The 144,179-nt window shown below is 35.0% G+C and overlaps 1 pseudogene; it reads left to right on the top strand.

Moving 5' to 3' along the window:
- Window positions 1-38,351: 38,351 nt before the first annotated feature.
- LOC117795971 lies at window positions 38,352-134,453 on the top strand (annotated as a pseudogene).
- The last annotated feature ends 9,726 nt before the right edge of the window (window positions 134,454-144,179 follow it).

The following is a 144,179-nucleotide window of genomic DNA, read 5'->3' as shown; positions in this document are numbered from 1 at the left end:
TTTCTTGTGAAGCCATTTTAGTGATGATGAACTCCTTCAGCTTTTGCTTGCCTGGAAAACACTTTATCTCATCTTCAATTCTCAATGATAACCATACTGAGTACGGTATTCTTGGAAGGGCTTTCCTTTTAGCACTTTGACTATATCATGCCACTCCCTCTGACCTGCAGGGTTCCTGCTGAAAAATCAGCTGATATTTTTATGGGGGTTCCCTTGTATGTAAGTGATTTTTTCTCCTGTTGCTTTTAAGATTCTCTATTCTTAACTTTTGATGTTTTAATAAAAATGTGTCATGGTGTGGATCTCTTTGAGTTCACCTTATTTGAACTCTCTGTGCTTCCTGAACCTGGATGTCTGTTTCCTTTCCCAAGTTAGGAAAGTTTTCAGCCATTATTTTTTCAAGTAAATTTTCTACCCATTTCTCTCTTCTTCTGGGATCTCTATAATGCAAATGTTATCCTGCTTGGTATTGTCCAATAGGTCTCTTAAACAGTTCTCAATTTTTAAAATTCTTTTTTCTTTTTGTTGTTCTAATTAGGTGAGTTCCACTGTCCTGTCTTGCAGATTGCTGGCTTGTTCTACTTTATCTAGTCTGCTGTTATACCCCTTTAATGTGCTTTTCAGTTCAGTTATTGTATTCTTCTGCTCTGTGACTTCTGTTTGGTACTTCCTTATACTTTCTTTTTGTTGAAATACTCCCTGTGTCCATCCATTCTTCTCCTGAGTCAATGAGAATCTTTATGACCATTACTTTGAACTCTTTATCACATAGATTACTACCACTGTTTCATTCAAGACTTTTTCTAGGGTTTTGTCTTGTTTTTCTCATTTGTGACATATTTCTCTATTTCCTATTTTTCTTAACTCTGTGTTTATTTCTATATATGAGGCTAAATAGTAACCTCTTCCACTTTTGTGGAAGTGGCCTAGAGTAGGAGGTGAAACTTATCATTCAACTTTTTCCTAGCTCTTGGTTGCCTCTCTAACCTTTGTGATTGTCTAAATAACCTGATTTATTCTTGATAGATCTCAACTGTTGAGGGTGTGCCAGGACCTGTTGTGTTCCAAAGGAAATGATCTTAATCAGCACCTAGACACAGGCTGATTGGAACTCAGGCAGCAGCTTTTAAAGTATGCAAATATGTAGTCTTATTCCCATAAGACTGCAATCATAAACCCTGCTGACTTCCAGAACAGAAGATCTGGAAGTGTCATCTGGGAACAGTTGCAAGGATCAGGGTTTCAGATGGGCATATAAGCTCCTTTCTGGGAGGTACCAGTGAGTTGTGGCAAGGCCAATGTACAGGTGGTGTCTCCCTGCCTACGTTCCTTGAGATGCCTCTGTAGCCTAGATGTATGTGGCAAACTGAAATCTATCCAGGAATCTTAAATGGGCATTTTTCATGTGCAGACTGGGGAGTGTTTCCGCTCTCTGGGGTGTGGTATCCTGACCAGAACTGTCCTTCTGAGAATTTCAGTCCTGAGGGGCCCAGGAGGGCAAACCCCTCTCACCACCAGAGCCACACAATCAAGAGCATGCCTGTGTGGACTACATTGGCCTACTGACTCTGGCAAGGCCTGGGAATGAGTGCTAGAGGCATTACATGTCTGTGGCTATAGTGAGGTTGTGGCCATTATTGCCTGTCTGTGCAAAAAGTGGCCCTCTCCAGCACCTCTTTCCCCGAGTAAAATCTCAATTAATCCCTGCCCCTTTGGCTGATGCTTTAAGATTAGCAACTGAATCACCTTTACACATAATCTAATCACCTCTCAAACTGCTGCCTTTGAGCTGGTTCCCAGGACAAGTGAGTCTGTGTATAAGCACCTCAATGGAATATCTCAGATCACACATCTCCCCAGGTCTTGTGGATGTAAGTCCTGCTTGTTTCCAAAGCCACACATTTTTCAGGTCTCATCTCTCTGGTGTAGGTAGGTCCCATGCGTTGAGGTGCCTGATGATGGGGAACAAACCCCTTGCTCCTCAGGGAGAGGATCCAGGATCATGAGATCTTTCTCTATTGTGTGTCACCACACTGGGGGTGGGATTTTTACAAGACCTTGTCTATGCCTTTCCTACCCATCTTAACGTTGCCCTTTTACTTCTTGTTGTGGAAGAGGCTGTTCAGTTAGTTTTCAGTTCCCGTTTAGTGGGAATTATTTCATGTGTAGTTGTAAATCTGTTGTGACCACGGAAGGAAATGAGTTCATGATCTTTCTATGCTGCCATCTTGTATTATCCTCATCAAGATTTCTACTGACACCTTGACCTAATATATCTTACATCAGATTAAATCTTTTTTCGAGCAATCTCTGTATACATATTCAAGTACACAGAGCAAAATAAACACAAATGAACTTCCTTTGTTTAGATGAATACATAATAAAGGAACAAATACTTCTTATATTGAATGTTAATTCCACTGTATACATATGCATATCCTGTTTCATGACATAACTGGGTGGACTCAGAGAGTGATACAATAGATTGTAATAATTTTATCTGGCCGCTTTCACTCACTGGGCCAATGTTTTTCTTTTCCCATGAGAACTCTCTATAGCAGTAGAGCACTAGTGCCTGTTTCACCCTTAGAGCAAGTAGATAATTAAATACAAGAAAGTGCTCTGTATTTTAGAAGCATGAGCATGGAAAGAAAAGACTTTGGAAAAGTAGAGGAATTTTTTTTTAAAGATTTTATTTATTTATTTGACAGAGAGAGATAGCCAGCGAAGAGAAGGAACACAAGCAGGGGGAGTGGGAGAGGAAGAAGCAGGCTCCCAACGGAGCAGGGAGCCCGATTGGGAGCTCAATCCCAGGTTCCTGGGATCATGACCTGAGCTGAAGGCAGACACTTAACGACTGAGCCACCCAGGCACCCCTGGAAAAGTAGAGGAAAATTTTAAAGCGATAGCATAGAGAAGGATGTTCTCTGAGATACAGCTTAACTTGGAAACAAACTGAATATACCTTTTACCAAGTGTGATGTGGAGAAACTAGAAGAGGAATTAGGAAACAGCTCAAATAAACTTTTCCTGGGGGTGGTCTTATTAACTCCATACTAAGGCAGAACTGTTTGAAATTTTCAAATCTTGACACCTCTAGATAAATGGATACAAGTTACAAATTCAAATAAAAATATCATTACATGTTGTCTTTTTAAAAATCTTTCATCAAAATTTGAAGATATATCAGCTATGCATCACACTCATTCTGACTTATCCTTCCTGAGAAAGACTATGAGTTTCCCTATTTAAAAAAATGTTTTGGATCTTATCTTCATAAAGTGATGCCAAAATGTTCTCACTTAAAAACTGACTTCACATCTATTCCTTCTTGATTAACCTTTTTGATATTACCTACTCCATTGAAATTTCGTTTTACTAAAACAGTTGTTATGAACCTAGGAACAATGCCCACATTCGACAAATATTCATATACTGTGTTTTGGATAAATTCACACTAATTTGTCATTTACTTATAAGGCACATTTGGATCATTAGTTGAATATTTGTTTTATTTGCCCTTAGATTATCAGATAAACTGTCATACATTTGAATATTTATCCTAATTAGCTGTGAGTTACTCTTTCTATGTTCTACTTCATGAATAAAGTGTAAAAGTTAATCAAACTATGTTTTTAGGGTTAAAAGATTCTATTTTAAAATATGCATATATTTTAATATATGTTATATATATGTTTTGATAACTGTAAATCACTTTACAAATATAAATTATTAGTATATTACTATATACCTACCAAAAAATAGCCAAATTGTTGCATGTTTCATCTTTAATTGCTTTAATAACCTAAAAAGTTTCTAAGAAATTCAATTCATTGAATTCTCTGTATAATGACTCTCTAAACTTTAGTGAGTATAAGATGCAGCTGGCAGGCATGCTAAAAATGCATATCCCTAAGCTAGATCCACAGAGATTTAGGTAAGTCATGTCTTCTGTAGAAGTAACATGTCTTTCTTTCTGAAAAATTATAAAGTACTTGATATTTAGTTGTTCAATGGACCTTCAGTTAGAGAATCACTTTTCCATTAGCAGGCCATACAGGAATGCTAAGTAAATTTTCTTTTTTTCCAGCTTCATTAAGGTATGATTGACAAAAAAATATTGTATACATTCAAGGTGTGCAATGTGGCATTTTGATATATGTATATATTGTGAAATGATTACCACAATCAAGCTAATCAACACATTCATCACCTTGCATAGTTACCTCTGTGTGTGTGTGTGTATGTGTGTGTGTGTAGAATGCAAGATCTACTCTTCTAGCAAATTTCAAGTATACAATATATTAATTACAGTCACCATGCTATACATTAGGTCTTGAGAACTTACTAATCTTAGAACTGAAAGTTTCTACCTTTGACCAACATCTCCACTTTTTCTCTACCCTCCAACTCCTGGTAACCACCATTCTACTCCTGTCACTATGAGTCTGACCTTTTTTTAGATTCCATATATAAATGAGATCATACAGTATTTGTCTTTCTGTGATGGGCTTATTTCACTTGTTGTAATTCCTCAAGGTTCATCTATGTTGTAGCAAATGACAGGATTACCTTATTTTTTAAGGCTGAATAATATTCTAGTATATACAGATATATCTATATATATTTCACATTTTCTTTATCTATTCATCTGTCAGTGGACACTGAGGTTGCTTCCATAACTTGGTTACTGTGAATAATGCTGCAACGAACATGAGACAGCAGATATCTCTTCGAGACACTGATTAATGTCCCTTGGATATATACCCAGAAGTAGAATTGATAGATCATATGGTAGTTCTATTTTTAATTTTTAAAGGAACTTCTGTACTCTTTTTTATAATAGATGTATTAGTTTATATTCCCACCAATAGCACAGAATGGTTCTCTTTACTCCACAGGCTTGCCAATACTTATCTTTTGACTTTTATTTTTTTTAGAGTGGATGGTGTGGAAGGGGGAGAGGGAGAGAGAAAATTTTATGCAGGCTCCACACCCAACATGGGGTCCAATGCAGAGCCCAACACGGGGCTTGATCTCATGACCCTGAGATCATGACCTGAGCCAAATAAGAGACAAACGCTTAACTGACTGAGCCATTCAGGCACTCGTCTTTTAACTTTTTGGTAGTAGTTATCATAAGTGATATGAGGTGATATCTCACTGTGGTTTTGATTTGAATTTCCCTAGTGATTTGCAATGCTAAGCATCTTTTCATATATCTATTTGCCAAATATACATCTTTTTTGGAAAAACGTAGAATCATGTGCTTTGAACATTTTTTCATTGGATTATTTATTTTTGCTACTGAGTTGAATGATTTCCTTCTATACTTTCCTTTCCTTCCCTTATCACATATATGGCTTGCAAATATTTTCTTCCATCCCATAGGTTGCCTTTTCATTTCATTGATTGTCTCCTTTCTTGTGCAGAAACTTTTTAGTTAGACGTAGTTGCTCCTGCTTATTTTTGCTTTTGTTGCCTATGCTTTTGGTGTTAAATTCACGAAATCATTTTCAAGAAGAGTCTCAAGTTTTCCTGCATATTTTCTTCTAGGAGGTTTATAATTTCAGGTCTTATACTTGAGGCATTAATCCATTTGGACTTCATTTTTGTGTATGGCATAACAGTCTAACTTCATTCTGTTGCATGTGGCGAACCACTTTCCCCAACACTACTTGGTGAAGACTCTATTATTTCTCCATTGTGTACTCTTGGCACTCTTGTTGAAGGTCAGTTGACCTTATACACATGGGCTCTTTATCCTGTTCCATTGGTTTTTTTATGTGTCCTTATGCCACTACCATACTGTTTTGGTGGCTGTAGCTTTGTAATATGTTTTAAAATCAGGAAGTGTGAGGTCTCCAGCTTTATTCTTAATTTTCCAGATGATTTTGGCTATTAGGGGTCATTTGTGGTTCCAATGAGTTTTAGGATTGTTTTTTCTTTTTTCTGTGAAAAATGTCATTGGAATTTGATTTAAAAACTTCTTTGAATCTGTAGATCATTGTACTCTGCAGATTGAATCAAATGCACATTTCAACAATGTTAATTCTCTCAATCCATGAATTTGCATGTCTTTCCATTCATTTGTCTTCATTAATTTCTTTCAGTAATGTTCTATAATGCTCAGTAATGTTTCAGTGTTCAGTAGACAAATCTTTCACCTCCTTGGTTAAATTTTTTTTTTTTTAAGAGATTTTATTTATTTATTTGGCAGAGATAGAGACAGCCAGCGAGAGAGGGAACACAAGCAGGGGGAGTGGGAGAGGAAGAAGCAGGCTCATAGCGGAGGAGCCTGACGTGGGGCTCGATCCCACAACGCCGGGATCACGCCCTGAGCCGAAGGCAGACGCTCAACCGCTGTGCCACCCAGGCGCCCCTCCTTGGTTAAATTTATTCCTAAGTGTTTTATTCTTTTTGATGGTATTTTAGATTAGGAGTGTTTTCTTAATTTCCTTTTTAGATTGCCCACTGATAGTACATAGAGACGAATAATTTTTGTATGTTGCTTTCATATCCCAAAACTTTGCTTGATTTTTAAACTAGTTCTACAGTTTGTGTGTTTGTATGTGTGTGTGACCTTTATGTATACAATCATATTGTCTGAGAAAGATAATCTTACTTATTCTTTTCCAATTTGGATGCCTTTTATGTTATTTTCTTGCCTAATTATTCTGGCTGGGACTTCCGGTACTATGTTGAATAGAAGTGGAGAGAATGGTCATCTTTGCCTTGTTCCTGATCTTAGAAAAAAAAAACTTTCAGTTTTCATCATTGAGTATGATGTTACCCGTGGATTTGTGTTATATGGCCTTTGTTATGTTGAGGTAGGTTGCTTCTATGTCTGATTTGTTGAGAGTTTTTAACATGAAAAAATGTTTACTTTCGTTAAATGCCTTTTCTGTATCTATTGAGATGATCATATGATTTTTATCCTTTGTTCTGTTAATATGTTGTATCATATCAATTGATTTGCATATGCTGAACCATCCTTTCATCTCAGGGATAAGTCCCACTTGATTGTAATGTTGTATGACCCTTTTAGTGTGCTGTTTAATTCAGTTTGCTAGTATTTTGTTAAGGATTTTTGTATCTATATTTATCAAGATAATGGCCTTTTATTTTCTATCCTTGCAGTGTCCTCATCTGGTTCTGATATCAGGGTAATGCTGGCCCTGTAAAATGAGTTTGGAAGTGTTTCCTCCTCTTCCATTTTTGGCAAGAGTTTGAGAAGCATTGGTGCTAATTTTTCTATAAACGTTTGGTAGATTCACCTGTGAAGCCATCTGGTCCTGGGATTTCTGTGTTGGAAGAGTTCTGATTGCTGATTCAACTTCCTTACTCATTATTAGTCTGTTCAAATTTTTTGTCTTCATGATTCAGTCTTGGTACGTAGAATGTTCCTAGGAACTCATCCCTTTCTTCTAGATTATCCAATTTGTTGGTGTATAATTGTTCTTAATAGTCTCTTTTGACCCTTTGTATTTCTGTAGTATCAGTTGTAATGTCTCCTTTTTCATTTCTAATTTTATACTTTGAGTCTTCTTTTTTCTTAGTAAGTCTAGTGGAAGATTTGTCAATTTTATCTTTAAAAAAAGACCAACTTCTACTTTTATTGGTCTTTTCTATTGTTTTTCTACTCTCTGTTTTATTTATTTCTGCCCTGGTCTTTGTTAATTCCAAGGGGATCCCTCCTGGTGCTGGGTCCAGCCTATGGGCATGCTCACAGTGGCAGAGGCACTAATGTCTGATGCACAGGTGTCTTTTCTGCTGTGTTGGTAATGGTGTATGAGGCACAGGCACTTACAGAGCAGTGGCAGAATAGGGTCTCCAGTATGGGAACATGTTGAGCAACTCCACCTCTGGGGTTTGAGAAGCAGGCCAGACTATGTGCCTGCTGCTCCAGGGACTGACGAGCAGGCACTCATGGGGTGGCCCTGGAACCAGGGTCTGGAGTTCAGGTGCATGTGGAGTGGCTATAATTCCTGGGTACAGAGGTTGTATGGGGTTGGAAGGAGGTTGGTAGCCCTGGTTCCAGGGCAGTGCACCAGAGCATCTTGGGGAAGAGCAACAGTAGCAGCTTCATCTCCAAGCATCTGCAGCAACATTTCTGCTGGTTAGCTCACTGGCAAAAGCTGCCAAGGTCTTCTCTGAAGAAGGCTGCTGCAGTCCATGCCAATGAACACTACAGGGTCCTCCACTGAGAGAGCTGTGAGGAATCCACAACTGTGGTGGAGGCTGTTGAGGTCCTCAGTGGCAAAGGCTGCCAGGTTCCTCCACAGAGCCGGCCACTGGGCACTACAATGGTACCCACTATATGGCTGCACCTGATAGTCTTGCTCTTCTTTGTTCCTAGCCCTCTCCAAACATCTCAGCTATGCTGATAACAACAGTGATCCTTTCTGGTTATTCTCCACTTTTTGCTCCACTGTGTTGCTGCAGGTTCTTAATTAAACTCTTGGGCCTTCCCAGGGCTATTTTTATTCTAAGATATCTAATTATTGTTTTTTTTTGTGGGAGGACAATAACTGGTATCTCCTACTCTACCACTTTGCTGTCACCACCTAAGTAAATTTTCTAAGAAAGTATGTTCTTTAGTGTGTTTCAGAAATTTACCCAAAGCACAGAACTGAGTCTTAGAGAACCACCTCTAGTGTAAAACAAATTGCCTGTAATGTACCAAGCACATTTGTAAATATAAAACACATATAAGAAACCATGCATGTTTTGCTGTTAATTTAATCCCCAACTTCTAAATCTTTATAATCTTATTTGGAAAGAATATATATGTACAAGAAAGAATTATAGTACACTGCAAGATGGTATAAAATGAAGCGCTAATTTGGATATAATTAGACAATAAATGATAAAATATGCACAACAAATACTGTTGAATTAAATTAAATTTGAATCATCAGTGAAGATTATGTAATAGAAATTGATTTGTACTTCAAATAGCTGAATGGTTGTGTGTCTAAAAAGGCAGGGCTGAGGTAAAGAAAAAGACGAAAAAGGGAAGGCTTTCCAAAAGAGGTGGAAAAAATAAAGTAAAAAAATCATGGCTTACAGTGGAAAGATCAGTAGCCTGTGTGAGGAAAACATGAAATCATTCAACCAGAAAGGGAGTTTACTAATCAAAAATAGTATTCAGAATATGTACAGAAACCATATAAAGAGTATATATTTGAAATGTAAATAACACCTTGTTAACCACTGCCCATTATTCATTTTTGTTATTTTGAAATTTCATTTTTTTATCAGAACAATGCTAGTTAAATTTAATACTTTCTTTAAAGGTCTTTGGAGTAGATCTTTTATTCCTCTAATCCTACATTGACATGCAAGATTGAAATTTCATGGTATAAAAAGAGCTAATATTTATAGAATATGATTTGTGAAAGATTTAGAAATATCAGTTTATTGAATAAGAAATTTAAAATAAATTGAAACATTAACTTTTGTACATGAATTTTTAAGCTTGTAAAATCCTCTGGCTCAGTTGGTTAAGCATCCGACTCTTGGTTTCAGCTCAGGTCATGATCTTAGGGTTGTGAGATCAAGCCCTACATTAGGTTCAGTGCTCAGCTCAGACTCTGCTTGGGATTCTCTCTCTCCCTTTCCCTCTACCTCTGCCCCTCACCCTGCTCACATATGCACTCTCTCTCTCAAATTAATTAATTAATTAATTAAATCTTAAAAAAATAAACTTGTAAAATCCTCAGATCTATATTATCAGTGATGTTGTTAAGGATTTTTTGTAAAGTAATCATGTTTGTACCACATCACTTGATCACATTTTGGTTACAATTAAGTCACATTAATATTCACATTATGTCCACATCTGCTGAAGCATTTAGAGTACACAAAAGCTAGCCTTTTAAAGATCCAGAGGCCCAATCACTTTGGCAAAATGACAGGCCAAGAACCAAGGATTGTACTCCCTTTTATCTACTGTCCCTGATGCCATGTAGCATTGGAACAGCTGAATCACTTGAATAGACTGCATCTTTTTTCACTCTGAATCTCATTATGCATCTTATCACAATACACCTTTTCAGTAGATACTTGTTCATTAATCTAGTGCCAAGGGATTTTTATTTTCAAATCCCTTGATTTTTACAGGCTTGCTTACTTAAATACAAAATATTTCCCTCTGACTTTATATATAATTTCCTTCTGACTTTATGTGAGGTTTTCTTCAGACTCTATAATGTAAGAAAGCCTTTGGATGTAGAAAAACAAGCAAACAAAAAAAACTCAGTAAGTTAGAATCCAAAAGATCTGATTTTTTACTTTTCTAATATTCTTTGACTTTAAGAGTCAGTGGATTTACTGCCACCATCCCAGGTCTAGAGTACAGACTCTACCTTGAGCAGTTTTTAAAGTGCAAAATTTGAAGAAACCTGGTTTAAGAATGAATCTTACAAGACTGTGTTTGTTTGGAATTCCCTAAGACAGTAGGGGTTTTCAAGTTAAGGGAAAGGGGCTCCTTTCAATAGCAAAGGAAGCATTTTCTATTGTCAGTAAAATTCAAAACACCTTAACATTTAAACCCAAATATTTACCTTTGTGTTCAGGACATGAGTTGATAACTTAATTTTTTTTTTTATTTAAAACTTCCTAGGAGGAGCCAATAAGGAAATGACTTTCGCAAAGTAACGTTAATATAACAATTTGTCGTGTACATTTTATGAGATAGCTAAAGACAACATAATTCATTGCAATGTTTTCTCCACTTAAAGAACATTAACTTCTGCTTTAGCATTTAAATACATATACTGTATGTGTAATGTTTATTTATATTGTATACTATATATGTATATAATGTATATTTATATTATATAAAATATATTTATGTATTTTCAAAAATATTTTTACTTTTATAGCCTTAGAAATATTGTAAAATAATCCACTACAATCCTCTCTCTTTTTTTTTTAAGATTTTATTATTTATTCGACAGAGATAGAGACAGCCAGCGAGAGAGGGAACACAAGCAGGGGGAGAGGGAGAGGAAGAAACAGGCTCATAGCAGAGGAGCCTGACATGGGGCTCGATCCCATAACGCCGGGATCACGCCCTGAGCCGAAGGCAGACGCTTAACCGCTGTGCCACCCAGGCGCCCCTACAATCCTCTCTTTACTGGGATTTCATTCCTACTTTTAAAAATTATTATTCACCTTCTAGAAAATGATGATGACATTTCTTTTATTTCATTTCCAAATATATGACCTACAGTGACCTTAACCTTTTAATAGTAAAGAAATGTTAGAATGAAAAAACAAGGCAATTTTTCTTAAATACAAATATGCTTTCTTTTCCTAGAGAAGGGTTTTGCTGTTTTTTGTTTTTGTTAGATTTATAAACACTAGTACAGCATTTCTTTGTAAAACAACTTTGGAAATCCATATAAATGAACATCAAACAATTCCTAAGACTGATGCAGGACTTCAAATCATGTTCTAAGTTATTTATGGAAAGCTGTTGAGTTTAATCATGCAGGAGTGGAATTTAGTGGTTTAAAGATCAGTAGGCAGGGAAAATTAAAACTAACACAATATAGTGGTATTGAAGTATTTTTCAAAGGCCGTAAATTCTTGAAGGATATGAGTTTCAAAATTCTGAATTATTTAGTTATATCATATGAATTATAAGGTCAAATCCCCATTAATTTAAGAGACAAAAATCTAATACAATCTTCAATAATGTTAAATTTTATTTTCTTTTTTATATTTCCTTTACACTGATTAACATACTTATTTTGGATATAAACCCCTTTAAATGTATCATAGTGTATGACTTTAATTTTTCATTTATTCTCCAATATTTGTTGAGCACTTCCTAGATGTTAGGCACTATGAATGATAAAACAGTAATGTACTAATTCTTCCTTGAAGGAACATTGACTCAAGCCGTGGAGATCAGATGTTTATTAAATAACCTCAAGTTAAGATGGAAAATTGTACTGTGAAATGGATCTAGGGAAACTACTATACAAATTAGAGAAAGAAGAGATTGCCTTTAAGCGGAATCAGGAAAGTTTTGTGAAGGTTGTGACATCTAAGATGAACACTGAAGGAGAGACAAAAGCAATTAGGGATGAAGATCATTCCAGAGAGGACAAGAGAACTGTATACAGAGAAGCACAAGAAAAGGGAGACAAATACACAGGGAGCAACAAAGCAATTTACTTTGGATTGAGAATGAGATGCATAAAATGCACATTGGTGTAAGATACGATTGGGAAAGTTGGATGGAGTTTGATTATAGATAGGATGGCTATATATTCTGAAACAGAACAGTTTCAAAACTGAATTGTTTCTATAATGACATGATTGTGTTTAATTGATATATGGATGTCCTTCAAAATTCTAAGGCAGTGAAGCTATTGGATTTTACATTTAATCATCTGCTGATCTATATTTGTCTTTTTAAAATATCCTAGGGCTCTGTGCAGGAGAGTGACATAGATTTGTAGATATCTCAAAACAAAAGAAATTTGATTCCTTTTGAGGTTGGCTGCTCACCTCATTAAGAGATTGAGTGGCTAACTCTCATGAAGAGGAATTTGATCTATGCTTAAAAGTTCATGATAAAATCTTAGTAGTACAATGTAACTTAAAACCACAACAAATCTCCTATATTTAAAACTAAGTGTGGATGTTATACAAAACTGTTAATGCATGAAAGAAGAAATATAAACTACCTAAACAATAATGTACTATATCTTTCACCAAAAAGGATCAATTTTGCCATTTTATAAATTCTGAAAATTTAATTCAATTATTGGCTTTTTCCAAAGGAAATAGTAATAAATTCTAAAAGGCTAAATAAGTATAAATTACATATAAGCAAAAATATATCAAAAGCCAATCTTAAAATTTCTTGTTCATTTGTGCAAGAATGTACAAAAATACTTTGTATTTTTGGCCAGCCAAATAAAAGAGGTGAGACTGGACATCCTTGTCCCGGTCCTGATGTTAGAGGAAAAGCTCTCAGTTTTTCATCACTGAATTTGATGTTAGTATGAGTTTTTCATATATAGCTTTTATTATGTTCCCTCTAAACCTACTTTGTTGAGGATTTTTATCATGAATGGTTGCTGGTACTTTGTCAAATGCTTTTTCTGCAGCTATTGAAATGATCCTCTGTCTTGTTGATGTGATGTACCACTTTGATTGATTTGTGAATATTGAACCATGCTTGCAACCCAGGAATAAATCCCATTTGATCATGGAGAATGACTTTTTTTTTTTAATTGTATTGTTGGATTTGGCTAACACTTTGTTGAGGATTTTTGCATCAATGTTCATCAGAGATATTGGCCTGTACTTCTGGGGGTTTTTTTGTAATGTCTTTATCTGGTTTTGGTATTGGGGTAATGTTGGCCTCACAGGATGAATTTGGAAGCATTCTTTCCTCTTCTATTTTTAAAAATAGTTTGACAAGAATATGTATTAATTCTTCTTTAGTGGTTTCATGGAATTCACCTGTGAAGCCATTCGGTCCTGGACTTTTGTGTTGAGAGATTTTGATTACTGATTCAATTTGATTGCTGGTAATTGTTCTGTTCAAATTTTCTATTTCTTCCTGATTCAGTTTTGAAAGGCTATGTATTTCTGGGAATTTATCCATTTCACCTAGGTTGTCCAATATTTTGACATATAATTTTTCATAACATTCTCTTATAATCCTTCGTATTTCTGTGGTATCAGTTGTTATTTCTCCTCTTTCATTTCTGATTTTGTTTGAGTTCTTTCTCTTTTTCGATGAGTCAGGTTAATCAGTTTTGTTAATCTTTTCAAAGAACCAGCTCCTGGATTTATCATCTATTGGGGTTTTTTTTTAGTTTCTATTTCATTTCTTTCTGCTCTAATCTTTATTATTTCCTAACTTCTGCTGGTTTTAGGTTTTGTTTGTTCTTTTTCTAGCTCCTTTAGGTGTAATGTTAGGTTGAGATTTTTTTTTATTTATTTTTTTTTTTTTTTGCTTCATGAGGTAGGCCTCAATTGCTACAAATCTCTCTCTTAAAACAAATTTTGCTACATCCCAAAGATTTTGGACCATTGTGTTTTCATTTTCACTTGTCTCCATGTATTTCTTAATTTCCTCTTGGATTTCTTGGCCCATTCATTCTTTAGTAGCATATTATTTAACATCCATGTATTTGTGGTCTTTCCAAATTTTTTTCTTGCAGTTGATTTCTAGTTTCATAGTGGTGTGGTTGGAAAATATGCATAGTATGACTTCGATTTTTTGAATTTGTTGAGGCTTGTTTTGTGGCCTAATATGTGATCTATTCAGGAGAATGTTCCATGTGCACTGAAAAGAATACGTGTTCTGCTGTTTTAGGATGGAATGACCTGAATATATCTGTCAGATCCATCCGGTCTAATGTGTCATTTAAAGCCACTGTTTCCTTGTTGATTTTCTGTTTGGATAATCTATCTATTGATAAGAGTGTTAAAGTCTCCTACTACATTGTATTACTATCAATTACTTCCTTTATGTTTGTTTTAGCTGCTTTATGTATTAGAGTGTTTCCATGTTGAGTACATAAATATTTACAATTGTTATATCTGTTTGTTGTGTTGCTCCCTAGTGATTAGGTAGCATCCTTCTTTATCTCTTGTTACAGTCTTTGTTTTAAAGTCTATTTTGCCTGATCTAAGTATTGTTACCCAGGCTTTCATTTCACTTCCATTTGCACGATAGATGGTTTTCCATGCCTTCACTTTCAATCCCCATTTGCCTTTAGGTCTGAAATGAGTCTCTTGTATGCACCATATAGATGGATCTAATTTATTTCTTTTTTATTCATTTGAGAGTGACAGGAAGAGCACAAGTAGGGGGGAGGGCCAAAGGGAGAGGGAGAAGCAGGCACCCTGCTCAGCAGAGAACCCTATGTGGGGCTTGATCCCAGGACCCCGGGATCATGACCTGAGCTGAAGGCAGATGCTTAACCAACTGAGCCACCCAGGCACCCCTAGACCTTTTTTTTTTTTATCCATTCTGTCACCCTATGTTTTTTGACTGAAGTGTCTAACCCAATCTATTCAAAGTAATTATTGATAAGTATATACTTATTGCCATTTTGTTACTTGTTTTGTGGTTGTTTATGTAGTTATTCTCTGTTCCTCTCTTCTCTTGTTCTTTTCTCTCATGATTGGCTGGCTTTCTTTAATGATATACTTGGATTCCTTTCTATTTTTTTGCATACCCATTCCAGGTGTTTGATCTGTTATCATTAAGTTTATAGATAACATCATATTCATATAGCAGTCTGTATTAAGTTGATGGTCACTTAAGTTTGACCCCCTTTGATCTCAGAATTATAACATTTGTTTTTTAATACTGTTTTTATTGAAAAAATTACATGTGTCATGATAAAAAAATGAACATTGCATGAAAATGAAAGGGCATAAAGTGACAAAGCAAATCTCTGAAGCTCATTCTCCAAAAGCTATCACTGGGCACGGGTTATTTTTTGTAAAATTCCAGAAATATTTTGTGCTTATAAATATAAAAACATGCTTTTTCTATAAACTCAGGTAGGAACACATAACGTGTAAACAGCCTTTATGTTTGACTGAATTTATTTTGGTGACCTTTAATATCAATGCAAATAAATACACTTGTCTTAATCCTGAGGTAGTTTAAATAGCATCAGATTATCTGTTTTAGAAGGTTTGAGAGGGATAAGCTATGACATATTTGAGCCTGATGCCTTTTAAAGATATAGCACTTTAATATATATATTTTTTCCATACAATTGTTCTATTTAGGATTTCTCTCTTCCGAGGTCAAATTTGGTTATTTGTCTTTTCCTACAATGAGTTAATCTTTCTAAAATTTCAAATATATTTGCTAATATTTCAATCAATTTTATTCTTTTGATAATTTTCTTATTCTCAGTTTTTTAAATTGTGTATGTGTGATTTCTTCCTTTGTTTCTTGATTGTGATAGATGGCATTTTGTCTATTTCCTCCAATAAAAATTATTCATGATATATGTATCAGTATAAGCAGATAAGTATATAATTTTTGCTTTCAGCTTACTTCTTTTTTGTAGTTTTATCTTTTCTATAATGATTTAAATAGAATATTTACTATATTTTTATTCATTCTTGATTCTAAATTTTATGGATTAATGCCATGAATTTTCCTCTGAACATTTCAACTTGGCCATATCCAACAGAGTCTAAATTGTAATTTTTAAAAACATACTTCACATATTATAATATTCTGTACTTACTATTATAAATTATTTTTGTAACATTGTGTTTTAAAGATTTATTCATGTTGACATGTAGATAGTTCTAGTCACACATTTTTACTGCTTTATCATATTCATTATATGATTATACAACAGTTTTATATTCATATTTTGAAAGACATTTAAGTTGTTTCCAATAGGCCAGATTTTTTTAACAAGCTGCTATAAGAATTCCTGTACATATTTCCTCATAAATATGCTCCAGGGTTTCTCTAATGCAAGAATTTTCATGTTTGAGTGCACTTAGGAGTCATCTGTGGGTATTTTACAAAATACTAATGCCTGTGCTCACCTTAGATAAAATAAATACAAGTCTCCTCTTGGGCAGAGGCATTGGCATTTTTTAAAATCATCCAAATGATTCTAATGTGCAATTAAGTTAAGATCTATTGATTTTTACGATATATGTAAAATTAGAATTCCGGGATGATATTTATTTACTGTTTTAATTAACAGCATTTTTATGATATGTTGTAATATGTTTTTGGATGTTTACCCCCTAACACTTCCAATTTTTCTGCTTTTAATTGATTATTTTTCTCATATAAAATTTTTCTTCAATTTCTCTGGTCCTTCCGTACTCAAATAAGACAGCTGTATTTATTAAAATGATATTTAACATGCATTAAACTTACGAAGAATTCACATGAAACACTGCTAGTAACATCTGAGAATCCACTTGCATTTTAACGTACTTCTACAAATAACTCAATTCAGCAGTGTGGACAGTTGGTATAAACCATTCTGGTTGTTTCCAGCTCTTCCTCTACTACTTCATGATTTCCTGGAACTATTGTGGCTTTCCTGAGCTTTGCATTTACAGTCCTCCAATAGTTTTATTAGCTTCTAATTTCCTATTTTAATCCCTCCCTGTTGAAACACTTTGGAGAGATTTTCAGTTTTCTGATCAAATCATAATGACTACAGACTACAATATATTTATTGACAAAACCTCCAGATATTATGTCAGTAAAGGTATTTATTTTTGTTCATCTTTAAATTCTTCATATGCAGATGAAGTTTCTGGTGTTAAATATATAAACTATAATACTATATGATCATATTCCATATGTTTACAAAATATTTGAAAGAGAATAAGAAATTACTGCAATTTAAACTTTGCCATAACGTAACATAGTTGCTTACTGTGATTCTAAAAAGCACAAACCTGTCTGGAATTGAGACTGCCCATTAGTTCACATTTTGTACACATAATGGAGTAACTGATTTTGAGTTTCGGATATAAATGATTCTGAAATAAGGTTTTAAATTGGCAAAATAATAGTATTACACCAATAAAAATACTTATATTTGAGTACTTAAAAAACCTGTGGTTTACTGGAATGCTTAAATCCTGGAAACTAGTAATGTGGTCACTAGTTTCATGAAGATGGAATTTGTATTGTTTTTTATTCTCCTGAATGTTTATTAGCTAGGAAGAGGATAGAGAAATAATACCTTTTGTTTGCTCGTAATCCATTCCTTGTTCCTCAATTCCTCATCTCTTATGCCCAGGTAACCAGTCATCTTTGAACAAGATTAAATCAGTCTGGATGAGTATGTGAGCGGTTTTTTTCCCCAGCTAAATTTTAAGAGCTGTGGGTCCTTTATTATTAAATAGAAAATTACTGAAAGAATAGTTTTAAGTTGTTTATCATATCATTTTAAAAAATTATATTTAAAGCTATTTGTGCTCTTAATTCAGAATAAATTTGTGTAAGAAAGAAAACCGTATAAGAGAAAGATAACTTGAAAACAGCATCTTAAGAGAATTTAGTAGGAAATGTTGCTTCACTAAAGAAATTGTTAACCAGCTTATACAGGGAATTTTTCCTCTATAGTTTTTCACAAAATAATAGAGATATTTATCAAGTGGTTCTGATTAATAAATATTATTTGAGGCACTTTATTATATTTTATCAGTTTAGGAAAAGGGTATACATTTGGAAGACATAGTTTGCAATAATATGCTGTTCACTGTAAAAAAAAACAATCATTAATCTCTTCAGTAAGCATTATTCAATGACAGTTGCTTCTTGAATAGTAGATATGTGGTATTCACATAACTTTCAACTTTTTTCCTTTACATATATGCCTAAATAATTTTGTTTCCTATAGGTAAATTTCTAGTGGAAGCCACATAATCTTCACATTTCTCTCCCATCTCATTTAACTTGCATTTGAAGAGTTAGTAAGGCAATTCTACTTCCACGAAAAATCACACACATATCAATTTTGTCCAAAAGAGATTTAAAAGGAGAGCTGGTAAGGGTTTTCCTTTAGGCCACCTTGGTGCATAGTATACCCAGAGTTGGAAAAACAAGCTTCATGAAAAAGGAAATAATGGGAAAAGTTTATGTAAAATAAATAGAGTCTTAATTCCCCACTCTACACAACCTTAACATAGCTGAGGATACTTCCAATGAGTCTACCACTGGAGCTGGGTTGTTGTAACACTGGACAAAACATGGGTACATGGGAACAATCACCACAGAGTTTCTTCCTCTTTCACCTTCCCCAGAAATCCTGCAAATTTTGACATTGGACAATGTAATGAAATAACACTGAGATGAAGAATAAGGATTGAATGTATTATGGGGGAGTATTTGGAGAACTGGGGAGCCAGGACACCACTGGCTTTTGCTGTGAATGAAGTGAGGAAATAGAAGAGGGAAGAAAATCCCAAGTAGAAAAGTAAAACCCCAAAGGGGAAAAAAATAGTTCCTATGGCCATATGGAAAGGGATAAATCTCAAATACAATTTAGAATAGGCTCTTGTACTTTCTGTTCTTGCAAAATTGAAATATACTGCAGTCATTAGGCTGTCAGCAAGCTATAATGGTGTTAGGAAATTTTAATGCAATACATGCACTCAATTGAAAACAGAAGTGTCATTTTGACTTAAATTGATGAATATTAAAGTTATATTCATCTGTAATGGAAGATTAGTGTAAACTTAGTTTTTAAATTGATGTACAATTCAACCTCTGTCAAGTTGGATTAGGGTACCTATATTCTCTTCTTCTGAAGAATTAAATATGACAGTTTCTGAAGCAGTTGGAAGAAAAGCAGCAGTGACGTTTTTCACTCCTGGACTTGAGAGCTATTTTGATCCCATATTTTATTAACTGAAATATGTATTCTCTTTAATATTGTTTTCTTTGAAAATGTATTGCCATGGTTTCTGTTCAACTATGAATCCTTTAATGTAAGAGCCAAATACCAAGGTGGTACTTTTCTGTTATACGTTCACTTGTTCAATAAATACTTTTTAATGATTTATTATGTTAGTCACCATACAGTACATCCCCGTCAATAAACATTTATTGGGCATTATTTATCAGGAACTTAATAAGGTTCTAGAGACGCAAAGAAAAATAACATAGTCACATATGTAGGTGGGTTGGATGGTGGTGGGGGAAAGTGGGCTGATTAGAGGTGAACACATGCTTTCAATATAATATGGTAAATGCAATGATAAAAATTGTGACTGGTCTCTGAAAGCATAGATGAAGAGCACCTAACCTAGTTTTGATGAGTGTGAGGTGAATCAGGAGTGTTTTCCTAAGAGTAATTTGATTCTTAACAGGAGAATGAATAAGCAAAGTGAAAAGGGGTATTCTAGGCAAAAGAAGAACTTGAGTAAAGTGAAGGATTGAAAAACGCCACAGTGTGTTTGTAAGGGAAATATACTAGCTGTTCAGTACTGTTAGTAGACAAATATTAAGAGGGAGAAGATGATGCTAAATAGGTCATAGAGTTAGGTGGCGGCTTTATCTTGCAGAGCTTCACAAACAAGGTTCAAGATACTGGTCATTAATCTGTAGCCAGATAATGTTTTAAACAGGGTCATGACATGCTCAGACTTGTGTGTTAGGTAGGTCATTCTAAGATCTGTGTGGAGGAAAGAACTTATGGAAAATTTTACAGCAGGAGAGACCAGTGGGGAGGTTTCAGAGCAATCCATGAAAGAGGTAATAAAATCCTAAACTCAAGTAGAAATGATAGAGATGGAGAATCATGTGCGTGAGTCAGGAATCCCTTAGTTTCAAGTGAAAGAGAACCCAACCCAAAATGCCACAAGCCAAAATGGAATGAGAAGCCCAGTGTAAGCACAAATTGATAAGGGGTGCTAATGACATCACCATTATGCATTGTCCTGGTTCTGTATCCCAGCTATGCCTCCCCCAACTTAGCTCTATTTTCAGGCATTTTTTTTTCACATAGTGACAAAGTGACAATAACCACTCCAGTCTCACAGCCCCATAATTTCAAGGCTAAATGAAACAAGAACTTCTTTGGTACATCTAAATTTCACAAAAATCTTGAGATTTTCTTTGGTTATATCAGCAAAAATCACACGTTCAACCCCAAACAAATTGCAGCTGACCGTGTACAATGGATAAAGGAGAGTGAAGGAAGATCCAAATTTTCTAGCACAAAAGAAAAGATTCATAAAGGATACCAGAAAAACAGTATGTGGGAATGAAGAGTTCAGTTCTCTCACCCTTGAGTAAGATATCTCAATGAGCATCCTAGGAAATTTTGGATACTGTTAATAAGATCCTTTCTTATTAAAGGACTGAGATCCTTTCTTCTAAACAAACAAAAATGTTGTTGTTACTATTAATTTTTTTCCTGGCAAAAAAAAATGTGTTAATAAATGGAAATTTAAAATAGAAAATAAGAGTCTGAATCTTAGAGATCTGGATTGGAACTATAAGTCTGGATATTATCAATATATATGATAATTAGCCTTTATGTAATCACCCAAGAAGAGTGTGTAGAATGAGAAGCATGGTGTTGAAGACAAAATACTGGTTTATAATTGTACATCGCTATACTCCTGGTTCTCCCCCTGCCCTATTTATTTCCTATAGTATCCCTCCATATGCAAAAGCTGCACTGATTAAGTGCAAAAGATTAAAAATATTGCATAAGTTTAGACAATTTGTAGATGTAACTTCCAGAATTCAAACACAAGTTATCTGAAATTACAAGCTTTTGTTAAACCCACTCTAAACACCACCTGTCCAAATTCATCTGTCACATGGCAAAACTGTTGATTAAACACTTTATTTTCATACCACTAAAAATAATAATACCAAGACACTGATCTTCCTGCTTAAAACACCTTTTCTGGCTACAGGATCATTCATATCAGTAATTCAATATGTTTTGTTGGTCTCAAAATACTTGATATAGTTTCCATTTTTTGTTCTGTTCTTGCCCAGGTCAATATTTATAGGAATATTGAGACTATTTAATAATTTAAGTTATTATTAAATTATTAGAGGAGGGAAATAGTCTCAGTTCATCTTACTTGTCACAAGTCATTAAGACACAGAATCACCAATTCAAACTGTTAAGTAGAAACTTGGGCACATAATAACAAAGCAGTTAAACTGCTTGCAGAATTTTTAATTACTCGATTCGACATTTTCTTCAATAAAATGGGAGCGAGTCAGTGGCTTCACCTCTCTGAACATTAGTAGAGGCTGCCAGTGGTACTGAGGCAGACATAACTATTGATTCAACAATGTCATTACCAATTCCATTTATGAGCGATACATTAATAAAATATGAGGGTAGACATCTACAGGTGTAGAATCTCAGAACCGTGAAAACTTTGTGAACTCATTTACTTTTTTCTAATTTTCTAACAAAAGTGTTGTCATCTAAATACAATTTTCAAATTTTCACCATTTCTCAATTCTTTGGCTTTCAAAAAACAATGGAGTTATAATTTAGATGTACTTTTCATTACTTGCTTGCTTAGTGTTCATGACAGAATGAAAGAAAATAAACTATGACCATACATAAATAGTGGTGATTTAATTTTTTTTTCTCATAAAGTGCAGGAGAGTTGCATAAGACATATTCATTGATTTACAATTACGGAATGTAAACTGACTTCATTTAATTTTAACTGAAGCGAATATCTTTTCATTTTGGGAACTGAGAACATGTTCTACGTTCTCTTTTCTTTGCTGTTTTGCATTCCCATCAAGGGCACACTTTCACTCTCCCTGAGACAACTCTGTCATTTGTGGTTAGTTAAGGAGACAAATCATGCACTTTATCTCCCCATGAATTTCCTCACAAAACTAGTATGGCTTCAAGTGTTGCTGGAACACCCCACTTTCTCTCTATGTATTCTTTTGCATTCCAACATGAAATTTATGGCTTAAGGAGAATAAAACAGACTCTAAGCTCTTGGGTCTTCTTAACTGGTTTGTTTTCTTCAATATTACACATCACTCATTTCTCATAATTAATAAAACTTATTCTTTTGTATTTTTTCTGTTGTCACTTCAGCATAATTCCATAAACCACAAGCAATTATACTAAAGGCCATAACAAATAACAAAATATTAGCCACCTAAAAGGGGAAAAAGAAACAAATAAAAATCTCTTTCCCTCCATAGTTTCAGGAAATTTTCACTGTACCTAAACTTGTCCAGAGAAGAGAAATAAACTCTGGAATTATGTTCATCTTAATGAACCAAGACAATGCAAAAGGCAGGAAGCTCCCTGAGTGCATGTTTCCTTTCTAAGATTTTTTTTATCAAATAATACAGTATTTTTGCAAACTTCTTATGGTAGAGCAAAGAATCTCTGCTCCATTTCCTTTATAGGTGATAAAAATAATCTTCAGACTCCCAATGACTGACGCCTTTATAGTCTCTCTTCTGAATTACACCGTAAGGCAATTTTTCCCATACAACACTAGTCCTTCAATGTTTATGGAATCAAATTTCTTTGTGTGGCACACAGTTGAAAATTCACAGTGCACATTAGTATTCTAAGAATTCTAAGCATTTGATTCATATTCAGAATGTCACCACTTAAATGCTTCTTTAGACAAGAATTCTCAAATTCAAAAATGTCATTATCCTTGACATTTCCCTAAATTTCACTACAGTAGATAGAATTTTATAAGGACCCAGATGACCGAGGCCATTTTTTTATCTCCTCCTTCAGACTGTGGAAGGGACCAGTGTATATGATGGAATATTATTCCTATGATTATGTTATGTTATTTGGCATGGTAGATTTTAAGAAAGGGAGATTATCCTCCCTGGGCCAGATGTAATCAGGTGAGTACTTAAAAAGGATAGGCTATTCTTATTGAAAGGCATTTGAAGGAGGAAACTAGTGTAGAAGGATTCCACAGGTGGGAGATTCTGTACTATTGGCTTCAAAGATAAAGGAAGTCATGTGGCAAGGAATGAAAATGCCCTCTAGTTGAGGACACTCCCTGGCTGCTGCCAGCAAAAAATGGGGCCTCAATTTTACAAGCCCAAGAAAAGATGTTCTGCTAACAACATGGATGGAATTGGAAGTAGGTTTTTCCCCAGAGGCTCCAGAAGAGACCTCATCTGAAATCCCTGAGTTCAGCCTCTTCATGCCAAAATAGTCCCCAGCCACACTTTGCTGGACTTCTGACCTACAGAAACGTGAGCAAACAAATGGGTATTGTTTTACATTTTTAAATTCGTGGTAATTTGTCAGTCAGCAAAAGAAAACTCAAGTATTCACATCCCAAATCATCAAAAGAAAACTCAAGTATTCACATCTCAAATCATCAATTCCTGTTGATTCTGTTTAGTATTTATTAAATTTGTGTATGTCTTTCTATCTCATCAATCACCATTCCAGTCCAAATCACCATCTTCTCTCACCTACACTCCTAATTGGCCTGCCGATATATCCTCTGACCTATCCATTATCTACACAGAAACGAGAATATTCTTTGAAAGACACCATTCTATTATTATCATCCCTTTCCTGTTTCAAATCCTACAATGACTTCTTATTTCTCTGGAATTACCATTTTTTTTAAATTGTACTCTTGAGTAAGATATCCCAATGAACATCTTGGGAAACTTGGGATATTGTTAATATGATGGACTTAATAACTTTACTAACTTTAATACATCTTTAACCCATACTCTGTCCACCTATCCACTCTAATTTCAAGACACTTTTTTTTTTCTACATGCCAGTCACACTGGTAATTTTTCAGTCCTAGAACCATGTTCCTTTCCTCCTGCTCCCTTTCATGGAGCACTCTGCTCTCTCCTTTGACCCCCATTTCTCTGGGCCTATTTATCACAGAGGACTCGCTAAAATTAGGTTCTCCAGAAAACTTTCTTAACCCCTTAGGTCACTTTAGTCCCTCTTTTATATAATGCACACATAGCACAACACACATAGCTTACTCTTCCCCCATAGCATTTAATAGAATCATTTACATGACACCTTTTAAAAAGTACCATCTAGGAGAGACTATGGACTCTTGAGAAGTGAACTGAGGGCTTCAGAGGGGAGGGGGGTGGGGGAATGGGATAGGCTGGTGATAGGTAGTAAGGAGGGCACGTATTGCATGGTGCACTGGGTGTTATACACAACTAATGAATCATCGAACTTTACATCAAAAGCCAGGGATGTACTGTGTGGTGACTAACATAGTAAAATAAAAAAATATATTACTATAATAAAAAAAAAGTACCATCTAGAAGCAATTGTTAGTATTACTGCTACTAAAAGCATACCATTTTAACTTCAGAATCTCCAGAGTATTTCAGCTGCCTCTTTTCTTCAATGTCTCTTCATATATTGCCAGAATAATCTTGTTAATAAGCAAATATTGAAGCTTTTCTCATTCTATAAGCTATTTAGTATCTCCCTGAGGCACAGAACTTATGTGAAGGAAATATGGCAACAGGTGTAAAATGAGATTGTTCTGGGCTAACCCTTCCTATGAACAAACTACAGTCAAGTTCATAATTTTATACCATGTAAGATTTACTGTCTTTTGTGGGAATTAAACACATTCCCATTCATTGCGAACACCAACCTATTTACATTAATTCTATCCATCCTATTTGATATATAGTGTATAGAATGTCTTTTGTGTGGTTTCTTCGCCTCTAGTCAATCAGAAGTATTTCAGCTTTTCTACTTTAGTAGTTCAGGAAAATTCCACTTCAATTTTTAGTGGTGGTTATGTTCCCTTAATCTTAATCACACCCACTTAATCTTATGTTTTCTATCAAGATCTACCATTAATTAGTCTCCAACTTCTCATTAAATAACACAAGTGTCTTCTTGGGCCTTGAAAGCCCCCATTCCACTCACACCTACACATACTCAATCATGTATATCACTCCCATGTGGAAACTTCTAGGATTTAGTTATTTTTATCTACTTTGCTTTGATATTATGCATCAATAGTAACTTCGACTTAATGACAGGTTTTACAGTTTATTTTTTTGTTGCTGTCGTTTACCACTATTCCAAGAACCTGTCTTTAATTCATTTTTCATTTTATTGGGGTGCACACTGATGTACTTATATCAAATAAGACTTGAGAATGGGTAAACTTTGGAAATGTATCTATTTTCCCACTTTCACCTGAATGCCAATGTTTTCCTCAGTATACGAAAGTAGCTCCAATATAGTGTTCCCCTTAGTACTTGATGATATGGCTTCATTGTCTTTTAATAATCAATCCTAGTGATGAGACACCATATACCAGCCTGATTTCTCATTTTTTGCAGGTAACCTGATTTTCCTCTTTGAAAACTATAGGAATTTCGCTTTTTGCTTAGTGTGGCCTTTTAATTCATCTACTGGCTCAGGACCCTGCTCAATCCCCTTTTCCCAGGACTAATGCCTTTTAATTTGTCCTCAGTTCTGGGAAATGTGTGTTGTTTTTTTTTATGTTTGTTTGCTCACTACCATTTTTTTTTTCTGTTTCTTCCTTCTGAAACTCCTAATAGATGTATGTTGAAACTTCTGAAGATTTCTTCCACTTCTCTTGACTTTTATGCGGCACTGCCAACTTCGTATTTTTTTTTTCAACTTATTCTAGGAGATGCCTACTGTTCAGTTTTTCAATTAACAATTCACTTAACAGCTGGGAATATTATTTTTAGTCCCTATTTGAACCCTAATATTAATGATTTTTTTATTTCTAAGACCTCCAATTGATTCTCTACTCTTATTTTATAGATGTGTTATTTCGTTTAATATCTTTTTTTGTTTATGCTATTAAATGAATTGTCCTGGGAATTAGCCTTTGGTGTCTCTCTTTCACTACATTCTTCAAATATTTGGTGCTAATGACTTGTTCAATCTTATTTTAAGAATGTGTTCCCCTCCTTTTGAATACTGGTTTTGTTTACAAGAACATGCCCCTGGTGATAATGTTGATGACAAGTTAGATATTCTGTTAGAAAATTGAGACAATAGCATATCTTCTGGTTTGGGAAATCTCTTTTTCCTCTGGACACTAATTATCTGGCGCTCTCCAACCCAAATCTCCAACTGCCTGCCTTAGCCTGTGAGTAATCTGTGCAACACAAGGGTTGGGGGCTGTGTATGGTGGAGGAGGGGGATCCATTTTAGGCTGTCCATATTTGGTTCAATATTCTTGTCCTAGGACCATCCTTTTTCTTCTTTTTTTTTTTTATTATTATATGTTAGTCACCATACAGGACATCATTAGCTTTTGATGTAGTGTTCCATGATTCATTGTTTGCATATAACACCCAGTGCTCCGTGCAATACGCGCCCTCCTTAATACCCTTCACCAGGCTAGCCCATCCCCCCACCCCCCTCCCCTCTAAAACCCTCAGTTTGTTTCCCGGACTCCATAGTCTCTTGTGGTTCATTTCCCTATTATTGTTGCTCTTGAGACATGCCTGAACTGCTCCTGAAGTCACAGAAATTCTCCTAAGTGGACATCAAATTTATTAATTTAGGGCTACGATTTCCTTCATCAATCTGTATCTATCTTCAAATGATTTCAACATTTGTGGTCCAGAGACCTTCCAGAGTCATCAGGGATTTATTCTTCAGGAAATACATATATTTTTCTTTTTAAATCAAGGGATTTAGGGTAGGCAGAAATGTTCACAATCTCAGTCAGTTTTGTGCCGTTATTAGCTATCTCTTTGAAATAGGAAAAATTGGTTCACATAATAAAGTTTTTATTCAAGGTCACATAGTAAAACAGTCGCCTAGACAGAACAGAATATGAACTCCCTGGCTCCTAGTCCACCTTCTGTCCCTTAATATATGATGCTTTTGGATAGATTTTTCACTCCACTCTTTTCCTGAAGGATTAATAGCCATGTCTTTTGTTAAATGTCAAGTGAGTAGACACAGAAATAACCAATTTTGTGCTTTATTAGAACTTCCTTTATAATAAAAAGTCATTGATAGAAAAACAGTTACTGTCAAATGTTCCTAGAGACCTAGGGCATTTTGACAAAATCTCAGTGCTACATTATAAAATCACTAAGATTCCAAGGTGAATCAGTTCTTGTCAGTAAATATCTTTAGCAATATTTGTTTAACTGTTAAGTTTAATAGAACAGCGGAGACTTACATTACTAGCTGGACATTTTAATTATAATCTGCAAGATGTTTTACAAGGTGCTTAACATGATAATCATTCTTTTAACAAATTGACAGTCTTCATCCTTAGAATTCTTTAGCAAGAATAGCCGTTGCCAAATAATGCCAAATGCAAAATTACACTAAATCACGTATCCTTATTCATTTTAACTTCATAATTATGATTTTCCCTTCAGAAGTGGAATGAACAGAATTAAATCATTAATGGCAAGAATAAACCATAAAAGAATCTACACATGAGAAATATAATTTTGTTAAACTACCAAGTACATACTTTAATGAGATTTAATAAAGAGGTGGTTATAAAATATCCATTTAAAGTATTATAAATTTACTAAAAAATACCTTTCTTATATCTTTCTTAGTGCTGAATCCAACAATTTAGTATGTTTTCTTCCGGTACGTGTTCTTTAAGAACTTAGTCCATTAACTTTATTCTAATGTGGAATGTGTGTTAAATGCAGCATTTTTCATACATGCTAAATATAATGAGAATAGTGATTTATTCTAGAAGAAAAGTTTTAGAAATAATGATAGCAACAGTAGCTAGCATTTACTGAAATTTTACTGTCAGATATTGCAATAGGGGCTTTCTTATGTATTATTTCAATTGACCATCATGACAAGGGGAAGGTCACTTATTTTCTATATTTTTAGAGATAGAAACTACAATTTCAGAGGTTATATAACTTTCCCAAAGTCAACAAGTTTGGAAGTAGGAGAACTGAGGTTTGAGTAGCTACTGGCTTATGAATAATAGTCTCTAGTTTTTCAACTTATTGCTAAACTAAGATTGTTATATTTATTTTTCTTCACAAAAGGAGGCAACTAAATAATAATAATAATCTTAGTATTCACATAGTAAATTAATGCATAGCACCACCTGTTGGGCACCTGAAGAAAACAAATATGCTTGATCTATTGATGCCAATGCTGATCTATTAAAGTTACGAAATTAAATTAAGTATGGTTTGTCCAGATTTTATAGCATTGATTCATTTAAGACTTAAGTGTGACTACAAAACAGACATATTTCTATATAAACTGTTTCTAGTATATTAAGTCAAGTTTTCAAAGCCTATACTGATTAATTTTATGTGTCAGCTTAGCTAAGGGCCAAGTTGTGCTCAGATATTTGGTCAAACATAATTCTGGGTGTGTCTGTGTGTTTTAAATGAAATGAACATTTCCGTCAGTAGACTGAGTATAGCAGATTGCCCTCCCCATTATGGGTAGTCCTATCCAATCAATTGAAGGCCTGAGTAGAATGAAAAGTCTGACCCTCCTCTGGATAAGAGGAAATTCCTTCTACCTGACTGCTTGGAGCTGGGACATGGGTTTCCCGAAGGTCTTTTCTTCTTCAGCCTCAAGCCTCTTGGCTTCTAAACTGGAATTACACTATCGCAATCCTGGGTCTCCAGTTTGCCAACCACATGCCTGAGCCATTTCTTTATAATAAATCTCTTTATATGCGTGTATATGTATGGTGTGTGTGTGTGTGTGTGTGTGTGTGTGTGAGCACATGTGTGTAGGGGTGTGTGTGTATTCTATGGGTTCTGTTTCTCTGCAGACCCTTAATACAAAGCCCTTACTTTCATTTATAACTCCACATTTCTCCAAAACAGGCATATATTTTAACTAAGGTTAAAAAAGCCAGGGTCTGGAATCTCTTTTTAAAAATTGCCACGATAATGTAATGACTAAGCTAGACAATGAGAGTGGGTATATCCTTCAGAATTGCCTTGGCAGAATAAACAGAGCAAAGGCCCAGGAACAAGAACCACAGATTGTCATCACCAACTTGCTATGTAATCAAGACACAAGTCCCATCTAGTGTGACTTCATTTTTAAAGTAAATTAACTCAGTGTGATGACCTCCAAGAGGTCCTCATCCCTAAAGTTCTACGAATTATCAACCATGTGTTTTAACTCAGTCTTGGTACTTAAACCCTCCCTTACCAATCTCCCTGTCATTTCACAACATCCCCACTACCCCCACACTACCATTCTCCTCTCAGGAGACTATAGTAGAGTTCTAAACCCTTGCTACTTAATGCTGGTCTGTGGATACAGCATCAGCATCACATAGGAACTGTTAAAACAACCTTTTAGGCTTAAGATGGAGCTGTTCCTGGGGTGCCTGGGTGGCAGAGCGGTTGGGCGCCTGCCTTCGACTCAGGGCGTGATCCCGGCGTTACGGGTTCGAGCCCCACATCAGGCTCCTCCGCTATGGGCCTGCTTCTTCCTCTCCCACTCCCCTGCTTGTGTTCCCTCTCGCTGGCTGTCTCTTTCTCTGTCGAATAAATAAATAAAATCTTTAAAAAAAAAAATTTAAAAAAAAAAAATTAAAAAAAAAAAAAAAAAAAAAAAAAGATGGAGCTGTTCCTGCCCTGGGTCCATGTCAGCAAACTGAAACTTAAAAAGCTTTTGTTCAATGTAAATGTTCCACTTGACCAGAAATACAGTATATGCAGTCAGCCAATCTCCAAATGTAAGCCAACTCTGGGTTCTATACTTAATTTCTTTTTTCCTTCTCACCCCAAACCAGGTTGACTCTGTGGCCCCAGCCAATCAGCTATTTTCTATTTGTCTCTTCCTTGTTCTTTATTCTTTATCCTATAAAAGCTTTCTGTCTTTCACCACATTTTGCAGTTCTCCCAAAAAAGACAGTCTATCTCTTGAAGTATTAAATAAAGTTTGTTTGTATCAACTAAATTCTTATTTAATCATTTTTTTTAAACAGAACTGATTAGATATGCAGAATCGTGGGCCCCACTCTAGATATACTAAACAGAATTTGGATTATAACAAGGTCTGTAAATGATTTGTATAGACATGAATAATTGAAAAGAACTGTTCTAGCTCTACTCGAAGCTACTACGCTTGAGAGGAGGGAGTATGAAGATTTATTTGCCTTACCTAATATTTGTATTTTTATATTTTATGAAGAAATTTTAGGCCATGGACTCTGACAACAACCCCATTTTCACATCCTGGCTTTGCCACTTTTAGCTGTAGGACTTTGGCGGTTATCAATTACCTTTCTGAGACTTAGTTTCCCCATCTGTTAAGTAGGAATAATGACAGGACCTTAATTATAGAACTGATTTACTTTAAACTGGTTAATATGTGTAGAAGTTAGAAGAGTGTCTAATTCATGTGAGTGTTAGGTATCAGCTATTATTTCACAGACATTCTTCATCTCACATAACTGCACTCTGTTGGTATCAAACTTCAGTTATACAAGCCTCTTCTTGTAAGAAAATATTTTTAAATAATTAATATCCAAATAATTATCAATGTCTCCCCCTTTTTGGACTTTTGCTTCTCTGCCTTGGTTTTCTCCTTTCTCTTTTTGTCCTTTTCTCCCACCTTTCTCCCTTTCTTTTTTCCTTTCTTCGTCTCTTCATTTTGCAAATTTGACTATGTCTTTGTCCCTCTTTCCCTTTTGCCCATGAACACCCATTATGGTGTAAATACTTTATAAGAGGTATGGAAACATTTGGCTCTGATTTGTAACCAAAGCAAGATGCATGAGGGCTATGGCATCCCAAAAGGAAAAAAAGATACCTTGTGAATTAATATTATGAACCCACCCTCTAAAATTAAAATTTTAGAACACAGCCTCTTCATTGAAGAGCCTTTGGGTAGATAGCAGAGCAAAACCAATGATGACCCAGGCTTTGGATTTGGAAATTAGTTGTGCAAAGTCTGTCTTTACAAACCCTTCCTTGCCAGGTGGCCAAGAACAAGTTTTCTAATCTCTTTGAATATTAGTTTACTCATCTGTAACTCTTATAAAGTTATTGTAATTAGGGGCGCCTGGGTGGCACAGCGGTTAAGCGTCTGCCTTCGGCTCAGGGCGTGATCCCGGTGTTATGGGATCGAGCCCCACGTCAGGCTCCTCCGCTGCGAGCCTGCTTCTTCCTCTCCCACTCCCCCTGCTTGCGTTCCCTCTCTCGCTGGCTGTCTCTATCTCTGTCAAATAAATAAATAAAATCTTTAAAAAAAAAAAAAAAGTTATTGTAATTATTCCAAAAGACAGTGCATTTAAAGTGCTTAGCACAATTTCTGAAGCACAGTAAATTCTTTGAAATGTTAGCTGTCATGGACACCATCTTTATTATAATAGTACTAATCAATGAAGCAACCAGAGATAACTCTCAGAAGTGCAAAGCCCAATAAATAATATTGACTCATCTTAAAACTACTTAGATTTCCTGTCTTTTCCTCCTAAAATCTGGTCCTTTCCTGAATCTTTCACTGAGATTCTAGCACACATGACACATGACATCTAGCACACATGACAGTTTTCCACATTTTCTTTCTTCTTTTGTTTCTCTCTCTTTTTATGTGTAACTTTCTCCTCCATTGCAATGATTCTTTCTTTTCCTTTAATTTGCTCTTCCTTCTTTCCACGGCATCCAATGCTTTTAGGGTTTTTGTTGTTGTTTCTGTATTTCTAGAAAATCTGAGTGAACTTTTTCACATATTTTTCCCTAGGGAAAAGAAACTAAAATAATTTTAAATGGGTTCTGGGTTATAGAATAATTTTTTGTGTTCCTCTTTGTATGTGGTATCATTGCAAACTGGCAATTTTGATATTTTAGTAATCTTTTAAATATTCACCTAGTAACTCATCTCCAGTTAAATGTGTCATTCATCACACCAAGAGCTGAGAAGTTTCCCACTGGCTCTTGAATCATGTTAGAATCATTTCTCTGTTTTAATGCTTTTGTGATTTAAATTTTGTTTTACACTTTCTGTCTGATGACATAATGTAGGAAAGGTGAAAAAATTAGTTTTTGAGCACATTCGGTAGTCTCTCCAATAAATAATTTTATTCTGTAGTCATACATTTTCTATCTGTTTTTTTTTTAAGTACTCATATTCTACTATAATTATTCTCAGTTGTATTCAAGAAAATCTGGTTTTATTCCTATGTAGATCTAATTACATTTTTTCAATGCCTAGGATGAACTTTTGATCTAGAGTTTAAATAAATAATGGATGGAAGCATCCATTTTAATACACAATTATTTCCTTTTAGCATTTCTGTTTGCATTTTGGTAATTACAGTGAAAATGAAACAGTGTTATTTCATGTTACTATAAAAATAAATTAAAATATGAGTTAAATTTTTATTTAAAATGTCATCTCCAATTTCATTAATCCTTTATGAGAAAAAAAAAAGAGTGCTGTTTTCCCAATTTATTGTTTGTTGCTAAACTTCTTCCTTAAGCAATGAAATAATTCTATGTATTTTTAGAATAATTAGAGAAGAATTCAAGTGTGGAGAAATAAAATTTTGTTGCTTTGTCAATTTTGCTCTTTTGAGTGACCTCTCCTGATATTTCTCAGACAGCTGAAATCAAGTGGTTGGTTGACTGAATGAGCCAGGGCTTTGTTCATAAAAGCCATAATTTCATATTTAATATCTTATATGATAATTTATTTAAAGTATTATTAATAATAGCATTTAAAATAAAATCAGAATTTTCTCTGTTTAAAAATTTGTTACTCATGATTACTTTATAGCTATTTTGTTTCCACTACTCCCCCAGGACACAACACTTTTCAGGTAACCCTGTTTCATAATCATGCAGAAACCATCTGCCAAAAGTCTTGGTTATTTTTCTTTCTCCTATCTTTCTGAAGCAAAATGTCATGGTAAGTATAGAGGCCCCAACTTAGCAACACTTCCCGTAAATAAAGGAAATGGTGTCTCATCCCAAGTGCTTCACAGCTCCTGTGAAGGCAGTGGAAAATCTGCAGAGGAAATCTTTTGAAACATAATCATCAGCAGCCTTGGGTGGAGCCCTGAAATAAGGCCTTACCTTTCTATATTGCTTTTTCAGTTGAGGAACTTGAGATCAAATGTCGACTGGAATATTATAAAATGCTGCCCATAGAAACACACTTAGGTCTTGCATGTTATCATTAATTATTTGAAAAAGCATACATTTTATTCCAGCCTCATGTCCCCAGGCACTACTTATACAAAGTAGCAGCAATAGATAATAGTTACATTAAAAATAAAGCATATCTTAGCATTGAGGTTACATGGGTCATTCTTGTGTAAAATATTTAAGTGACTCATTTCTTCCCCATAGCCAAATCTTCCAAAGAAGTAATTATTTATTTATTCTATTCTTGTATCAATATAGTCTTGACCAACTAAAGCTCTGAGATAAAATAGGTCTTTTGGTTGTCTATTGGTTTGTTATGATTTCAAATCTACTTGCTTATGGCTTAAGTGAAGTTGCTTTGATCTAAGGGTGAATTTGTTTACATTGCAGAGGTCATGTCAGAATAATGTCATCAAAATTGTACTACTGAGTGCTTATCCATATGAACATATGGAGGAGTGACTATGAAATAATGGCTACTTTAAATACCACGAATCTGTGAGGACTTAACCAAGGGTGTTCTGTCTGGACTAGGTTACTGATCTAAATAGCTCTCCAAAGGCCTTGGGACATCAGCCGCTGCCCTGGTAAGGCTATTCCTGGCTGGTAGTGGTGAAAACCATGCAGCAACCCCAACACCAATGCCTTTGTTCCACTAGCATTGTTCTCTAGCAACAAGGGGCTTTCAATTTGCACAGGTAACTAGATGTCAGCTCTTGGTTGGCTCAGCCAACTCTTCTGAGAACCAGCTTATAGAAAGGTACACCTCAATTAATTTTGGACTTTGTTTCATCTCCCCTTTGCCTAAAAATATTGTGTAATTGATTTGTCATTGGTTTGGAGTATATTATTTGTTTGTTGGCTCATTAGGGGATATTACATTGTATGCTTTTGGCTTGTGATTATAAATTATAGTTTAAAATTATAATTAATTTAAATTATATAATTAAAATTGTAACTCCCACAGTGGACCTGTGTTAAATAAATTATTGGCAAAGACAATCTCAGTCTCTGAGCATAATTTGTGTGAACAAAAAAACCTTTAAAATTAAATTTAAAATAATGTGATTTTCTCCCTAAATTTCAAATTGTATAACTTTGTTTTACATGATATTTCAACTGTGTAGTACTGAATATGCTATATATAGTGTCTTTATTTTTAAATATAGCATTTAATTTGTACCCAAGGATTTCTTTAAGTTGCATTTTTAAATGAGATTTATGGAACTCTGGATCATTAGTTAGAAAATAAGAGTATAAATCTGATTCTATTTATGACAGTTGCCAAGGGAATACTGAGCATAAATTTGGTCCTAAAGTTCACAGGGAAATTAGCTAAAAAAGAGAAATTTCTGGGGAGCCTGGGTGGTTCAGTCAGTTAAGCATCTGACTCTGGATTTCTGCTGAGGTCATGATCTCAGTGTCCTGGGATCAGGCCCTGTGCTCAGCGTGGGGTCTGCTTGAGATTCTTTCTCTCCCTCTCTCCCTCTGCCCCTCCCCTCTGTGCTTTCTCTCCCCCCCCCAAATAAATAAATCTTAAAAAAAGGAAAAATGTCCTCCATCAGTTGAAAAAAAGGAATTATCTAGCCTTCAAGAAAATGTGTGTTTTTCTTTTATCTGTAAATCAAAAAATGTGTTTCTTCTTTGTCTCACTGCACTTTCTAACCTAGCCAGATAGAAACAATGTTAATGTAGCTTTCTGCAAAACTCAGAGCTTGTTCTTTGAAGATGTTAACTGTAATAGGTCAAGTCAACACAGCCTACATACTGATTGTAACAACACCTGAAGAGGTTCATTTACTCAGAATATGTAAAACATCAGGATTTGTTGAGATCATAGTCCATCCAATGGAAAAGAATTGGCCAAAAATATGTGTAGTTTAAAACTTATAATAATGTTCTAAAGTATACAATGATAACTCATGATTCAATGTTTGATTCTCTCTCCTCACTCTACCTGACTTAGCAGCAGCATTTGGCACAACTGATCATTCTTTCCTGTTTGGCTGTCCTTTACTTAGATTCTTTAGCACTGTACTCCCTTGGTTTTCCCCCTGCTTTACTGATTGCTCCTTCTCAATCTCTTTCACTGATTTTTCTTCATCTCTCTAACCTATAAGCAATGAAGGGCTTTGGTAAGTAAGTAAGGTACTTATCCCTCTAACGTTTTCTATCTACACCAACTACGTGGGTGATCTTTTTTATTCATTTGGATTTAAATTTCATCTATGCTCTGGCAATTCTCATATGTATATGTCTGGTCCAGATCATGCCTCTGAACTTAACTTCTATATTCAAATGACTACTTGACATTTTCACTTGGCTATTTAATAAGCATTACAAAATCAACTAGTCCAAAATGGAAATCCTGACATGCCCTTACAAATTTCTCTTTCTACCATCTTTTCCATTTAAAATATGACATCTCCATCTTCCAGTTGCTTAAGCCAAAAGTATTAAGGGTAATTTTTGACTTCTTCCTTTCCTTTATATTTACATTCAATCCAGCACATCCTGTCTATTTACCTTTAAAATATATCTAGAATCCAAATACTTTTCACCACATCTCTCACCTGGATCATTTTAATAGTTTTATAATAGTCTTCATAAATTAAATTTTGCCCTTACTGTTAACCCAATTCAAACATACGAGATAATGCTACTTCCTACTCAATGCCCTATAGTGGTTTCTAAACTTTTTTCTAAGCTTTTCAGTCTGACTTACCCTAAATTTTATTGCCCAGATGCATTATCATAGGACCACATCTTTCAAATAATGTTCCCATGCTTCAAAAGTGCTCATGATAGCTAGTAGTTTTCTTTTACAAAACGAATCATTGTGCTTTGCTTAAGATTAGAGGTTGGTACCAGGTCTCTTTTTATAAGCTAAGTTCCTCCTACTATTTTGCATAAATGTTATTTATGATACAGGGGTTGGATTTGAGATAGGACAGGTTTTTTAATACATGGCCAAGGTATAAGTAAATTCCTACATTTATCGTGAAAGCCTATTATCCTGTTAAGTGTGGAAAAGTAGGGATAAGAGGAGACAAATGAAGAGTCTATAGATAAACATATACCGAAACCACTAAATAAATATTTAATATACCAGAGGATCTGTGTATAAGAAACTTTTTTGTCTACTAAGAAATAACTATGTTGACTAGACAAGATGGGGAGGGACACCGTCTCTGTGCTTTGAAGGTACACTTCTCAGGGTTGGAACAGAAATCAAATTGCTATTGGTTCTCATGACCAGCAAAGTCAGTAGTTATTTGTGAGCCAAAACTGAATAGAGCTGTCAAAGTATGATCTAGATTTACTGACAATTCTCAGTCCAGAGGTTGAAACTTTGCCATATAGCCATACAAACTGAAGGACATTACAGAATGTTCAAATTAGCTCAAGAATATCTGAAAGGCTACCTCCATTCATTGCACCTTACTGAGGTTGTAGGCATCTAGAGTTCTAAGGGGTGTCATAATTTGTATCATCATATTAGAAGGAGCAAGCATAAAGAAATGTCATGGTTACTCTGAATTAAGTTTATAGTGGGAGAGGATGAAATTCAGCAGGAGAAAGTGAGGAATTAATAAAGAAATGCTCAATGCAATTTGATATCAATGGATTCTTTAGCCTCTGCCTCTGAGGGCAAGCAGATACATATAGTAAGAATCCAAGGCATAACTGAAAGTTACTATGTAGACAATTAGTTTGGTTTCTGATACTACAAAGCCTTCTACAGGTAGTATAGACATTTTAGATTCTAGGTATCTAGGGGGTTTGTGGATTGGAGTAGCTTTCCCATTTGGTTGTAAGATAGTACGTGTCACAGAAAGTAGAGGTGGAGTTTAACATATCCATTTCTCAGGATATATGGACTTCGCTGGATTTTTTTTACCCTGAAACCAGGACCAATGGGACATACACATAGTGTGTGACCATGACAACTACTTGAAGTGTATGCCCATATTTATTTCTGGGAACTATTTTGTAAATTGTAGAAGACTTCAAACTTAAAGTGTTCATAATCAGCCTTAACTGGTCTGCCTTATCATAGACACTCAGAAATATCTTCTGAATACAAGAATAAATAAATGAATGTTTGAATGGTTGAATTAGTGAGTAACGTATGAGTGAATGACAAAAAAAGACCTATCTGTCCTCAATTATCTCCTAGTCTATGAGGAAGACAGAGGTAGCAAATAAAACTAATGAGTTAAGTGGTGTGCTGGAGGTAATTCAAAAGTAGCATAGTGTCACCAAAAATGGATCCTTATTCTTTGTGAGAGAGTTTTCATGGGGGTAGAGCAGAAAGATGATGCTTGAATTATTAATCAACCCCGTTCAAAAATGTCTTAGCTTTATTTGCCATTCCCCTTAAACAATATCATTTCATTTTGCTTCACTAATAATTTATGTGAGTATATCTAAAACCTTCACTGCTTTTTAACTTATTGCTTCATATTTTAAAACACCAAACATTCCTGATTATAATTGCTCTTCTGACTCACTGAAAGTTGTCCTTCTTGACTGCCATTAAAATACATAATATTCAAAATTATTTCTTTTGAAAAATTAAGTTGCCTTTATATAATGGATTTATTTCTTCATTTACATTTCTAATAATGCTTCTAACTTATATGACTGACTTCTAAGTTTAAGATGTAAGTTAGTGGAGAATAGAGGTTGGGAGATGGCTGCAGAGTAGGAGGACCCCAGGCTCACCTTGCCCATGAATAACTATCAAATCATCATAAATACGCCAGACATTGACCTGAAGACTGAAAGAACCAACTCCACAGCTAAAGGTAGAGAAGAGGACACATTGGAGAAGTTAGGAAATGAGGAGTTGTGGTTTGGGAGAGAAACAGATCATGGCTGCTTGGGCAGAGAGGGAGCTGCGGTTGTGGAAAAGGGTGAGAGACAGACCGTGCACTGAGAGTGAACAGGAAAAACAAATCCCCATAACAATTGGCTCAGAAAGTGAGGGGGGCCAATTTCATGAGTTCTTGCAACCAGGGGGCCCTTAAAGTGTGGAGTTTTAAAGGTCAGTGGGTTTGGCTCTGGGAGGGGTTGGAGGACATTGGGCTGCTCTTAGGGAGAAGACAGACAAACAACATGCGCACATATATCATGGAAACAGAGATCTGAAGAGTGCCTGAGGCACACAGTGGAGAGGTTACTCACTCATCCTGGAGTGTGTCCCAGAGAGACAGCATTCACAGAGATACCCTCTGGGAACAAAAGAACTGGCTGGTGCCATTTTCTAGCCTCACCCCTCAGCATAAGCACATGGCCACCCATGGGAACCAGTGGAGGGCTGACACTCACTACCCAACTTGCTTACACCAAGACTTGCCCCCCCACCCCCCAGGGGAACTGCCCCTCCCAGTCATGCTTGCCTAGTCCCAGCATGGTGGGAGCCCCTCCCCCAGGAAACAGGCTCTATCCCTCATGACACTGTGTCTCCCCACACAGGAGTTTTGCAGAACTTTGGTTCCTGCAGTGGTGGCACTGGGTCTCACTTCATAAGCAGATCAGAGCACACCTAGTTAAAACAGGCCAGGGACCAAACACTGCCCATAAGAGGCAAAGAGAGTCTCTGTAGATGACTAGCCTGAAGGATAAAACGTCCAAAACAAAACAGCAGAGCACACACAGCACACATTGAAGAAACTCCCAGAATTTCCAGGCCCTGAGGAACAGAGGGACACTACACAACAGGGCACTTTAAGACCTCTTCTTCGTAAGATCATTACCCGCAAGAATAGGAGACATGGCTGACTTCCCTAACACACAGAAACAGGCACAGAGACTTAGACAAAATGAGAAGACACAGAAACTTATATCAAATGAAAGAACAGGACAAGGCTGAAGCCAGTTATCTCAGTGAAACAGATATAAGTAATATGTCTGATACAGAATTTAAAGTAATGATCATAAGGATCCTCACTGGACTTGAGAAAAAGAATGGAAGACAGGAGGGAGACCCTCAACACAGAGAAAAGGAATAACACAGCAGAGATAAAGGGCTTAATAAATGCAATGAGAAACATGTTTCACAGAATGAACAACAGGATGGAAGAAGCAGAGAAACAAATTATTGACCTAAAAGACTGAGAAATGGAAAGTAATCAAGCTGAACAAAAGAGAGAAAAAAGAATTATGTAAAACAAGAATACACTTTGGCATTTCCATGACTCCATCAAATGTAATAACATCTATGTTATAGGAGTCCCAGAAGAAGAGAGAGAAAAGGGGGCAGAAAAATTATTTGAAGAAATAATAGCTGAAAACTTCCCTAACCTGGGGAAGGAAATAGATATCCATATCCAGGAGGCATAAAGAACTCCCATCAAAATGAGCAAAAGTAGATCCACAACAAGACATATTATAACTAAATTAGCAAAATATAGTAATAAAAAATTTTAAAAGCACCAAGACAAAAGAAGACAGTAACTTACAAAGGAAAACCCATAAGGCTAGCAGGTGTTTCAGCAGAAACTTTGCAAGCCAGAAAGGCTATCATTCAGAAGAGAAGGAGAGATACAAAGTTTCTCAGACAAACAAAAACTAAAGGAGTTCATGACCACTAAACTAGCCCTGCAAGAAATACTAAAAAGGACTCTTTGAGTGGAAAGGAGAGACCAAAAGTGACAATATAAAGGTAGGAAACAAACAAACACAGTAAAAACGAAGCTTTCTGTAAAAAATCAACCAAGGAGCTCACAAAATAAAAAGATATAAAATATAACATATACCTACAATATGGGGAGGAGAGGAGTAAATAATGGGTTCAAACTTAAGTGACCACCAACTTAATATAGACTGCTATATGCAGAAGAGGTTATACTCAAACCTAATGGCAACCATACATCAAAAACCACTAATTAATTTGCAAAAATAAATACAAAGAGACCCAAATATACCACTAAAGAAAATCAGCAAAACATGAGAGAAAGATTAAAACGGATTAAAGAAAATTTTCAGAAACAACAAAATAATAAAATGATGGTAAACATGTATCAATAATTACTTTGAATGTAAATTGACTATATGCTCCAATCAAAAGACATAAGGTGACAGAATGGATAAAAAAGCAGGACCCATCCATATGCTGCTTTCAGGACACTCATTTTAGACCTAAAGCCAGCTACAGATTGAAAGTGAGGGGAGGGAGAAATATCTATTATGCAAATGGATGTCAAATAAAGCCAGAATAGCAATACTTACATCAGACAAAGTAGACTTCAAAACAAAGACTGTAACAAGAAACAAAGAAGGACACTATATACTAATAAAGGGGACAATTCAACATGAAGATACAACACCTATAAATATTTATGCACCCAAAATGGGAGCACCCAAATACATAAAACAGTTAGTAACAAACATAAAGGAATTAACTGAAAATAATACAATAATAGTAGGGGACTTTAACACTCCACTTACATCATGGATAGATCATCTAAACAAAAACTCAACAAGGAAACAATGGTTCTGAATGACACACTGGACCAGATGGATTTAACAGATATATTCAGAACATTCCATCCTAAAACAGCAGAATATACATTCTTTTCAGTGCACATGGAAGACTCTCCAAAATAGATCACATATTAGCCCATAATACAAGCCTCAACAAATTCAAGAAGATTGAAGTCATGCCATACCTTTTCTGATCACAATGCTATGAAACTAGATATCAACCACAAGAAACAATCTGGAAAGACCACAAATACATGGAAGTTAAATAACATGCTACTAAAAAATGAACGAGTCAACCAGCAAAAAAGAAGAAATAAAAAAGTACGTGGAAACAGATGAACATGAAAACACAGCAGTCCAAAATCTTTGGGTTGCAGTAAAAGCTGTTCTAAGAGGGAGGTTAATAGCAATACAGGCCTACTTCAAGAAGCAAGAAAAATCTCAACAATCTAACCTTACACCTAAAGGAGCTAGAAAAGGAACAACAAACAAAACCCAAAACCAGGGGAAGGAAGGAAATAATAAAAATTAGATCAGAAATAAATTATACAGACACTAAAAGCAATAGAACAGATCAATAAAACCAGGACCTGGTTCTTTGAAAAAAATCAATAAAATTGATAAACCTCTAGCCAGATTTCTCAAGGAAAAAAGAGACAAGGACACAAATAAATAAAGTCACAAATAAGAGAGGAAAAATAGGAACCAACACCACAGAAATAAAACAATTATAAAAGAATATTATGAAAAACCAAATACCAAAAAATTGGACAACCTAGAAGAAATGGGTAAATTTCTAGAAACATATAAACTATCAAATTGAAACAGGAAGAAAGAGAAATTTTGAACAGACCAATAACCAGCAAAGAAATTGAATCGCTAATCAAAAAACTCCCAACAAACAAAAGTCCGGGACGAGATGGCTTCACAGGTAAATTCTACCCAACATTTAAAGAAGAGTTAATGCCTATTTTCAAAGTATTAAAAAAAATAGAAAAAGAAGGAAACCTTCCAAATTCATTCTACAAGGCCAGCATTACCCTGGTGCCAAAACCAGATAAAGACACTACTAAAAAAGAGAACCACAGGCCAATATCCCTGATGGATAGAGATGCAAAAATCCTCAACAAAATACTAGCAAACTAAATCAAACAATAAATTAAAAAAATCATTCACCATGCTCAAGTGGGATTTATTCCTGGGTTGCAAGGGCACTTCAATATTCACAATGTGATAAATCACATCATTAAGAGAAAGGATAAGAACCATATGATCAGAGGCACCTGGGTGGCACAGTCATTAAGCGTCTGCCTTTGGCTCAGGGCGTGGTCCCAGCGTTCTGGGATCGAGCCCCACATCAGGCTCCTCTGCTAGGAGCCTGCTTCTTCCTCTCCCACTCCCCCTGCTTGTGTTCCCTCTCTCGCTGGCTGTCTCTCTCTGTTAAATAAATAAATAAAATCTTAAAAAAAAAAAAGAACCATATGATCATTTCAAAAGACAAGGAAAGCACTTGACAAAGTGTAACATCCATTCATGATAAAAACCTTCAACAAGGTAGGTTTAGAGGGAACATATCTCAATATTAAAAAATGGCCATATATGAAAAATCCATAGCTAACATCATCCTTAATGGGAAAAAACAGAGCTTTTCCCCTAAGGTTAGGAACAAGTCAAGGATGTCTACTCTCATCATTTTTATTCAACACAGTACTGGAAGTCCTAGCCACAGCAATCAGATAACAAAAAGAAGTAAAAGGCATCCAAATCAATAAGGAAAAAGTAGAACTTTCATTTTCAGATGACATGCTACTATATATAAAAAACACAAAAGACACCACCTAAAAACTACTAGAACTGATTTCAGTAAAGTTGCAGGATGCAAAATCAACGTACAGATATCTGTTGCATTTCTATACACCAATAATGAAGCAGCAGAAAGAGAAATTAAGAAAATAATCCCATTTGCAATTGTACCAAAAACCATAAGATACCTAAGAATAAACCTAACCAAAGAGGTAAAAGAATTGTACTCTGAAAACTACATAACACTGATGAAAGAAATTGAAAATGACACAAAGAAATGAAAAGACATGCCATGCTCATGGATTGGAAGAACAAATATTGTTAAAATGTCTATACTACACAGAGCAATCTACACGTTTAATGCAATCTCTATAGAAACACTAACAACATTTTTCACAGAACTGAAACAAACTATTCTAAAACTTGTATGGAACCACAAAAGACCCTAAATAACCAAAGTAATCTTGAAAAAGAAAAGCAAAGCTAAAGGCATCACGACCCTGGATTTCAAATTATATTACAAATCTGTAGTAATCAAAACAGTATAGTACTGGCACAAAAATAGACACATAGATCAAAGGAACAGAATAAAACCCAGAAATAAACCTACAACTATATAAAAAACTATAATCATCAATTAACCTTCAACAAAGCAGGAAAAAATATCCAATGGGAAAAGGACAGTCTCTTCAATGAATGGTGTTGGGAAAGCTGGAAAACAACATGCCAAAGAAAAAATCTGGACCACTGTCATACACCAAAGACCTAAATGTGAGACCTGAAACCATAAAAATCTTAGAAAAGAATATAAGCAGTAACCTCTCCAACATCAGCTGTAGTGACTTTTTTCTAGATATGTCTCCTGAGGCAAGGGAAAGAAAAACAAAAATAAACTATTGGGAGTATATCAAAATAAAAAGTTTCTGCACAGGGAAGGAAACAACAGAACTAAAAGACAACCAATGGAGTGGAAGAAGATATTTGCAAACGACATATCCTTCTAACATCTTAGTATTTAAATCCTAGTAAGTTTCTTCTGTTTTCATGGTCCAGGTTGGGTACTATTTTGATATATACCCAAAGGATATATTACATACACTGTTCTCCATGACTGGATTTAAGTAAATTCTGATCATTCTGATTTGATATAGGGAATACTCAAATCCAAGACCACCTCTTAGACTAAGGTGTCTTAGTTGAAATTAATCATCTCAATTACTATCTATTGATTTATATTAGTTTAAACTCAATGGTAACATCTTCTTGACATTGTACCCAAATTCGAAGACTTCGCCTTAGTATATTATTTAATATATTGGCCACATCATTCAAATGGAGTTGAAATGGGATTCAGCTACCTATACAGAAGATAATTCACTCATCTATTCACTCATTCAAGAGTTCATCAAACTCCTATTAGATGCTCCACAATCTTCAAGACTCTAGGGATAGAGTGATGGACAAGACAGCCAAATACTGGCTTTCTTGGATCTGATCTATTTTTTGGGAGGCAGATTTAAAAAAAAATAAATTTACTAACAAAAATTTTCTATCAATAATATATAATCTGTATAATATAATATCAGATAATTATATAGAGTAATGTGTTACCATGATAAACAGAATACAAAACTCTATCACATGAAAATAGGATTTCACTTTTATGGTCATTCTCCCAAAGACTCATAACCATAATCTAACTATAAGAAAACCATCATGGTACTATGGACTCTGGAAAACAAACTAAGGGTTTCAGAGGGGAGGGGTGTGGGGGGATGGGTTAGCCCGGTGATGGATATTAAGGAGGGCATATATGGCAATGAGCACTGGGTGTTATACACAAACAATGAATCATGGAACACTACATCAAAAACTAATGAAGTACTGTATAGTGACTAACATAACATAAAGAAAAGAAAAAAAGAAAAGAACAACATCAGACAAACCCAAATTGAGAGACATTCTACAAAAGTCCTGACCAGCATTCCTCAAAACTCTCAAGATCATCAAAAACAAAGAAATTCACAGTCTAGAGGATCCTAACTCTATCATGGTGACTTATAAAACGCAGTTTTATAAGGATAAATATACTACTTATATGGGACTTTAGCTGATACATTAATCATTTTTCATAGATGCTGCAATGCTGAACCAAAAAAAAAAAGAGAGAGAGAGAGAGAATTGACTCAATTCTTTTTACATATTTTAAAGGCAGTGTTTAATAATCAAATACTTTTAACATTTAAGTTCCTTGAATCAGCACATTTCAAGCAGTAAACGCAACATCTGCAACTATTGCTTAATCCCCAAAGAACACTCTCTTTTAATCAATTAAACTCATTACATTTGAATGTTCATTTCCTTTTAGTACACTACTTAACTCATTATGAAAAACTAATGTGTTTATGATTACCAAGCCCATTAAATAACTTTCTGAAAATAAATCTCCTAGAGAAGTTCTAAAAACATATTTCTCAAGGGATAGACTGGACCTTTCTAAGGGATTTTCCACTATTTCCCTGGGATAGGTGGTCCGAAAGGACAACACATAAGAAATGACAATCGATCTGCAATAAGAGTGATGAGGAACTTTCCATGGGAAGAACTGGGGAAAGGAATTCCAGTCAGAAAGAAGGACAAGTTTAAAGATGTAGAGACTTAAGTTATATCAATTCCCTTTCAAAGTTCCCTTTATTTATGCTCTAGACATGGGGCTCTACTTCTGAAAGGTTTTTGTCTTACATATTTTATAATCACACTCATGTAGCAGAAAGAGGCAAATCACGGAATCACAGAGTTGTAGGGCACATGGAAGTGATGTAGTCCAATTTTCACACTCTGTAAATGAGACAAATGAGGACTAGAGTGGCTAAGGGACTAAGCTTACATATTCCCTGGCTCACAGAACCAGATTATTTCACCCTCCCATAAACAATGTTCAAAATGGATCTACATGATTTAGTTTTAAAATTCTCACTTTGAATTATTTAAAAAGCACTAGCCTAAAACAAATCTGTAGCATCTTTTCACAATCAGTTTCATTTCCCAAAATGGGCCTGTTACCACTATGTAACCCTCGCTAAACTTTGCCATTTATAAGAGGATTAAACAATGCCATGTTTTTATTCACTGGTAGATTCTAAAAAAGAGTAAGGGTAACCTAAAGTTAGAATCTGGTCAAGAGTAAAAGCACAAATAAGTAGGTCATTACAACATGAAACCCAAATAAAGGTTAAACTAACACATAAACAGAAACTAAAGTATTTATAAATAAATCAGACTTTCTCACATGAAATAGCATTTATTAAACAATCAAAGAATATTATTGAGAAATTTTCTTCTAAGGAATTGGAAAAGAATTCTATTTGCTATGCCTGGAGAAGGAATGGTCTTAAACTATGTATCATAAACAAGTAATATCAAAGAGGAAATACTTTGTAGAAATTACAGTAACACTGGAGGAGTCTCTGATCCCAGGGCACTTCCTACCATTGTCATGATTTATAGTCAACTCCTGAATAGATCAAGGCTGGTCAAAATGTTATGATGAGACACACGTCTTTTTGAACATAGTTACTAAGTAATTGTTTTCTCAGGCACGTTTTTCATATAGACTACATTCTCAATGATTTTTTTCCCTAATAAAGATTTACTTGAAAAACTGAAAAAGAAAGACCTTCCTTTAGTGCATGTTTTAAATTATGTTTATTAGGGTGATGTGGACAGTTTATTTATGTTTAATTTTTTTGTAGCACTGGGTCATGGAGGGACAATAATTTGGTTCAGAATAATGTGACTCAATAATTAAGACTAATGGATGAATTATAAGCATTATCTAACTGATAAAATCATATAAAAATTATTAATCGATGTGTGCAAATGATTTTTAGAGGACTGTGTTTTTGAATCCTGTTGTCTCTTCTTCCTCTAAACTCTTCCCTTGACTCCTGTTTGACTTACATCCTCATTAATCTATCATGTTTTAAAATAAATTTAAAAAACTTATTCTCTTCTGTTCCCAACTAATAACATTTATTGTTACTTTTCCTTAATCTTACTGTGAAATCTATTTTTTTTTTAAGAATCTCCGTTTCCTCCCAAACATCCTTGACTTGGCTCCTCAGGTAATCTTATTCATTGACCTTTCTCAGTATGGTGTCAGCTCCACTCCACTACAATAAGCCTCACGTGTTTTCTATGTTTGAGGGCTCCATGCTAGATTTTCTACTCTGTTTGGCTTCATATTGCATTGTGGAAAATTTAGGGATAGCAGATTAAAATTTTCATATAATTTAGGCAAGATGAATTAGTTTGTGGAAAAATTTTTACTCTCCATGTTGATCAAAAGTATCAGATAAATGCTGTATACTGCACTCACATGGTTTTGGAAAAGACAGGGCAAATCTTGTAAATAAAACATTCATTATTTCTCCTAGAAGTTACCAAAGATTTAGATCAGAAGGTGGCTTTAGAGTCTTTCCAATAATAAGCAGCACCTTGTGGAAAAAGTTTCCATAGATATTGATAGAGTGTTAGGTCTTCAAAAAATCAAAAACTTGGATGGATATACATGGGATGTTTCCTATGTTTAAAGGCTGCCATATTACTTGAATAACTTGTCCAGTGGATCTAAAATGGCAGTGGGAGTAATTAGAGTCATTTTAGGTTTGTTTGGTTTTTTTAAACATATTTCTATTTAGCTGACTTGACATAATCAGAATTACTTCAGAGTCTGTAGGTAGTCACTTTGGTGCTCCATATTTGTTTTTGTTTTAATGTATTGTTTAATGAAGCTAGTAGTTTTACTCACAAAAATGCTTTAGGCAATTTCTATCCAAAGCGTTTACAAAGTCTGAACTTTCTTTATATTTAGTTGCTACTTATAGTAATTCAGCAGTTCCAAATACTCAATACAGAACCAGTAAAATAAATCTGGCTCCAGTACATATATTCTGACTTATGAGATTTCATAATTCAGTCTCAGAAATCAGGAAACATGAACAAGAAGCCATGAATCATGGCAAGTTTCTGAAGCTACATGTGAATTAGAAACCAGAACCTCAAAATAATATTATAAATAAAACCCACACCACAAAACCCATAGTCCTGCTCACTAATAAAGAAACAAAATGTATGATCCTGTTTTGAAGTTCACTGAATAAATTAATAAAGAGCCAGCTTATGTGCTTGTCCAGACAAATAAAATCTAACTTCTCAGTTTATTGTTTGAATCTCAGTTTTTAAACTATTATACACCTTTCTTATATCTCACTTTAGAGGTTAGCTTTTCAACTTTTTATTTTAAAATAATTTTAAAGTTATAGAAGCATTGCTATAGTCCAAAGAATTCCCATTACTATCACAAAATTCTCCAGTCATTAACATTTAAAATCATTTTAAATATTTATCTCTCTCTCTCTCCCTATATATAATTTATATATAGCATGTGATTTTTTTCTAAACTACTAGAGCGTAAGATGCAGACTTGATACTATATTACTGCCAAAGATTTCAATATATATTTCCTAAAAGACAAAGATACTTTCTTACATAATCAGAGTACATCAAAATCAGGAAACTAAAACTGACACAGTACCACCATCAATCCACAAGCTTCAGTCAAATTTTGGCAACAGTCCCAATAATGTCCTCCTTAGCAAAATAATAATAATAATAATAATAATAATTAATAATAATAATAATCTACAGTCAGAAACCCAGTGCAGGATAACATGTTGCACTTATTTGTCATGTCTCCTTACGCTCCTTCAATCTGGTACAAATTCTCTGTATTCCTTATGTTTTGTAATCTCGATGTTTTTTAAGTATATGGGTCAATTATTTTGTAGAACTTTGGGTTTGTTGGATGCTTACTCGTAACTAGATACAGGTTATCCATTTTAACCAGAATACACCCAGAAGCGGTGCTATGTTCTTCACAAGAGTATATTACAATGTCACATTACTAGTGACATTAAATTTGATCACTTAAGGTGGTATCTGCTAGGTTTCTTCACTATAACATTACTATATTTTTCTTTATAATTAAGAAGTTATTTTGTGGACAAATACTCTAAGATAATGTAAATTAATTTTCTTTTCTTTTGGGGCATGTTTTAAATGTAGATTATATTCTCAGTGTTCACCCACTAGTTCTGGAATACATTTATAAGTCTGGCTTGATTAGATTGCTATAATGTTGGCCTAATGATGATTTTTCTGTTATTTCCTCTCCATTTGTTTTCCCAATACCTTTTATTGAAGAGACTTTCCTTTCCCTGTTGTGTATTCTTGGCACCCTTGTCATAGACTAGTTGACTATATGTGCATGTTTATTTCTGTGCTCTCTTTCCTGTTCCATTGGGCTCTGTGTCTGTTTTTATGCCAGTATCATATTGCTTTGATTACTATAGCTTTGTAATATAGTTTGAAATCAAGATGTGTAATGCCCTCCTGGGCATTAAAACTCTGGTTTTCTTCCTTAAAATTGTTTTGGCTATTGAGGTTTTTTGTGGTTTTATATGAATTTTAGGATTGTTCTTTCTATTTCTATGAAAAACGCTATTGGAATTTTGATAAAGATTGCATTAAATCTGTAAATGACTTTGGGCAGTATGGACATTTTCACAATATTAATTCTTCTGATCTCAGAATACAACATATCTTTCATTTGTATCTCTGTCAACTTCTTTCATTGATGTCTTATAGTTTTCAGTCATAAACACATTTTCTTCCATGCATTCTTTCTTCCATTCATTCTTTCTTTCATGCATTGTTTTCCCCCAACCTTTTCCACATCGGTAGCCCTCTGATTCCTCAGTCCTTATAATTTCTATTTCCCCTGAATCATCCCAATACTGAGATACTGCATTTGCAGGTTATTACTTACCCTGTTACTCTTGTTTTCTGTTCACAACCAATAAAACTTAGCAATTTTACCACTCCATTTTGCCTTGTGTTATACGTGTTCCACCTGTTATTCATGATGGGGTCCTCATTGGCAGCTGACCAAATGGTGATCCAGTTACAAAATTCCCATTAATTATCTGTTTCAAACACTAGTCTTGATACCATCTGCCATAGATCAGGTTCTTAGAAAACTGACTCCTGAGAAAAATATGTGTGAAGTGGTTTATTGGGAAGTATTCTCAGGAACCACTCTAAGAAATGAGGAAAGGGGAATTGGGTAAGGGAGACAATTAATTGCAACACACTTGCAACAGAGAACTTGGCTAAACCCAAGGAAGCTCTGACGCTAAGGTGGCTCTTTGGAGAAGTCCCAAATTGAAAAAAGGTGGCCAGGCCGTCATAGCCTATTAGATGTAGACTACCCCTGTGAACACACTTTTTGTCTTTGACCAAGAGTGATGTCCCAGGAGTAATTTGGCTATTACTAACCATTAAACAATACTTGAGGCAGCTGGAAAAAAAGAGTGCCTCAGGGCTGAAGGGGAGAATCTGATGGTGCACCACAGTATCCATAACATTACAGTTCACTTTGTGGAGTGCCCCATTTTATGAATACATCACAATTTTAAAGTTAATTTTGTCAGTGCACATTCGGTTTACTTCCAGTGTTTTTCATTTGTAAACCATGCTGCTAAAATAGTCTTGTACATGTCTTATGGTGCACTTGTAAAGAGAAGTTTCCAGGAATGAGTCCAAAAGATAATTTTACAAAGTGCTCAATTGTTTTGAAATTAGTTGGACAAATTTTGACTCTCGACAGCAATTTTGATCCATACACTCTCCAACATTTGATATTATTTGACTTCCTGAATTTTCCCCATATAGAGGTCATTAAATGATAACTCCTTGTGTCTTATTTTGCTTTTTCTTTGTAAATCAGTTTTAGGTATAAATGAATTAAATTAGAATTGAGGCACTCCTAATAAAGATAGCTTCTAAAAAATGGTAATATATTTAAAAACAACTAATTTAAATGAGCATGTGTTATAACTAGCTGATTTACAACCAACTGGATAGCTCTGGGAACCTGAGTGGAGGGGTATTTGTTTTTAAAGTTGTCAAACCATTATGAACTCTTTAAGAACATATTATCCTAAATGACTTGTATTTTCTTTATAATTACCTCAGCATGAGTTCCCACACGCCTATTTCATTGGGGATAATGCTCTGGCGACTTTGAAAATGTATTTGGTATTAGATTCACTAATCTCTATTAGTGAATATTGACACTGAATCTTGAAACTGATATTAAAGAAGCAGAGGCTTTTTCTTTTCTTTTTAAGAAACTAATTTCCCTCATTGACAAAAGCCATAGTTTAACCTCTATTCTATATATAGGAGGAAACTATAACTATTTAGGAAATGGAGTTGCTTTAGTGCAGTATTTGTGAATACCTCTGGATTTCTTTTCATTCATTCATTCATTCATTCATTCATTCCCTCCTAATATGTATTGAACTTTTTTTCATTTCATGTGCTATGTGACTTTGGATCACAAGATAGGGTACCTCTTCCAGAAACAGTAAGCGTGTAAATGAGTGAAACTTCTTCATACCTTCTTTTACCCAAACAGGGTGCAAGAGAGTAAGCCAAGTACGCAATTTAGACAAGTCTCATATTCTATTAACCAATAAACAATCTTTTTTGGTATACACACATAGCACCACTAATTGACCATAATAATCACATACTCTTCCTAAACTATTTCTAACAACTAAAACTGTGTGTATGATACATTCAGGTCATCACATTACTCACTCAAACCCACCTCCTAACAACTATATCCTCAACTGTATGATTTGCAAATACACGTTGTGTTGCTATCTTACACAACTAAGCTGTAATTTGCTGAATATTGCCTCCTCCCCTCCCCCACCCCTTAGCCTGCCTTTCCCAACTGGCTCTTTACTGATGAGAAGCCCTATTAATTATATTTCCTTTACCTTCCAAATAGAATATTTTCAATCCAACTTGCTAATTTAACTCTTTGCTGCTCTTTAAGTCTACTTTTCATTTTCCCTTATGCTTTCTTGCCAAGATTATTTTTCTCTCCCTTATTTCTCCCTCCCTCAATTTTCCAGTGCCTTTTACATTCTCCTCCTCCAATGTGTTTTTCCTCCCTTTCTCCACATTACATACATCAAGACACTTCTATGGCTACTAATTTAAACATAATCACGGTATGTCCATATTTGGTAACCTTGCAGTACTCCAATACTGTCCATTGGTTCTTACATTCTACCTACTAGAAACATTTCTGGACATCCCAGTTCCAATGCTGGAATCTATTTCATTCTTAGCAGACATCTTTTTACAGTATAAAAGGTATAGAGTCCCATGAAATGTAATATTTGAATCCTTCCTTTACCAAACATAATAATACATCTACTTAAAATTTAAGTTTGTCATGACTGTTTCCTTACGTGTATATTTATTTATCAGCTGTTATGGACATACAGAAAGCATTTACTTTTATGTTTTTCATAAGGGAATATTCATTCTCAAGGAGTTGTTTTCCTTATAGTGTTCATTTTAAGTTATAATGCAATAAAATTATATTCTGTTGCCTCTGAAATAATTTTCAGCAATTAATATGTATGTAGGGTTTTTAGATTTAACAAATAAAAATGTAGTATACACAGTTAAATTTCAGTGTCAGATAAACAGCAGCAAATCTTTTTTTAGTATGAATATGTCCTGTGCAATATTTGGAACATAGTTATTCTAAAAATTATTCATCATCTGAATATTTACATTTACATTCATCTGAAATTCACATTACCTGGGAATCCTGTAACATAACTGGCCATCATAAATATCTATCAACATTTTTAAAAAGCACAATTTATTTGCATATTTCAATAATTTAACAAATAAAGGACAATCTCTAACTAATTTATCATCGCCAAAAATTTCAAACTTAAATATGTTCCTGATGATCCCAGTTGTGTAACAAATTAGCACAATATTAGCTAAACTGGGAAGAAAATGCTAATTCCAATTGAAATAGAGATTGTATGAAATATTGTGAAAATATGTTCATTCTTAATGAGGCTCTTCCTGATAAAGAGCACCACTTTAAGTGAATTTCATCATCTTTGACTTATAGTCATATTTCTCTCCTTTTGGATTATTAGGTTCATGGAAAACTTTCTCATCACATTACTCTGGGCTAATATTTGTTTTCTACATTGAACATTTCAATAATTCCATTCCAGCAAAAAAGACTAATTAGTCTTATTTCATGCTCTCTGGAAATAAATAATCACATCAATGTTTTAGATTTATTTATTTTTCAAATCATTGAATAATCAGGACAGATAATGCAGTAAACAACCCTTAACCTTTCCTGGGTCATGACTAATTTTTTCAAGCTGATTAAAGCTAGATTTTCCCTGAAAAACACATGTGTACACAAACACACAACAATTTTTATTAAAATTTCAGAGAGTTTACAAGTCCCCTGAAAACCAACCATGGGCCTCAGCTAAGAATCTAGAAAATACCACATTAATGTAATAGCTAATGCACTTAATGTTAAATAATGACTTACATTTACTGTTTTACAATATGTTTAAATTCTACTTTTACCTAATTTTTTAACCAATAAATGATCCCAAATATAAAGTAGCTCACGTATTAACACACACATATACCTACATGTACACATTTGTTTTGTGATTTTGTATTTTTCCAATTTAACCCTCCTCACTTTATAGATATATCTCATAAGAAAGATGACAGAGTAGTGGATTTACTGTTTTGTACTTTAGCAATTATTAATATATGCATATTTAACTAAATATAGAAAGAGTAAGTTTTCTGAAAGCTGGAATAATATCTGACTCACTGGCCCATTCCATGCCCTTAATTAGCATTGGCAAAAATCACCTCAACTAATTTAGGGAAGTAGTTATCAGCTAAAGTTTTGTTCTCCATAACTTACAGAGTGATATGGATTTGTTTAAATTGAGCCATTTGGCTTCCTCAAAATAATGATAGAAATAATAATGCTAGAAAATAGCACCAGGAACTAGTCTTATTAATACAATTTCATATCATTTCAAAATGCATTTATATTGCTTTAAAATTTTTTAATTTCAATTTTGGGTGAAATTTTAAAAATGAGCTCAAAAGTAATCACATTTGTAGTATCAATGATTGGAATGGTGGTTGCAAGGGGCTGGGGGGAAAGGAAATGGGAAATTACTAATCGGCATATTTTCTAGAAAGATGAATGAGGTCGAGAGATCTTTTGTACAACACAGTCCACAATATGTATTGTACACAAAAATTTGTTGAGAGTAGATTTTTATCACAATAAAATAGAATTTTAAAAGAATACAAAAATGATTTTTTTTCTCATTTCAATGTGTTTAAATACAAATTATTTTGTTATTTGGTGTCAATATCCTTACTTTTCCTTTTTTGTCTCTCTAAAATAAGAACAAAGCTCACTTGGTCTCAGTAGAGTGATAGGACTAAAAGTGCACTATCACCAAATAATTTAGAAAACCTATCATACATTCTGCAAACAGGCAATTTTTTTCTATGTTTCTAGAATACTGGCATGGGGAAATAAAAGATGAAGAAGGAGGAAACTGAATATGACCAATCCTATTAAGCAGAAAGTGCCTTCAAGTTGCTCCTATTTTTTGGGAGACTTTTTTGCCTTTTGTAGCTAAACTACCATATTATAATTATAGTGTTCACACTGCCCCCAAATATGATTCATAGATGTAAAAGCTGTAAGTGCCCCCAAGATGATGTCTGTTCCCCTATTCATGCACACATGCATTTATCATTATGGTCTACAGGCTTTATAGGTGATCTGGAAAGCTTTGCCATTGTACATAAGATGGTATCTATGTATGGGAATGGCACTGACAGAAACTTAAAGGAGGCTGTGACCTAGAAAATGTACAAGCCAAATGCTTTATATTCTTCAAGGTAAATTTTGGGAGGATTGCACAGGAGGATGTTAAAAAAGTGGTATGTTCTACGAACCACACAGACAGTCTGCTACTGGGACAGTCTCTCAATCAAAAGTCATTCAAAGATAATTTTCATTTTGTGTATTTCATTCATGTGTACTCTCTAGATTCTCTATTTTTAAAAGAATATTTTAATGATATTTGAACATGATATATGAAATGATATTTCCCATGTAATGTACAGAATAAAACATGGAAACTTTAAGCCACTTTATTTAATGTAATGTATATTTTCTGTCATGTAAAATTGCCTGTAGTTTTATGCAAAGTCTTCATCACCTCACATTAAACTTCTGTTACAATATACAATACCCAATGAGGCTGAAATACTTGGAAAGCAAAACATCAATGACCTCCCAATGAACTTGTTAAGGAAATCATGTTCTGAGTCAGTACGAAAGTTGACGACTAGATATGTATTTGCTATGGTGAATGAAAAGGAAAAAGTATTTAAATTGGAAAAGTTAATTTTTTTAGTATAATGGGTCAAAAATTTATTTTAAATAGGGTAAAACTGGTCTTCCATAAAATAGAAAAGATTAACATTTAAAAATATTAATATAGCTATATTATATGCTATATATGCTATATTAAAATATAGGTTAAAAAATCTAGTCTATATACATGTTTTAGTAGAGTGGAAGTAAAAGTGGTTTGTTTATTTATGTTCAATCCAGTGTTTAAAGATAATTTACAGAACTGTGTAGATTCTGTGCTCTACTTGTTGGTAATTCAGGAAAATAAAATTCCAGTTCACATTTCTATTACAATCAAAATAAATCCAATTAAAATATATTTTTCAAAGGATATTATAAAAGCAGTCAAAGACAAATATCCAAAGGTCTCTTATTTACAACTTTAAAAACCAGACCTCTACATTTTAAATTTTTGATAGTTTATATCCACATAACTTTACATATATGTACTTTGCATTTTCTTTTTTAAAATTAGTCACTGTAATCTAGATATTTGCCTTGTATAATGACAAGCTTAAGTGGGAGAACATCAGTTCACTACAGAACAATATAGAAGCAGGTAAGTAAGATAATTACAAAGACAAAAAGGAATTCTTAACACAGATAAAAGCTACTCTATGAGATATGGGATAACTATCTTTTAATCCTTTCCTTTCATTGTACAATTTGCCTATGGAAAATGGCTACCATTCATAAAGATGTAGAGCCATAAATCATAAGAAATAGGAAATGTACCTTCACACCACTAAAACAATACAGTTACAATAATAATCTTTTAAGAATGAATGATCCAGCAATTTTTTTTTAGGTCATCAACAACTGGAAGCATTAACAGGTATTTCTGCAGAATTTCCAGTTAAGATTCCAGCTGGCAGCTTTGAAAAGTGATTAAGTTTGTCTTTTTACAGTGACTCACTCTGATACTCAAAAGACACTTTTTTAAAAGGCCACCATAGGATTTCTGTGTTTACATAGAAAGTACAGTCAAAAGGTACTGTCCCCCGTGCACCTGGCTATTGGTTACTTGCAGAGTTTCCTCTCCACTGGATTAAAAAAGGTAAACTAGATACCCTTCCAAGTACTATAAGTTCAATATATTGGAACATATTTAAGTTGAATAAACTATTTTTTCCTCAAACATGTTGACCTGTCAGTCACACAAACCAGAAACTGGGTAGTAATATTATGAGTTTATAATTATAAAGAAATGACTGTCCTGGGGCACCTGGGTGGCTCAGCTGGTTAAGTGTTCGACTCTTGACTTTGGCTCACATAGTGAAATCAACCCCTGTGTTGGGCTCTATTCTGGGCATGAAGCCTGCTTAAGGTTCTCTCTCTCCCTCTCCCTTAGCCCCTCNGGGAGGGGAGGGGAGAAAAAAAGAAAAGAACAAAAAAGAAAAGAAAGAAAAAGAATTGACTGTCCTTTAATGATTTACCAAAAATAAATGCCATAATTAGAGCATGAAATAAAGCCATATCCACTTGTCACACCCCCCAGTGATTCTTTAATTCTGTTAATTTCTTCTGTACATAATAAATTACAGTAGAAATACCCTAGATTGGGGTTGAAATTTGATGAAATTTGTATTTCAATTTCAGGATTTCCATTTCATAGCTATGTATATTTCATAAACTACTGAACCTTCTCAAGTTTTAATTTTCTTGCCTACATACTAGAAAAACAATATCAAATGTTGAAGACAAATTAGAAATACTTATAAACCACCTAGCAAAGAGCCTGACAATGTTGTAGGTACTCACTTTAAATAGCAGCTATCTCAAGTGTTAGTACACTCAGGTCTACTAACGTGACCAGTGGTAGTCAGCGCAACATAGAAACTTATGTTGTAAGTGGGATATATAAGTATAATCAGAGGATTATCTGGGAAGCCTCAGATGTGAGTAAGATGTGATCTGACTATAGATGGGATATTCATTGCAAAAAGATAATTACATAGTGTTTCTCAGGGGAAGCTTTCCTTTATTAGCTGGAGTTATGAGTAAGGTACACATTGGATGTGAAGTGGAAATGCTTTCTGGGATTGAAAATATGTTGTGTGATGAAATTATAGATTCATCACAGTTGATTTTTAAAGTTCCTCACATGACTTTAATAGATCATGTAGCTTTGGATTTTATTATTTTTATACTGAAAAAAATTTTTATGTGGGCCACTATCCTACTGTAAAAAAGGAACAATTACCTTGGTGTTTTCCTGACTTCTTTTTGCCAAGTTTGGTTTGAAATAGCTAAAGTTTTCTAATAGTGTACAAGGGTCAAAGACACAGCTCCCATGAAAAAAAAAATTGCTGTAATTTGAGCAGAGATTACAGAAGTTTTTTTCTGATGACTCCAGATACCCTGGCCACATACCTAACCCCAACAACCATGCTTTACAAACTAAATCTAATGAGAACTTTTGACTATTGATTTAGTCCAGAACTGGTCCTTTATTTAAGAAATTTCACTAGTATTTTTTTTTTATTTCTCTCTCTCTATTTTAAAGTATAACAAGGATTTCTTGAGTTACGCTAGACATTTTCGAAGCAAAATTTTAGTAACTATGAAAAAAATAATTTTCAAACATACTGAGATCATGATTTGAAAAATCACATGAAGTTTTTATCTGGTTTGGAGTTTCCCTGGAAGAAACTGCTGAGGGATATTTGACCAAAATAAGCAGTTTCGTTTACTTTGAACATGTGAAATGATTTTATCCCGACAGTGTATATGGTTTCACATAAAAAAAAAAAACAAGGAAGACAAAGAGATCTGCAATGGAGAGGTGCTCAAGATCAAAGGTTAATTGCTGTCTGGGTCAGTAGCATACTCAGAGTTCCTGGAGAGGCAACAGCTGGTGTATAAATGTAAGAATGGAAGGGAGAAATATTTTTGTTTTTTTTCCTAGTTACATAAGCATCTGAAAAGACAATCTTTATTTTTGTCTCCAACATTTATCTAAATTTTTAAATTTTTTGAAAATAAAGGTTTTCCTTTGTTTGCTTTGTTGCCTAGGGAGATGGGTAGAAGGAGAGGAAATGTGAAAAAAATGAGGGTTGTGGAGAAAAGAAAATGGTGCTAATTTTTTTCCTGTTAAGTCAGAAACCTAAAAATAATGACAAAAAAAAAAAACAAAGTTCAAGGGGAAGGTCAAATTATTACCCAGAGGATGTAGCAGCAAAGAGACCTGGATGAACTTAGGTAATATTAAGTACTGAATATTCATTCCTTTTCTGTCCACTGATAAATTAAGTTATAGAAACTTTATGCTGGGAATTTTTTCAGACTATTATTCTAATACCTAAGATGTGCATTATTATTAAGTACATTTGACCATTAAAATTCTCTAGCAATAACTGACAATGGGAAGTCGGGTATGACTAGAAAGGAGTGATATATTTTATGATTTCTATGAGTCCGTCAGTTTGCATACAATCCTTTTACTCTGTGAAGATTGTTATTTACATTTTAAAAACAAGAAAATTGTTAAAAAACAAAAACAAAAACAAAAATAGCACTGGACCAGATGGCATTTGGGAGGCAATATCAACCTAGAAGTAAATAGATTATTTTGAAGTAAGACAGACCTATGACATAATCCTGATTCTGTTCATCACTACCTGTGTGATGCTGGATAATGCACTTACCCTCTCTAAACCTGTTTCCTTCTCTGCAAAAAAGGTGTAATGAAACCTACCTTGAGTTGTAAGGATTGTATGAGGTAATATTAGTGTAGTGTTCATAAACAGCCATTGCTCTATTAATCATGGTTGTTATTATTATTGTTGTTGATGTCCTTAAGTTTCATTCCAGCATTCCTTCCCCCACCAGCCTGGCATTTATTCAAATGTAGTTCCTGAATTTATATTTTGTTATTGTGTTCCTATCCTATACCATTTTATCACAAAATAAACTTGCTTTCTGAAATAACAGTAGGCGGAAATCTCCTTGATCATTGTTCAGAGGTAAATCTCACTGCCCTTGTCTAAAGGTATGAAAAGAAAAAAATATAACACCCTATTTCACTTTATGGGCCATGGTAACTTCCAGAGCTGCTGCCAGGTAAAATTATCAAAAGCAATATTTTGTAAACTTTTCTCTTTTGTCTGAATAAGAACTGAACAGCAACCAAAAATTTGCTTAGGTTTTACCATTATAAATATAGTAACAAATACAAAAGGAAAAAAAGAAAATCCTGCCTTCAAAAATTTCCAATCCAGAACATGAAATACACACACACACACAGAAATAAAGCATTGCAACAGCTCAGAAATCATTTTATCAAGTGCAGGATAAAATTTCATTTGAACATGATAATTTTATAAATTGAATTGCCCTTCCCAGGTAATGCTCCATACTACGACTATTATTTTAATAGGAATAAAATAAAGTCTAATTAACCAAAAAGGCATGCATAACATAGAACTTTGGAGTCAGACAAACCGGAGCTCAGATCTCAGAACTACCACTTACTGGTGAGTTGAGCAAGTTACTTGTCCTTCCCAAAGATTTATTTTCACCTATAATTATCTTAACTTCACAGGGCTATTGAGGAAATCATATAGATTCACAAAACACTTCAGGCACTCAAGAAACACAGCAAGGACCCAATAAATGACTGACATAATCATTGTGACTATAGCTACACTATTTATTTTAGAATACCACACAGTTAGCACTCTACTTAATTGAAGATTACTTCAAATCTTGCCTCCTCCAATCATCCAAACTTCAACAAGGGGTTTTATATGTACTGCCTTCATGTGGGAGTAGGAAAAAACAAAGATTCAAAGCATTTAAATTGACTTATGTTGAAAAATTCATGTATAAGGTTTTATCAATGTCTATTTAATTTTCTTATTCTGAACAATTATGTCTAGATTACTCATAAAAGTTTCATGCGTTATCATGAGTTACCTCTCTTGCTGACAAATTCTGTAAGAGAGATAACATGAGCTTATTTGACTTTAAGGAAACACAGGTAGAATAAAAGTATTATATGTAAAACTGATAACTCTGAAAAAATGCCTGTTTTAGTTAAACCAACAACCTTAAGCTAGATCATGTGAACTTGAAAAACACTTAGGTCAATTTCTGTGTTTCTGAATATATACTTGATTTATATAAATGCTTCATTTTCTTTAAGTCAATTAAATAGAGCTCTTTACAAATTGATTTGGGCAATACCATCTGATGGTAAAAAAAAAAATCACACAGTTACAACATGCACAAATAAATATACATCAACCTAGAGATAGAGGTAAACGGAGGTCTTTACCTTTTGTTTTAAAATTTTGGCCATGAGACAGGCATGATAATGCAAAACTCACTAGAATAAGAGCTGGATTTAAATTGTGTTTCTAGCAGATGGGATAAGTTAAAGTTACCTGTTCAGATGGCTTGAACTAATATTTGTGGATAAGACTTAAGATTTACACCTAGTTTCCAAATATCCTTTCACCCTATTTTTTTCCCTTCTGGTAAGAATTACCTCCCTGAAGTCTGCATTTCAAAGAGATGGCCTAGATAAAAGTTCCTAGAGAACACCAGGTAGAACATTTACATCTCAAAGGCACAGGAAAAGTATACAAGTTCCTCCAAGAAGAACTTTCTCTTTTCCCAAGGCCAGAATTTTTACAATAACTACAAGTCTTTTGAGAGAAATAGGGGAGGTTTTAGGATTAGTAAAAAAGATAGTGGGCTTTAAGTTGCTTCCAGAGCTTCATTTCTGTTCTTGTAAAGACTCAATTTATAAGACAAGGACAGTTGTTTTTAATTCCTCAAAGACGTGGATTGCGACCAGAATGACATCAAGGGGTAAATCCATCCATCCAACTATGTTTTCTTCAATTTGTTTCTTTAGATGAGAAGGAAAATCTTCAACTAAAAGGGGAATCAAAAGATCCCTATGTCTTAGATTTAGACCTTTGTCTTTGGAATGTGCACTGCCCACCCCCCCCCAACCCTGGATATATTTAACTTAGGGTAAAAAGTATTTTAAAAGTTTTCCTATCAGGCTCTGAATATCAACTTCCAATTTGGTCAACTTCTAGCCATAGAGCTACTTTAAAAAAACATTTCAATATCTTATAAGGTTTTAGCAGGAACAAACACTGAATATTTCTGGAAGTACCGAACAACCTCAAGGTTGCCTTGGGAGAGGCATCAAAGGGGTGCAAAAGATATTACTCTTCCAACATCCAAAACTGTTCCTAAAGATAGTTATAAGAAAGACTGGGGGGGGAAGGAAGACCGAGATAATTCCTCTAAGACCCAGCAATAGTTGGTGGAATCCCCACTGCAACTGCAGTCCATCCCAAAATTCTGCCAGCCACAGCGAGCAGCAAATCGGTGCAACTGACATTCCTGTCTGATGATATTTTAGGGCCCCCAACCTGAGGGCTGCCAAGCCAAGTTCTCAGGACACAAAATGAGGCAATCAAGAAGGCAATAGCTGTCTTTGGAAGAGAAAGGACTGCCAACCAATGGGTATAGATTTGGAAAGGAAGAGACAACGGAAATTTTACCTTCACTTCTGAATTGGACACTACAGACAGATCTGGGATAGCTGATTCTGGTAAGAATTCTCAGTCCTTGCTGGATCCAGCTTTCCTAGGTTCCCATCTTCAGACTCTGGAGCAAGTGGAGTTTAACATACAAAGTGTAGCTACCAAAATTTGGCAAGTTTTTCTATTAATTTTAATTTTAATTTCTCCTTGGCTTTTAAAGAAATAACTGGCAGTGTGCTGGAGAATCCCTCAGAGTGGCATCAGCACTGCAAGGGGCTCATAGGGGAGCCTTCCTATGAGGCTAGATATGAGGGTAACTGTAAGGCCACTAACTTGGCAGACTTTTGTTTACAGTCTGTAGCCTCTTCCAAGTGGAAAGGCAATTCAGATTAGTAGACTGTAAGTATTGAGCCAAAGAAAGATAGAGAGGTGTAATAAGAGACATGTCAGTCTTACAATCAAAAGATTGTACCTGTTGTGCCCTTTCTATTAACCTTTTGCAATGAAACTTTCAATGAAACTATTTTGGAATCTTGAAGCTTTTTGGAGTCTCTGCCTGCCAATTAAAATAGGTATCACATTCTGTTTGTTTGATTTGGGAATGCTTACTTTAAAGAGCTCTTCCTAAATGAATGATCTTGCCTAATTGGAATATTCCCTATAATTACCATTGTAATTCTAGGTTGTCTTAGTAAGGTTTTCCCATTTTTGTAGATATCTACAGCATCCAGGATTACAGTTCTTAGACACAAAATAAGCAGGTATGCTGGAAGGTGGAGCACTCAATTCTTTGAAATTTGAGGATCCTCTTTCTTTAGGTAAGCCTTATGTCTGTTGGAGCCAAATGAATACCTAAGGGAAATGTGCATCTGGGTTGGGCATTTGTGGTGCTTTACAGTGTACCTTGTTGCATTGACAGTTTCTTGAGGTTCGTGGGTGACTTAGTGTCAATCTAACCCATACCCATGATCAGTGTATCCTACCACAGCAGTCATAGATTAATTGGCCAGCCCTCTATAATATTTCAGTGCGCAACCAGTGCCCACCAAATTTTCAGCTTTGGCATTTAAGATTCTCATTAGCAGTAGATCTGTTATTCCTTTCAGGAGATTTCTTTATAGTGACAAACACCCTAATGGTTTTTAATAGTTTAACTTGTACCAACTTAGATTTTGATGAGACATGGGTCAGAAAAGTCTGAATTTCTTAATTTATTTCCCTAAGTCCCCCCAGTTGTTTATGTTGTGGACTTACCTCAAGGCTTTGTGAGTGCCCTAACAGCTGCCGTCTTGCTTTCTTTTGACTGAGGCATAGTCATTACTTTCCCTTGAAAGGATCCTGCCAAATTCAATCAGACGTACCATTTCCGGATGTCTGTGCACAGTTTCTGAGAACTGGCAGGACCTCCCAAAGGCATTTACCTTCCAGATGAGGTCGGTCACAAACCCAAATGTTGTGGCCCACTAAATCTCACCATGAAAACCTGGAGTCTCTCACACCCCAATTTTCATCCTGTGAAAAATCTGGAGTCTCATACCACAGTTTCCCATCCAGAAGTATTAGAAAAAAACCTTGAAGAGCTCAAAATGCAAAATAAGCAGAGTTTCATCTGAGAACAGCTTACCAGAGATCCTGGAGATTGCTGAAGAGGCCGCAAACAAAGAGGACTCTGTGGGTATCTTCACCTTCTCCTAGGAGTTATCTTCAGAATCTTAAGCAGCTGACTTCAGGTCCTATCTCATCGCCAAGACTGCCAAATGACAACAAAACAATCTAGTAAGAAGTTTGATATTCTTCATTCAAGGGAAAATAAGGCATGGATTGGGGAATTACAGCATCTCACAAGCAGTGAACCACTGTTCCCCCTAAGCTGACTTTTACAAAACTATAGCATGCTGTAATTTTGAAAGTTCTGGGTTCCAATTGAAAGAACAGATGTTTGAGAGAGAAAGGTATAGTTGGCATATTGTTAATAATTTCAAAAACCTGACTTTAAGCATCAAGAATGAAAGTATGTATAAACATAGAACATAGATTTAAGCCATAATATATAAAATAGGAAGAATAAGTGAGGAGATAAGAGTTGTTTCCTTGTCCTAAAATGGTAAAATTTGGACAAGTGAGCAAGAAAGGGAAAATCAGAAAGGACACAACTGGAATTTAATCACTGATAAGTCTCTGAGAATAAGCCTAATGACCTAAACTATAGGCTAAGCTCTGGCAGTTAACTGGGACAATAGAAATGTTTATGCACAGATCTCTCCCACATATGGTTATAAGAATCCAGAGCAGGAAGAATTGTAACCTAGCATCCCAAATTGCTCAAGAGATTGCAGTTGTATAGCAAACCACCATTTAAACCATAATTCCTGAGTTGTAGAATTAAAAAGCTTAGATAAGTATAAAAGTAGAAGGGTTTTACCCTCTTCAGGATATCAAGGAAACCATGTCTGTAATTTCCTGCTTCTCCCTCCACCCAAAAAGCACATAGTGGCTTAGAGGATTAATGGCAACAGAAGATCTGACATTAGGATGAAGAGGATGAAATATCCCATGGAGGCATTTGTTAGTTCTATAACTGTGTCTAAGAAGGAAGAGGAAAAACAGAAAGTACAGCTGAGAGGTTATGAAGCACAGAACTTTTTTTTTTGTGGCAATTTCATAATGCTAAAGACAAAAATTAGATCCCAGTGTCGACCAAGACAGAGGGATCTTATTATAGACACAGAGTACTTAGTCTGTATTCCCAAAGGGATATACTCCAGGAGTAAACGTGAGAAATAAACTGGCTTTTACAGAGATTCCAGACCAACTTTGAATCAGCTAAAAGTCTAATTGGATTAGCTGCATCAGTCCTCTCTGGAGAAAGATAATATAATCTAAAAACATAATATTACATCTAACGTTTTTCATATATAGTGTATGGCACTCAATAGAAAAGAGGAAGCATGGGGACAAAAAGAACAAGAATTAACTAAAAATGAAATGAAGAGAAAAATCAGCTAATAGAAACAGACCCACCAGAGATCCAGATATTGAATTTGGAGAAAATAATTTTAAAACAACAGAGATTAATATGCACAGATATTAAATGACAATATGAAAGATTTTAACCAAGAACTGAAACTATATAAATTAATCAAATAATAATTTTAGAATTGAAAAGTGAAAATAATCAAAATATATAGGTTTTCTAAAAGATCAGACAGTTCTAAAGAGAGAAGCAGTGAATTAGAAGGTGATTCAGAAAAAAATATCCACTCTGAAGTACAATGAGATAAAGAATGGAAAATAAGAGAAATGTATAAAGATACAGAAGTCATAGTGAAAGGGTCAGTAATAGGTATTTGGAGTCTGTAATGGAGAGGAGGGGAATAAAGAGATAGAGACAATATTTGAATAGAAAATGGTCATAAAACTTTAAAAACTGATATATCCTCCAAAAGCACTACAAACCATAACAAGATACATTCAAATAAAACCAGTTCTTGGAACATTATGGTTAAAACATCTGAAAATCAAATACAAAAATAAATGTGAGCAAATAGGAGGTACAAAAGGGAAAGAATAAAAGACAAAGAAATGCCTGGTTAACAGAAAACACAGACAAGTTAGAAAATAAAAATTAGTAATTTTAACAAATATACCTTGATTATATCACGCATTAAGACAAAATTTTGTCTGATTGAATTAGAAAAAAATCCCCTTACACACTCTATCAAACACATACTTAAAAGAAACATTGCACAGAAAGTAAGAAGGGGGAAGTTCTATTAGGAAAGTAATAATAAAAATGAAACTGGGACAGCACAAGCAATATTTTAGGAGAGAACTTAAGCAGAGAAAGTTTAAACTGGAAATTTTTTAGTTACGCAATAAGTTTTCAGCTAGAACACCAAAATGTGCGTTCTTTTTTAGTCACACAGAAATTAAGCCAGTGGTGTGACTTTAACAGCGCTCTCAGGAAGTATTAAAGGTAAAAAGGAAAGTAAAAAACACACATTGGAGGAGAATTAGCATTTGGGCAGTAAATATAGGCTGAATTTGAACAGAAAGACCATTGACAGCATTTTATTAAACATTCAACAAGTATTCCTGTTTTATCATTTAATATCTTCCTCATAGGTTTCTTGAGGATCAAATGAATTAATACCTGATATATTATTATTGTTGATAGACTATTGTCCTCTGGAATAATGTTTTCTAGAATAAATATTCCACTCCCATTGTCTTACTCTACTGCAATTAAGGATTTTAAAAAATTTGAGACTATCTTATTGCAATTTAAGTTATTTTCCATATACTATAAAATGTGATAAGAGGTCAATTCCATTCAGTCTGGAACAGAATACCAAATAAGATGTTTCTTCAAAATGAAATAATTCTTATAATAAGCCCTTCAAACCATTAAGGCAGGTATTAGAATCCCCATCTTGCAGATGGAGAAATTCAGACTTAGAGAAGTCAGGGGATCCTACTCAAATGCATGCCCTTTGCAGAAAATTGTATAGTTTACTCTTTAACTCCCTTCAATCTCATTATTCATATGGACATACCACTGGGTAAAGACATTTAGTATAGAAATTTAAAGATGTAAGAAATCAGATATCAACTAGTTCAGTATCTTCAAAACACATACAAGGACACTGGTAACAGTGGCATTTGCTGTAGTTTTATATAGAAGAGGCTTAGAAAGGGGATGAGATTAGGAGACTAGTTTTGATGCTGCATGTGCATAATCTTTTACGTAAGATAAGGAAAAGTTATCGTTTTGATAGAGACACCTCTGTGTGCATATGTGTGTGTGTATGTGTCTGTAGGGTGGGGGTTGCCAGTGGAAATTAGGAAGACACTGAAACTCTCCTAAGGCTCGCCTCAAGCTTCTACTGGGTAGCCTTCTTCTTCTTTCATTTTGGCTTGATTTTGAAAACAACCTTACATAGATTCATTTTTGTTGTGACCGGCTTTTAGGTATCAGAAAACTACACAGAAAAAAAGTAAAGCAGGACCTGGACTGATATTTTCTAAGTCCAGTGGTCTTTAACTAAATAATTAGACAAGTCCTTAACTTAGGGGTAACTGGCTATAATAAATTATTGTGATATAAGAAGAATATATCCACAACTAGTTAATTTTCTATAAATTCAATGTGAAACCAAGAATGTTGTCCAGTTAGAGCTTCTGCTTATGGAAAACATTTCTGACATTTACTAGCTCATTTCACTTGATGGCAGTTTACCTCACCCCATTCCCTCTCCCACCTTGTGCAGCTAGCATTTCCATTCCATTTGATGTTTCTCATTATTCTATCCTTTTTATCCTCATTATTTGCCTTACTCTTCTAATGGATCAGGCCCTTTTCAGTCTCCATTTTCTCAAATCTATTCCATATCGCATTTCCAGATTGATATTCCCAAATTACCCGACTCTCCATTGTCTGGCCAATAAAAGATGGTCTCCTCAGCCTACTGATCATGTCCTCTCCAAACTGCACTTCTAGCCAAAATTCCACAGTGCCCTAACATTTTAGCTCTAGCCGCTTGGTTACAAAATGGATCCTACACAAATATTGTACTTTTTATTTCTGCTTGAGTAACTCATTCTGTCTGGAATGTTCTACTCAATCATATTTACCATAAAAAAAGAGGCAGAAGATTTTACAGTATTACCATCTTGATCAGTGGTCAGTTACAGAGACAAGTCTGTGTAACTAGTTTAAAACCAAAGGGATTTATTACAGTGTACTAAATGGCTTACTGCTGAAAGAACAGGCTCTAGATTGATACTCAAACCAGCACCATTGCAATAGACCATCAATTGTCTTTTTGTTGTGGAGGCGGCTGTTTCCAGATACTGCCATGGGGAACTGCCAAAATCAGGAGATAGCTACTATCAAGATGCCACCACCACTGTGGCAGGCTCAGCACCTCACTGAGGCAGCTAGAAAAACAAATCTGATTCCACATGCCCTATCTCTCAAACAAACCCACCCCTGGGGCTAGTGGCAGGATCCTGGGATCTCTGCCAACCCTACCAAGGAAGAAGAAATATTGTTTCGTGATTGAACTCAGCAGCAGAAACAACATAATCAGGACTCCATTTTAGTTCTGTCTTCCAAATCTTGCATGCAAGGATATCATTGGTCAAAGGTAAATTGTATAGGACCTAGTTACAAAGGCTTATGAGAAATGTAGTTTTTACATTTCCAGCTTCTTTGTTACAAGAAGCACATTAGTAAAAGAGTGAAATAGATGTTGAGTGCTAAGCAACCAATTTTCTCTCCATGGTGCCCATAACACAAACACCATGACCATGCTTCAAATGACCCCTCTCTTCTTTATGCTCCTATATTCTTTAGTTTCTACATTTGTATATGTTCTCTTCTAAGTATGTGTATATTCATCAACTGGATTACAAATTCCTTGAGAACAAGACATTGTATCCTTCTACAAATTTTTGGACTCCATAGTGTCTTTCAGAAGGTAAACGTTGCTTCACTGTGAGACTTTGTATACTCACAATAGAGATATTTAATAAACACATGTTGAATGAATGAAAATGAACATATTTAGGAACTTGGAAGCAAAGAATAGGTCCCAAAGCAAGATAAATGATAATAATTTTTAGAAGGGAAAATGTTACCCAAGACTTTGATGACTCAGGGTGGAAAATAATAGATTAAGGATTATAAAACAACTAAGAATGTGGAAAATTCACACACAGAAAACAGAATATCTATATAAAATTATTCTAGAATCAATCCTTTATGGTAAAAATGACTTCTGTTTTTTGATTTATTCAACAGTAAGAAAGAAAAATATGATATTAAAAAGTCTCCTTTTCTGGGATTTTCTAAAAAAAATAAAGAATTAAAACAGAGTTACAAGATGAATATATTCTGGGAAATCTAACATACAGCATGGTGACCACAGTTAATTTTACTGTATTATATTGACATTTGCTAAGAGAGTAGACTTAGATTCTCATCATACCAAAGTAAAATAATAATAACCATGGGAGGTAATGGATATGTTAACTAAATTGATTGTGGTAATCATTTCACAATGTATATGTATATATCAAACCATCACATTGTACATCTTAAATATACACAATTTTTGTCAATTATACCTCAATAAAACTGGGGGAAAATTGAAAGGTATAAATTAATACCTGATGAGATTGGGGATCATCTGACAATTTTCAAAGGGAAGAAGATCAATGCAACCAACCCTTCATTATATTTTACCATCTGAAAAAACATAAGGACAACTTTGGTGGTGTTATACAGGAAGTGGGTGATGTAACTTGCTGTAGAGAGTATCACTGATTAACATAGTGATGGTATTTTGATTTGTAGGTTTGAAGAGCATAATTTAAATATGCTTTTAGTATGAACTCTAGAATATTATGTGAAATGTACTGGTTGTCATGGACGACTTTATTTATTTTTCTTTATAAACAAACCCAGCCCAGTTGTTCAACTGTGATTTATAGACAACTGCTCAGATTACTCATTCTTTAATCTGAACTCTTAGGAATATAAAATTCTCAAATGCCATTGTTGTTTTATTTTCAGCAATAAACAGCTGGAGAGTGGGAAAGACTTCTCAGAGTTCAACTTTTTTCTTAATCCATTCCATTAATATGTAATTTTGAATAACTTTTTAAAAACTCCATGAGGGCACCTTGTGAAAAATGTGTAATGATAATGGATTAGTATAAAAATAATATTTAACTTCTGATAACATCTCAGTGATTCTTGTCACTGTTTTAATGCAGCATTGCATTGTTCTTTGCCTATTATTAATGAGACACTTTATTACTCATTCCATTGTTAATTGAAATGGAAAAATCTTCAAATTAACAGCTGCCATATATTAACTTACTCATGTACTCTTTCTTCATTATAGTCATTATTGTCATTCTTATAGTCGTGACTACACGTCACTGGTTTTTTTTTCATGCACGTCTGTGGCACAATCTACTATTAGTCACCAATGCCCTTTTCCCTTGTTCTTAAAGAACCAACACATAATCAGCTAAACAGAATAAAGACATTCCTTAGCCTGTCTCGTAGGTGTAGCCATGTGATTAACGTCTGGCTAGCAGGATGGAAAAGGAAATGATGTGGGCATCATCAAGTCACACTCCTAAGAGAAGGGCCCTTTTCCTCTGACTGGAATATGGTCCTGCTGGTAAGCCATCATGACCACAAGGATGAAGGCAACACCTAGTGCTGGGCTGGCGCCAATGTGTTGGAGTCGACTGTTAAATTTTCAGGAATTTTGCAAGCCAGTGGTTAAGCCACTGATAGCTTAAAATCTGCAAATATGGAGTATTTGCACTACAATAACCAGCTAATACCACAAATCCTGGATTTGTTTTTTCCCCAGAGAACCAGTTTACCCGCACACCTCTCAAAATATACAAGAAATAGGGAGAGCAATGAGACAGAAAGCATCTGGGTGGTTATACAATCATGGTACCAGATATGGACTCCTTATGCTTGAACTATTACATGAGTGAGAAATAAATTCTAAATTGTTTAAGCTACTGTTACTGGAGTATTTGTTACAGATGCAGAACATACTACATAATCAAAATGACTACAATGCCTTTAATTATACTCTAAAAAATGCTGCCATCCTCTGAGAGCCTACATAGTCTGTCAAAACTATATATGTTTCACACTTGAAAATCAGTCTTATATGTAAATTATTGATCAACAAATACATAATTTCGAATAACCAATATCTGAAAACTTAAAATAAAAGATTATATTAAATATAATAGGTTTTTTACAAAAACCAAAATCGTGAGGGAATAAACAGTTGCAAATACATTTACCATTGAGGTTGATAGCATTGATGTGATTTAGCAAGAAACTTAGCATGTGCTTTCCAGAAGTCCTTGCAAAAAGAAACACAAGGGGATTGTGTAATCCTTATCAACTCAAAAAAGATGAGATAGCATCTGCTAAAATGAAAGAAAAATTTCACCAGCGCCACATTAACAAAAAGAGTACTTTCATGAGTTCTTTCACAAGAGTAGCTGATCATTTGTTTTCAAAATTAACCAACATTTTTAAGAAATTTTAAGCAAATGATGCATTCTAAGAAACTCATCTAAAACAATAGCTTTCTGGAAGTCTAATTTGATCAAAAGATAGGACTCAAAGTACATGTTGAAATACATAGATTTATTATTTTATAATGCCACCATTTTTTAACAAAAACTGGATTTTCCAATTTAATGACCTATTTTTTTTTTACCAAATGATTTAAATGAACATGGGGTGTTTTTCTAAATGAAATCTTTTTTTTTTTACAATTTTTATTTTGTCATATTAGTCACCGTACAGTACATCCCCAGTTTTTGATCCAATGTTCCATGATTCATTATTTGCATATAACACCCAGTGCACCATGCAATATGTGTCCTCCTTAATACCCATCACTGGCCTATCCCAATCCCCCACCCCCCTCCCCTTTGAAGCCCTCAGTTTGTTTTCCAGAGTCCACAGTCTCTCATGGTTCATTTCCCCTTCTGTTTACCCCCCCTTCATTCTTTCTTTCCTTCTCCTACCGATCTTCCTATTTCTTATGTTCCATAAATGAGTGAAACCATATAATTGTCTTTCTCTGCTTGACTTATTTCACTTAGCGTAATCTCCTCTAGTCCCGTCCATGTAGCTGCAAATGTTGTGTAATCGTTCTTTCTGATGGCTGAGTAATATTCCATTGTATATATGGACCACATCTTCTTAATCCAGAAATCTTTTATCAAAATAGGATATGTTTTTGAGACTAAATTACTATTAACCCTGTGCCTCAGACTCAGATAATTTCAGAAGTGGAGTACTAGGAAATTTGACACACTCATTAATCAGAGTATGTGCTTAAAACTGCATAAATATTTTACATCAACATAAAAGTGTCCCATGATTTTTATCAACCTAGAAATTGTTGAAATTTATTTAAAATGTAAGCCTTTACAAACTTTAGTTTATTAAAGTAGATTTTATGAGCAAATCAGTTTATTGGACTAAATAAGTGCATTCATAATATTCCTTTTTGTTTGTTTAAGGTAACCAACAGTGAGATTGGTACAAATGTTGGAGTTTGGTTCTGGTTTGAGCTGGAGAACTTTACTTTATAAATCATTATGGACTTCCTAGGTAGTTTCAATGAGATCACAGTGCAGTTAATTCTTTTAAAACCAAAGATAAAAATAATCTGTCAAACAAACAAAAACTTGGTCATTTACCTCTAAGAGCCAGACTTTCCTGAATGTAGATTTCACTTAGGAATAAGAAAGCAGTTTAGACACCCTAATACAGCCAAAGGGCCAGTTTTGATGGAATTACACTGTGATTCTGTCAAAAGTTTCTCATCAACATTATGAAAAGACTGGCAAATATTATCTAAATACCCTATATTATTACTGAAAGGTCCATGGCATTTAGGGGTTTTCAGCCCACAGGAAACATGAGAGCCTGAGGAGTCTGAAGAGGGTGTTTGCATGAAGGTGTGTCTAGAATTGGTGTTAGAGAATGATTTAAGTGAAAGGGTGTTAGGGGATAGGTAGTGGTAACAGGAATAAGAAGTTGGTTACAACTTCAGGGGTCACTGGCCTAAAAACTTAGTATACTGAAGATAACAGAAGCCAGGTTTCTCATTGTCAGAAAAGAGTTCCAAGTATGAAAAGGAAAAACAAAAGAAACTAGCATGAATCCTGTGATGCTGAATTAGTATTAGCATAGAATTAGTATTGACATGAATTCACAGTGTTGGGTGTAGGCGTCTAACTCTAAAGAGATAGGGAGACAGATAAATAACTAAATGTGTGTGTGTGTGTATTATATTCTCTTGTCCATAATATGGATTTGAATATACATATTTGTATACTTATTTATATATGCATATATATAATTTATAAAAAATATATAAATTAGTCCTTTGCTGCGTCCACTCAGATGGCTGAGGAGCAGCAATATCCCAACAGTCACAAACTCACTTGATAACTAATCTTGATTTTCAAAAATGATTCTTTTTTCTTAAAAAAAACTCAAAACACAGGTGAATGTTTTTCAAATGGTGAATTCCAGGTTTGGGACAGAGAGAGTACAAATGAGCCTTTACTTTAGGTGAAAGTAAGAAAGTGCTCAAAAAAAGAAAGGGTCATGCTAGAGGGATGCAGAAACCCTCTTGGGTTCTGAAGGGGCTCTTACTGGCCAGATCTGAGGAAACTTGAGTATCAAAATAAACAATGGCATTAATGGATCATACGTCATTAAATAAAATATAAATCCATGACTCCCTACTTTAATTTAATTTAAGGTAAAAAGATAAAACTTTCTTCTTAAAGAACAATGCCAATCAATAAATGTAGAAGGAATGATGGAATTAAAAATCACCATGTGGCAAGTGTCATAATTAATTCAGCTGGGGAGCATCAATGGATGCTAAAACTAGTTTGTGAAAGCTTTATCAGAAATGGGGTACTTACATGTTCTCACAAAGCACCTCCCATATAAGATAGTTATAAATTACAAAGGGAAAAAATTGTAGGGGAAATATGACAAACACCAGTTTAATCAAGTGATGAAATCAGTTAACAAAACAAATCAAAACTGTGTACCATCTGAGCAAAAGAAGTATAAACCCTCACACTTGTGATACATCTGACGAAAATATATGCCCTGGATCTACAAGGAAAAACTATTAGCTAAACCAAAGTGTGGAACACTCTACAAAATAAATGGCTTGTAATTTTCAAAAGCTACATGGTCATGAAGTCAAGGAAACACTAAAGAAATATTCTAGATTTAAGGTGACTAAAGAGACACACCCACTATTGAAACATGCAATCCTTTACTGGATGCTTTCACTGTAAGGAACATTATTAGAATATTTGGTGAAAGTTTAATTGAGTCTGAGTATTTGATGGCAATAATCTACCAGTGTACCCTTATTTGTTCCCTGATTTTGATGGTTGGATTGTGGTTATATAGGAAAATGCATCTTTTTCATAGGAATTACACACCAAATATTCTGGGTAATAGATCATCATGTTGGCATATTACTCTCAGACATATCAGGAAAAAATCTTTTATGCCATTCATGTAACTTTTCTGTAAGTTTGATATCATCTTAAAATAAATACAAAATATATTTGAACTTATAAATTCTTGAGTTCTAATAGGTAAATAAAAATCTGGAAAATCTGTGGCTAAACTACTGGCAAAATATTTCACAAAGAAAATTTGTTTCTAGTAACTTAACATTTTCTTTTCTTAAAAAAAAATCAACCCTTTATTTTTTGTGTGACAAAATTATGTCTAATACATGCAGAACAAAGATCTCACATTAGAAGTCAGAATAGTGGTTACCCATGGTGGTAAGAGAAGGCAAAATTGGCTGAAAGTTGGCAAAAGAGTACTTCTCAAATTTGCTAAAATCTCCATCAAAATTCCAACAGCCTTTTTCATAGAATTGGAAAGACCAACCCTCAAACTCTTATGGAATTGCAAGGGGCTCTGAAAAGGCAAAACAATCTTGAATAAGATGAACAAAGTTGGAGGATTGCACTTCTGGACTTCAAAACTTGCTCCAAAGCTAAAGTAATTAAAACAGTATGGCGTTGGCATAAGGGAGACATACAAACAGATATAACAGAATAGAGAAACCAGAAACAAACTCTCACATCAAATCAATTGAATTTTACAACGGTGCAGTGGCCATTTAAATAGGGAAAAGACAGTCTTTTCTACAACTGATGCTGGGAAAACAGCATATCCACATGCAAAAGAATGAAGCTGAGCCTTTACCTTACACTACGTATAAAAATTAACTCAAATTGTACCAAAGACGTAAACTTAGGAGCTAAGATTATAAAACTCTTAGAAGAAAACTTTGTGAAAAATCTTCGTGACACTGGAGTTGGCAATGATTACATGGACACGACACCCAAAAGCAAAGTCACAAAACCAAACAGCCCAATTAAAAAATGGGCAATGGACTGAAACAGATATTTCTGCAAAGAAAATAAACAAATGGCCAAAAAGTACATGAAAAGATACTCAACATTAAAATGCAAATCAAAACCACAATAAAATACCACTTCACACCTACTAAGATGACTAAAAAAGAAAGGAAAATAACAAGTATTAGCAAGGATGTGGAGAAATTGGAAACCTCAAGCATTTCTGGTGGGAATGTAAAATGGTGCAACTGCTGTGGAAAAAAATTTGGTGGTTTCTCAAAGGGTTACATATGAAACTTCCAGATGAACCACCAATTCCATTTTTAGGTATATATCCAAAAGAATTGAGAACAGGGATTAGAAAAGATATTTGTATGCCAATGTTCATGCATTATTCACAATAACCGAAAGATGAGAAAAATCCAAGTGTCTATCATCAGATAAATGGATAAATAAAATGTGGTGTATATGTATAATGGAATATTATGTAGCCATAACATGTTATACTATATACTATACTATATACTATCACATGAATGGATCATGTAAACATTATGCTTAATGAAATAAGCCAGACACAGAAGAACAAATATTTTATGAGTCCTAATTTATGAGGCAGCTAGAATAGGATGCCGAAAGTAGAAGTTTCCATAGACTGGGGGATGGAAGAATGTGAGTTACTGTTTATGTGGTATTCTCCTTGTGTGTGTGTGCCTGTGTCCAAATTTCCCCTTTTATTAAGGGCACCAGTCATAACGGATTAGGAGCCCACCCTACTCCTGTATGACTTCATCTTGACTAATCATGTTTGCAACGACGTTATTTCCAAATGAGGTCACATTCTGAGGTACTAGGGGTTAGAACTTCAACATACAAATTATGGGAGGGCAAAATTCAATTCACAAAAATTACCTTTCCCTTGAATTAGATTTATTTATTTATAAAAATCAAACAGTAGACATGTCAGAACTTAAGCTTATCAACAGATTTTTCTTGGTAATACTGATACTGCTGAAGTCAGTAAAAATTCAGGGACACCCAAGTGTTTGGGCCATTTTTTACATGACATCATACATTTTTCTAGAAGTTTAATTATGAGCTTTATTTTCAATGTATTATAAAGTTAATATTTCCTCACTCTTAAGTAAATTGCCCAGATTTACTGCACTGTCCAGATTTACTGTATTAGTTAATAATAAAATATGTATTTGAAACTCAAAATAAATTTCAGGAATTGTGTCTCTGCTATAGTCTGTTTTTATTTATTGAAAGTTTCTTTATAAAAAGCCATGATAAATGAATCTTTCTTTTGCAGGAATGGCAGGAATTGCATGAAATGTTTTAATATATCCTTTGATAGTTACCTACCCATCCATCACCCTTCAAGTAGAGCCAACATTCCAAGTAATGGGAGCCACCTCATCTGTTTTACTGCAACAGCAGTTGAAAGCCTTTTTCTGCAATCAGTGTTGCAAAAGAGAACCTCCAATAACCACTGGAAATCATTCTAGTACACATGCTAAATACATTACTCAGTAATAAAACTATTTAAATTTTTCATCCTTGAAAATAAATCTAACAATTATGGAGGCCATGTGGTACTCTCAGGATAAGTGTGAAATTCTCTTTGATGCTAAGGCATACTGATAAAAATAATTAATTGCCCTATAAATACTGTTATTTGATTCTTTGAATCCTCTCCACAGAACACTTACATTTTGATAAGACAGATCAGATTTTTGTTATAGAGAATAATAATAACCATCTGTTAAGTAACTGTTTGGACTTCACACTAAAACAGAATAATCTCATATCTCAAATACATCAAAGGTAGGCTTTAAAGAGAGCTAGCCTATGGTTAGAAAACCAGTAATGAAATAATGAAACATTCTTTCTTCTATCCTCTATCAGAAACTGGCATTCCAAAGTACAGACTGTCCTTTCTACTCCTCCCAGATTGACACAGCTAGGGTTTATACTTCCCAAAGCCTGGCAGAACATTAATAAGCAACATCTCCCACTCTGACTTTATAAGAGAAATAGTCTGTAACCAGGGTAGAAGCCACCAACTTTGTTTGGGAAATTTGAGGGGGAGAAAAGTGCTCTTCTGGCCCCAGATAACTTTTGCACTTCTCGTCCAGAAACCATTAGCATTTTGAAGTCAAGAATTATTTCCAGGAAGTCAAAATAAAAAAGGATTTGCCATAAAGTGTAAAAAAGTAATAAAGCATTATCAAGGATTTGTTAGCCAAATTTTTAATGCAGCTGTGGGAACTGAGGAAATGAGACAGGGCAAGTATATCCTGATGGGTAATTAAGGAGGAAAGGCTCAAAGCACTCAGCTCCAAAAGACAGGCTCAGTGTAGTGCTTCAGAGGCAGAGTCTGGACTCTGAAAACCTGTGGAGACATATGTGGGTGCTCGCAGAATGAGGAGAGACAGAGGCACACTCTGTGTCCAGGCCAGGAAATTAAAAGAATAAAATTTAGAATTAATACAGATAATCTCCAAAGAGCTTATTATTTGTCATGTGAAACATATTTATGCTGAATATACTGGAACCGAAATTTGTATCAAGTAGTACAATCCCAACTGAGGTAAAATGAAAGGACAGGGACTACAAAGAAAATGCAGCCCCTGCCACCCAGAAGCTGTCATAGCACTGACAGCAAGGCCTTGCTGCTCTCCTGGTGAACATAATCTCACAAAACATCAATATCAGACAAGGGCACTCTGTAATCATGATGGATCAAGGCAAAAACAAGACCACTCCATAACCATGACAGAACACAGATAAAACATGAACATTCTCCAAGCACAAAATTCTAAACATTCCCCATTCCCAGACAATATGAGTGCTTTAGCAATCACCGCTTTAGCCTTGCTCTACTCTAACCTCCCTAAAGATGAGATTTATTTAGCGCTCAGTCATAGAATTGTCCCCTCTTTCTGATAACATGCAATATACAGCAAACTCCCAGTTCCTTGGACTCTTCCCAAAATCACCCAACCAGAGCCCAAATCCTACAACAAATCCATTTTACCACCCTATTACCAAGTACCCTGTAGTCCTTCATGGTGTGCATTCTCTCTCACCGTAATGAGTAATAAACCTAAGTTGCTCAACTGCAGATGCATTCCTGGTAGTTGGCTAGGACATTAATAAGAAGTGCTGAAATTTCCCAAAAATAAAATTAAATAATATAATTTAGGATAATGTCTGCTACTAAAATATAAAGCCTCATTTATTCCATCTCTATAATACTGCAATGGCAACAACAGAGATTTAATTTGGCCTTAAATAATCTATTAACCACCTTATTCCTCCCCTCTCTATATAAATTGCTTGATAAACCAATTATGACTTCTGAGTAGAAGACTAATATGTACCTTAGGTATCAAGGAGGGCATGTGTTGTGATGAGCACTGGGTGTTATATGCAACCAATGAATCACTGAACACTACATCAACAGCAAATAATGTACTATATATATATTATATATATATATAATATATATATATAATATATATGGTAGCTAACTGAACATAATTTTTAAAAAGTAGTTAAAAAGGTAAGTAACTTATACCATGGTGAGTTTTGCTATAGAAAAAAAGACCACCAGAGCAACTATGTAAAAAAAATTTAAAAAATTGTCAGAGTATCTGTTTCTCTGTTTACATCTTTTGTAAACACCTCTATCAAATCACACCTCTAGTGTTCCTGCCCCAGTGTAGTACTTCCTCATGTTGACTCTGGGCTTAGCCATATATTTTTTTTTGTCCAATGGGATATCAGAAAATGTTATAGATTAAATTTTGTTCTTCCAAAATTCACAGGTCGAAGCCCAAAACCTTGCAAATGTATTTGGTGATAGGGCCTCTGAAGAGGTCATTAAAATTAAATGAAGTCATAAGGATAGGGCCTAAATCCAATGGGACTGGTGTCCTTATAAGAAGAGGAAGAGACAGCAGGGATGTATGTGCATAGAGAAAATGCCATGTAAGGACAGAGTAAGAAGCCAGCCATCTACAAGCCAAGGAGAGAGTTCTCATGAGAAACCAACCTTACAGGGATCTTGATTTTTAATATCTAGTCTCCAGAGAAATGTGAAAAACACATTTCTGTTCTTTAAGCTACCCAGTCTGGCATTTTGTTATAGCAGCCCTAGCAGACCAATAGAAACCAGAGACTTGATAAGTGCTTGTATCTCAAAACCTTCCCAGGACCCTAAAACCACTATACTGTGAAGAAGTTCAAGTTTAAGAGATTAAGAGATCATATAGAAGAAAACTAAGAAACTCAGCTAACATTCAGAATGGAGGCCATAGACACATGGGCCTAATCAAGCCATTCCTACCATCTGCCAGCCATTTGAGCCATCCTAGCTGAGATTCCAGACACCATGGAACAGAGATTATGTCTGACCCAAATTCTTGACACACAGAATCATAAGCAAAAAAAAAAAAAAAAAAGTTTTGTTTTAACCTCTTAAATTTTAAGGTGGTTTGCTAACATAGCAATAGATAAATAAAAGAAATTGGTACTAGAAATGAGATCTAACCATAGCAAACACCTAAAACATGTAACATTGCCTTGGTCACTGTGTGGTGGGTATGAAGTCTTGCATTATTGTTCTCCAGGAAAAAAGAATCATTAGGAGATACATGCGCACACATGCATGTGCACATGCACCCCCCAATACCCCACATACGTCAGAGCTAGAGAGAGATTTCAAGGAATTGTCTCATGTAATTGTGAGGGTCAGCAAGTTCTAAATCTGCACAGCAGGCTGGTAGGCTGGAGACTCAGGGAAGAGTTGATTTGCAGCTCTAGTTTCAAGGTAGTCTAGAAACAGCATTCCTTCTTCACTGAAAGATTTCAGTCTTCTTTCTCTTAAGACTTTCACCTGATTGTAAGGGACCCATCCATGTTATGGATAGCAATCTGCTTTATTCAGAATTTACTCATTCAAATGTTAATAGCATATAATAGAACACAAAGAAACACAAAGAGAAAAAAAATGGTAGGGAAAAAAATAATAGAACAGAGCATCCAAGAACTGTGTGACAATATCCTATGGTCTATCATATGTACAGTCAGTATCCTTGGATAAAAAGAGAGAACAGAACAGGAAAAAAACGAAAAACAGAATCTGAGAATTTTCAAAAATTAATGAAAATAAACCACAGATCAAAGAAGTCTAGAGAACTCCAAGCAAGATTAACATCCTTTTAAAAACTATAAATAGAAGAGCAAATCATACCCTAAGCAAGCAGAAGAGATGAAATAATAAAGATAAGAGTGACATTAGAAATAGTAAAGAAAACAAAAGGTAATATCTGGTTAACTTGACAAGAGTAAAACATTTGATAAATACCTTGCCAAACTAGTGAAGAAAAAAAGAGAAGAGACAAATGATGAATATCAAGAAAAAAAAAGGAGAATCACTATAGATCCTCATACACTAAAAAAGATAATTCAGGAATATTTTGAAGAACTTTATATCAATAAATTAGAGAATTTGGATTAAAAGGACAAATCCCTTAAAAGACACAAATTACCGAAGCTCACTCAAGAATAAAAAATCCTCATAGCCCTACAATAATACTCACCAAATTTTTCATCGAAGGTGACATAGTAATTATTTTAGACTTCATAGACTATAGAATGTCTGCTCTAATAACTCATCTCCACAGTTGTCGTGCAAAAAATCCATAGACAATACACAAACTAAAGGCCGTGGCTATTTTCCAATAAAAATTTACAAAAATAGATGACTGGCCCACAACCCATAGCTTGCCTAACTTTGTCCTATTTCTAGTAATTCAATAAATGATTATTGAAGGCCTATGATATAATACTCAAATGCATGCCCTTTGAAGAAAATTGTATAGTTTACTCTTTAACTCCCTTCAATCTCATTATTCATATGGACATACCACTGGATAAAGACATTTAGTATAGAAATTTAAAGATGTAAGAAATCAGATATCAACTAGTTCAGTATCTTTAAAACACATACAAGGACACTGGTGACAGTGGCATTTGCTGTAGTTTTATATAGAAGAGGCTTGGGAAGGGGATGAGATTAGGAGACTAGTTTTGATGTTGCATGTGCATCAAAGGAAAGATGCACATCAAAGATAAGGAAAAGCCATCTTTTTGATAGAGTCACCTCTGTGTGCATATGGTGTGTGTGCATGTGTCTGTAGGGTGGGGGTTGCCAGTGGAAATTAGGAAGACACTGAAACTCCCCTAAGGCTCACCTCAAGCTTCTACTGAGTAGCCTTCTTCTTTTGTTTTGGCTTGATTTTGGAAACAACCTTACATAGATTCATTTTTGTTGTGACCGGCTTTTAGGTATCAGAAAACTACACTATTAGTATCTTTACTAAAAATAACTGAAGCAAAATTTGAACATTTAAAGAGAATTTTAAACTGTAAGCAATGACCGAGAAAAAGCTATGAGTGCTGAAAACGTATGAAGATTGTGGGTTGGTTGAGTCATAAAAAGCTGACTTAGTTCAGCAGACCTCTTAGAATATCTGTCAGGTATATAGAAACGAAAGGATTATAATCTGTTCTGTTAAAGCCAAAAAGGAAATAGCTCCCTCACCCCCTTTGTTATGCTTTTAGTGAATGGATAATGGATTTTAAGAATATAGCACTGAGTAATGATGGGATAGTTCACAGAGGAACCAGAATACCACTGGCACTGATTGAATGGCTTTTTTTTACTGGTCCTGTGTGACCTTTGAAAGGTGATTCCTGCCACCACAGTGAGTGTAGCAGAGAACAGCTCAAACAAAGGTAGAACAGCTGACTCTTTTAAATGGAGCAAATAGAGTTTCATGGAAAATTTGAGTATTCTAAAGATATGCTCTTTAAAACATTGTCAGGTTGTTCCTAAACCAAACAGAGAGAATGAGTTAAAGTGATTTCCAGAATAACATAGTCCCCCAAATAATTGAGGAAGAGAATATGAGTTTGATCTGAGTTATCAACATTGATGATATTCACCCTAACACTAATTAGAATCTCTTACTTCACTAAAGCATAACTGTAATGCCACAAATAAAAACAAGGAAAACTAAAAAGCCTAAGCTACTCTTTCTAAAGTGAAGTAAATATACTCCAATAATAAGTGCCTCAAATGTGCTATTGATCTATGTTCTGAAATTTATTTTGTTAAAGGAGTCAATCATTTAATAAAACCTCAAAACTAAGTTCTTATCTGCAGAGTATAGTAATAGATGAACTTATTAGCTGCAAATCAGCAGAAGCTGACTTTGACCAAAGGAAATCCAAATACGAATATAGGTTTTTATCAATTAAAAGTTAATCTGCTAATTGAAGGAGTAATATGATAGCATATTCTTGAGCTGAGGTTAGATGAACCAAATTACCTGAAATAGGTTCTAGGATTTTATTTCATTTTCAAATGATACAAACTTCAGGAATTAGAAAAAATACTTTCATAATTAAATTTTCCCAGGAACCAAAAAAAAAAAATTGTTCTGTCCTGCTATTCATTGATTCAATATGCTTTAAATTACTCCTTATCCAGTATTTTACCTTCATCTCACATATTCAACATGGCCTGTTCAGATTACATTTCTGAAGAACCTAGACAGCAGACAACTTACTAGAATAGGAGAAACTATTGTTCAATAAATGCTCTCTAAACACAATGTGCATTCAACACTCTTCTAGACATGTGAACTCATAGTAGTAAGAGATTCTTTGAGAGTTGAGGGCTCAAAAGAAAATTATATCAAGGAATTCTAATCAAGTTTTTATGTCATATATGCGGAACTGTAAAATATCTACCATGCATATAATTTCAAATTTTATAATTTATTACAGATTCAAAAATTGCAGCTATTCTTGGAATATTATAATTTCTTCTTATTATTTGGCTAGGATTAGTCAACCACAGTGGAAAAATTCACCATTTTTGTCTTCTTCCAGAGCAATAGTGTTTGCCCTAGGGGGAGAAGATGGAGATAACTAGCTATCTAAGAAGAAGGCACCTAACCCAAGATGCCTCCCATCTCTCAACACTAAAATCCTCAACCCCTTTTGATGATATCTAGTGAAAGGTTATATAACATCTGGGGGAAAAGCTGCTCCTTACAATAGCTATAATTATCTTTTACTACATAACAAGAACTATGTATACATAGTTCCTTTTCATTCTCACAATCACCTTATTAGGTAGAATTATGTTCCCCAATAAACATACAAGAAAAACGGAGGCTTGAGAAATAAACTAATTGGTCTAAAGTCACATGATTATTAGCTGCAGGGTAGTATGATGACTCACACATCAGTATTTCTCAGTCTGATTCCAAACCCCATGATCTTTATTCTGTAACTCCTCCTACATAGGTAATACCAAGGAAAAGATTGGTGCATCTGATTATCTTATTACCCATGATGCCTTGCAGAGACTTCAAAGGGTTTGAATAAAAATAAGGACGGTATTAAAAGATAATGTGACACCACCAGTAAAGAACTCAACAGGGGTTGTTGCTGCCAAGATGTAAGAACTGCCAGCACAAAAATTGTGAACTGGGACAGACCTGCCTCAGAAAGATAGGAGGGTAAAGATAAACTGCTCATTCAAGTTTATTTAGGAAATGCCTTAGTGTAGAGGTAAAACCTATAATCTTTCTGTAAAAATTATGCCTTGATAATTCGTTTGTCAATTGGACAGGATCAAGACAAATTTCAGGGTTTTGTTTTTTCATGCAGCAAATATTTATTGAGATAGACGTGTTAGAGGTGATTCTGATGTAATATAGTGTTGAAAAGACATACAGCCACTCATTTCCACTGAATTCTATTGGCTAAATAAAGTCACAAGACCAACCCAAGTTTAAAAGGGGGAAATAAGACAGGATGAAAAAAGCAGAAAAGAATTTGTGGTCATATTTTATTCAATGCAATTTATTTCGGTATGCTATTACTTTTAATGTTTTCCTTATGGAATCTCTAGAAAGAAGTTAATTCTATGGCAATAATAGTTGCTCAAAACTAAATGTCTCTAGACTCACTGCCTATAAAGAAGCTTATACGTTTAATTAATGCCTTTTACTAACCTATATTAATCGATCACCTATATAAATTGATTTTTTGTGACAAAGAATATTCTTTGGGGATTATTTATAATGACAAGAGGAAACTCTTAAGGAAAATTATCCAAAACAGCTACTAAAGAAATAGAATATCTGCATATAATTTCAGTGTCATACTGGGGCACTGTTTAACAGGATCACTCAAAATTAATTTCATTTCCTAGAGTATGTACCTTTGTTTGCTTTGCTTTTTACTACTGATTAAAGCCAAGAGTTTGTGGCATTACATGTTCGTTCGCAGTTTTGGAAAACTGGAGATGCAAACATCTTTCCAGAAGAAAGGCCATCCCAAAGGTTGTAATTTATCGCCCTATAGAATATTAACTTGTTTTATTCCTAACTTGGCAAATCTACTTCAGCATGTCTTTCTTAACAGACTATATCAATCTCTGTTCCTTAAGTGCTTCTTGAACTAACTTTATACCTTCTTACTGATTCCCTCATTAATGATTTAAATAAATGTTTAGTATGTGTTCACTTGATATTTGTAAGTAAGTCTTGTTTCTAACTTAAAAATCATCCTTTGAATGGGTCTGGAGAATATAATGCTAAGTGAAATAAGTCAGAGAATGACAAATACCATATGGTTTCACCCATATTTGGAATTTAAGAAACAAAACAATGAACACACCAAAAATGAGACAAACAAAAAACAGACTCTTAACTATAGAGAACAAAGTGATGGCTACCAGAGGGGAGGTGGATTGGGGGATGGGTTAAATAGGTGAAGGGGATTAAGAGTACACTTATCTTGAAGAGCACTGAGTAATGCACAGAATTCTTGAATCACTATATTGTACCCCTGAAATTAATGGAACACTGTTAACACTATTACCTATACTGGAATTTTTTTTAAAAAAATTATCCTTTTTCAATCTAATGATAAAAGTGGAGGTGCAAAAAAGTAGTGTCCAGATTTCCTGATGGATTGGATGTAAGGACAGAAGTAAAGAAAAATATGAAATATAACTTACAATCATTTGTGATTGCACAAATTTGAAACAATCATTTGTGAAAATAACTTAACACCATAAAACCTGAATATCTCTCAGGGTAAGTTTTGAAGTTACAGATGAATTAATTTTGCCTGCTTGAGATCAAAAGCAAAGAGTATCTGCCTCTGTCTCAAATATCATTCAGCAAGTACCATAGGAGCATTTAAAACATTATTTTAACATTTTCTAAGAGAATAACCCTGGGAAAATTATCATTTAGCCATGAAAAAGTTGGATCGAGTTTTTAATAACAAAAAACGCACTACTCATATTTTGGCTAGGAAACAGAAGAGTAAACTAAAGTCTATTTTTAAATTATATATAGCTTTACTTTTAGATTTGGGGCATGTAAAAATCTCGTCTGTTAAATCACTAAACCAGATATTATAATATGGAAGAGTTGATTTATATACCTTATTCCTATTCCTATTATATACCTTATCCTTCAACTTTACCCCATACTTTAAAAACTATTAAAATATGTTATCATATATAAGAACTGAGGTTTAAGATCCTACCTCTTTCTCTCCAGAGTAAAAGTTGGTGCTTTTACTTTTATAAATCTGTACATTTTTGGTTTTGAAGGAATACTTAAATCCATTTATTCAATAATAAGATTATAGTTTAGATATCTAAATATCTCCCCTAGTGGGACATTCAGTTTTCTTCTCTATGCTTGAGACATTCAAAATGTTAAGTAGTACAGAATAAAGTTTCTAAGCTAATAAGTCTTGACATGAAATACGTCAAAATAGTATCATTTTCCCATAAGGATATATAACCTTGTGTAAATTGAAAGGGAGTCTAGATGCAATATTTTGTGAATTGAATCTATTTAACTTTGCCTGAAGATATTGTTTGATAATTCTCAGGAAATAAAATGCTTTGAGCACAGGCTAAAGTTCACTTGTATGTTTTTGAAGTTGATGTTTCCAAGATCATTTGATTTTGCTGATCAAATCTATTTACTTGAAAAATAAAATTAAATTTGCTACAGTGAGTGCTTTTGGATGACATGCATAATAAAATTGAAAGCATGTTATATTCTTTATGTCCATGATTGTGACTAAATTTAGATCCTAACTTATGCCTTAGAACATGAATTTGCGTTCAAAATAACCATGAAGGGCTGAATAAAAGATGTACCTCATTGAAATTTAGTATGGGCTTTCTATGCAGAACAAAGTCAAATTTAATCCAAACCTGTAATGAAGTAAACTTTTCTAGGACCAATAACTCTGTTCCTCTGATCTTTTCTACTTAGGGCCTGGTTATAACCATTATCTTAACTGTGTTGATTATCTGCTAGGAGGCCTTAAGCTTCCATAAGTTACTAAGAATTCCAATAAGAAAGGAGTATCGTTAGACCTTGTGAATTCTTTCCTGTAATCACCTAGCTAATGGCTTTTCTGCAGTTGACAAATAACTTTTTAGAGAATCTAATCCATGTTAGTCTCTGAGTTATAAACTTTAAGTATGTCTCATCACTTAATCCTCACAGTTCTGTGAATAAGTAATATTAACTCTATTTAGGGGTAAGGATAAATAACTTGTTCAAGGTCACCTGGCTGACAAATTGCAGAGCTATATTATTTCTTCCCAAAACCTATAGTCTTTACACTTGAACTGAAGATGAACTTCATAAGAAGGCAGAAGGTTTTACACCATCAGTCACACTTGTAGCTGAGAAATCTATTGTCAACTACTAGGCAATTCCAAATGTTCACAACAGTTGGGGCAATAAAGATATGTATTATTTAGTCTGGAGAAAGTTCCTGTATTAGACATTCTATAACATACCTATAATCTTTCTAAGGATTATTAATTATTTGAAAGTTAAAAAAATCACAAATTTGAAAATCATTAACTCTAAGAAAAAGAGAAAAAGGATACTTCGTGATCAATGTCATATATTTATATATACACAGAGCCTCATCTCTTCTCCAGACCATTAAATTCTTAAATAACTATAAATGAGTCAAATGTCTTTTTCTTCTCTCCTATTATCCCATCCTTGTTTCCATTAACAGCACATTCATAGTAGAAATTTCAAATTCCAAGTGTAAAGCTATGCTCTGCAAATCAAGATTTTTGGAAAGATTCAAAATATCACAACAACAACAACAAAAGTTAAATCTAAGGGTGCCTAGGTGACTCAGTTGGTTAAGCATCCAACTCTTGGTTTCAGCTCAGGTCATGATCTCAGGGCTGTGAGATTGAGCCCTGCATCGGGCTCCACACTCAGTGGGGAGTGTGCTTGAAATTCTCTCCCTCTCCCCCGTTTGCCCCTCCCTGTATGTTCTCCCTCTTTCTCTAAAATAAATACAATCTTAAAAACATTTTAAAAAGATTAAATATAAAGTTAAATCTGGAAAGTGGTGGTCACTTAAAGAGTAGCCTTTACATTACAGAGTAAGCTGTATTTAAGAGAATATCATATGAACGGCTTAAAAACACTTAAAGTGCTGACTTCCTTTTACCTCCATAATTTCCCTGGACTATTGTAAAGATCTCCCTTTTTCATAGCATTTTTAAATTTGTATTTGAATCCTATCTTTAGTTGTTTGATTTCTTATTGAAGGATAAATAATGGCCACCCAAATATGTCAGGTCCTAATCCCTGGAATTTTTTAATGTTACCTTATTTGGAAAAAGAATCTTTACAGATTGATTAGAATTTTGACAAGGGGAGATTATTTGGATTACCCAGGTAGTCCCTCAATGCAATCACATGTGTAGACACAAACCAACAAATGCTGGCAGCCACCAAAAACTAGAAGAGACCAGAAATGGATTCTCCCCTAGGAACTCTGGAGGAAGCATGCCCCTGCTTTAACCCTGAGTTTGGACTTCTGGCCTCTAGAACAGTGAGAAAATAAATTTCTGTTGTTTTAAGCCACCAAGTTTCTGGTAATTTGCTACATCAGCCATAGAAAACTAATATACTCCTGTGGGAGGGAAAGAACTTGATCATTTTCATCTTGTAATCTCACCACCTAGAACATTGTTGGTTTGGAACAGTGATTCTAAATCTCAACTGCAATTCAGTATAAAGCACAAAACTTTTAAAACTACTAATGCCCAGACAAAATCTCCCACTACAGAAATTCTGATTGAATTGTCTGAAGTGAGGTCTAGGCATTAGTTATTTTTGTTTTTGGTTTTTTTTATTCTACAGATTATTTAGTGTGTAACCAAAGTGGAAAAGCAGAGGTAGGGAGAGTTATTGAGGAGGGTGTAGTAGCTAAGAGCAACGGCTCTAGAATCAGACTGCGGGGGGGTCCAATCCAAGCTCCACATTGCCTAATCCTCAGTTTCTTCATTGTTAAAAAAAAAAAAATGAGATAATAAAATTATCTTCATCACAGGGTTATTGTGAAGTTTAAATGAGATAATGAAGATTTTAATATAGTGCCTAGGGGTGCCTGGGTGGCACAGCGGTTAAGCGTCTGCCTTTGGCTCAGGGCGTGATCCGGGCGTTACGGGATCGAGCCCCACATCAGGCTCCTCAGCTGGGAGCCTGCTTCTTCCTCTCCCACTCCCTCTGCTTGTGTTCCCTCTCTCGATGGCTGTCTCTATCTCTGTTGAATAAATAAATAAAATCTTTAAAAATATATATATATAGTGCCTAATCCACTGTAAATTCCTAATAAATGTTAGATCTCAATGTTAGAAAAAAATCTTTATTTCACAAGTCTTGAGACAATCATTATTTTGAATTGGGTGAATTAGGAAGATGAAGGATTTTATTCAAAATAAATATTTAATATTACATAAAACAAATCTTATACAAATTTTGGCTTGACTATTTAAATTTACTGAGCTTCTCAAGTTCTTAAATATAAATTCAGTACCAATAACCCAGAGATTTGCCAAGCAACTTCTTTAAAATCCTACAATTAAATTCCTTCTATCATTTCATGCAATACGTTCTCCTTTAATGTAATTACATTAGAATTCTACTTGTTTAAGTTAAAATTTGTATTGCTTTGGGTGGTAAAGAATGGAGGAACATTTTGTATACATATAGGAGATCCATGTCAATCTTTCCAAAAAAGTTCCCCCTTCCTTTTTTTCCCTTTCTTTCCCAAATCCCCATCTGTTTTGCTGATGTGCCAATATCCAGGGTCTGTTTTTCATAATGTCATTTTGTTTGTGAGGATGTCTGTTCCTAAGAGTTCACGAGCTGGCTGACAATGAAAAAGTGATCACAACGAGGCCAGGAAATATCCTGAAAAATAAAGCAAAAGCCAAGAAAGCCACTGCGCCCTGCTGGCCAGTTGCATGGAGGGCTTAGGAGAGCAGGGTCAACAGTTTCAGACATTACTCTGGAGGATCTCCTTGGTGGCTAAAGGAACTTCCAAAAAGGGTCCACTGAATATCAGAATCACATCACAGCTGCTGAAGTTCCCTCCAGAACGGTTTAAACAAAATAATTCTGTGTGGAAGAACAGTTTCATTTTACAAATTAAAAAAACAAACAAGAAACATGGCAAATGACATATATTTTTAAAATCCTCTCTCTGAAACATCAAGAAAATGAGGTGGGGGGATTAAAAAAATTAAATACTTACATTAAGCATTCCTTAGTTTCGTTTCCATATTTAACTAAGACTGAGAAATGCCTAGAATGTAATTATGTTCAAGTTTCTCTTGCTAATATTTTTGCTTAACTTATAATTTTAATTTACAGCAAATAGATATATATGTCAAAAAGAGTTTTTCCCCCCTCTTTTCAAAAAAGGAGCATCAAAATTCTAGGCTACTTTGCCAGAATTTTACATCAATTTCCAGTGTGACGTGTGGGTCAGTTTTGTTTAACATATCATATTATAGATGCCATGAACATAAGCATACCACCTTTGAAGTTTTACCTATGTGTGAAAATTGCAATGAAAAAGAAACTTTATGTTAATAAGACTAAATCCCCACTTGCTGTGATAATAAAAAGAATCTTTAATTTTATGTTATTTTCCATTTTTATGTTGGGTGGAAGAAAGGCGTAGGTATTATACATTTATATTGGTATTAGATCAAAGGTCACTCTTGATTTAAAGACTATTTTCATACTGATGGAAAATAAGAGAAGTCTTTCTCTCTTGGGTAGTATGATAGTGTGATTTCCTTATAGGAAAATAGGAATCTCCATCTCCTTATAGGAGATTATGGATAGAAGTTTGAAAAATATCTATTAAGTAGCCTGTGCAACTTCCTATGGTAGAAGATTACTAGGAAGAATTTATAGACTACTGTTCAATATTTTTTAACCTCCATTTTATCAATAAAAACTGCAAAAAGAACAAATTTGACAGAGAGCCTGAGAATCGTACAAACACTCTCTGGAACAGTCTAACCCAGACTATACAGTCAGCCATCAGCTGGACAGCCACTAAGTAAGGCTTTTACTTGACAATAGGAAACCAAGAGGAAAAATAAAGAATGGGATTCCTCTCCTGTTCTATTTAATCATTTTCAAGTATAGTAACTTAGAATGCCGCAATGTGTAAGAAAAGAAGAAGAAGAAGTGGGGTGGAGGAAGAATATTTCAAGAAAAGTATAAACCTAACTTTGGAAAAACTACATTTCCTACTTTGTTCTATGTCAATGTAAATTAAGGCATCCGTTCAGGAATTAGCTGTAAGTTTCTAAAACTTTTTTGTAAAATTCCATTTTCAGTGGAGATGTCATAATGTGCTATATCCCTTTCCCCTCCCTCTGGCTTTAATTCAGGTGATAGACAGGAAAAGGAGAGTTCCAGAATCCCGCCTTTTCCCAGCTAGGCACAGCTTTTTCAGCTTGAGGTATAACAATTGTAGGAAATGGTGAATGATGGAAACATTTTCCTAGAAGGGGAGTTTGAAACCTAGGAGAGCCACTCCTATCTGAGCCATAACTACTTACCGAGGCATGAATCGGAGGAAGCTTGCCACATTGAGAAGGCCAGTACAGACCAATTTGACAGAGGACTAGATTGTCACTTCCTGAGAGTGATGGAGTAACACACTCCCAGGATGCACCTTCCTCTGACATTTCCTGAGCATGGCCTCATTATTTATCTACTCCCAGGATTCACTGGAAGGGATTATAAACTACATTTTTTTAAAGTATACATATAAAAGGCAGCCACTAGTAAGAATACTCTGAAGCAACAAACTATGTATGTATACTTCTTTCCTTGTGTTAACATTCCTTACATGTGGCCAAGTTACAAAGGAAACAACTTAAAGATGGCCCTGCATTCTAAAATGGCAAAAGAAAATTTAGCTGAAGGGCTATCCAGCGGGGTGGGGGGGTGGGGGACCTTGATTGCTTGTAGTTTGAAAACAAAGCATTCCCATTCCTCATACATGGAATTTTCAGTCAGTGTTCAAATGAGCTAATCATTCAGTAGTTGTCACGATTTTCATTTCCCCCAAAAGTAAAAGTAAATTGTCTTGGTTGGCCTCTTTCAGTTATTTGTCTTACATTTATAAATAAGATATACACAGGAAATGATTGGGATTCAAGATGACTTGAAAATTAATATTGTCACTCTACTAGGCAAGGATGTCATTTACTAGATGGTGGTAGAGAGATTTTAAATTGCATGTTGCTTTAAATATTGTAACAAATTAATATTGTCATGTTTCATAATTAAGGAATAAATTAATATATACATTTTATAAAGTATTTAAGATTAATTATTTTCTCCAGGAACACATGTTTGGGAGTGGGAGGAGTGTATGGTTATTAAGTCACAGAGAAAGGTTATGTATTACTAAGGCCTCAATAGTAATAATTAACAAAAGCTTAGGGAGGTAGTAAATTCAAGTAAGGAAATTTCAATTAAACAATGATGATGAGGATACAAGGCATTTCCTGAGAATTTATCTTTGATTAGGAGAAGTTGTTGAAAGCATTTGCCCTTTAATTCTAGGCAGTCCTTAATCCCCAGGAAGTATCCTCAACTTTATTGCTATTTAAATACACTAAAAGCTTTCAGAGAGAAAATGGCAGATGACCTGTTTTTTTAAGCATGATGTAGCTCACAGACATTCAGATCTCTTTAACCATCTCAGCATCCCATATACTTCTGTGTAGTCTGTAGTATTACCACATTCAATCAAAGATTTACAATATAATGGTTAAAAGCTTACTTCAAAACAAATGAACAAAGTAAAAAAGACATAACACACCAAAAAAGACTCTTGTACACCTGAAAGTAATACAACACTTTATGTTAACTATACTGGATTTTTTTTTTTTAAAGTAGGTTTTCTTAGCCATATAAAATACCTTTGAATCTTGGTTCCAAAAGTACTAACTGTATGACTTTGAACAGATTACTTCATATAATCAAGTAACCATCTCAAACTGTAGCATGGGGATAATACCTTCCTAATTAACAATGACTAAATGAAATAATAAAATAATGTGCAGAGTGATTAGTACAGTGCCTGGTGCATAATTCATTTCCCTCCATTTGGTATTGCTAAATTTTCCAGAAATTTTAAAACTACAAAGGAAGGTAGATTAATGTTTCCATTATTTAATAATTGCTTTTTTGCATCTTTTTTCTCAAAAATTTTATGAAACAAGGACTTATTTGTCTCTATACTAGGACTCTCTCCTATATTAAAACTCTCCCAAATTTTGCATGTTAAGAAGTCAGATTATTTCACTAGTACAATTATGTCCAGATAATCACAGAATGCATGTGAAAATAATGTGTGGTTGTCTCTGGATTTTGCTGTGTCCACCTCACAGTAAAACATCTCCATTTAAGGTCCAAAACCTGTAGAATCTCCATGTCTTACAGCTTCAACTTGAACTAAGAATAAAAACAAATTTTGGTGTTGAGATCTTGAGCATAGTATGCAGTTTGCCAAAGCAAAATAAAAAGTCTGACGAAAAAATATATTTTCTCTTTTATCAAAAAACCAAATTTACATATTATTTACATAGAAATAATTCCTTATAACTGTCAATTCTGACAAATGAGATAGTGAATATTGGGAAATTTACAATTATTTCTAAACTTGGAAGGCGTAAGAAATGAGCAAGGCCATAGTCCATTCTGTACTAACAAAGGACCAGATTGATATATTGAAATTAAAGAAATAGAAAAGATGAAGATGAACAACAACAGAAGCAGCCTCAGCAGGGAGGATAAGGCAAAGGTGATACACCATTCTTCCTTCCCTCCTTTTATTCTTCCCTGAAAACATGTAGTGAGTTTCTACTATAAGAACTAGGATGCAGGTTGAGGAGGAGATAGTGTAAACGCTTAGATAAATGAGACCTCTGTCCTTGATTAATTCAGGTCCTGGCAAAGAAGACAAATGCTCAAAGAAATAAGCACAACATAATAGAAAAAGCATTATAATCAAAGAAAACTATCAAGTGGGCAACTGTGCAGAAGAGCTAGAAACACTCTAAAGGGAATCAGAAAATCTTCAACGAAAGGGCTGTATTCAATCTGGATCTAGAGGAATAAATGAACATATTCTTAAAGGCAGTAAACTGGGAAATGTCTTCCAGGAATTGGAAAGTCCTGCAGTTTCTACACAGAAATGTGAAAGAGCACAATGTGTATGGAAACTTGTGACATGCAGAAGGCATGGAAAGTAGAGTGTTGAGACTGAGATGCAGAATTATGTCCAAAGATGAACCTGAAACATAATATGAAGGTCTTGCATGTCTTGCCGAGGTTAGGCTTTCCCTGTAATCAGTGCGAAGACACCAGAAAGTGTTAAACTAGAGAAAGAAGCGTGCAGTGTAAGACTAGAGAAAGGAAGGCTAATGAGGTAATGGTTCCATTTGTCCAAATGAACCTTGCACTAATGTTTTTGGGATAGGGCAAGGGTGTGAATGGAGGCCCAGCCTGTGCCCCTCTTCTGTTCCCTCCTCCAGCTCTTCACCACAAGGACCTCAGACCAAAGACCATCCACTGCCACTACCAACCACCTCCACGATATCAAAACAACAAAGAATAGTTGGCTAAAAGTCAGTTCTGTGAGTCCCCATTCAACCCTTGGGAAGACAGAATGAGCAAAGAGTCTCTTAAAAAGTCCTGGCTTCCTGGAGTATAGTCTAGAAGGATGTTAGGTTTAGGAAAGCACATTCCCCTTGGCTCCCTAAATGACTCACTCATGGGGGATTGGCTGGAAGAGGACCAGAGGTGTTCCTCTAAAGAGTAGAGTCCATGGGGCACCTGAGCTGTGCAGTCAGTTAAGTGACTGACTATTGATTTCAGCTCAGGTTGTTATTTCTGGGTTGTGAAATTGAGCCCTGAGTCTTGCTCCATGTTCAGCGCGGAGTCTTCTTGAGATTCTTTCTCTCTCTCCCTCTGCCCCTCCCGCTCTTGTGCTCACTCCCTCTCTCTCTAAAAAAAATCTATCTATCTATATATATCTATATATAGATAGGTATATATATAGATATATTTTAAGAGTACAGTCCAGAACATGGGTCCTCTTCCTTGGGTGGTACTTGTACATAGATGAGATGATACGGGCCCAAACTAACTCAATGAGAATGGAACAGAGAAGAAAGGCCAGTCTCATATCAATGAGATTTAATCACAGCAATATGATGACAGACAATATAACGCAGAAGTATATGAAATGGCTATGAACTGAGACAAATGAGTAAAGAAGGACACTGAAATTTCTGGGTCAGTAGATATAGTAAATAGTCAATAACAACTATTGTAATAATTAATACTATTACTGTTGTCTTACTCTATAGCTACTATGTACTGGGCACAGCTGTAAATGCTTTAGTCACTTAAGGAATAGAAGAGAGTAGAAAGAAATCAGAGGGAATGGAAAAACCCTATGGAGGGTAAGGAGTATGGCTTTCACTTTGAGTTTGTGTCATTTAAAAACATATGTAACACTAACTAGGTTCAATAAGCTTAAAAAGAGTCAGTAGCTCAAGCATTCCTATGAAGTACATCTAAATTAGTAACCAGTTACAAAAAATAATTTCCATTTTAAGCATGTAACTACACAGACTAAAAACTAGACTTTACTTACTCATCCATGTGTCACTTTGCTCTCAAAAAAGTATGATGTGACTTAAAACTATATATAATCTAAGATCCAAGTATGTATAACTTAAATGTGAAATTATCTTATTTTCCAATAACATTTACCAGCAATGTTCCTTCAAACCCCCTTTTCTGCTGAATAGAAGACTTCTTTAGAGATCTGACAGCTCAATTTTACAACTTTTGTTTTTAAAAAAGATACTTATTCTAGTTGTTTGAACTTTGTCCTCTTCATTTAGAAACTTTAATCTTACAGTCAATTCGAAAGAAAAAAAGTATCTAAGTTTTCTACTGGGTAAGTGGTAATCCCCACTCTGTTCATCATTACTACTGATCTACTGCCTGGCTACAGAGCCAGAGTAGACCAAAAGCCAACCGCCAGATATCAATTAACACCATCTTCCTACTCATACAACAACTAGGTTTTTACTGAATATCCTTATTACTCAACTAAATTCTAATTAATTTTTCAATTATTAGAAAATTTATAGAATCATTTCAATTTAATTCTTCAAATCAAATTTGATTCAATGATTCAACTTGATTTCTCATCATATATAGATATGTATATACATATTAATGTCCATATTCATACATTCATATACATAAGCATATACATGCAATTGGGCCACAACACATAGCACAAAATGGTCCTCTCCACACAGGCACTCTATTATTCTTTTTGCTGGATAAATTAAGTCATATCAGACAACTTATTTAAACTTTAAAATGGCTTTCCATACCATTTAAAATAAAACGCAAACTCCTCACGAAAATCTAGTATCATCTGTTTCAAACTACTTTTTACACCTTTTTATTGCCACTTCCCTTTTGATCATCATGTTCAAGCAAGTGGACATATCCTTGTTCCTTGGTACAAGTTCATTTGCATGGCTTATGGCACTTTTTCTTACCTCTGCAGGGAAAGTTCTTACAAGGTCTTTACATGATTGGATCTTTCTCATCTGGCTCATAAAATGTCAATCAAATAGCACCTCATTCCAGTGATTTGCTATTTCCTTCCTCAGTTGCTATTACACTAATTGCTATCTAAAATCATATACTTATTTAATTATTTTTTTTTTATTGTCAACCCCAGCAGAGTGTAAACTCCACAGCTGGGAGAATCTAATCTGCTTTATCACAATATTCATAATACCCAGGGATGTGCCTCAAACATAGAAGGCACCAGGCCCATAATAAACATTAAATAAATCTGTTGATTGAAAAATATTCAAGAAATAAATGAACATTATAGATGATGGAGTCCCTCAACTTTATTTTACAGCACTAAAACTGAGACTGAGATTAAACTTTATTTCTAAAGATTTAATATCTAGTTAGTGCCAAAATCAGCACATAAACCCAAGTACTCTGATTTCCTTACTAAAGTTGTTTTCACTGTCAATAATTTATGCTTTCAACTGAAAGAAATACAGGGTGAAAAGAGTCATTATGATTTTATAAATTGTGAAAAATGTCATTTAATACTACAGAACTTTGGAAAATGCTCCAAACCAATAAATATGTGCTCTGACACCCTAACGGCCCATTTTAATGAAACCCTACTTTGACTCTGAGACAAGAGCAATCACAAAATTATTTCTTGGGTATTGTCTACCAGGATTAATGGTCATGAATTTCTATCACATGTTTTTATCTCTCAATAAATGGTCCATGTATCTATAATTATTTACCAAATCTTCTCTCTGCCACATTACTTATAAAGACCCTATAAAATCAGTTTACATGACTGGTATTTTATATTTTCTTGTGACCACTAAAATAAATCTGAAGAACTAAGAGGTATGCTTTAATGATCTAGGAGCCAATCTATTAAACTTCTAAGTATTCCTCATTCTAATTAAAGCTAATAATGATTATACTGACACATTCCCTAAATCATTAGGGTGTTTTTATTCATCATTACTATTAATAAAAACTCAAAATAATACAGTTTTCCAGCCAATTCAGTGGATATTCTTTTTTACCTTAAATTCCAGGGCAAACTTATTGACAATATAATTGGTAATATTAGTACAAATGCTTTGCCACTTCTTCCTGGGTGGCTTTCTAAAATATACTGCTCTTTATAATCTCCTGGGAATCACTGTGATTTTAATGAAAATTATTCCTAAATATTGCCATTCGATATAAAAGTTCCCATAACTTAACTCAATGCCATCAAAATAGTATTTACTATTAGATATGCTTTGTTACTCATGTGTCACTGAACATTTTGATCAAAATTACATTTAATTTCATGTGAAAACAATGCATGTTTATGGAAGGAAGGTAGTTTACTGTTTAACCTTATCTTAGCAATTCTGAGGATGAATATCATGCCACAAAGTTTTTAACAGTTGTATTAAAATGATAAAGAAAGACATCATTTTACCACTAATATGAGGACCTATTTTATGGAAGCCAAGAATGAATGTGTGTGTGTTTTGTGTACCTTATATGTAAATGAGGCAGATTATTATAATCTATATTTGCTGTTTGATGCTCAGACTTAAAAAGAATATGTGTGTATCTCAACCTGAAACTATAAATATTTGCAAAATTATATGTTGAAATCAGCATATGCAAATAACATATTCATAACTTACCTACACAATAAATAATTGTACTTTAAAATAAAAGAAATAGATTTAGGGAGATGTTTCTAGTTGATATATTGCCAACTTCTGAATATATTTTAAACACCTAAATTAACTGTGGGAATTTTCAAGAAGAATCACAGTGCTCCTACATGCTTCATGCTATTTTCAGAATATAAAGCTTCAGCTATTACATCTGTTAAATACTAAAATAGCCAAAAGGAATCCCCAAAGACATAGTCTGCTTTTTCAGGCATCAACTTTTCCTTTAAGCTGAAGGTTTATAATCAGAGAAGTTTTACCCGGTCCAGGTGTGGCCTTGAATTATTAAGCACAGCTGCAAAGAAGTTGATCTGATTTCTTTTTCCTCTTTCCTTTCACTCCCTAAGTAATGAAGCAAGTATTGCCTTTTCCTCTCTTGAGGGGAATTCATGGATTTATGTTTTGAAAGATTTTCCTCTTTCTGTTGCCTAGCAAACATGCTGTTGTGGTCAAATGAAAAATATATGCAAGTGAAAGCTAGGAGAGCTAAGAATATTTAATGTGTTTATGATATGGCCAACTCTCAGGATAAAATAAAGATAATTCCTTATATATAGTAGAGATTTTTATGACTTACCATTTTAACATGTTTTTTTAAAGGAAGACTTTATGACAGTTTAATGTAAAATTATGAATTAGGCATAGAAAAAAAGATGTTTACTATTTTTTTAAAAAACATGCTACAAACTACATGGTTTGAAAAAACACATGAATTTTGGACTCTTCATAAGCTAATGGTGAGCTCATTTAATGGAATAATGATGTCTTCATTGTGTTCTTTTTGAATATCCCCAAATTCTGGCTTTATAAATAAAAAAGGAAGCACAAATCCCATGTGTGTCTTTATCATCAAACATTTATTCAATAAACATGTATTGACTAGCTACCAGGTTCCAGGTTCTGGGTTATATGGTTGCAATTCCGAGACAAATACCCCCAATGAGTTCATAACCTGCTGGGGAAGACAGGCATGTGAATAAATAAAACCCAGTAATGAGATATAAACAGAGTTCTTTAAAAACCTAAAGACAGTAGCCAATTTGCATTTGAAGAATCTTCTGTGGTACTTATTAAAATGATCAGTCTCAGCCTAAACTTCAAACCTGCTGAATCATAATCTTGAGGAAGATTACAGCACATAGCAGTTTGTAGGGAGTTTTCTGAGCACCCCAAGGTGATTTTTAATGTACAGACAATCAAGGTCCACTGAGGAGTAATTCACACTTTCTGAAGGTGCTGAAGTCTTCTTTAAATAGCTGATTATGGGAACTGAAAAGGGTACACCAAAATACTACTTTTCTTTGTCAGAGTTCTCCTGGTTGATAGGGAACCAATTTTACTTTTATGTTCATTCAATATCTGTTTAACAATCATTTATTTACCACCTAATCTATGCCAGGTGCCTTATATATGCAGTAACAATGGGCTTAGTAATACTAAGCCTCAGAATTAGGAAGATGAAAGTAGTAGGCCATTTTACCACATGGCAGAAAGAAGAAAAAACATGCCCTTGCTATAGACCAGCTCCCAGAAAGAGGAGATGAGGGAATGGAAATATGCTTGCCCAGTTCTTCCTCCCAAATTCACCAATCTGAGAGTTTTTCCACTCCTCCTGAGAAAAAAAATAAGGAAAGCACAAAAGGCATGCTTGTAGAGATCCTTCCATATGGAAGGACTCAACATGTGTGGGAAGTATTTCCCTTCCCCCTCAATGGTGATATTTGAACTGGATCTTGAAGGAAGGGTAAGTGTTTTCCAGGTTATGGGATTTTGTAGTGGCAGGTAAGAGAAATAAAACATGAAATGGTAAGCATATTCAATTCTAAGCCTGTGTTTGGAATCACCATATGAGACAATGAAGAGCCTTCAGAGGATTTTAAGTCAGTGTATATAAACAGCAGCTTTGTCTATTAAAAAATGGTTCTGGGATCAGTGTACAGTCTGGGATAAAGAAGGATTTGTATCAGGAAGACTAGCTGCAAGGATGTAGCAATAATTCAAGATGGAAACTGTAAAGGCCTAGAAGGCCATAGCAAGAGAAACAGAAAGCAATGGACGTATTTTACAGATAGTTCTATAAGATGATGGATAGGAATTAGTGGCTAATTGTGTACATAAGGGAGGTGAAAGAAAATAAGATCGAAGTTGAGTGTGAGATTCTAGTTTGATAGATTTGATATAATAAATATGACATCAAAACATAAGATTGGTCTAGGGGTGAAAGATGAGTTTTGTTTTATATATTATTGTGTCATTATATAGCTAACATCTAAGACACAAGACCTCATCCTAGGTTCAGGCTAAACTTGGCTGGCTCCCCACTTTTCAGCATCATTGAAGACTCAGATACTCTTGTTTTTCTCCTGACAGTACCACAATCCTTCCTATCTTTTGTGGTTCTAATCTATGTAATACCAACTGCAAAAGCAGAACATATTCTTGCTAACATCCTCTTTCCTCAGTGGTGTAAACCAAATAAAAATAACAAAAAAAAAAAACCCCACTCTTATCCTTTCTGACGTGAGAGATATTAAAACCTGCAAGTGTAAGCAAACCTTTGAGAACAGTCAGAGGTAAGAAGCTAAGGAGGGATTTCAGTCATGTCTCCATTCAAATGCCATCTTTTAAAGAGAACAACACTTACAGTGCTATGTAAAACAACAATTCATCGCGTAACCCCAGACACACACCCGCTTTATTATTTTCTAAAGATTATTTATTTTAGAGAGAGAGAGAAAGAGAGAGAGCATGTGAGCTGGGGAAGCAGCAGAGGGAGAGGGAGAGAGAGACAATCTCCAGCAGACTCCCCGCTGAGTACAGAGCCTGATGCAGGGCTCAATCTCAAGACCCTAAGATCATGACCTGAGCTGAAATAGTCAGATGCTTAACCAACTGAGCCACCTAGGTGCCCCTAACCTACTTTGTTATTTTTCATAGCATTTACTGCCACCTTCGTTGCACTTACTACCTCTATTATCACTGCCTCTCTCCACAAAGATTCAAGCTCCATAAGAGTAGGCAATTTATTTATTTTTTTTGATCAGTACTATAATGTCAGAGGCTAAAATAGTGTATGGTACATGGTCATATGATAATATATATATATTATTTGAAATGAATGACCATCAGAATTATAAATTCTCTTTCACCAGTGGTGCTATGCTGACAATCTTACAAATTAAAGATATTTCCTCTGCTTCAGAGTTTATAGTCTTTGCAACATTACTCTTAATACTGTTATGGTCTCTTCTAAATGTGATTGCATCCCATGATGCATGACTCTAACATCTACAGTTGACTGAACCTAAGGACATCCGATGTAAAGACTGGAATAGATTTACAGCATGGTCTGATGCCAGAAGAGGAACTGGGCCAATCAAATCTCTGTTTGGAATTTAACACAGGAAAGAGAACAAAGCAGTGAGAAGCAGGAGCTAAAGACAAGGAAAGATTTGAAGGAGAGTTAAGGCCATAAAAATTGGGGTAGAGTTAGAAGCCATGAAGAATTATGAAAAAAAAAATAATGTCATTAAACAGCAGAAGCCATGAATAGCCAGAAGCAATGAGGAAAAGAAAAATTAGATTAGAAGGAAAAAATTCAAGAAGCAACATGTCAGTAATAATGGGAAATTAGAGCAGAAAGATTGTACAGAAAGAATGCTGCAGACACACGAGAAAAAAGAGAGAGATTTAGTACTACCCATGAGATGGAGACAGAGTTGCTTGTCTCATCTCTAGACCTGACACACCTTCTAATGACTTTTCAGCTCCAATTCTAGCCTGTGTGTACCTTACGATAAATCTGTTTAATATAATTTGAACCTATGAAAAACATAGTTGCGGTAATAGTTATATATGTTAATAATTAATTTGTACTAACTTTAAGTGTCAGTACCTAATGTCAATGTGCTTTATAAAGTGCTATGAAATATTTAATTTCTTATAAAACACAACTTTGACATTGCTATTTTTCTATTAAATGAACCTACAATGAGTATTTACAGGAAGCTACATTGTAGAATGGAAAGGAAAAAAACCAAGACGAAACAAGCTAAGAGATAGTCTTTCTATGAGGTTACACTGTTGGTAACACTTTTCCTCTGATTTCCTTTTTCCTTGTCTTGACTAGCAACTGTTTCTTCCCCTTTGGCTCCACCTTAGTCCATCCAGGCTGCTTTAACAAAATACCCCAGACTTGGGTGGCTTAAAACAGAAATTCATTTCTCACAGTTCTGGACTAGATGTCTGAGATCAAGGTGCCAGCGTGGTTGGATGAGGGCTCTCTTCCAGGTCACAGACTTCTCATTATGTCCTTCCGTGGCAGAAGGGGCTAGGGATCTCTCTGGACTCTCTTTTATAAGAGCACTAATCCCATTCCTGAGGGCTCCACCTTCAGAACCTAATCATTTCCCAAAGTCTTCATCTTCTAATGCTATCACATTGGGCGTTAGGACTCAAACATGTGAATTTGCGAGAACACAAATACTCAGACCATAGCACCCTCCTCACGAAAACTGAAATTAGGGAAAGTGCTGTTATTGTTTAAGCAAAATACAAGAGAGAAGGGGGGAGAAAAACTAAAGAACCTAACTCAATCTCATCTTTTACCAGGTTTATATTAGGATCCTTCTTTTCTGAAAATTATGACCTAAGATTTAGACCTTAATGCCTTCTTCACGTGACTGTACATTGCAAGTGGAAACTGCTAGAGTCAAAATCATGGAATCAGAATTTAACTCTACAAAGAGGCTTTTAAAATGTGCTCATTATACATGCTTTATTATCTGTGGAACTTGATGTTTAGGATTAAACTAACCTCACACTTGGTTTAAAAAAACAAAAAGCATCACACTTAAAAAAAAAAAAGCAGATTTCTCTCCGAACTAAAAAATAATAAATTGCTTCATATGAGTCTATGCAATGAGTTTTAACTTCACAGAACTATAACTTAGTATATCTGATAAATTATACAATCAACTGCTCTCAGAAACTTCTAAATAAAACTCTTTAAGGTGGGGATGATGACATCAAAGCAAAGAGGTTTGGGGCCTTAATTTTAAACTCTTTGGATCAAACTAAGAATAGAAATCAAGCTTAACATTGAGCAGTACATCTCTTCCTAAATAGGCAAAATTTATCAATTAAAAACAAAATATAGGTAGGGACAAAATATAAAAATGACCTTTATGTTTTATATCTTTGTGAAGTGGTGATTTCCTAGTTCTTGAAGTAGCCTTGTTTAGGATTCCTTCCTCCCTTTTGAAAATTGAGCATCTCTTCTAACCACATGATCCTGAAAATCTTCATGGAGGGCAAACTGAAACACATAGGTAAGAAAGTACTGAAAACTGTGTAAAGAAAATTAAAATCAAAGTTTGCTGGGAGTCTAAAATTCCTCATTTGTGAGTTTTTTTTAATTAGAACTTTCTGATGTACAAGTGTTAAAAATACAAATGGAAGAAATCCATCTCTGGAAGAGAAGCTTTTTCCAACAAAAATAGAGATCATGTATTTTCAGCGAAAGCTTAATACGAAAAAAATTGCTAGCTTTCTTTTGTAAATAGAATGATTAACTAGAAAGAAAAATCCCATGATAGGTAATAGGCATGGTGTGTGTGTCACATCATTTTTATAAATCTACAATTTAAAAGTTGGATGGTTCTGATAATTAACAGTGAGGAGTTAGACCATTGTAAACATTTGTCTGGATTTTCAGTCTCCTTCACGGTTTAATTGTAAGCAAATTCCAATTTTACTGAGGCCAGTTGAAATTTATTGGTAGGAACACTGATTATGTTAAGTGATGTGAGGCCCTGTGATCCTGTTCCATCTGTGTTTAGCTAAAATGTCTGTACTGCTTGTGAGTCTTTAATACCGTAAGCTGACCCATCCATGTAGAAATGAACTATAGTAAACTCACTGATGTCAGAGGTGAGCCTGGCTGATATCACTGGGTGTGACAAAGACATCTCAATCTGTAAAACTCTAAATGCCATTCTTTTAGGAATAATGTGTGAATACAAGAGCATTTCATAGTACTGATTTTTTCTAGAAGAAAATTTCAAAGAGAAAGTACAAGATATCCTCATAGAAAGTAGGCAAGTTTCTGTGTGCTGGTGAAGGAAATTAACTCTTAATTGGGCACACATGCTTTGTTTCTATTCATTTGAATTTCTTAATTCTAACATCACTTATCTATTTATTTATTGAAGAAATATTTTATGAGCAAAAACTTGCACCAGATGTATTACAGAATAAGGGATAAAAGGCATGTTTCCTCACCTAGCATTAGGGGAGACAAACAGGTTTTAAAAAAATCATTTGAAAATTATTAGATGGAGGCTTACACAGAATGCGACAATAGCACAGTGGTGCTCACCTGAGCTAAGTCTTAACAATAAGCTGCGGGAAGACAGAGAGTAGCATTTGGGGGGGGGGGGGAATACAGAGGAAAGAAAGTTTCAGAAACTGCACCTAACCTGGAGTGATGAAAGCCCAGAGGAGATGTGGAAGGATGGCAGAAACAAAGCTGAAGAGATGGGTCAGTAACTCAGTTGCAGTCTCTCATTTACTCAGCGAAGGAATTTTTATTTTATCCTGAAGTTGATGAACTTTTTAAGAAAGATTCGTTTATTCATTCATTCATTCATTCATTCATCTGAGAGAGATGAGTGTGTGCATGAGTAGGGAGAAGGACAGAGGGAGAGAAAGAATCCTCAAGCTGACTCCCTGCTGAGTAGGGAACCTGAGGAGGGGCTTGATCCCAGGACCCTGATATCATGACCTGAGCCAAAATCAAGAGTCAGACACTCAATCCACTGTGCCACCCAGGCACGCTATGAAGTGGATGAACTTTTAAAAACTTGTAATTCTTGAGGACTGAGGTCACACTTACTCATCTCTCAGAAAATGAACTCTGTTCTTCTTTAAAATGCTATTTTCCATATTTTTGATAACAATATTACAAAGATGTTCAATGGCTGTATTATTCCCAAGCTATTTTAAATTTTAACTACATATTCATGTATTCTCTCCACAATAACAAGGAAAGACCACATCTTAGTTTCTTTGAAGATTTAAGTCCCTTTCAGTAGTTGAACAGCCTTAAAACACCCTAGAATAATATTCTTTCTAACTCTTCCTCTTTCTCTACTCTCTTAAAGGACTTGGTGTTGGCTGCTGAGAATACTGAAAAAAAAAAAAACTGATTTCAAAGGGATATCAGGAAGGAGACCTGAAGAGATAAGAAATATCAAGTGACAATCTTCTATCACTTTATACCATTTTCTCATTTTCCAAGAATTTCAACATCTTTTACATGTAATAGAAGTGATACACACTTCCAATTCAGTCACATCACAGTCTTTTTTCCTTAAAAAAAAAAAAAGATGTTTACTTAAAAGACAGATTGGGAGTAGGGGAAATACAACACTAAACTGAGAATTTTTTATTCCTTGGTGTAATTTTAGGTTCTGACACTAAATAATGACCTAACTCTCAGCTCATTTAAAAAGAAGAATTAGATTAGGAGATCTTAACTTTGCATCTGTAGCCAATACATAGGGTTCTATTAACTCTGAAAACTGTGTAATCTCTTAATTCGATTTTGTGTCCAACAATTTCACCTTGAACTTGGAACAAGTAAGAAATAACGTAAGAAATATCATAGATGCATATGTGAGCCATACACAGAAATTACCCACCCTAGTATTTGGTAAGTAAATATATCACCCATGAGAATAAGGCATCTCTCAAACCCAGTATGTTTAGTACTGAAATAATATCAAAGAGCTGTATTTTGACTGTTTCTAATATTCTCAAGTCAATATTGGCTGAAACTGTACATCAGAGTTAGGTTCCTTTTCTTTATGGAAAGGCAAAACTTATCTGCATTTATATATTTCTAATTCTGGTAAAATTTATATTTAAATTCTATTATGTGTGTTGACGTTAGAATTTCTTTGGACAAAAAAAATCCGGTGATGCATATAGTATATTTCAAAATAAATCAGTGATTCTAATAGTTACATAAAAATGATCAGTTTTTCTTCTGATCAATATATTGCTTTGAATAAACGGATTTGATGCATATTTCCCATCTTGAATTTCTGAAACCTGAAATGTAGTTCACCAGGAAAATAAATGACCCCCAAAATTGTTTTTCACAAAACAAAATTCACTAAAAATTTTTAGATCCACTTTTCAGTTTCCTTAAAGAGTGTCATTTTCTTCTCCCATTTGAGAGCAAAAACAAGCAATAAAAGAAACTGCATAAGAAAATACATGTCATTAGAGAAACAGGATCATCAAAATGTATGTAGAAATAACAGTATTATTTTATACTGCATTTGAGGAAGACTATATCCTTTTATATATCTTAATATATTAAATATTAAATATAATAATATATAAAAAGATAATGCCATCCAGAGTAAAAATGACCAAATTTCAGAAACTGAACTCAGTACAGATTGAGTGTGCTGCAGAGTTCTTAAAAGGCTTATTGGGAAATATCCAAAAATATGAAACTTAGCAATGTGGATGTGCAAAGTGTGGGTACAGTTTATAATATCTATAAAACTGCTGACTTAGAAAGAAAAGTAAGATAGAGATGGAAGAACAGAGAAGAGATAATATGTTTAATAGCTGGGCAATTTATAGATAAGGTTAAATAATTTATTTTGGCTTCTATTAACATTTCTTTGTTGTTGTTTTTAATTCAAGCCTTCATAGTTTAACGTGTAACCAGTTTACTGAAGAGTTTCAAGTCATCAGGATATAAGCATAAAATGATTTTAATTTTCCCTGTAATTGCCTTCCAGCTATGCTATGTTCCACTTAATGATATTTTGGCTAAATTCCACCATTTTCTTGTTACGTTTAGCTATTATCGCGGTCTCATTTTATTTTTAGGGCTCAGTTCTACTCTTTTAAAAAGTTCATTCTCAAACTTGATTCCATGTTTGTCTTCCTAGCCCCACCCCCCATATTAAGGAGTAGAACTAAGTTCTGCTTACTAAGAATGAGAAGGAGCATAATTAGCCTGGCTCAGAGATATCTCATCTTTTGTTTTCCAGGCACTAGTTTCACTGCTGTTGAAGGCACAAAGGAAGATAGAGAAGACAAAGATGTCTTAATGTCTTAATGTAACTGCTCACACACCAGTAAGAGGTGTTCCTCACATCACTAAGATTCAGTCTGTTTTATTTGATGCTAACGTTCTCTATTGATGGAGTGGCCTTCACATAGTTGATGCATGTGGTTTTCTTGAGGCAATGGTCAGTATGGCCCCTGCCCTCCTTGCTGCTGGGCACAAAAACTCCCAGCTAAAAGAGTGATTAGATGCTGAAATCCAAACCCCACTCAGTACCTCAAGGCTGTGTCAAAAGCACCCAGAATGGTGATTTTGTGTAATGTGCACAAAAGCCTTAAGCTAAGGACTCCTTCTGGAAATGTTTGATAGACCCTTAATGCTTTGCTAAACTGGATTTGCCACAAGTGGTCCCTTGGCTTCTGCTCCTCATGTAATTTCTTGATCCTTTATAAGAAGCTATGGGAAGAGATGGGGTCCTCCTTCCATAATGCAAGTTTCCTTAAACTTTTTCAAATGTATTCATTACTCTACAGTCCTTCAAGTCCTGCTCACTGTGGTCACTCCAATTTCTGTTCAAGAACCCTCTCTACCCAACTTCAGAAAACACAAGGTACAATCTCCTTTTCTTTCAAACAGCAGATGGAGGGAACTGGAAAGGAAAGCACCTCATATTCCTGGAATCCCAAAATCATCTCCCAAGGACTCACTCACTATACACTATGATCCTTGAGTGACATCAGAATGGACCTATTTGCAGCTTATCGTGCTTCCAACTGGAGAATTAGATGCTACTCTCTTTGTCCAGTTACCTCTAATCCTTATTCTCTGGCATTTTCCTTAAGTGGCTTCATACTATAAAAAGCACCTACACCCTTAGAAAAGAGAGAATATGCTTCCACTGAAATCAGGTTCAAGCTACAAGGCCAACATTTAATCACCTCTCTCCTACTATTTCCTATTGTAACTGGGAAGAAAGATGGTAAAATACTGTTGGGGTTTGGCCAGTTCAACAAGTCTAGCAAGGAGGTGGCTATTTCCAATTGAATGTTGATTGCTGTATTATTTAGAATGAGTGCTATCTTTTGTTCTTAGATTTGAGCCTTAGCCAATTCAGGAATAATAGTAAATATTCTATTTGGTACCCAATGGCTGTCTCAGTCATTATGAGACTTGTAATTGACCCATATTATCAGTTTTAGCTTTTCCAGCTCATCAAAGCACAAATTTAATCTTCCTAAAACAAAGTTCTTCATAAACCCTTGACGTAAAAGTTTCCATTTCTCTACAATACACCTAGAATAAAATGCAAACCCTTCAGCATGCAATTTTAATTTCCTACGAACTAGTCCTAGCTTATCTTTTTGTCTTACCTCAGCATATTTTCCCATACCCTGATAGCTCTACTTCCCCATGCTAACCACCATCCTAGCACTTCCCACATCTGTTTTTCTGAATCATGTGCCTTAAATAGACTGTCCTTTCTCTTCTCTTACCCCAAAACCAACTTATTGAAAATGTTCACTTTTTTTCAAAGACAAGTCCTAATTCCGCCTTCATCATGAATGCCCATCATCTCTGTAAGAATCAACATTTCTTATGAATTCCCTTAACAATTAGTTAGGTCCCTTACATCACTATTTCCAAAGAATCTTGGGTGAATAAGTGAATTAAAAAGCATCTTCCACTAAATTGTAAGATCTTTGAGGTAGGAATTGTCGTATTTTGCTTTAATTCTTCACAAAGATTAAAACAATATGATCTATATAGTAAATATTCAACATAATGTTCCACAAACTAAATTGAGAACCAGAAGTGGTGGACAGGGAAGAAACTGTAAGACAATAAGAAAGCAACCAAGATATCAATAATTTCTCATTTTGGCTCCATTTGCTTTGCTAGGCAGAAACAGTGCTCAGAGACTTTTGGAACATAGGGGTGAAAATAGAACTGTGTTAGGACCCTTAAGATGGTGTAATGTAAATAGAGATGCACTTTCCACTTTCCTGGACACCATGAGATAGCAATGGCATCATGAAGACACACTGAACAGGGAATCATGGGAAGCACCCATTAGGAAATTTCAGTGTACTAGCACCAGGGCAGTAGTGCCCAGGCGAATGAAGTACCTAGTGATTTCTGGTGACAGACTTTAACATGCACTGTAGCCCTTAGAAACTATTATACTCTAGGAAATAACTCCAGTATCCAGGAAAAATTGAGTGCCAGGAGTGCACAATGCCCAGAACGATTGGACTCATTCTTCCATACATTTGATTCAACCCATAGAGACTTCCCTAAGTCCTTGAGATGCACTTAGTGTGAAATCCTATGTGAACAAATGGGGACTTCCATGTAAGTTGATGAGATCCCTTCTGGTTCCCAGTCAGATGAAGCAGAAGAAATTCCAATTATCTACCACCACCCATCCAATAGCCAGATGGCGAGAGATGAATTCCTGGTGCTCTCTTTCTGTCGCTTGATAAGCATACATGTTGGAAATTTCAACGGATCAAATAGAAACCATTATAACCATGCCTAGAGTATTGTCCACCAAATCTACAATTTATATTAATTTTATTTTTAACAATGCATCTTGAAGCTGCAAGATATCTTAATTTTTTAATAGCCAAATTTAATATTTTTAGAAGAAATAAGCAGCTCCCCTGGGAATTAAATGTTGTTTACATTTTATTTTCAAAGGAACAGATTTTGTGGCCAGGTAACATCATGCTTTTATAAATATGTTTAATATATTATACTTGGGGGTGCCTAGGCTCAGTCAGTTAAGCATCTGCCTTTGGCTCAGGTCATGATCCCCGGGTCCTGGGATCAAGCTCCACATTGGGCTCCCTGCTCAGCAAGGAGCCTGCTTCTCCCTCTGCCTGCTGTTCCTCCTGCTTGTGCTCTCTCTCTCTCTCTGATAAATAAATAAATAAAATATTTAAATATATATATATTATACTTGGAACAAATTATAATTCTAATTATTCTTATCATATAAATAAACATTAATCAGCGTTCTGAAAACAGCTTAGAGAAAACATGCTACCTTTCCTTATTCATTCAGTAGTCCCACATTAAGTTATAATTTATATAAATTTGATTTACTGATAATTTAAAGAACTATAAATCTTATTTAAGGACCAATTAAACCTCAAGTACCATCTATGCAACCAAATTACTAGATTAATACATAGTAAATAAAGATATTTTGAAGATTTTAAATGCCAATTCCAAAATGATTTGGATGTTAATAATATCACAGATCATGAGAGGTTCAATTTAATGTACATGTTTAGACACTAATGTGTTATATCTAAATCATATATATAGTTGACTAGAAAAATAAAAAATTCTTGAGTTGTATTTCATCAGAGAATATCTATGAACTTAAAAATCGGTTGTCTTGGGGCGCCTGGGTGGCACAGCGGTTAAGCGTCTGCCTTTGGCTCAGGGCGTGATCCCAGCGTTATGGGATCGAGCCCCACATCAGGCTCTTCCGCTATGAGCCTGCTTCTTCCTCTCCCACTCCCCCTGCTTGTGTTCCCTCTCTCGCTGGCTGTCTCTGTCTCTGTCGAATAAATAAATAAAATCTTTAAAAAAAAAAAATCGGTTGTCTTAGTTATTCTACACCTATTGTTTCAAAACTGATCTTTGGAAGAATTTCCCTCTAGACTTCACAGTTCATTTTTGATTCCACTCTGCATCTATGGTGATGGTAGTGAGAAAATCATCTAAAAGGGTTCTGTGAGGTTGGAGGAGTGATTATCCGCAATTGCCTAAGGAAAAATAAACATGCCCAAGTTATGAAAAAGAAGAGCCATTGTCAAAGTCAGGAAAACAGAACAAGAAGAGAAGCTAAAGGATGAGAGTTGATGGGAAATGGTTTAATAAAACATGAAGGGAAAAATGAGAGTTGGGTATAAGGTTAGGGTGAAAAAGTTAAGATCAAAAGCAGTTGGGAAGTGATAGGAAAAAAAAGGTTCTGTTTAAAAAATGCAGGGATGCTAGTGACCACTGGAATGTGCCATCCTGGTAATTTATAGGAAAGAGCCATGTGGACTAGAAAGCTTATAAGATGCTCAATGAAAACCAGAATTATAGAATATAACTCAAAAGGTTATCAAGCAACAGTGGTAAGAACAAAAAAAATCCAAGAACTTCATGTTATCATGCTCCCAAAATGTAAAATTTTGATGATTAATAAGTTGGACTATAAGGAGATATCAAGGCTTTTAAATCATCATTTCCACTCCATTCCCTAAGAATAGGATGTTAATTGAGAAGGATCAAGTCCAGGGAGAGTTTAGGGATCATGGAGCCAAGGGCTAGACTTTCATAAGTAAGATGCACCCCATTTAGAAGAAGCCTGGGTATACAACGTAGACAATCTGTGCTCTGGGCATTGGGTAATGTTCCTTTGCCTTTCTTTCTTTGGATTTATTGTTCCTTACCTTCTTAGTAATAATTTTTAGTGGTTCAGTTTCATGGTATAGGTATAAAAGGACAAATGCCCTGACATGCTATTCAGTGTGTGAGTAGGATAGGCTCTGGACCAGAAATGCAGAGAACAATTAGAATTCTTTCCAGGGCTACACCCCAGCCCCCTTCTCTAAGAAACTATTGAGTATATTACGGCTGCTAAGAATCACAGCACTCTCTTGTTTTTTTGCTCTTCTTAAGAACTAGTGGTTTAAATTTTCCTTGGATCCCATGAAATAACCCAATAGCCTGTTAATAAATTCCACTAAGTTTTAGATGAGATAATTTGAGTTATTTTCTATTCCTCGTAACCAAATTAAGAAAATCTCCAAAATGATTCCATTGATCACATGAAGGTCAGGCTTTCTACTTCGGAGTTAAAAGCTAAATTTGGCTTTTTTGTTTTTTTGGGTTTTTTTTAAGATTTTATTTATTTATTCGACAGAGATAGAGACAGCCAGCGAGAGAGGGAACACAAGCAGGGGGAGTGGGAGAGGAAGAAGCAGGCTCACAACGGAGAAGCCTGATGTGGGGCTCGATCCCATAACGCCGGGATCACGCCCTGAGCCGAAGGCAGACGCTTAACCGCTGCGCCACCCAGGCGCCCCCTAAATTTGTTTTTAATTAAGTACAATAAATACACATTTGGTTCTTTCCTCTCTGGACTCCGTGGTAAAGAAAAGGAGTTCACGAATAAACTGAGGCTGTTCCTAGCTATCTCAATAATAGGTCATGGCAATAAATATAACATAATAAATTTAGTACTGTAAGAAGAGTGTTTTTGAAAGCTTGTCTAAAGAAGCAAGCAAATAAACATGAGCTGGGAGGATTGTACTCTTAATACTCTGGATTTCCTGAACTTCTTTGTTTAAAAACATTCCTACTACATCAGCAGATCTCTCAGAGAGAATTTATAAGTGAGGGAATTCATAAAGAACACATTTCAAAAAAGTTAGAGGTATTTACTCACTTAGAACTAGAAGCATGATTTGAAAGGTATCTGGCTTTTCTTCCTTGAGCTATCTAGTCATTACAATGGTGGTTCTGTGCCAAAAATGGTATGTGTATAAACCTCCCAAACAGAAGAGAACTGCTCATTTTGAATGTAGGTGGAAAAAGTTCATTTGACAGCATTGACAGGACAGCCACTGATTTCACTGTTGTTCTTCAAATACAGGTTGATCTATTTTTTCGGTCCTTTCTTTTATCCTTTTCAAATGACTACAGAAATAGACACAAGAGGAGCTTTTTGTAACAATCCTCTAAAGCTCTCTCACTTTAGCTATGGAACATCAGCCCAAACACCATTAACAGATGTGTTCTACTATGTACTGTGAATTTAACTTTCTACCAAAGTATATCTAAAGTATTCCCATTTAAGAATGTATAAATTGTCTAGGGCAGACAGCAGTAAATTACAGTGTTATGAAAAGATTCTCATGATTTTGATAATTCCATGTTTCTTTGGTTCACTGTATTTGGTAAAGTACCTACCACATAGTAAGTACTCAGTAAACATTTGTTAACTAATCAAAAAATCAACTGAGAAGAACCTATTCTGTCATTATACCTCAAACATAAAAAGAAAAGAGTATTATGAAATAAAACAAAATAGAAACAAAAATAATTTGTAATTTGTCTCCCCACCCAAGGGTCAGGTTTTACTCCATATTTTACTGTTTTTAATTCCCTAAATAAAGTGACTATGTTAAGAGTTAATAATCATTTTTAAAACTAAATAATTTGCTGTAATTATTTAATATTAGAAAACTAAGTAGTTTGCTGTAATATTAAATATTAACATACCTGACCAATATTAAATCCTAAAAAGTAAAGAATATTAAATGTTTCTGTAGAGGTAGAAAACTGTTCAACTGAAGTTATAAAAATATTTTTAGAATATATTTTAATATTAAAAATTACTGCTCTGTATGCTTTCTGTGCTTTGGAGATTCAGTAAATACTCTACATCCCTTATAACACAAGAGACACTCTTCCACTGACCAAAGAAGAAAATTGTTTTGTTTTGCTTCCTAACAAACATCTACTATTTTCTCTTTGTTCACTGCCAGATGGAAATTGTATTAGGAAACAAAATATAGTCTCTTAGTAGTCATGTTAAAATTAGACCCAAATTTGCTAACACAACTCATATTCTGACTGTTTAATAATATGCCAGACAATTTCCCAAATGCCTATATTACAAAGTCCACTAGGGATCAAAAAAGAATAAATTATGAGGAAGATGACAAAGGTAGGATCTATAGATTTGGTAATGAAAGCTGAGATAAAGATCAGAGGAACAAATTCTAGGAAGGAAAATACTAGCCATCAATTAGTTTAAAACCTTGAAGCATCATTTTAGAAAATATATATTTTTAAAAGTCATGGAAGTACTTTTATAAAACAGAATGGCTAAAAAGAAATTTAAGATACAAAATATTAAGAAACAAATACAGTTAACAAAAGCAAACAAAAAAACACCATTCAAATCAACTCTGTATCATTGTGCTCCTAATCACATTATTTTACAAAGTAATATTTGCATAATTAGGGGAAGAAGGACAAAAAAATGATAAATTTAAATTAAAAATTGAGAGTTTGGTTATTACCTAATAGAAACGGTATTCTGTAGCATTAAGAAATGTTTATCTTAATAACCACTGGTTTTTATGTAAAAAATAATGTAACAAAAATTTTATAGCAGACACGTAAACATAAAAATAAAAATTTTATATCCAAGGACTAAGAATTAAATCACAGGTTTGCCATAAACTCTTGCAAACATCTCTTTTTACTCACCAGTGGTTATTTGTTTATATCTTTAAATGTTGACTTTAAAGTCAATTAGTAGACATCACTCCTTTCAAAATCTTTCTAATATGTTCCAAGGTTGTCACAGAGTAAAATATCTCCTTTTCTTATAGTAATTCATCTGGATTTATTTATGCTTTCAGTTATATAAAGTGTAACATTACCAACCATCTTTAATTGGGAAAAAAGCTGTTCTCCAAGTATAAAACAAAGAGAACTAAGAAATGAAATGCATTTAGATAGAAATAACAATTGTACATTATGCCTGGCTTCCACTTCTATTTGACATTTACTAGCCACTTGGAAACAGAAAGTTACTGTCTTAGCCCCACGCTGGGAAAATAGAAATCTAGTTATATTATGTGCTATTTATTACATTTTTTTTTTAAGTAATAAAGGATACAATACTCTGCACCAAAGCACTAGCTGTACCTCTCTGGCTGTTCTAGTTCTTCCACATAGCAAAGAATAAACAAGGAAGATAAACAATTGTATCTTTTTACAAATTTGTCAGGACTCTATTACACTTAGCTGACAAAATATTCAAAATGTGTTTTGGCTTCCATAACCACTACAATAATCTCTTGTTAAAGACACTGACAATTTTTTAAATTATAAATCCACTGGATTTCTTTCAACCTTTATGTTCCTAGATCTGAATATAACATCTCATAATATTGACCACTTCTAATTCTTGAATGTCTCTCTTGCTCATGGCTTCCAAGACACTACTTCTTACTTTTTCCTACTGTCAGACTACTCCTTTTCAGTAACATTTTCCTTTAATTTTTAATGTTACTCATGGTGCCAACTTTGCAGGTTTATTCTTCTCCATATACACACCGATGATTTCAACTGCCACATATTTTTTTTTTAAGATTTTATTTATTTGACAGAGAGAGACAGCAAGAAAGGGAACACAAGCAGAGGGAGAGAGAGAAGCAGGCTTCCCACTGAGCAGGGAGCCCGACGTGGGGCTCAATCCCAGGACCCTGGGATCATGACCTGAGCCAAAGGCAGATGCTTAACAACTGAGCCATCCAGGTGCCCCTCAACTGCCACATATTTTTAATGACTTCTATACTAGTCAATAACTTGTCCTTTGGTCTAGAACTTTATGCATAACTGTCTTCTGGATATGTCCACCTGATTGTCTCTGAAATACCTCAAGCACAGTATGTCAAAAATTGAATTCACCACCTTTTCCCTCAAATCTGCTTTCTCATTCTTCACCGCTTGTTAAGGAAAATAGCATGTTAGTCCATCCATTAGCCCAAACCAGGAATCTAGACCACTTTCTTATCTTCATCACCTTCATTTCACATTCTCAACTTTCATCTGTCCCCCAAACATCTTTCAAATACACACCCTCCCCCATTCCCCTTACCAGTAACAGTACAGATTTCCATTAACTTGTACTATGGCTATTAACTTGTTTTCCAACCCTCAGTTCCACACAGCTTCAATTAAGGCATACTGAAACCAGTACAACATTTCTAAAAGAGAAAATCTGAATGTATTTCTTCCTCACTTAAAATCTGTAAATCTGTCCCTCGACAATCCTCAAACTCCTTAAGTAATACAAATAAGGATTTAATTACCTTGTTTCTTCTTTTCACATTTACAATTTTCTCTCTTTGTATTACACACACACACACACACACACACACACACAGATTGTTATTTGGCCAGTCTGATCTATTTGTAGTTCCCAGAAAGTCTTGTGTGCTTTCTAGTTCCCAGTCTTCTGCACATACCTAGATCTTTCTTTACATTTTTCTAGCTGTCAAACATATATGCATCCTTAAAATACTAAGTATGTCACTCTCCAGGCAATTTAATGCATCTTCTTTTTAGTGCCCATTAGAACTTGTATTACAGTAGTTTTTACTTTAATGAAATGATATGTTCAATTCCCTCATTCTCCAACCTATATTACAGAACAGGGGCTGTCCACATTAATCTTTTATCCCAGTGCTTAGAACAGTTTTTAGCATTGTTAGGTCTTCTATAAAAATATGATAGCTGGGGCACCTGGGTGGCACAGCGGTTAAGCGTCTGCCTTCGGCTCAGGGCGTGATCCCGGCGTTGTGGGATCGAGCCCCACATCAGGCTCCTCCACTATGAGCCTGCTTCTTCCTCTCCCACTCCCCCTGCTTTTGTTCCCTTTCTCGCTGGCTGTCTCTATCTCCATCGAATAAATAAATCTTTAAAAAAAATCTGATAGCTGAATTAGTGAATAAAGAATTCTTTAAGGGGCACCTGGGTGGCTCAGTCCGTTGAGTATCTGCCTTCAGCTCAGGTCCTGATCCCAGGGTCCTGGGATCCAGCCCTGTTTTTGGTTCCCTGCTCAGCCGGCAGTCTGCTTCTTCCTCTCCTTGTACCCCTCCCCTCTGCTCATGCTCTCTCTCTCTCTTTCTCTCTCTCTCAAATAAATAAATAAATAAATCTTTAAAATAAAAAAGAATTCTTTAAATAACTAAAGACTATAACTTGTTTTAGGTTTACATTTCCTTGAAAAGATATTGACATATTATTTAACGATTTTCTATCTGAAGAGATCATCAGCTGTCATTAGATAAAAGAGAGGATTTGGTAAATCTAACAAAGTGAGAACAAGAAAAAAAATTGGTTTCTTCCTTAAAGGATCTAGAAATCATCAAATGGCCAAACATATTGCCAAACATCACCCGCAAAATTTTTTTATTTCCTCCTTTTGTCCACAGATTCAGGAAACTATCAAGAACATGAGTACAAGTCACTATTGGCTTTATATTTGGGTGCCCAAGATTTAGAGTAGTGACCCCTTTCTTCTAGAAGCCTAGAGTACCAATTCACCACATGCACCATCATGGTCATTACCATATGCTTTGACATTTCTTACTTGCTTACTCAATTTCTCTCCACAATCAGCAGATTTTTTGCAATATCAGGTTTCTGATACAAATTTGAATATTGCCTATCATCCTTATCAAAATGAGGTATATAAATTCCACCCCCACTCAAATAAGCAACTGCATTTAAAAGATTAATCTATACAGTACAACCAAACTGTACCAAAAACACCCATTAAATGTTTCTTGATTTGCTGGTAATGACGGACAGTTCCCATTGATTTATGGTCTCACTCCCACACCATCCATGAAACCAAGTGGATAATGGTTTTTTTGATTGACAAAGTTGAGTTGTGTAATAAAAGATATTTAAAGCATATGACTTACTGATTTTGTGTATTTTAAGAATATCTCTATAATTTGCAAAAACAACGAGAATTGTTCAGCGAAGTTTAAGGAAAGAAATTGCCTTAGTTTCTTATTTATATTTCAATCCATAACATAGCATGTTGATCTTATGCATCGCTAAACAGCTCTTTAGTGGAAATCAGTGAAAAAATAGTATTTTTATGTGAATTACATGCTCAATACATTTTATATGAAGGACATGTTCAGACATGAAGTGCATGTTCATATATTTTCTCACTTCAACAACAGAAAAAGATACAAAAGAAAATCATAAAAGACAAAACAGCAAAAGGACAATTTTAAACAATAAATGCATACCTGGTGAGTGATAATAGTGTTTTCAAGTAATTTTATTAAGCCAGCATCAACCTAGGAATTGATCTTCTTCAAAGTATGAGAACTTGACCTGCACTTGAAATTTATATTCCTACTCTGAAGAAAAGCCAAAGATATGTGGCAATCATCCAAGAGAAGTCAGTGTGCTGTATGTACTCTCAGGAACAGATTTTTGTGATCCCTGACCATCATAACAATTTGATAATGATAAAGAGAATTCTAGTAAAAATCAATGCTAGAGAGGGGGCACCTGGGTAGCACAGTCATTAGGCGTCTGCTTTCGGCTCAGGGCGTGATCCCAGTGTTCCGAGATTGAGTCCCACATCAGGCTTCTCCACTGGGAGCCTGCTTCTTCCTCTCCCACTCCCCATGCTTGTGTTCCCTCTCTCACTGGCTGTCTATCTCTGTCAAATAAATAAATAAAAAATCTTAAAAAAAAAAATCAATGCTAGAGAAATCACCACTCATACAACAGTCTTGGAGTCGATTACATATACTTCCATTGCAGGTATTATAAATATAGCACCATACAACCTTCAAATCTGAATATTAATTTAAAGCTCTCTTAATGGGGGGTGTAGCATTCTCCTATCAGACATTAATGTAGAGTGAGTTTCTCATCCAGCTACTTTGGCTGTGTTCTTACTGTAGGCACAGCTGCTGATTTGCTGGCATGTGACAATATTGTCACGATTCATTCTTTCTCTGTGTGCAAGGAAGGGGACAGTAGCTCTGGATTATGCCATTCTAAAACTTTATATCCCAAAGAAGAAAGACACTAGTTCTCTTAGTGTCTACATGTATCCACCCCCTCAAAAAAACTGTTTAGCTCTGTTTAATAATGTGTTCAAATTTAAAACAATCACTGTGACAAAACTAGATCACATATTTATCACTATGGAAGGAAACTGGATCATACCCAATAAACCATATGAACTGGATTCAGAACAATAAAGAGAATTTCAGAGGAAGAAACAGGAATAGATGTGAGAAGTCAAAGACAGGGCACAGCAACTGACTTCTCCTTAAATGGCCAATATCCACACATCCTTTTCTTATATAATATTTTTTAATGGCCCTACCTAACATAATGACAGTAACCAACATATCTCAGAAGGAATTAAAAGTTTTATGTAGTTGCTGAGCCAACTCCAAGTCCAGGGTCTCAAGGTAATACACATGCTTCTTAAGCAGACGCAAAAGTGACTTCTTATGGCCTGACAACATATGGTTCGCTGATTGATTTGACCACGTAGTTAGGATGGCTAATCCTAACTAATATACCAACACACAATGGAAGAATGGAATAAGAATATAGTATCCTGCTAGAGAGAGACTGCCTAATCCAATGTATATAAAAGAGCCAATATTTTCTGAAATGGAGTTAGAATATCAACTGTGTAACTAAAAATAATGCTTAGAATAGGTTTGTGTGAGAAAATTATCCTTCAATACACAAAATCATGTTTTAAATGATGGTTACTTATAAATATAAGTTGACTTCTGCCAGAGATAGGGATATATTTTGAAACAAAATAATTAATATTTCACTTAGCATAATACTCTCTACCTCCATCCATGTCATTGCAAATGGCAAGATTCCATTCTTTCGATGGCTGAGTAATATTCCATTATATAAACTATAATATAATATATAATATGTTTGTGTGTGTGTATATATATACACACACACATACATAAATGCCATATCTTCTTTATCCATTTATCAGTCAATGGATATTTGGGCTCTTTCCTTAATTTGGCTATCATTGATAATGCTGTTATGATTTCACTCATATGAGGCATTTAAGAAACAAAACAGATAAACACAGAGGGGAAAAAAAAGAGAGAGACAAACCATAAAACAAATTCTTGGCTATGGAGAACAAACTGAGGGTTGCTGGAGGGAGGTGGACAAGGGGATGGGCTAAATGGGTCCTGGGTATTAAGGTGGGCACTTGTTATGAGTACTGGCTGTTGTATGTAAGTAATGAAGCACTAAATTCTACCTCTGAAACTAATATAACACTGTAAGTTAGCTAACTGGAATTAAAAAAAAACTTGGGGAGGGGAAGAAAGAAAATAATTAATATTATCTGTTCCAAAATTAGAAGAAAACATCACCAAATTGATATATTCTGAGTACTTTGAAAAACCACAGGCAGACTTCTGGTTTCTGGTCCAACATATAAGAAGCTTGGAAGTCACCACTCAATCCTAACAAGTAAAAAGCTGAAACAAATTGAAAAACCAACAACTCTTCTTAGATCTGTAAAAGAAGTAAGGACAGAGGGCAAACTGAAGCCCCCAAAATTGGAGACCAACAAGCAAATATAGAGAATCACAACTTAATAGAGCAGAAATGCACAAGCAGAAACTGCCATAGGGTGACAGAACCAGTGCCAGGGCAAGAAAACCGAAACAGTAATTGACAAATTTCTTGAGGCTCAATGCAGACAGTTCAGAGTCAAAAGCTCCAGGAGAACACAGTCAAGACAATGAGGGGCACATTTTTGTGAGTTTTACCTCCAGAAGCTTGACCAGGTTCTCACAGCAAATACCAAAGAAATTCCAGTCAGGGAATGGGAAAAGGAACCATTTTGAAACACAAGAGGGCATTCTGTTCTTAACAAGTCTTGCCCTGAGGAAAAGTTAACCAGACCCTAACCTGCTGGGATTTTATCAGAGCCTCAATGACCTGGAGGACAGGAATACCCAATTCCAATACAAGCTCGCCACCCTATCGTGTCCAAGGAGGGTGAGGGATTACTGAGAAGCATTGAGGAAGTTCACAATCCAGAGACATAAGCTCACTAAAAGACTGGGACCTAATCATAACACTATAAAAGTCTCCCTCATCCTCCCACACCTTACTACTACATTATGAATAGCCTAAATACAGGTTCCTTTTACCTGGTACATCATGTCCACGCATCAGGGAAAAAATTACAAAGCATACCAAAAGGCAAAAAACAATCTGAAGAGAGAGAATAAGCATCAAAACCAGACGTGGCAGGAATGTTGGAATTATCAGACTAGGAATTTTAAACAAGAATGATTAATATCCATTTATTCAATGGATAAAGTAAACAGCATGTAAGAACAAATGGGCAATGTAAGCAGAGGGATGGGAATTCTAATAAAGAACCAAAAAGAAATTTTAGAGATCAAAAACACTAACAGAAATGAAGAATGTCTTTGTTGTGCTTATTAGTCAACTGGATATGACTGAGGAAAGAATCTCTCAGCTTGAGGATATCTCAGCAGAAACCTCCAAAACTGAAAAACAAAGGGAAAAAAGACTTAAAAAGATAAAATAGAATATTCCAAGAACTATGGGATAACTACTAAAAGGCATAACATATGTAATAGTAATGCCAGAAGAAGAAAAAGAAAGGAATAGAGAAAATATTTGATGAAATAATGACTAAGAATTTCTCCAAATTAGTGTCAGACACCAAACCACAGACCCAGGAGGCTCAGAGAATAGGAAGTAGAATAAAAGCCCAATATATACCTAGGTATATCTCATTTAAACTACAGAAAATCAAAGATAAAGAAAATGTCCTGAAAGAAGCCAGAAGAAAAAAATCATACCTATGGGGAAGCAAAGATAAGAATTATATTTGTCTTCTCCTCAGAAACCATGCATATACAAGGAAGTGGAGTGAGATATTTAAAGTTTTGAAAAAAATAAAATCCCACCAACCTAGAATTCAGTACCTATGAAATTATCATTCAAAGGTGATAGAGAAATAAAAACTTTCTCAAACAAACAAAACTTGAGAATAGTTGTTGCCAATAGACTAGCCAACTAGCCTTGCAAGAAATGTTAAAAGAAATTCTTTATAAAGAAAGAAAATGATATAGCTCAGAAACTTGGATCTACATAAGGGGCAAACACTGGAAAAAAATAAATGATGGTAAAATAAAAACTCTTTTCTTATCCTTAAATGATTAAACAGATAAGCTTGTTCAAAATAATAGCAACGGTATATTTACAAATGTGTATAGAGAGAGAGAGAGAGAGAGAGAATGATTAAAATGAATGACAGCAATGATACAAGGGATAGGAGGAAAGGAATGAAGATTATTTTGTTATTATAAAGGTCCTCACATTACCCATGAAGTGCTATAGTGTTATTTGAAAGTGAATTAGATTAGCTGTAAATGTGTTTTGCAAATTCTAGGGCAACCACTAAAAATAGGTTTTTTTTTAAAAAAGTATAACAGATATACTAAGAAAGAAAAAAAGGAACTATACAGAATGCACAACTAAAACCACAAATGAAAGAAAAGATCAAAAGAAAAAAATGAAAACACGAAACAAGGACATCAAATAAAACAGTAACAAATGTGGTGAATGTGAATTCAACTATATCAATAATCACTTTGAATGTCAGTTAATAAACAAAATTGTCAGAGTATGTCAAAAAACAAAACCCACTTATATATTGTCTACAAGAAATTCACTTTAAATACAAAGAAATATAGAGATTAAAATAAATGGAGAAAGATATACCATGCTAACACTAATTTAAAAAAAAACAGAAGTAGCTATATTAATTTCAGTAAGACAGACTTCGAAGCATGGAAAGTTGTCAGGAATAAAGAAAGACACTACATATTGATAAAGGGGTCAATTCTCCAAGAAGACATAACAATCCTTAACATATATGCACCTAACAGAACAAAAACTGATAGAACAGCAAGGAGAAATAGATGAAGCCACTACAATAGTTGGACACCTCATCACTACTCTATCAGAAATGGACACACCCAGCAGACAAAATATCGGTAAAGACATAGTTGAAGTCAACAGCACCATCAATCAACTGGATATAATTCATAAAGACTACTTTATCCAAAAACTGCAGAAAACACATTCTTCTCGAGCTCACATGGAACATTTACCAAGATAGACCACATTGGTCGCCATAAAGCACAACTAAAAGAATATATATCATATCAAGTCTGCACCCAGACCATAACAGAAATAAACTAGAAATCAATAACAGAAAGATGTCTAGAAAATACTTGGAGATTAAACAACATACTTCTAATTAACACACGAATCAAAGAAGAACTCTCAAGAAAAAATTTAAAATACTTATAACTAAATGAAGATGAAAATACAACTTATCAAAATTGGTGGGATGCTGCAAAGGCAGTGCTTAGAGGGGAATTTATAACATTAAATGCATATATTTTAAAAATAAGAAAGCTCTAAAATAAATAATCTAAGCTTCTACCTTAGGAAACTAGAAAGAGAAGAGCAAATTCAGAGTAAACAAAAGGAACAAAAATTAGTGAAGAAACCAGTGAGATTGGGGCACCCAGGTAGCTCAGCCGGTTAAGTGTCCAACTCTTGATTTCTGCTCAGGTCATAATCTCAGGGTCATGAGACTGAGCCCTGAGTTGAGCTCCAGGTTTAGTGGGGAATCTGCTTGAGATTCTATCCCTCTGCCCCTCTTCCCACTCATGCATGTGCATGCCCACTCTCTCTCTCTAAAAAAAATAAATCTTTTTTAAAAAGGAAACCAATGAGATTGAAAAATGGAAGACAATAGAGAATATCAACAAAACTAAAAGCTGATTCTTTGAAAAAACCAATAAAATTATAAGCCTTTAGCCAAGCTGATGAAGAAAAAAAAAGAGGACACAAACTGCTAACATTAGAAATGAAAGTAGGGACATAACTACTAATTCCACTGGTATTAAAAGGATAATAAAAGAATATTATGAACAACGCTATGCCCATAAACTTGATAACCTAGATGAAATGGACCAATTCTTAAAAGACAATCTGCCAAAACTCATACAAGAAGAAAAAGACAATCTGAATAGGCTTATTTCTATTAAGTAAATTGAATCAATAATTAATAACCTTCCAAAACAGAAAGCACCAGCACTCACCAGATGGGTTCACCAGTGAATTCTACTAAACATTTAAGGAAGAGATTATACCAATTCTCCACAATCTTTTTTTAAAAAGAGAAGAAGGAATACTTCTTAACTCACTCTACGAGGCCAGCATTACTCTAACACCAAAACCAGACAATAATATCACAAGAAAGCTATAGACCAGTATTTATCAGAAATGTAGATGCAAAATCCTTAAATTAGCAAACCAAATCTAACAATGTATAAAAATAATTATTCAAAGCTTTTGCAGCAGTCAAAAATCAATTAATGCAATCATGTCAATAGGCCAAGAAGAAAAATAAGACAATATTAATAGATGCAGAAAAAGCATATGATGAAATCCAACAGACATTCATGATAGAAACTCTTAGCCCTAGGAAGACAGGGGAACATTCCTCAACTTCATAAAGAATATCTATTAAAAAAAAAAAAAAACACCCTGCAGCTAACATCATACTTAATGGTGAAAAACTGCAAGATTTCCCACTAAGATCAGGAACAAAGCAAAGTCTCCTCTCACCACTCTTTTTCAACATCATACTAGAGGTCCTCACTAATGCAGTAAGAAAAGGAAATGAAAGGTACACTATTGTGGAAGGAAGAAACAAACTATCTCAGCAGGTGACATGATTGTAGAAAATCTGAAAGGGAAAAAAAAAAAACCTTCTGAAACTAATAGCAAAGCAAGGTTGCAAGATACACAAAAATCAATAGCTTTCCTGTACACCAGCAATGAACAAGTGGAATTTGAAATTAAAAAACTACACTATTTACATCAGCACTCCCGAAAATGAAATACTTAGGTATAAATCTAACAGAATATGTACAAATCTGTATGAGAAAAAAATGCAAAATTCTGATGAAAGAAATCAAAGATCTAAATGAATGGGAAGACATTTCATGTTCATGGATAGGGAAACAACATCAATTTTTCCCATTTTGATCTTAATCAAAATCCCAGCGAGACACTTTGTGAATGTCAACACAATATTGAAGGATTGACACTACCTGTCTTCAAGATTTACTATAAAGCTACAGTAATGAAGAGAGTGTGTTATTATTGAAAGACTAGAAAAACAGATCAATGGAACAGATAGAAAGCCCAGAAATAGACCCACATAAATGCAGTCAATTGATCTTTGACAAAGGAGCAAAGGAAATACAATGAAGAAAAGATAGTCTTTTCAACAAATGGTGCTGGAAGAAGTGGATATCCACACACACAAAAACTAGACACAGACCTTACCCCCTTCATAAAAATTAACTCAAAATGGAGCATAGACCTAACTGTAAAATGCAAAATTCTAAAATTCTTAGAAGATATCATAGGAGAAATCTAAATGATCTTGGGTTTGGCAGGAACTTTTTAAGTTAATTTTTTAGATACAACACCAATGGCATGATTCATGAACAAATTGGTAAGTGGACTTCATTAAAACTAAGTTTCTGCTGTTAAAGGCACTGCCAAGAGAAGACAAAACACAGACTGGGAGAAAATATTTGCAAAAGACATATCTCATCAAGGACCGTTATCAAAATATACAAAGAACAATTAAAATTCAACAATAAGTAAATAACCAACCTGATTAAAAAATAGTCCAAAGACCGTAACAGACACCTTACGAAAAAAGATATACCGAGGGCAAATAGGCATATGAAAAGACATTCCACATCATCTGTCATTAGGGAAATGCAGATTAAAACACTAAAATACTGCTACACACCTAATAGAATAGCCAAAATCCATAACACTGATAACACCAAATGCTGGAAAGGATATGGAGCAACAGGAACTCTCAATCATTGCTGGTGGAAATGCAAAATGGTAGAGCCATATTGGAAGGCATTTTGGCACTTTTCTATAAAGTCAAATATACTCCAACTATGCAATCATTCTCCTTAGTATTTTCCAAAGGAGTTGAAAACATGACCACACAAAAATCTGCACACATATGTTTATAGCAGCTTTATTCATAATTGCCAAACATGAAAGCAACGAAGATATCCTTCAGTAGGTGAATGTATAAATAAACTGTGTTATATCCAGGCAATGCACTATTATTCAGCACTAAAAAGAAATGCATAACAAGCCATGAAAAGACATAGAGTAAACTTAAATGTGCATTACTAAGTGAAAGCAGCCAATCAAGGCTACATCCTGTATGATTCCAACTATATGGCACACTAGAAAAGGCAAAAGTATGGAGACAGTGAAAGTATCAGAGGTTACTAGGAATTTAGGAAGGGGAAGAATTAAATAGGTGGAGCAAAGAGGATTTTTAGGGCATTGAAACTATTCTGTATGATACTATAATAGTAGATATAGGTCATTATAAATTTGTCCAAAGCCATGGAATGTGCAACACTAAGAGTGAAGCCTAATGTAAACTACGGACTCTGCATAGTAAAGATGTGTAGGTTCATCAATCATAACAAATGTACCACTCTGGTGGGGGATGTTGATAATGGAGGAGGCTACACATGTATAGGGACAGGAAGTATAAGGGAAATATTGTACCTTCTACTCAATTTTGCTATGAACCCAAAACTGCTCTAAAAAATAAAGTCTATTTTTAAAAAAGAAAAAAGAAAACCACAGGCATCTTGCATGGAGAAATCAAGCTTCCCACACTTGCAAATATGGAATGAACAAAACCTAGCATATTCCAAGTCAGATGACTTGGAAAAACCCAAATGTTGTCTTGGAGAATATATTACAGAAACATTTGTTAACATGGTGTTTATATGTCCAGGAATGTGTGGTCTCAGTAGTATTATAAAAGATTTTCTGAAGGTAAACAGAAGGATGAGGGCAAGACACCGAGAATAAGGCACAGGAGAACTCCGCCTCACTCCATAGTACACTGCTCCATTCCTCATGTCCCTCTTTGTTTTATCCACAATTATTCTTGTAATGGAAAAGCCAAAGCAGCAAATACTTATTGAGTACTTGTGTTTAGTGAATAATTAAGGATTATTAAAGCCAGGAAGGAGAGCATGAAGTATCAATTGGACCAAGATAAGAAGCAAGATTGATCACTATTGTTGCTCCATGTGGTATCAGATTAGGTCCTGACATCGCTAATCGAAAGTGGAACCAGATCAGAAACTAGAAATGGAGTTGAAAGTCAAGATTCTCATCAGAATTAAGGACATTTTCTACTTAGAAATATGAATTATACTGAGGCTTAGCAGGGAAACAACTTAGAATTCTATGGTCTGGAACTGGTGATTTTGATGTCGTGATCCTTTTGAATAAGACAGGATGTGAATTCCTAAGATACTAAGTCCACCAAAACTCTAAATTAAGCTTTGAAATCCACAAAGTCAGGGTAAAACCTTTCACATTAAAAGGAAAATTTTACCTTATAAAAGTGATGTTTAACATAAAGACACCAATACAAGGCACTTTAATGTGGATAAGAATTTATGGATCTCTAGATACGTAAATATGGAAAGAAACTAAGAAGTGGAGCATATCCAACATTACTCCCAATGCAGGAATTCTTTCTACAGCATTTCAACCAAAGTTTACACAGCCTCTGCCTAATACATGCAGTGACAATGAGCTCACTCCTTTTATAGAAAGTTTAATATATTCATCTTTGGTCATTTCTGACAACAAACATTTCCTGTGAACTCAACATCTACCAGATACATCTCTGGGCACCAAGCATGTGTATATGTATGTATATGTATTATACAAGCATGTGTAATAAATGTATTCCTTCAGGTAAATTTAATTCCATCTCCTTTTAACATCCATTAAGACCATCTCCTGGTCTTTATTCGTATAGTACCACACAGAAGTCCTAAGTGTTCCCTTTATCCAGTTAACCATTCCCAAAGACTTCAGCTATTGTTCATTATGACTGCTTTGCAGAATGCACTTAATCTGGATGGTTTCCATCTGCTGCTCTTACAGAGTGATATCCTGAACTAACAACAATATTTCAGACATTGCACAAGCACTCCGGCACAAGGTAGAATCAATACTTTCTTGATGTGGAATATGGTGAAATTAACATAGTTATAGCTTTTAAAAAAAAATAGTTACAGAATTTGGCTAGAGATCTATTTAATGCATTCAAGTGATAGCAAATTAACATGATTTAAATATCACAAGCATTATTCTAATATTAAAGCAAATAGAAGGTTAAAAAGGTTAAAAAAGTGTTATAAAGGTCAAAAGCACTGTATAAATATAGGGCGCTGGTTATTATTAGATTCCATTGTATGGCTTTATTATATAAGGACTGGACTAGAACATGCCAACATACAAGTACTACAGATGTACGTGTAGGAATATTTTCCACATAGGTGATATCTGGGCCCATTTGACTTTTAACAGTCTCACAGGAGTGAATGTTCAGAGAGAAGAATAAAGGCAAATTACATTTGTAAGATTAGTTTGCCTAGTCTGCTAAGGTAAATAAATCACTGCATTTTAAAAGTTGAATAGGTATGTAAACAAAGCTTTGACTACAATTTCTTTCAGTTTTTGTGGATTTTGTTGTTCTGAATAACAAAAATATGTACTTTGGCATGTTATTCTTTACCCAAACACTCCGCGAGGTCCTGGACTTCAGGAAGACTCTGTAAAGAGTTCTTGGTTTTAATTGAACAGGAATTCTCTTGAGGCCCTTGAAAAATTATTGGATGGGGAACATTTTCATAAGTGAGACTTCTACTCCACAAGAGACAAGAAACATAATATTCTAATCAGAGAGTAGAGAATCTCAACAAATGCTCATATTTCTCCCACTTGCAATTTTCCCCCAAAGTATCTTGGAACTCGTTAAAAGTCGGAGTTCAGAGGCAACAATAGAGCCAGTTGGCTGATCACGTAAGACTAGACTTTGTTAACTGCTGAGAAAGTGGGTGGTTCACCCATGAGAGTCCAAAATGATATATGTTGAAAATTTGTCAATATTTTCAAAAGCCAAGGAGAAAACATGTGTCAAACAGAATTTCAAATATAAACAAGCAGGAATTTATGTTCAGACCAATGAGAAATAGTTCCTAAACATAAGAATGCTATATTAGAACAAATATTTATCCTAAGTATTGATCTGCAGAGATCACATTTATCGAGATGCTATATTTTTTCTTTGGACATAGAATCATAAAATAAAACAGTAAGAGAACATTTTGGTTAGTAAGCAGATAGTTTGTAATGATCTGGAGAGGAGTAGTGGTAAATAATACCAAAAAAATTAACCAATTAACCAATTAATTATGCTTGACTTTTGGTGTGCTTTTGCTTTAGAAAATAAATAATGGCATGTCCAGAGTTCTAGATATCCTCAGTACTTCAAATTATATAATGCAGACACACTATGAAGATCTTTGCACAACCAAACAACATCCTCTGCTCATCCTCTCCCTGATATTGCTGATCTTCCTTACCTCCTGTACACTTTCCAGGGTTAGCTTTCACAAAGCATGAACTTTCTGGCATTCCTTAATATTATTCTAATTCTAATTCAATACTGGTAAGAATTTATGGCATTTTAACTTTACAAAGATAAAAAGAAATTAAGAGAGGTTTCTTTTGCTGACTTCTCACCCCACTTATTAAATTCTTGCTCTACCAGGGATGGCTCGCTACTCAGAGGATGCTGTACTCACTCCCAAATTACAGCAAAGTCCTGCCCCCAACTACATTGGGCTGATCCCCTATAATTTGTCACTGCACTTTTGTTTTACCTTGGGGCCAGTGCAGAGAATAGTAAACAATTACATCCAGAATTGCCTGAAATGGGTCTGAGTTTGTTAAACAATTCTTTTTAATTTGTTAAATAACTTTGTTAAACAATTAACATATATCTACTGAGGGTATTTTTGTTTGCCTTTCTGCTCTCATATTCTCTGGATTAATTCTCCCTTCTGCATCCAAATCTAAAAACAATATTTTGATTCTACTCTCTCTAATGCTGGTAATGATTGATTACTAATTGATAATGGTAATTGATTACTAAATCTAACCCAACTCTCTTAAGCGATATAAAGATTTTTATCAAGTGACAACACAGATCTTTTCATCAGATATCCTGTTAAAATTCTAGTACATGCTCTGCCCCAATAAACCAGATTTGGATCATTTAAGATCCATAATTGGGCCCACTATGGAAAAAAAAAAAGCCTAAACCACCCAAAAGAGACCAATCTTGTTTAATTCATTCAGTCTACAGATGTACATCAATAGCCTGCTCTGTGCCAGGTATTGGTCTAGATGTTGCAAATACACAAAGAACAAAGGCACTCCAAATCTGAAAAGAGTTTTTGTCACTTTACAATTGTGTTTACACATTCCTGTTGAAGCCAGAGCTTCTGAAGTATCTCACAAAAGAAAAATGAACCTCAAAGAAGATACTGGCTGCCATTTGAGGTGTACACACAATTCTACAAGTTGCCAGCTTAAAGATTTTAACCTAGGGTTTAATCTTCCTTTGAATATTTGCTAAAATAAATAAGAATCATACAAATATTTCCCTCAATTTTTAATGTCAACTTCTGTTTTTAATATATTTGCTTCATAAATAAAAACTATATAACCGAACTATTTCCCCCAATTTTTAGTGTCCCTTTCTGTTTTTAATATATTTGCTTCACAAGTTGAATTCATGTATATTAAAAACTAGATGAAAAATAAATAATCTCATATGTAGAATCTAAAAAAGTTGAACTCCTAGAGCCAGAGAAAATGATGGTTTCCGGGCAGGGGGTGCAGGAGTGGGAGGGAGAAAATGGAGAGATGTTAGTCAAAGTGTAAAAACAGTCAGTTATAAGATGAACAGGTTCTGAGGATCTAATGTACAGCATGGTGAATGCAATGAATACTGTATTATATACTTGAAATTTGCTAACAGAGATCTTAAGTGTTGCTACACACACAGTAACTATGTAGGTGATGGACGTGTTTGTAGCAATCATTTTGAATATATATCAAATCATCCCATTGCATATTTTAAATATACACTGTTTTTATCACCAGTTATACCTCAATAAAGCTGGGTGGGGAGGAAACTACGTGCTCCCAAGTAAATGAAAGAATCAGTAAGATGGAACATATTCTTTTTTTTTTCCTTAAAATGCCCACTTTTATTTTGTATCTTATATGTATTTCAAACTTTTTTTGATATTTAGTTTTGGTCCATTGATCTGTCATTTTGGTGACACATTATTTTAAGAATGATAACTTTGTAAAGCATTTTATTTTTTTTTTAAGATTTTATTTGTTTATTTGACAGAGATAGAGACAGCCAGCGAGAGAGGGAACACAGCAGGGGGAATGGGAGAGGAAGAAGCAGGCTTCCAGTGGAGGAGCCTGATGTGAGGCTCGATCCTAGAACACCAGGATCCCGCCCTGAGCCGAAGGCAGACGCTTAACGACTGAGCCACCCAGGCACCCCAACATTTTAATATATAGTTGCATTAGTTGACTATTGTTGTAATTACGCTTTCCAACAACCATTCACAATGCAGTGGCTTGAAACATCCCTCCTTAGTAGGGTTCCAGAAGCTAGTTAAGCCTTAATGCCCTAAGACATTTATTAATAAATTAACTATGTACCATTTGGGAGAACTTAGAAATAGTCACTCAAATATTTTTTCTGTAGGGCTTAATTTTCTTATGGAAACCCCACTGAGAAAATACAGCTTAAAAACAATAAATGTTTATTTAGCTCATGCATCTGCAGCTTGTAATTTAGACTGGGCTAAGCTGGGCAGTTTTTCTGGCTTTATTCTGATTAAATCTTGTTTTCTCTAGGACAGTGAACTAGCTATGGCACAATTCCCTTTGATAGAGATTGTTCCAAAGTTTTTTGAAAAATTGGCTTTCAATATTACACATCAGTAATATCTATTCAACAGTGAAAAAAATCACCCAAATTATATCAGCCATCTGGATTTTTTCCACTTTAGTCTCCAAATAACGCACTATGAAACACGATAAAGGCCTGACTGCTGTCTGTCTCAGCATTACACAATAGGTGTTGCTTGATTCACAGGTTATGGAAGTATATACCTCTTGAGAAATATTAGTAACACAGTAAGAAAAGCATATGCAATAAAACAAAAGATGGAGTACAGCGTGTTTGGGAATAATATTTTCCTCTTTGAGTAAAATCTTTATAACCCTGAAAATGGGTGAAGATGGGTGATACTTGGGCATAATTATTGCTTCCTAATTGGATAAATTTCCAATTTTCTGTGGTCACAGGTGAGCAATTCTACTAGTTTTCAATTCATCCAAATAAACGAGACAAAATATATTTTCTTCTTGCTATGTGACTTTTAGTTAGTAAAAGTATGAGTGTGCCCTGCACTATTTAAACACAAGGACATAGCAAACAAATACTAGGTTGCCTTCATGTGCCAGACCCCAGGAAAAGAGCTTTGAATCATCTCAAATAAGTAGATGGATGTTGCCATTTGCCATAAATTAAATAAATAACCATAGTGTAATGGTTAATATAAAAATCTCTGAAAGCACAAAGCATAAATCATAGTCCTTCCAATTATTAACTAAATAATGAAAGAAATTATTTTCTTGTTCTTCAGGTTATTTCTCTAACATTAAGATAATAATAGCACCTGTATCACAGTGTTGTGATAAGCATAAACTGAGTTTACATTGTAGAGCCTCAGAACAGTATCTAACAAGTAATAAGTTCTCAGTAAAAGTTAGAAGAAAAAAAAAAAAGCTTAACTGGGTACAAGAGTATAGCTGCTTCAAGAACTGTTAGAATACAAACTCATTCCCTGACAAGAATAACTAACATTTTCCTATATGGACAAAGTTTAATAAAATTGATTCTGATTTCAAAAAAAAATTGACTGTGAGATCAAATAGTTATATCTGGTTTTCAAGATACTATATCAATTTCTAGAGAAATTGTTTTTCACCTTCGAGGACTACATTTTGATGTTTCTTATTCTTTTTGTAATTATTAAATAAACTACAAAGACTACATTTTAATTTTATATCAGGAAAAAGCACATAAAGTTATTCCTAGTAAACCGTTTATTATTTCATCTTGCAAAAAGGTCTGAATGGATGTGGCGATGCACTGAATGTTTGTATCCCCAGCCTCCGCCCGCCCTCCAACAAATTCATACTGTTGGAACCCTAGTCCCAATGTGGTAGTTTTGGGAATTGGGGCCTTTGGAAGGTAATTAGGTCGTAAAGGTGGAACTTCCATAAATGGGATTAGTGCCCTTATAAAAAGAGGCCCAAAGAACTAGCTCACTCCCCTGCCATGTGAGGATACAAGAAGTAAGCAGTCTGCAACCCAGAAGAGGGTCCTCACCATAATTCAATCATGCCTACCCCCTGATGTTGAATTTTCAGCCTCCAGAATGATAAGAAATAAATTTCTGTTATTTATAAGCCACTCAGTCTCTAGTATTTTGTTACAGCTGCCAGAATGAAGATGGATCATAACTAAATTTTGGAGATGTTTGGAACTGACAGCACAAAGGCTGTATAGCACTTCCCCTATTCACTAGGGATTGGAAACTTGGGGTCACCTCAGAAAGGTTGCCATTCTTCATCCAGAGCAGCCACAAGAGAGGTTTCTAAAGGGACTCCATGACTATAGAGCATTTCTACGGCAAGTAAAACACCTCAGACACAGAAATCAATGGTTTCAAGTAAAACTATGAAGCAAAAGTCAAAGGAATATTCAAAACTGTTAAGTGCTGATTTTTCTAGAGCTGCCTCTCAGTTTCCTCCAAAGTGAATAGGAATGAAGATTTATTTACCCTTCTGAGCAACTTCAGAGGCTAGTGTGTTACAAAAATAAATGAAATAGACGTTATTACCCTATTTTTAACTTCTTTAGTACTACGTTTTTCTTAAAGGCCACTTCCCACATTATTAAGAAGGTATATAAATACAGTCTTCCTCAGTTCCAGAGAGCCAGTGAGTACTGATGACCAACAGTAATAACTAAATGCCACCAAGCCTTTCCGTACTACGCAGAGAGGCGGCCGTCCATACAGGTGTTATTCTGGGTTCCCAGAACTTAACAGGAAACTTTCACAATGTCCAGAGCCCTTGATGTCCTGCAAATAAAGGCGCAGGATGCCCTCAAATTCCTTGCAGCGGGAACCCACTTGGCACCAACCTGGCCTCAACACTGACTTCTAAACAAAACTGTCGTCTACAAAAAGAAAAGTGATGTCATTACCTCACAGATCTGAAGAGCACCTGGGAGAAGCTTCTGCCGGCAGCTCATGCCATTGTTGCCACTGAAAACCCAGCCGCTGTCAGTATCATGCCCTCCGGGAACAGAGACCAGTGAGCTGTGAAGTCTGACGCTGCCACTGTAGCCACTCCTATTGCTAGCTGCTTGGCCCTGGAACCTTCTCTAAGCAGATGGAACCTTCTTCTGCAAGCCCCAACTTCCCGCTGCTACTGATCCTGGGGCTGACCACCAGCCCTCACAGAGGCGTCTTACGTTAACCCCCCCACCCTGGTCCACGTGGCCACTGCCACCTCCGAGCAACAAGGGAGCTCGCTCAGTGGGTCTGACGTGGGGGGAGGGGCACCGGCCTGTGGCACCGTGCCCCTGAGCAGCCGCAGAATGTCAGGCCTGGTCTCTACTTGCACAGAGATCCTAAAGAGATTGAAAAGGAGGAGCAGGCCGCTGCTGAAGAGGCTGTGAGTAAGGAGGAACTTTGGGTGAATGGACTGTCCCAGCTCCGAACTCGCTGCTACTCAGCGGGAGCCAGCGGGCAGGCGGAAGGTGCGATCTGCGCTTGCTCAGAGGTTCCCGCCTGAAGCCTGGAGCGCGAGGCCCCCCCACCCAGGTCTGCAGCCCCCGCTGCTCCGCCATCCCAGTAGATAGGAACCACCACCCAGTGCTCACAGGCGCTTCTCCACACTGGTGAACAGAAAATGGAAATAAGGTTGAAAGAAAATAAAGTTTAAATAAAGTTTCATAAGAGATTTGTAGACATCTATGCAAACATATTTGAAAACCTAAATTAAAAGTCTAATTTCCTAGATAAATACAGAATTTGAGCAAGAAAGCTATAATTAAATTAGGCACTCCTCTTAAGAAATTACAGGGTTTTTTTTGTTTTTATTTATTCGACAGAGATAGAGACAGCCAGTGAGAGAGGGAACACAAGCAGGGGGAGTGGGAGAGGAAGAAGCAGGCTCATAGCAGAAGAGCCTGATGTGGGGCTCAATCCCATAACGCTGGGATCACGCCCTGAGCCAAAGGTAGACGCTTAACCGCTGTGCTACCCAGGCGCCCCAAGAAATTAGTTTTCTTAACGAAAGTCTATGAGATTGTTTAAAAATATGACTAAAAATATAGAGGATTAAAAATATGACAAATTACATGGAATACGCTTGTGATATGCTACTTTAGAGCTTTAGAATTTTTATTATCCCTTTACCTTGAAGATAAAAAATATGTAAATGAAAAAATATATATATATGAAAAAGCCCCTCCCCCAAAGTAACATATTTTCAGTGTATCTTCTCTGTGTGACATAATCTCTCTTCTGGTATTAAAAAGATAATATAAAATACATTATTCATAATCTAATGAGGTCCTTTATGACGAATAAACTATTTCTCCTATACATTTTTACTTAAAACAATCTCCCTTGGGCTTTATTCTCTCACTACCTAACAAACTTTCAGCTATAAATTTTTAAATTCTTTTTATCCTTATATGCCAGGGTGATGTTTTAAAAATGTTTTTCAACTAGGGGTGCCCAGGTGACTCAGTCAGTTAAACGTCCCACTCTGGATTTCTGCTCAGGTCATGATCTCAGGGTCCTGGGATCAAGCCCCACTGTTGAGCAGGGATTCTCCTTGTCTCTGTTTCCCTCTGCCCCTCTTCCTTCTTGTATGCTCTCTCTCTCTCTGAAATAAGTAAATCTTTTTTTAAAAAAGTTTTTCAACTAGTATAGCACATAACATACCAAAATAAAGCACTGACAAATCATAGCAGATAATGGCTATTTACAAACCGTATGGTTATACTGACCTTTCCTGACTTGTTATCAATCCAGCCTCTATATAGGGTAACCATACCTCTCTGCTTACCTAAGACAGTTTTAATTTATACTTGTTCTCTTGGCGTAATTTATAGTGTATACCTTCATTCTCAAAAGTGTCCTAGCTTAAATGATAAATTATATTGCCACCCTGACTTATATATACACAGACATAGATGATTCCTTGGAATATCAACAACCATAGCAGTACCTTCATTGAGAACTAGATGGCATTTATTTCCATTTTAGCCTCCCAGTACATGCCAGTGATCAAAATTTTTATTTTCATTAACACAAGAAGTTCTGATGTGTATTCTTGCCCTTCCATAAATGATTCCATCTCTGTAATAGGAAAACTTGCGTGCAGGGCCTGCAAGAATCTTGGAATACTGTATTTGAATAAGGATGTAATTAAAACCTTCTCTTCCAGACCAAAAATGTGAAGACATAACTTGCTTGGGGGATTCTAAGGACAGACATCAACCAGTCATATATCCTTCCATAAGAAGAGCTTTTGCTTGTGAGCAGACAAGCCTCTCCATGAGCCCAGCAGATTGTATGACCCATAAAACACACTCCCCCCAAGACAGCTCAAAGTAGTTGGAGAGCCCAGAGAAGGCATCATAAAAGAGGCAAAATTTGAGCCAGGTTTCCAAGTGTAGAGGAGGTATATAGTGAGTGCAGGGGATTTTGCCAGGGGCAAGGCTGGTTTCCTCCCAAGAGGCCTCACAGGGTAATAATATTCATTACCTGGGTAGATTCACTATGGCCTGTGAATTGGCCTGCAGCTTTACATGTCTAATAACTTGATTTTGTCGGCATTCCAAGCAAATCCACTTCACAAGAACAAGTTCACATTATCCAAGCTCCTGAGGTAGATAAATGAAACCAGAATGTGACTTAATTTACATAGTGAAATGTAAAATGTTTGCAACTCATATGAGCAATACATTTTGTCTTTGTAGGCACACACAGAAAGACAATAATCAGAAAGCTGTTCAATAAATGTGGAATAAAAACAAAAAAGTTAGATGAATCCAATTTTTAATGGCATTAGGCTCAGACAACTGATTAATTCATCTTAAAACAGGGATAGGCTTGCCAAAGGAGTCAGGAGTCAGTATACTCAGTCTGTTGGCTAAGTGTCCTTTTCTCTTGGGTAATGCTTGGATAGAAATTGCCAAATTTGCCTTCATGACTTCCTTTTTCAAAGGTTCCCATGACTAACCAACTTGCGTCAAATCGACTTTCTTTCTTTAGATATCTTAATACTCTATATCAATTTGCAATCATTATATAACCTGTAAAGCTTTGTTTCTTTTGTGATTCGTTAAAATTATACATATATATATACTTACAAATGATGAATAAATAAAATTATACTCTTCCTAACCCCTATGTGTTGGAATGCTACAGAACTTACTCCCCACACCTTTTCTTTTCTCCTTTTTGCAATTACATTCTGGGTGATCTCATCAAATCCCCTATTTTTTAAATCACAGATGATGAGTCCTAAATTTTTATATCTAGGCCCATTCTTGCTACTGGATTCCAGACTCAGATATCCAGTTTCTAATTCAGCATGTCCACTTGGATATCCATAAGAATCTCAAGTAAGTATCTAAGACCGAATTTTTATTTTTCAACACATATGTTCCACCTCGAGAGACTCCAGCTCATCTTATTAAATGGTAATACTATTTGCCCAGATTTTAGTCCAAAAATTTATAATCCTCTGATTCTTCTTTCTCATACCAGCATATAATCTGAAAGCAAGTCCTATCAGTTCTATTTCAAAACATATAATGAATGAAAGAACCTACCACATTCACAAATATCTCCACAGTTTAAGAGACAACCATCTCTTGCTTAATTATCATAAGAAACTGTAGGATTTCTTTCAACACAACCAGGTTTGTTCCCACTTCAATGCCTTTTGCTGTTGATATTCCCTTGGCAAGGGTGTTCATTCTTCCTTTATGTTGGCAAAGCTCATTCTCTCATTTCACTCAACTTCTTAGTCTTATTTTCCCTGCTCATACAAACCTTTCCTTGACCTCCATTGGCAGGTGCTGCCACATCTATAACCTTGTTCTAGCTTGTTCCCAAAATGGATAAAATAATTCTTCTTGGGGAATATGCCCTTTTTTATATAAATTTAACACTTTTCCTGTGACGGGGTAAAAGCTAGGTTTCTTCCCTATAAATCTGGACTGGCCTTAGGACTTCCTTTGACAAACAGTATGATAGAAATTATGCTCTATGCTTCAGCTTTAGGTCTTGGGAGCTTCTCTGTTGGCTCTCTTGGAAGCCAGTCACGATGTAAGAAGCTCAGGATATAATACTGAAGGATGAAAGACCACATGGAGAGGCCACATGGAGAACTGAGTTACCCTAGCCAGCAGTCAGTGCCAAGCTCCCAGACTGCATGTGTTGTGTGTGTGTGTGTGTGTGTGTGTGTAGCCTCTTGGACAGTCTAGTCCCAGAGTTTTCTTATAGGCACATAAATGATTCCAGACATCTTAAAGGATTTTTCCATGATTCTAGACTACACATAAAATATAAACAATTAGCCACTCTCTACATGAATAACTAAAATAATTTCAAAAGAGCCTTTGTTGGAGAGTTTAGATCTTTTTACTTACAGATTGTGGGATTACAATAATAAGAATATCTTTTCCTTCAGTTGAGAAAACACAGTGCAAACAAAGCTGTCAATCACTTTATTATCTTGGCATAGAGTGAGATAGAAAAGATTTTGACAAAGAGAAAAATATTCGAAACATAAAGTGATGATAGAGCAAATGAAAAAGAAGACTAAATATAATTTAACTTTATTTCACATTATTTGAAATGAGATTTAAATTTATCAACTAAAAACCCCACAATTATATTTTTCCAAAAAAGTGACTGTCTATATGTTTATGACACCCTACTTGAATTTTGACAGTTAATTTCTTTTCAAACATAAGTAAAGCCATAATTATTGTCAACTCTAGAATTTAAAAAATCTTTATAGCTGGCAAAACCATCTCAATTAGTAAAATAGTTTGCCTATGTATTCCATTAAAATCTCACCTCACTATTCAACTTATTTTAGAACTGTAATTATAAGTTAGCACTATAATTTCATGAATCCATTCATTTTATGAATGTCTTCATAAGATTTTTTTTATTAAAATATTTCCATGAACTTCTTTTTCCAGCACATACTTTGAGGTAAGATTTTGTCCCTTGCTATTTATTTAGTATGAAATCTTTCCTAGCATGTTGACTGTGCAGATTGGACTTCCCAGAAAGTGGACTCTCAGACAAACTTTAGCATGCAAAATGCTTAATAATAAGTGTGCTTTGAACCAACACTTGTGCAGAGGCAGGACATAGCAAGGTGAGGCAGAGGAAGAAGTTGAGTTGCAATGCGGTCCTGACAGCCTCAGCTGACTTGAATGGCAGTTCTCAAATGATAAAGAGCTTTCAAAGGTGTCTTGTGTTGGGCCAGAATGAAAGATCTTTATATTCATGCATTTGTTTATCATTATATGTGAACCACAACAGTCATGGGCCCACTCTTATACCTCCTTTGCTGTAAAAATGGGTCCTGGGATGGACACAATGTTATCAGGATCCCATGCTGGTGGATTGAATACTATGTAAACCTAACTTAGATAGTAAACCCACCCCTGAAATGCAAACCCACCCCTGAAATGTCTTATCAGAGCTAATGACTAGCATTTTGGGGGAAGAAAGGATCCAATGTTGCTTACTTGTCACCAACTAGCCAGTTAGTTTCCACAAAAGGTGGTGCCGTATCCAGAGACTTAGTCTTGGCCTTTGTCACCAATAAGGTAGATATTTTGTAGCAGTAGTAGGTAGACCAGTCTCAGCAAGTTGGAGCCCATGCTGTTGGACTCATGCATAGCCTCCATTCTTTATTTTACTCATGTGCTCATTATGCCAGCATGGGAATGGCTGGTGACAAATTCTGGCTCATGGCCAAGTCTTTTTATCTACTTTATTCTGTAGTGGCTCTAACCCTATAGGTGCTCTCTGATTGGCATTAACATTTGATATGAGGATTTTCAAACTTCATACCTACTTCCATGTGTACAACAAAATGCCTCTTCCCCAGACCTCTTGATTTTCAATTTCCTAGTTGTTCTCCTTCTGGACCCCTGAAGAGCTAGCCATGCCATTTGTCACTGGCTCTTTCCATACATATACAAACTCCTATAGATTACATACATTTGGATGTGTTGAGGAGTATGTATATGAGTCTGTACATGTCTAACCTCAGGCCACTTCTCTTTCCACACATATTGGTTGGCCAGGCACATCATCCAAACCTCTTTTCCCTATGCACTGTCAAGACTACCCTTCACTAGGGCTATATTACAGTTGCTATCCAGTTGCAACTTAATACCCATATCCTGTTCCAATATCTCTGACACAGGATACCCCTAAAATGGCTCCAGTGATCTCTGTCTCCTGATAATCACACTCTTGTACAATTCCTCCCCCTTGGGTATGCTCTTGAGTGTAGACATGAATTAGTACTTCTAATCAATAGATATGACAAAGATGATGAGATGACATGACACTTCCGTGATTAGGATATACAAAAGAATAACTTCTGTCTTGCTGTCAGACTCTCTTTTTCTGGCTTTAATTGAAGGAAATTGCCATGTTGGAGAAGTCGCCATGGCAAGGAATTAATTGCAGCCTCCAGCTAGCAAAGACCAGAAGCCCTGATTCCAAAAACCATCAAAATATGAAATCTCACCAAAACACATGCCCCAGTTGACCCTTCAGAGGAGATCTCAGCCCTGGGCAATATTTGCAGTCTCATGAAAGACTATGAAGGAGACAACTCAGTTACACCATACCCAGATTCCTAACACAAATTGTGAGGTAATAAATGTATATTATTTTATGCTGCTAAATTTTGGGGTGACTTATTATGCAGCAATAGATTACTAATATACCACCCATGAACTAAATAAAGAGGTTATTTTAAAAACAACTTAAAAGCAGAAATTATACTTTATATATGAGAGTATAAAATATAGCAGAGGACTTTCAGTTACAGTTCAGGTTTTTGTCTCTAAGTTTGGTAGGAAATAGGAGCCATTGAAGATTTTATTACCCAGCAAGTGGGAGGGAGAATTTTTTCCCAGGGATTTAAAGGTTGGGGGGGGGTGTGGTATACTGAAAGGATAAAGGTGAAAACAGAATGGCATCATGCTTGTATAGACAAGAGAAAATGAGGATTTGAGGCAACATATAGCAATAAGAATGTAAAGACAAAGTTAAATGGAAAAGATTGTCTCAATATCCAATTGACAGAATTAAATATGGGAGATTAAGGAGGGGAACAGTTCACCATATAAGACATGGATGACTGGAAAATTGCTGGCCTTCTAACAGAATGAAGAAAGCCGGGAGAACTGTTGGTTTAAAATCTTAAATATTTCTTGATTTTAAAGTATAGGATGTAGAAGATTTTTTAGAAAGTCAGTTTAGAAACGTGTCTATGGACCCTAAAAGATATTGATTTAGTAGATATCAATATAGCAAAAATAATTTAAAGGAGAATCTAGAGAGAGAAGAGATTTGGTTAAGGAAAGGACTTTGGAGAATTAATCCATGTGAAAAGACAAAAGATAAGATATGAAAAGGGAATAATCAAAGACAATAAGCATGAAGGCTAAGGTGGAAAGGAGAGTCAGAAGGTGGCGCTAAGAATTAGATGGACTGAAAAAAGTTCATTTGCCCTGGAATGTAAGAAATTACGAAATGATTAATTTCCAAAGAGCGTTAAAGAAGGTAACTGGATTACAAGAGGTCAGGGGTGAGAGGGAGTTAAGAAGTTGTGGCAGCAAATTTCTTTCTAAGAGCAATTTGGTGGAGTAACAGAGATCAAGAAGGAAAATGTGGGATGGGAGTCTGATAGCAGAGAGAAAAGGAGCTTTGAAACCAGGAGATAGGAAGTTGCATCATCCCTTGTCAGATGGTTCCCACTTCAAAGCCATAAATTACAAGAAACTGGGTGAGGCAAGGTTGGAGCTTAAGAAGAGCGGAAACATTTAAAATAGCCACTCAAGAACATTTAGAACATCCTTAGTAGTGATGAGAATCCAGCTACATTTAAATAGCTCATGAAACTTAATTATGGCTGCAGTCTCACCATTGGAGGACCACATGCTCAAATAGAACCCCCAAATGATAAAATTTATGTATTTTATCTGAGCCCCCTTTTATTCATCCAAAATCCTCAATCACGTAAGAATCCTTATGGTTATTTCTGTACTTCAAGCATATGCCATTATTTGCCATCCCTGGTTCATACCACGCCTCCACGCCTTTGCTTATGCTGTTCCCTCTGCCTGAAGTGAGCCTACCCCTATATTTTAGGTCCTAATTCAAGCATGGCATAGTTTATGAAGTCTCTTTCCCATCTATGTCTCAAACACTGTAGAGTTGACCATATTCTTCATTACATTTTACCCTATATTTGCATTATATACGATCTGCTAGAGAAATACCCAATTTTCAAATGTATTTTAGAAAATGTATGCTAAAGTCAAATGTGGAAAAGTCAAACAACTGACTGATAAAGGGTAAAGTGGAGCCTGCCTCCAGATAAATAATATATTCTAATTATCTCTTTTGAGGTCATTATTTCTGAATTCCCAGAAAAGGGTATATCGCCTGTTGCATAGCTAATTTCCCTCCTAAATTCAATGTTTGATTGTTTTTTTATTCACACATCACCTTTCCATAAAATCATATGGATCAGATCACTTCTCTATTAAAAACCCCATGGTCTGGTACAGAAGATCTTTCAGTGCAATTTGCCTTTTGGGCTCCTATCCCACCAGGATTCCAAACAGGATTCTGCCACACATCCAAAGACAAATATCCCACAACACTCAGGTTCAACCTTTTGAATCTGGAAAATTATAACTCATCATTAAGACCTGGTTCCCATGTCACAATGTCAGTGAATTCATTCCTAAGCCAACATTAGTTGCTCCTTCCTCTGTGTTTCTCATAGTAGGTGATCTTTAACTCTGAAAGAGTACTTGCATTGTAATGGCATACTGTAACTGATCTTTTTGCATAGTTTCCTCCCAATAGACTGGACATAATGTAAATGGTCAACAAAGACATTTAGCAATTGATTTAAGTTTCCATTTTATTAATAAGAATCACAAAATAAAACAAAGTTGATTATGGTAATTTTATTCACTTTGTTCAACTGAACACCAACTTTGTGCCTAGCTTAGAAGGCAGCATATACTGAGGGGAAGCCAAAATATATAGTCTTTACTTTATAGAACTTAGAGTTTAGTAGGGTAGAATTGGTATATAAACAAACCTGCATAAAATGACAAATTATTTTTAAATGTTAAGAAAATCACAATGGGACTTAAGCTACTTTAGATAATCAAAGAAAGCCTCTCTGAATAGATGATATTTAACCTAATATATCATAGGGAAGGAAAAAAAAACTGGTTGTGGAAGAATGGGATAGAACCTTCCAGGCAGAAATAACATATACAAACTCCTAAGGCAGAACAAAGCTTGGCATATACGAAAGAGAACAGGTGTGGCTAAAGTATGGAATATGTTGAGAGTGGTATGAAATGAAGGCATGGAGAGGCACCAAAAGCCATAGAACTAAAGAATTTGTCTACCTAAATAAGAAATTTTACTTTATTACAAATAGGTTGGAAAAATATTAAAGAATATTAATCAGTAAATTGACGTTCTAATTTACAATTTAAAAATTTGCCCTGCTAGCATTTGAAGAATACATTGGAGTTGGCAAGAGCAGAAGCAGGGAGAATGAGAAGAATATGGTGGATGTCCAGGCAAAAAATGATGATTTGGACCAGGGTCCAAATCCTGGGTGGCACAGCGGTTAAGCGTCTGCCTTCGGCTCAGGGCGTGAACTCGGCGTTACGGGATCGAGCCCCGCATCAGGCTCTTCCGCTATGAGCCTGCTTCTTCCTCTCCCACTCCCCCTGCTTGTGTTTCCTCTCTCGCTGGCTGTCTCTATCTCTGTAAAATTAATAAAAAAAATCTTAAAAAAAAAAAAAAAAAAACTAGTGAAAAATTAAAAAAAAAAAAAATAAAAAAAAAATAAAAAGTGTGAGAACTACTTCAAATAATGATTTTACATTTGAAAGACACAATGGACTATCAAGATACCTACTGGCATATTTTTTCCACTGTATTAATTGTTAAACATGTCACAGGAAGTATAAATTGCCTTGGAGAAATAAAATATTTCAATAAAATATCTTAAGAGAAGACTGTTTCAGCTCTTTCTCAGATATATTTTCTCTCTTTGTATATGAAATTGCCAGGTTATAAATATTCCCATTGTACATATATTTTTGGTACTGTATTCATTCTTTGGAACTGACAGAGGTTTGAAAGAAAAATCAATCTATGCTAGCACATAATCCTTACATTTGTCAAAAAGGTAAAATAGCAAAGATGACAGCATTTATAATAGAGACAGAAGCATTTTAGAATCTTCCATTGCTCTTAAAATCTTGAACAGAATTACATGAAACTGTCACACTTTCATAA

This window comes from Ailuropoda melanoleuca, chromosome 2 (assembly GCF_002007445.2).
Source record: "Ailuropoda melanoleuca isolate Jingjing chromosome 2, ASM200744v2, whole genome shotgun sequence".
In the NCBI taxonomy this organism is placed as follows: domain Eukaryota; kingdom Metazoa; phylum Chordata; class Mammalia; order Carnivora; family Ursidae; genus Ailuropoda; species Ailuropoda melanoleuca.
Note: the sequence above shows the minus strand (reverse complement) of the source record. Positions and strands in the feature narration are given on the sequence as shown.